Source organism: Drosophila miranda (assembly GCF_003369915.1).
Source record: "Drosophila miranda strain MSH22 chromosome Y unlocalized genomic scaffold, D.miranda_PacBio2.1 Contig_Y1_pilon, whole genome shotgun sequence".
In the NCBI taxonomy this organism is placed as follows: Eukaryota; Metazoa; Arthropoda; class Insecta; order Diptera; family Drosophilidae; genus Drosophila; species Drosophila miranda.
Window position 1 is genome coordinate 37,208,799 of NW_022881603.1, and position 139,176 is coordinate 37,347,974.

Sequence of the window (139,176 nt, forward strand, 5' to 3'; positions counted from 1 at the left end):
CGGTTAGACAGCTGCAGCAGCAGAAGGAACCGCAGCGGGAGGAGGTTCACCACGAGCAGGAGTATCGAGGAGCAATCCCGAAAAGGAAGCCGTCTAGCACGACTGATGCGCCGATTCCGCCACCAAAACCATTTTTGGATCGCTCGGGGCGAGGTGGTATTGGTCCGGAATCGTCTTCAGGAGTAGGACCGACCGCATCCAGTGAGCAGCATCAACGGGGTGGGCATCAAGCGCGAAATTGGCGAAACCCGATAGCACTCAGACACTCGGGTCAGGGTCGTGGCGAGGGTAGGAGAGCTGGTGGGATTCCTCGAGAAGATCCGCATCCAAATCCCCCGGGTTATAGACCTTGGCCACGGTGGGGCCGAGTCGAAAAATGGGACGTGACGTTCGACGGAGACAGCAACAAAATGACAGTCGAGGATTTTGTGTTCCGAATTGAATTCCTACAAGCCCAATGCCGTTGTCCGTGGGATGAAGTTGTAAAGGGATTTCATCACCTGGTTACAGGAAACGCGCGGGAATGGTACTGGCAGTACATCCGTGATCATGGCGGTGGTGTTTGGCAGGAACTAAGGGGCGACTTAATTGCTCGTTTCCGAGGCACGGCGTCCGAGTTCGACCGCATGAGAGAACTGCGAGAAAGAATGCCGCGGTCAAACGAGAGTGTGGAAGACTTTTTCCATGTCATGAGAAAGCTCGCGTCGAGGTTGGAGATGCCACCACCTGAAAAGGAGATGGTAAAAATCGTCAAAAAGGCACTCACAGATGAGATAGCGAGTTTCGTCTACGGCTTACGGGTTTATTCCTTAGACCAACTGCGGGATGAGTGCGTGGAAATAGAGGCACATCTGAAGAGGAAGGCTCGATCTTCGTGGCGAGGAGCACCCAAAGCCACAAACTATGGTCGCGGGCCGAATGCGAACGTCAGCGAGGTCGATTGGCGATGAAGAGGCAGAGGTCATTGAGGAAGCGCAAGTGACACAGCGTGTTCCACAGAAGTTGATTTGCTGGAACTGCGGGCAGACCGATCATGGCTTTAGGGACTGTATGGCATCGGAGAGGCGAATTTTCTGCTACCGGTGTGGAAAGCCCGATGCATATTGTCCAACCTGTCCGAATTGCGCGGGAAACGTGAAGAGGGGTGCGATCCAAGCAGGCGAATCACGCTCACAGAAGGGGCCTGCGCAGAGAAAGTAGAAGAAAATAAAAATGAATTAGATAGACGTAAATTGCATGCTAGGTTAAGGAACTTATCATATGAAGAGCGCTTAAGAAATTATTTAGAAACCAGAAATAGAATATTTTCTGAACTACGAGTGGATGGTATGCGAGCACTGTCGGTGCGGGTGAGAAAGGCGAGATCCCGTTTGAAGCAAAGGCGAGCTATGAGGAGGCAGGTGATTGCTTCAGTAAAGCGTTGGTGCAAGAAAGACCCGAGAGTTTTCGCAGAAATCTCTATAATGGGCGAGTCCGTGCGAGGCCTGTTGGATTCAGGCGCTACACACAGCATGCTAGGGTGTAATGGTCAGGAATTCCTGGAGAAGCTGGGCGTGGAAGCTCGTCGATATTCTTCTATAGTGAAGGTAGCGAATGGGGAAGATCGCGCAATCGTTGGCAGAGTAGAATTACCGGTGAAATACAAGGGAGAGGTAAAAAGATTAACGTTTTTCGTATGCCCTTTCTTGGAACAGGAAATTTACTTGGGGGTAGACTTTTGGCGGGTATTCTCATTGGCTCCTGAGGTGATGGGAGAAGGTCCAGTAGGGGCATCTCACAGATTAGTGGAAGAAGTGCTGGCTGATCAAGTCGCTCACTATGTGGAAGGCCCGGAGAAGGAGATAGTGCAGGAAGAATGGGAGTTGTCAGAAGAGCAAAGTGCAGCCTTGGATCAGGTGAAGGCAGAGTTTCTGACTTTCGAAGCCGTAGGCCTGGGGAGGACGTCGAGAGAGACTCACAAAATTCAGTTGGTGGAGAAGGCCGAGCCTGTGAAGGATCGACATTACCCACTGTCGCCAGCGATGCAGGAAGTGGTGTGTGGTGAGGTGGACAAAATGTTGGCTTTGGGAGTCATCGAGTACAGTGATAGTCCGTGGAGCAACCGTACCACCGTGGTGCGAAGGCCGGGCAAAAATCGTTTCTGCCTCGATGCCCGAAAGCTCAACAAAGTAACCATCAAGGACGCTTACCCACTTCCTAGCATCGAGGGGATCTTGTCGCGTCTCGATCAGACGATATATATCTCCAGCGTCGGGACGGCCTCTGTACCAGTTCCGTATGATGCCCTTTGGCCTCTGCAACGTCGCACAACGCCTATGTAGACTGGTCGATAAGGTGATTCCGGTTGAGATGCGTTCAAACGTCTATGCGTATCTCGACGACTTGCTGATTATAGCTGATATATTCTGCGACAGGTTGCCGAGCGTCTACGAGAAGCAAATTTAACGATAGGGCTGAGCAAATCTAATTTTTGCTATAAAAACATTAAATACCTGGGATTTATAGTGGGAGGAGGAGCGCTGAAGATGGATCCGGATCGTGTGTCGGCCATTTTGCGCATTCCCGAGCCGCGATCTGTTCGAGAATTGCGTAGTTTCGTGGGAACTGCGGGCTGGTACCGGCGCTTTATGAAAAACTATGCTGAGATGCCCGGTCCGCTCACAGACGCCCTGAAAAAGTCGGGAAATGGAAAGTTTAAATTGACGGAGGAGGCAAAACGAGCCATGGGGGAGCTAAAAGCTGCACTCACCTCGGCACCAGTCCTGGTACATACATACAGTGCGACGCCTCACATTATGGAGTAGGAGCCGTACTCTTCCAAAGGGATGACGAGCAGAACGAGAGGCCCATAGCGTTTTTCTCTGCCAAACTGAATTGCCACCAAAAAAACTACTCGGTGACAGAGAAGGAGTGTCTGGCAGCCCTCATGGCGATCCTTAAGTTCCGTCCGTACGTAGAGCTTATGCCGTTTACAGTCATAACTGACCACGCCAGTCTCAAATGGCTCATGACCATGAAGAACCTGGATGGTCGCTTAGCTCGTTGGTCCCTTCAACTGCAGGCCTTCGATTTCGGCATAGAACACCGGAAAGGAGCGGACAATGTAGTGGCAGATACATTGTCACGCAGTATTGAAGAGCTGGAAGTGGATCCGAGTAGTATCCTGGGTTTTGAAACGGTTTGAATCTGGAGAATATCAGGAGTTAAGGAAGGAAATAACAGAGAACCAAGACCGCTTACCTGATCTCCAGATTGTTGACGGCATGATATTCAAGCGCATGCGCTTTGAACGATTGGATGATCAACTGGAGGGCGCCGTCTGGAAATTGTGGGTTCCGAGTTCGCTGACGGCCGCGTTGATAGACAAAGCACATTCGGAAGAGAAGACAGCGCACGGAGGAATCGCGAAAACCTTGCACTTATTGCGTAGGCAGTTTTACTGGCCGAACATGGCGATAGAGGTGCGGGATTATATCCGACGGTGCACCGTGTGCAAGGAGTCGAAAGCGCCGAATTATCGGATGCAGGTCGGGATGGGGCAAGAAGTGGTCACTGAGCGCCCGTTCCAAAAACTTTATATTGATTTTTTGGGCAAATATCCGCGGTCAAAGAACGGTCAGGCGTGGATATTTATTGTAGTTGACCAGTTCTCTAAGTTCACATTCCTAAAGACCATGACCAAGGCCACAGCAAAGGAAGTTGTAAGATTCCTCGTTCACGAGGTGTTTTACAAGTTTGGAGTGCCGGAGATGATTCACTCGGACAATGGGGCTCAGTTCGTCTCGAAAACTTTTAAGGAGATGACCGATGCATTCGGAGTCACTCATATGAGGACGCCAGTGTATTCTCCGCAGAGTAACGCAGCCGAACGCGTGAATCGCACAGTACTCAGCGCGATTCGGGCGTATCTGGAAGACGATCACCGGGACTGGGATGTGCATCTGCCGGAGATAGAACTGGCTATTAGGAACTCGGTTCACGAGGCAACAGGCGTAACACCATTCTTTGCAGTCTTCGGGCAGCAAATGTATTTGCATGGGTCATGCTACAAGCTGGCAAAGCGACAGCGGTCAATCGGCGAGCATGACATATCGCTGCTGGAGGGTCAGGACAAGCGACAACTCATCCAAGAGAGGATTCGCGCTAGTTTACATCAGGCATACGAGCGTAGTAGGGTAAGATACAACCAGCGAGCTCGGGTGTTTTACGCGAGGCCGGGACAAGAGGTATTCCGCCGAAATTTTGTCCTTAGTGACTTCGGAAAAGGCTTTAATGCCAAGTTCGCGCGCAAATTCATCCGATGCCGGGTAGTGAAGCCAGTAGGAGAGAACGCGTATGCTCTGGAGGACCTTAACGGCCGTCCCATAGGAGTGTACCACGCCAAAGACCTGAGAATGTAGTGAGTTGTGGGTGTGGCCTACGTTGGGCGCGGCAGAAGAATGCAGGGCACGCCGGCGTGTGCTCAATAGTGTTCCGGAATCCGGTGGGCATGCCCACGCGTATGTTGTCCCTCCTGGGACTGACGACATACTCGTGGTGGTGTTCCAGTCCCACCTGAACGATAGGGGGCCAGGGCTGAGGGCGACGCGCCATCCAGCGGAAGTCCAGGGAGGCTCGATGGTGTATGGGGACATCGGGGGGAGCTGGAGCCGTCACTGGGGATATAAGGAAGAGAATAGGATTAGTTATATGTATTAGTAAGGGAAAAAGGGATAAATAGGAGTGAAAATATTAGAAAACGTGGATTGGATTATAGAAATCGTGGAGCGTGGACGGAGTAACGTCGAAATTGGAAATTTTGTGCTTAAAACAGAAAGTTTGAAGTGAGTACAGAAAAGGCGGGCGATAAAATAGGTTGTAATGCAGAAAATTTTACTAACAGCCGGCAAGGAATATAGCCACCAGATCCGGGCCAGAAGGTTTCCTGGAGAGGGACCCTGGAGTTCGAGAAAGTCGACTGCAGAGAAGAAGAGTGCCCAACGGAACCTGAGTGAGTTCGTTCCAGTTGCGCGTGTGTGAGCCAAGTAGCGTGGGACGTGTGAAGGGGAGGGTGAAAGAGGACGATTTAGCTGCCAGGGCGATTCTGGCCACACCTCACGATCGTTGCATCGCCTTCCAGTGCGTGCCACGCGTTTGGCCTCATGCACCAAGTAACAACCCCGAAACCCTATTCACACACACACACACGCGCACACGTATACACGGACCTATATAAATTTAGGGCTGACCGGCCACGGCCAGCGATCGCCCACGTCGTTTGAACTTAAAGAAAAAAAACATAATCCGCACTCCAACTCGGTTCCACATTAAATGTTATTTTGTTCCGTGTGTTGTCCTTTATTTAGTAATTAGTATTAGCTTAAACCGTTTAACAAAAAATCTTGGCCATTGAAAAAAAAATATGTAAAAACACCAACACCTTTCACGAACCTAAATCTGCGATCAGCTGTTCAGTGCCAGAAGATTAACCCTTAGTGGGTGACGCGGGGGTCCCATCAGTCCACCGTATTTGGTCGAGCGATTTGTGGAAAAATATTGTTTATTGTTTATGTCCCGGGGACCCTTAACAAGAGCTCTTGGTAGGTTAAGTCTCCGTAGGGGCCCGAGTTAAATTAACTCCCGTAAAACTGGATCCACTCATCTACACATATTCCATTACGTATGGGTGAGGGTATCCCTGTTGGTTGAACGAAATTTCAGCAGTTATTTCCTTGTTTGCCTTTGTGTCGAACGTTTTGGTGTTTCTTAGTGGTTAGTGATAATTTTGAGTATAGCTATTTATTAATGAGAAAGATGAAATTGTCAATTTACGATTATTAAAGCTTGGATATATATTGAAGCATGATGCATTAAATTTAAAATAGAGGGAGGACGCGTGGCGTAAGCCATGGGTTAGGCCAGCCGTTACCGTTCCAGCAGAGGGTGGCCAAAATGAACGTTGTGTTTGGTCACAGGTAGGGCGGGCGCGCGAAGTGATAACACCCAAGCTTCACCCACTTGATAGCCGTCTGTTTATGATTTTCTTTGTTGTTGTTAGGTTGTTGTTAGTTTTGATGTCCCGAGAACTAGTATGTCTCCTTTTTTGTCTACATTTGGCGGACAAGGGGAACTACCCAGCCCTGGGGTCGACAGCTAGCCGGCATTGCCCTCTGGGAAACAAGCCAAGTGTAACAAATGGCGCCCAACTTATTTTCGAATTCGCATGCATCTGGACTGACGCAGGTTCGGGTGGTATTACAAGAAATGTCACTCGGGCTGGTAAAGGCAGATGAGGGGAATGAAAAAAAATAATAAATTTAGTGGAGAAGACGACAGCTCGCGAAGTGCAGTTTAGCGGTCCCGGCAGAAGTCGCTGCTGCAGGCTTAAGGTGAGCGTAAAGCTGGTCCTTAATGGCGCGGGGTGATTGATGCTAGGGATGGATAGACGGAGGCAGTTAACGGATATATAAAATATGTGATAGGGACTTACGAATTACAGTTGAACATTTTGTCGCTATTCGATGTCGCAAGTGAACGTAAGTCACTGCCGTTCAACAAAAAAATGGACAGGGAGTTTGCGACGGACACATTGCCTGGTGGACTGTGATATCGAATAAATCTGTGATGGAATGTGATATTGGAATAAGTTAGAGTAAGTCATGTAGGTAAATGTTCATTGTAGTTTCGCACCTGTTTGTTTAAAACAAATCCGCTTTCGTGTTTTTGAACCTGTTGTCTGTCTGCCGAGAGGTGGTGAGGAGTAGGTGGCCCGGGAGTCGTAAAGACAACCCGCGATGCATCTGTTGTCATGGCAGATCGGTATGATGGATGACAGGAACAAATCACAAGCAAAGTGAGCTCATGCACCGTGAGGCTTCTCGTTTATCGGCCATCGCTTAGAGCGATGACTAGAGTAGATGACAGGCCACACAAAGGTGGTGTTCGTAATTGTAGGATATCCGTAGGGCGACTGTCAAGTGGAGCGCAGAAACTGGAGCGGTTGCTGGTCCCGGCTAGTCACGTGTCCCCCTCTTAATGAATCTTGTAAGAAGAAGAAGAACTGTTAGGAATTTTTGTTGTTAGGTTTTGTGTTGTGTTGAATGTGTTTGAAGTTTGAGTGTCTTAGGTGTCGATCGAATATACATGTATGTTATTATTTATTTATTCAAATATTTAATTGCATATATCTCGTTAACGGCGCTAGTTGGGGCAATATTTATATCGGTATTTATTTATTTATTTATCGGAGTATTTATTGGTCCGAAGCGTGGTGTTATTTATTCTTACTAGTTATTTCTTTGGGTATTTATTTCTTTATTTATATATATTATCTTAGTTTAGGAGTTTCCCTTTTTTTTTGTAATATTGGTGTTGCTCGGTGCAGATGCCACAAGAAGGGGGTAGTCGACAGCATCATACGCGATCACGCGTAAACAAAACAGTGGACCAGATAGGAGAAGTGTCAGGAGCGATGTTTGGTCTAGATCGGGAGGAACTTGGAGCTGTGGGTGGGTTGCCAAGAACACCGGTACAGGCCAGGTCAGAAGAATGGCCAATGTCCGATCCTACACCCACGCTTGCTTACGAACTGGCATCAGCAGTCAACGTATCGTTGGCTCAGGCTCATGCGACACACAGGGCAGCGAACACTGACTCGATTAGTCGGGTGTTGCAGGAGGAGTTGCGTAAGGGGTTTATCGAGATGATGCACCAACTCAACGAGGTACTCCAGCCGGTTAGACAGCTGCAGCAGCAGAAGGAACCGCAGCGGGAGGAGGTTCACCACGAGCAGGAGTATCGAGGAGCAATCCCGAAAAGGAAGCCGTCTAGCACGACTGATGCGCCGAGTCCGCCACCAAAACCATTTTTGGATCGCTCGGGGCGAGGTGGCATTGGTCCGGAATCGTCTTCAGGAGTAGGACCGACCGCATCCAGTGAGCAGCATCAACGGGGTGGGCATCAAGCGCGAAATTGGCGAAACCCGATAGCACTCAGACACTCGGGTCAGGGTCGTGGCGAGGGTAGGAGAGCTGGTGGGATTCCTCGAGAAGATCCGCATCCAAATCCCCCGGGTTATAGACCTTGGCCACGGTGGGGCCGAGTCGAAAAATGGGACGTGACGTTCGACGGAGACAGCAACAAAATGACAGTCGAGGATTTTGTGTTCCGAATTGAATTCCTACAAGCCCAATGCCGCTGTCCGTGGGATGAAGTTGTAAAGGGATTTCATCACCTGGTTACAGGAAACGCGCGGGAATGGTACTGGCAGTACATCCGTGATCATGGCGGTGGTGTTTGGCAGGAACTAAGGGGCGACTTAATTGCTCGTTTCCGAGGCACGGCGTCCGAGTTCGACCGCATGAGAGAACTGCGAGAAAGAATGCAGCGGTCAAACGAGAGTGTGGAAGACTTTTTCCATGTCATGAGAAAGCTCGCGTCGAGGTTGGAGATGCCACCACCTGAAAAGGAGATGGTAAAAATCGTCAAAAAGGCACTCACAGATGAGATAGCGAGTTTCGTCTACGGCTTACGGGTTTATTCCTTAGACCAACTGCGGGATGTGTGCGTGGAAATAGAGGCACATCTGAAGAGGAAGGCTCGATCTTCGTGGCGAGGAGCACCCAAAGCCACAAACTATGGTCGCGGGCCGAATGCGAACGTCAGCGAGGTCGATTGGCGATGAAGAGGCAGAGGTCATTGAGGAAGCGCAAGTGACACAGCGTGTTCCACAGAAGTTGATTTGCTGGAACTGCGGGCAGACCGATCATGGCTTTAGGGACTGTATGGCATCGGAGAGGCGAATTTTCTGCTACCGGTGTGGAAAGCCCGATGCATATTGTCCAACCTGTCCGAATTGCGCGGGAAACGTGAAGAGGGGTGCGATCCAAGCAGGCGAATCACGCTCACAGAAGGGGCCTGCGCAGAGAAAGTAGAAGAAAATAAAAATGAATTAGATAGACGTAAATTGCATGCTAGGTTAAGGAACTTATCATATGAAGAGCGCTTAAGAAATTATTTAGAAACCAGAAATAGAATATTTTCTGAACTACGAGTGGATGGTATGCGAGCACTGTCGGTGCGGGTGAGAAAGGCGAGATCCCGTTTGAAGCAAAGGCGAGCTATGAGGAGGCAGGTGATTGCTTCAGTAAAGCGTTGGTGCAAGAAAGACCCGAGAGTTTTCGCAGAAATCTCTATATTGGGCGAGTCCGTGCGAGGCCTGTTGGATTCAGGCGCTACACACAGCATGCTAGGGTGTAATGGTCAGGAATTCCTGGAGAAGCTGGGCGTGGAGGCTCGTCGATATTCTTCTATAGTGAAGGTAGCGAATGGGGAAGATCGCGCAATCGTTGGCCGAGTAGAATTACCGGTGAAATACAAGGGAGAGGTAAAAAGATTAACGTTTTTCGTATGCCCTTTCTTGGAACAGGAAATTTACTTGGGGGTAGACTTTTGGCGGGTATTCTCATTGGCTCCTGAGGTGATGGGAGAAGGTCCAGTAGGGGCATCTCACAGATTAGTGGAAGAAGTGCTGGCTGATCAAGTCGCTCACTATGTGGAAGGCCCGGAGAAGGAGATAGTGCAGGAAGAATGGGAGTTGTCAGAAGAGCAAAGTGCAGCCTTGGATCAGGTGAAGGCAGAGTTTCTGACTTTCGAAGCCGTAGGCCTGGGGAGGACGTCGAGAGAGACTCACAAAATTCAGTTGGTGGAGAAGGCCGAGCCTGTGAAGGATCGACATTACCCACTGTCGCCAGCGATGCAGGAAGTGGTGTGTGGTGAGGTGGACAAAATGTTGGCTTTGGGAGTCATCGAGTACAGTGATAGTCCGTGGAGCAACCGTACCACCGTGGTGCGAAGGCCGGGCAAAAATCGTTTCTGCCTCGATGCCCGAAAGCTCAACAAAGTAACCATCAAGGACAATTTCATCTTTCTCATTAATAAATAGCTATACTCAAAATTATCACTAACCACTAAGAAACACCAAAACGTTCGACACAAAGGCAAACAAGGAAATAACTGCTGAAATTTCGTTCAACCAACAGGGATACCCTCACCCATACGTAATGGAATATGTGTAGATGAGTGGATCCAGTTTTACGGGAGTTAATTTAACTCGGGCCCCTACGGAGACTTAACCTACCAAGAGCTCTTGTTAAGGGTCCCCGGGACATAAACAATAAACAATATTTTTCCACAAATCGCTCGACCAAATACGGTGGACTGATGGGACCCCCGCGTCACCCACTAAGGGTTAATCTTCTGGCGCTGAACAGCTGATCGCAGATTTAGGTTCGTGAAAGGTGTTGGTGTTTTTACATATTTTTTTTCAATGGCCAAGATTTTACGGTAAACGGTTTAAGCTAATACTAATTACTAAATAAAGGACAACACACGGAACAAAATAACATTTAATGTAGAACGGTGTTTGGAGTCCGGATTATGTTTTTTTCTTTAAGTTCAAACGACGCGGGGATCGCTGGCCGTGGCCGGTCAGCCCTAAATTTATATAGGTCCGTTTATACGTGTGCGCGTGTGTGTGTGTGTGAATAGGGTTTCGGGGTTTTTACTTGGTGAATGAGACCAAACGTGTGGCACGCACTGGAAGGCGATGCAACGATCGTGCGGTGTGGCTAGAATCGCCCTGGCAGCTAAATCGTCCTCTTTCACCCTCCCCCTTCACACGTCCCGCGCTACTTGGCTCACACACGCGCAACTGGAACGAACTCACTCAGGTTCCGTTGGGCAGTCTTCTGCTCTGCAGTCGACTTTCTCGAACTCCAGTGTCCCTCTCCAGGAAACCCTTAGGCCCGGTTCTGGTGGCTATATTCCTTGCCGGCTGTTAGTAAAATTTTCTGCATTACAACCTATTTTATCGCCCGCCTTTTCTGTACTCACTTCAAACTTTCTGTTTTAAGCACAAAATTTCAAATTTCGACGTTACTCCGTCCACGCTCCACGATTTCTATAATCCAATCCACGTTTTCTAATATATTCACTCCTATTTATCCCTTTTTCCCTTACTAATACATATAACTAATCCTATTCTCTTCCTTATATCCCCAGTGACGGCTCCAGCCCCCCCCGATGTCCCCATACACCATCGAGCCTCCCTGGACTTCCGCTGGATGGCGCGTCGCCCTCAGCCCTGGCCACCTATCGTTCAGGTGGGACTGGAACACCACCACGAGTATGTCGTCAGTCCCAGGAGGGACAACATACGCGTGGGCATGCCCACCGGATTCCGGAACACTATTGAGCACACGCCGGCGTGCCCTGCATTCTTCTGCCGCGCCCAACGTAGGCCACACCCACAACTCACTACATTCTCAGGTCTTTGGCGTGGTACACTCCTATGGGACGGCCGTTAAGGTCCTCCAGAGCATACGCGTTCTCTCCTACTGGCTTCACTACCCGGCATCGGATGAATTTGCGCGCGAACTTGGCATTAAAGCCTTTTCCGAAGTCACTAAGGACAAAATTTCGGCGGAATACCTCTTGTCCCGGCCTCGCGTAAAACACCCGAGCTCGCTGGTTGTATCTTACCCTACTACGCTCGTATGCCTGATGTAAACTAGCGCGAATCCTCTCTTGGATGAGTTGTCGCTTGTCCTGACCCTCCAGCAGCGATATGTCATGCTCGCCGATTGACCGCTGTCGCTTTGCCAGCTTGTAGCATGACCCATGCAAATACATTTGCTGCCCGAAGACTGCAAAGAATGGTGTTACGCCTGTTGCCTCGTGAACCGAGTTCCTAATAGCCAGTTCTATCTCCGGCAGATGCACATCCCAGTCCCGGTGATCGTCTTCCAGATACGCCCGAATCGCGCTGAGTACTGTGCGATTCACGCGTTCGGCTGCGTTACTCTGCGGAGAATACACTGGCGTCCTCATATGAGTGACTCCGAATGCATCGGTCATCTCCTTAAAAGTTTTCGAGACGAACTGAGCCCCATTGTCCGAGTGAATCATCTCCGGCACTCCAAACTTGTAAAACACCTCGTGAACGAGGAATCTTACAACTTCCTTTGCTGTGGCCTTGGTCATGGTCTTTAGGAATGTGAACTTAGAGAACTGGTCAACTACAATAAATATCCACGCCTGACCGTTCTTTGACCGCGGATATTTGCCCAAAAAATCAATATAAAGTTTTTGGAACGGGCGCTCAGTGACCACTTCTTGCCCCATCCCGACCTGCATCCGATAATTCGGCGCTTTCGACTCCTTGCACACGGTGCACCGTCGGATATAATCCCGCACCTCTATCGCCATGTTCGGCCAGTAAAACTGCCTACGCAATAAGTGCAAGGTTTTCGCGATTCCTCCGTGCGCTGTCTTCTCTTCCGAATGTGCTTTGTCTATCAACGCGGCCGTCAGCGAACTCGGAACCCACAATTTCCAGACGGCGCCCTCCAGTTGATCATCCAATCGTTCAAAGCGCATGCGCTTGAATATCATGCCGTCAACAATCTGGAGATCAGGTAAGCGGTCTTGGTTCTCTGTTATTTCCTTCCTTAACTCCTGATATTCTCCAGATTCAAACCGTTTCAAAACCCAGGATACTACTCGGATCCACTTCCAGCTCTTCAATACTGCGTGACAATGTATCTGCCACTACATTGTCCGCTCCTTTCCGGTGTTCTATGCCGAAATCGAAGGCCTGCAGTTGAAGGGACCAACGAGCTAAGCGACCATCCAGGTTCTTCATGGTCATGAGCCATTTGAGACTGGCGTGGTCAGTTATGACTGTAAACGGCATAAGCTCTACGTACGGACGGAACTTAAGGATCGCCATGAGGGCTGCCAGACACTCCTTCTCTGTCACCGAGTAGTTTTTTTGGTGGCAATTCAGTTTGGCAGAGAAAAACGCTATGGGCCTCTCGTTCTGCTCGTCATCCCTTTGGAAGAGTACGGCTCCTACTCCATAATGTGAGGCGTCGCACTGTATGTAGAAGTGCCGCTTGAAATCCGCGTGTACCAGGACTGGTGCCGAGGTGAGTGCAGCTTTTAGCTCCCCCATGGCTCGTTTTGCCTCCTCCGTCAATTTAAACTTTCCATTTCCCGTTTTTTCCCCATTTTTCAGGGCGTCTGTGAGCGGACCGGCCATCTCAGCATAGTTTTTCATAAAGCGCCGGTACCAGCCCGCAGTTCCCAGGAAACTACGCAATTCTCGAACAGATCGCGGCTCGGGAATGCGCAAAATGGCCGACACACGATCCGGATCCATCTTCAGCGCTCCTCCTCCCACTATAAATCCCAGGTATTTAATGTTTTTATAGCAAAAATTAGATTTGCTCAGCCCTATCGTTAAATTTGCTTCTCGTAGACGCTCGGCAACCTGTCGCAGAATCTTCACGTGCGTTTGGAAGTCCTCAGCTATAATCAGCAAGTCGTCGAGATACGCATAGACGTTTGAACGCATCTCAACCGGAATCACCTTATCGACCAGTCTACATAGGCGTTGTGCGACGTTGCAGAGGCCAAAGGGCATCATACGGAACTGGTACAGAGGCCGTCCCGACGCTGGAGATATATATCGTCTGATCGAGACGCGACAAGATCCCCTCGATGCTAGGAAGTGGGTAAGCGTCCTTGATGGTTACTTTGTTGAGCTTTCGGGCATCGAGGCAGAAACGATTTTTGCCCGGCCTTCGCACCACGGTGGTACGGTTGCTCCACGGACTATCACTGTACTCGATGACTCCCAAAGCCAACATTTTGTCCACCTCACCACACACCACTTCCTGCATCGCTGGCGACAGTGGGTAATGTCGATCCTTCACAGGCTCGGCCTTCTCCACCAACTGAATTTTGTGAGGCTCTCTCGACGTCCTCCCCAGGCCTACGGCTTCGAAAGTCAGAAACTCTGCCTTCACCTGATCCAAGGCTGCACTTTGCTCTTCTGACAACTCCCATTCTTCCTGCACTATCTCCTTCTCCGGGCCTTCCACATAGTGAGCGACTTGATCAGCCAGCACTTCTTCCACTAATCTGTGAGATGCCCCTACTGGACCTTCTCCCATCACCTCAGGAGCCAATGAGAATACCCGCCAAAAGTCTACCCCCAAGTAAATTTCCTGTTCCAAGAAAGGGCATACGAAAAACGTTAATCTTTTTACCTCTCCCTTGTATTTCACCGGTAATTCTACTCGGCCAACGATTGCGCGATCTTCCCCATTCGCTACCTTCACTATAGAAGAATATCGACGAGCCTCCACGCCCAGCTTCTCCAGGAATTCCTGACCATTACACCCTAGCATGCTGTGTGTAGCGCCTGAATCCAACAGGCCTCGCACGGACTCGCCCATTATAGAGATTTCTGCGAAAACTCTCGGGTCTTTCTTGCACCAACGCTTTACTGAAGCAATCACCTGCCTCCTCATAGCTCGCCTTTGCTTCAAACGGGATCTCGCCTTTCTCACCCGCACCGACAGTGCTCGCATACCATCCACTCGTAGTTCAGAAAATATTATATTTCTGGTTTCTAAATAATTTCTTAAGCGCTCTTCATATGATCAGTTCCTTAACCTAGCATGCAATTTACGTCTATCTAATTCATTTTTATTTTCTTCTACTTTCTCTGCGCAGGCCCCTTCTGTGAGCGTGATTCGCCTGCTTGGATCGCACCCCTCTTCACGTTTCCCGCGCAATTCGGACAGGTTGCACAATATGCATCGGGCTTTCCACACCGGTAGCAGAAAATTCGCCTCTCCGATGCCATACAGTCCCTAAAGCCATGATCGGTCTGCCCGCAGTTCCAGCAAATCAACTTCTGTGGAACACGCTGTGTCACTTGCGCTTCCTCAATGACCTCTGCCTCTTCATCGCCAATCGACCTCGCTGACGTTCGCATTCGGCCCGCGACCATAGTTTGTGGCTTTGGGTGCTCCTCGCCACGAAGATCGAGCCTTCCTCTTCAGATGTGCCTCTATTTCCACGCACTCATCCCGCAGTTGGTCTAAGGAATAAACCCGTAAGCCGTAGACGAAACTCGCTATCTCATCTGTGAGTGCCTTTTTGACGATTTTTACCATCTCCTTTTCAGGTGGTGGCATCTCCAACCTCGACGCGAGCTTTCTCATGACATGGAAAAAGTCTTCCACACTCTCGTTTGACCGCTGCATTCTTTCTCGCAGTTCTCTCATGCGGTCGAACTCGGACGCCGTGCCTCGGAAACGAGCAATTAAGTCGCCCCTTAGTTCCTGCCAAACACCACCGCCATGATCACGGATGTACTGCCAGTACCATTCCCGCGCGTTTCCTGTAACCAGGTGATGAAATCCCTTTACAACTTCATCCCACGGACAGCGGCATTGGGCTTGTAGGAATTCAATTCGGAACACAAAATCCTCGACTGTCATTTTGTTGCTGTCTCCGTCGAACGTCACGTCCCATTTTTCGACTCGGCCCCACCGTGGCCAAGGTCTATAACCCGGGGGATTTGGATGCGGATCTTCTCGAGGAATCCCACCAGCTCTCCTACCCTCGCCACGACCCTGACCCGAGTGTCTGAGTGCTATCGGGTTTCGCCAATTTCGCGCTTGATGCTGCTCACTGGATGCGGTCGGTCCTACTCCTGAAGACGATTCCGGACCAATACCACCTCGCCCCGAGCGATCCAAAAATGGTTTTGGTGGCGGAATCGGCGCATCAGTCGTGCTAGACGGCTTCCTTTTCGGGATTGCTCCTCGATACTCCTGCTCGTGGTGAACCTCCTCCCGCTGCGGTTCCTTCTGCTGCTGCAGCTGTCTAACCGGCTGGAGTACCTCGTTGAGTTGGTGCATCATCTCGATAAACCCCTTACGCAACTCCTCCTGCAACACCCGACTAATCGAGTCAGTGTTCGCTGCCCTGTGTGTCGCATGAGCCTGAGCCAACGATACGTTGACTGCTGATGCCAGTTCGGAAGCAAGCGTGGGTGTAGGATCGGACATTGGCCATTCTTCTGACCTGGCCTGTACCGGTGTTCTTGGCAACCCACCCACAGCTCCAAGTTCCTCCCGATCTAGACCAAACATCGCTCCTGACACTTCTCCTATCTGGTCCACTGTTTTGTTTACGCGTGATCGCGTATGATGCTGTCGACTACCCCCTTCTTGTGGCATCTGCACCGAGCAACACCAATATTACAAAAAAAAAAAGGGAAACTCCTAAACTAAGATAATATATATAAATAAAGAAATAAATACCCAAAGAAATAACTAGTAAGAATAAATAACACCACGCTTCGGACCAATAAATACTCCGATAAATAAATAAATAAATACCGATATAAATATTGCCCCAACTAGCGCCGTTAACGAGATATATGCAATTAAATATTTGAATAAATAAATAATAACATACATGTATATTCGATCGACACCTAAGACACTCAAACTTCAAACACATTCAACACAACACAAAACCTAACAACAAAAATTCCTAACAGTTCTTCTTCTTCTTACAAGATTCATTAAGAGGGGGACACGTGACTAGCCGGGACCAGCAACCGCTCCAGTTTCTGCGCTCCACTTGACAGTCGCCCTACGGATATCCTACAATTACGAACACCACCTTTGTGTGGCCTGTCATCTACTCTAGTCATCGCTCTAAGCGATGGCCGATAAACGAGAAGCCTCACGGTGCATGAGCTCACTTTGCTTGTGATTTGTTCCTGTCATCCATCATACCGATCTGCCATGACAACAGATGCATCGCGAGTTGTCTTTACGACTCCCGGGCCACCTACTCCTCACCACCTCTCTGCAGACAGACAACAGGTTCAAAAACACGAAAGCGGATTTGTTTTAAACAAACAGGTGCGAAACTACAATGAACATTTACCTACATGACTTACTCTAACTTATTCCAATATCACATTCCATCACAGATTTATTCGATATCACAGTCCACCAGGCAATGTGTCCGTCGCAAACTCCCTGTCCATTTTTTTGTTGAACGGCAGTGACTTACGTTCACTTGCGACATCGAATAGCGACAAAATGTTCAACTGTAATTCGTAAGTCCCTATCACATATTTTATATATCCGTTAACTGCCTCCGTCTATCCATCCCTAGCATCAATCACCCCGCGCCATTAAGGACCAGCTTTACGCTCACCTTAAGCCTGCAGCAGCGACTTCTGCCGGGACCGCTAAACTGCACTTCGCGAGCTGTCGTCTTCTCCACTAAATTTATTATTTTTTTTCATTCCCCTCATCTGCCTTTACCAGCCCGAGTGACATTTCTTGTAATACCACCCGAACCTGCGTCAGTCCAGATGCATGCGAATTCGAAAATAAGTTGGGCGCCATTTGTTACACTTGGCTTGTTTCCCAGAGGGCAATGCCGGCTAGCTGTCGACCCCAGGGCTGGGTAGTTCCCCTTGCCCGCCAAATGTAGACAAAAAAGGAGACATACTACTTCCCTGCACATCAAAACTAACAACAACCTAACAACAACAAAGAAAATCATAAACAGACGGCTATCAAGTGGGTGAAGCTTGGGTGTTATCACTTCGCGCGCCCGCCCTACCTGTGACCAAACACAACGTTCATTTTGGCCACCCTCTGCTGGAACGGTAACGGCTGGCCTAATCCATGGCTACGCCACGCGTCCTCCCTCTATTTTAAATTTAATGCATCATGCTTCAATATATATCCAAGCTTTAATAATCGTAAATTGACAATTTCATCTTTCTCATTAATAAATAGCTATACTCAAAATTATCACTAACCACTAAGAAACACCAAAACGTTCGACACAAAGGCAAACAAGGAAATAACTGCTGAAATTTCGTTCAACCAACAGGGATACCCTCACCCATACGTAATGGAATATGTGTAGATGAGTGGATCCAGTTTTACGGGAGTTAATTTAACTCGGGCCCCTACGGAGACTTAACCTACCAAGAGCTCTTGTTAAGGGTCCCCGGGACATAAACAATAAACAATATTTTTCCACAAATCACTCGACCAAATACGGTGGACTGATGGGACCCCCGCGTCACCCACTAAGGGTTAATCTTCTGGCACTGAACAGCTGATCGCAGATTTAGGTTCGTGAAAGGTGTTGGTGTTTTTACATATTTTTTTTCAATGGCCAAGATTTTACGTTAAACGGTTTAAGCTAATACTAATTACTAAATAAAGGACAACACACGGAACAAAATAACATTTAATGTGGAACGGTGTTTGGAGTGCGGATTATGTTTTTTTCTTTAAGTTCAAACGACGCGGGCGATCGCTGGCCGTGGCCGGTCAGCCCTAAATTTATATAGGTCCGTTTATACGTGTGCGCGTGTGTGTGTGTGTGAATAGGGTTTCGGGGTTTTTACTTGGTGAATGAGACCAAACGTGTGGCACGCACTGGAAGGCGATGCAACGATCGTGCGGTGTGGTTAGAATCGCCCTGGCAGCTAAATCGTCCTCTTTCACCCTCCCCCTTCACACGTCCCGCGCTACTTGGCTCACACACGCGCAACTGGAACGAACTCACTCAGGTTCCGTTGGGCAGTCTTCTGCTCTGCAGTCGACTTTCTCGAACTCCAGTGTCCCTCTCCAGGAAACCTTCTGGCCCGGTTCTGGTGGCTATATTCCTTGCCGGCTGTTAGTAAAATTTTCTGCATTACAACCTATTTTATCGCCCGCCTTTTCTGTACTCACTTCAAACTTTCTGTTTTAAGCACAAAATTTCAAATTTCGACGTTACTCCGTCCACGCTCTACGATTTCCATAATCCAATCCACGTTTTCTAATATTTTCACTCCTATTTATCCCTTTTTCCCTTACTAATACATATAACTAATCCTATTCTCTTCCTTATATCACCAGTAACGGCTCCAGCTCCCCCCGATGACCACGTACACCATCGAGCCTCCCTGGACTTCCGCTAGATGGTGCGTCGCCCTCAGCCCTGGCCACCTATCGTTCAGGTGGGATTGGAACATTAATACATATGTTAGGCTCTGTCGCAGCTGTCTAAAGACGTATTCTCTTTCTCGACACTTGACACACACTTGATATAGTTGAATGCTTATTTTTGCTTACTTTTATTATTCACTTTTATTTTCATACGTGCAATGGTAAACAGACACTCAGAAATATACCGAAACTACGTCACAAATTTCAAAATATGCCGAAAATATACTGACGTATTATTTGTATTCAAGCTGAATCAAATTGCTTTCGGTTAAATACTAGCTAGCAACGACTATCAGCACTGAACACATATTTTTAACCGATAATCTAATCAATTTTATATAAAAGTGGCTAATTTTAAGTACCATCTTTATTGGCATTGTATATAAAATAAGGTTTCAATAAAATATGTCAACAATTTCAACTAAGTTTATTTCTTTACATGGTAACTACCCATTTGCTACATATTAAAATCATTTTTATAAAGGGGAATATGTGTACTTTTCAAAATTGTTGGACCGTTCTTTTCCATATAAGCCCCATGGAAGCGCCAGTGTGAAAAACCCCCGTTATGCATATTTTTACATTCCTTTTTTTTATATTTTTGAAAACATTGAGATTTTGATAGCAAGTGATCAAGATTTCGATGATTTCCCGCATTAATAATCGATGTGGCTCTAAATTGCATTTTTACACGACTTCTACATTGGGGCATTGGCCAAGAGGGTGAGTGCATAACCTTAATATACTGGAAAATACTATGGAAAGTATTTTTATATTTTGCAAGGTGTGTGAGCCAGACATTGTGGCAAGAAAATTAGTGTACTAAGTGACTTGGCGATAAAATATACGGTCTGAAATATGCCACATATACCCACTTAAGACCCCTCTATTTAAACAGTCATTGTAGATACCTCCTATCCCTTCTTTTACTCACAAAAAAAAACCCACTATATCCACGATTTTCACTATTTTCGGTGCAATATTAAAATACCCCTTTGGCATACAATGGGCTAATCGTTCTGTGATTTGATATTATTAGCTTGCTAGGACTTTATAGCTGAACATGAAGTTTATCCGATTGATAGATTATTTTTCTAAAATAGTAGCCAACTTTTGCTAGTCATTCTTATTGGATTTGTTTAGAATTTTCACGAGTTTTCAAAGTGAAAATTTTGAAAAATATACCGCTAAAAATTATTGTGTAAAAAAAGCACTACCTTTAAAAAAAAAACTGCATACAAAATACCAGATTAAATTGTTAAACAAATTCCAAGTCCCCAATCTATCAAAAAAAGTTTCCTTGCCAGGTAAAAAAGAGGTAAATATTATTATTATTAGTATTATTTTCCGCGGTCTAACTCGAGTTGTTATCCAGTTTAAAAAAAGGGGCTTAAGTGGGCTAAGTTCGTTTTTTCATCGGTATGGCACGCTGAAAAGGCGCCATTCTTAAGAAGCGTCCCTCCATTTTTTTTAAACTCCTAAATAATTACTGCTCGACGTCATAATGCAGCGCCACAGGGAATTATATAAACAGCAATCACTTGCTTTCAGCCCACGCAATTTCGATGAGCAGAAGCGGGAACTCCAGAATGCGGCGCGTGCAAAACAGCGCAAGGATCGTTTTCAAAGCAACCGCATTATTAGTGTTAGTCCAGCGTCAAGCGTGCGGCACCTATACCGCCCTCAGAGGAGGCGCAGCCACGCCTTACCTATGTCGCTCCTCCTAAGGAGAATCGAAAAACAGAGCTGCCTCAGCAGCAGAGGAACCCCACCCGGGACCTTTACATAAAGCGCTTCGTGGATTGGAAGGCTGCCAGGAAGGAACAAACAAAGAACGAGCAAATTGCTCGTCGTGGTCAAAAGATGTATAAAACCGAAACACTTACACCTGCGACAAACCCCCAGAAAGAGCAGGAGAACGCTCCGGCATTTGTGCCGCCAAAAAGGCACTCCTTATATGTTTTGGCAAAAAAAACTCAGTGTACGCAGACGGCAGCGGAGAGGAAACAGCCTTTGGCAACCCAATTGCGTACCCAGGGTCATCCATCCAGATTGCGCGCTCAGCCTGCGGCAACCATGGCAAATCTGCAACATGCAACGTCGCGTCCTCAACCGGTCACTGTGAAGACCCAAACATCAAACATGAAACATCAAACATCAGCAAGGAATGCCCAGCCAGCCACAGTGAAGCCTGCACCTTCACGTGCATTGCCCTTGAAGCCTACAGCAGGCCCAAAGCCCAAGGCAGCGGATTTGGTCGTTGGACCTTCTGCAAATGGGGTTGTTCATTTGCCAAATGTGAGGACGCAACCATTCGAAAAGCCGGCCGTGAGTAAGCCCACCTTAAAAATACCAGCAGTGAAACCAAAGCCCATTCAAGGAGGTGGAGGAGGGGGAGCTGCGGGAAAATTTAAGTCGACCGCAGTAGCAAAAGGGCCGGCAATAAAAAACAAGCTTGCCAGCCAATTGTCGACCAGAATGAAGGCCAAGAGCAACGTCAGCAAGTACGTAGGTCTTCAAAAGAATGTTTGAAATCGGCCGGAGCTGATGAGAGAGTTGGTTGAGGCTGGGACCACTGAACTCCCACTGCCTCCCAATACGCCGCTGGAAGAGAAGATAAGTTTCCCTGCTCTGGCCACATTCACGCAGTGCAATACGAACAATTGCAGTCAAGAAATGATAGAAGCCTTGGGTGAGATTTCAAATCTGAGTCCAGTGAGTCCAATGAGCAGCCACCGAGATTCGAAAGCGAAGCGGAAATTTGACTTTTCTAGGTACTCTTTGATAAAAACGGCAGCTGAAGAGAGTTTGATCTTGGATCCATATCTGGCTAAGGGTAAGTACAACAGGAATAAAATGGAGTAAAATGTAATATTATTGGTTTCCAGATCCAGATGATAAAGAACAAGAAAATTCTACTCTGAAGGCAGCTGCGGAGCAAACCCCTCGCAGGATTTCCGATGAGAAGCCCAACTACTTAAGTCCATATGTGAGCGTCTCGCGCGGTAAAGTCAACTCTCGCTGTGAGCGTGAGAAGCGAAACAGCATGTATTTGCCCGGTGAGGAGTATCCTGTTGCCAATCGGCGGGCCCTCGAGTCGGTGCTCTACTTTCGCATACAGCTGGAGAATGAGATTCGACGACTGCGAGATATCTGCAGCGAGTGGGAAGCCTATAGCAAGGAGAATGAGGCGCATCTGGTTGAGACGGGCGGCATAGATATGATCAATGTGGCCATTGGACAGACAAATTTGCTCTCTACCAAGAAATTGATGCAGTTCAGCGGTCTGATTGACCGTTGCGGGGCGTGAGCTACGGGCAAGAACCATCGACCCTACGATGGCAGCGAGGAGACGAAACCCGTCCAGGCAGAGGATCTGGAAGGGTGGTGGGACATGCTGCGACTCCAGAGTGAGAATGTTGACAAGCGCTTTGATAACTTGAAGCGATGGAAAAAGAACAATTGGCAGGACCCCGATGCAGTTGAGGAATCGAAAATACCAGCCAAGCCTGTGGCCAAACCAAAGTCTAAGCTGGGCAACAATTTAAACGCTAAGCCCAAGGTCAAGGCCAGCAGTAACTTGATGCAATTACTCCGCAAGGCCCATGCTGAAATGAAAAAGGCTAAGGCGGATGTGGTATCAGCGGACGATGCCCCGCAAACTCCATCTCGCAGCAGCACTCAGCGTGTGATCGTAGTACGCGACCGTCGGTCCTTCTCTCCTGCTCGCACCGTCCTGCGCATGTCTGTAGGCGAGAGCCGTTCTTCCAATGGTGGCAACACTCTGCTCAAGTCTGCTATATTGGCCGCAGCCGAACAAAACGCTCTTAATCATACCCCCCCTCCCAATAAGGGACGCCAGTCGATTCTGAAAAAACCAGGGACCAGCAAGCGTGAAAGTCGTGGAGTTAGATCTCTGTTAGATCTCACTATAAAACGTATATCTCAGAATTTCGCCCCACACCCTTCCGCCCCCACAAAGGACGAAAATCTGTTGCATCCACAATATTGCACATTCGAGAAAACTAAAAACGCAGAATCATAGATAATGACCATATCTATCAAATTGCTGAATCAAGATCAGATTGGATCATTTTTGTAGCCAAAAGCAAGAAATCAATTTGCAGTGGCTAGGCAGCGCCCGACGTCACGCTCAGACTGATTTTCTGTCTCTCTATTAGCGGCGTCTGCCGGAGGAGAGCCATATTGACTTAGTATCGGGTATAACTGTAGAGTTGCGGTGTCCGCAGCAACTCACAACGTTCCCCCTCGTTTTTGTGTTGTTTTATCAGCCTTGAATGCACCACACTCACACACGCGCACAGCATACATACATATGTATGAGGGTTTCTATCGTATTTTCCAGCTCTGTTGAGATTAAAATAGTGCTCTTATTACTTTGATTTCCATTTTATTATACAGTCAAGGAAAAAAGTCAACATACAGCACCGATTTTTCAATATTTCGGGTTTTCGCAATGAAAATTAAAAAAGTTGGTATGCCATTATTTAGGACACTTAAAGTTATTATTATTTCAGAAAAAAAAACTTAAACAAAAATTATGTATACTTAAGTTACAACGAAAAAACATAAAATGTTCACGGAAAAAAGTGTACATACAGCCTCTATGCTTTTGTATTATAGTCTCAAAGTAATCTTAATATTAATACTTTTTATACTTTTAATATTTGGTTGGTCCACCATTGGCATCTATTACAGCCTGTAGTCGTCGGGGCATCGATGCCACCAAATTTTCGGTTGTTGTGGGCGGAACTTCGGCCCAAGCTCGAATGAGGGCGGTTTTGAGGCTTTCCCGACTGCTGATGAACCTTGGCGTTTCAAACCGATTGAATGTACATATGTGGTTTTAACAGGAATTTAATTTTACAAAGTAGGGCGTGTGTTCTTGCTGCTGGCAATGCTCTTGCCGTGACGTTTTTTTTTTAGTTTTTTTAACCCCAATAAACACACGCACACACTTGTATTTATTCGGCGAATTTCGTGGGGTGTCTACTGCATTTATTAATACATATTCCAGGCTCTGTCGCAGCTGTCTAAAGACGTATTTTCTCGACACTTGACACACACTTGATATAGTTGAATGCTTGTTTTTGCTTACTTTTATTATTCACTTTTATTTTCATACGTGCAATGGTAAACAGACACTCAGAAATATACCGAAACTACGTCACAAATTTCAAAATATGCCGAAAATATACTGACGTATTATTTGTATTCAAGCTGAATCAAATTGCTTTCGGTTGAATACTAGCTAGCAACGACTATCAGCACTGGACACATATTTTTAACCGATAATCTAATCAATTTTATATAAAAGTGGCTAATTTTAAGTACCATCTTTATTGGCATTGTTTATAAAATAAGGTTTCAATAAAAAATGTCAACAATTTCCACTAAGTTTATTTCTTTACATGGTAACTACCCATTTGCTACATATTAAAATCATTTTTATAAAGGGGAATATGTGTACTTTTCAAAATTGTTGGCCCGTTCTTTTCCATATAAGCCCCATGGAAGCGCCAGTGTGAAAAACCCCCGTTATGCATATTTTTACATTCCTTTTTTTTATATTTTTGAAAACATTGAGATTTTGATAGCAGGTGATCAAGATTTCGATGATTTCCCGCATTAATAATCGATGTGGCTCTAAATTGCATTTTTACACGACTTCTACATTGGGGCATTGGCCAAGAGGGTGAGTGCATAACCTTAATATACTGGAAAATACTATGGAAAGTATTTTTATATTTTGCAAGGTGTGTGAGCCAGACATTGTGGCAAGAAAATTAGTGTACTAAGTGACTTGGCGATAAAATATACGGTCTGAAATATGCCACATATACCCACTTAAGACCCCTCTATTTAAACAGTCATTGTAGATACCTCCTATCCCTTCTTTTACTCACAAAAAAAAACCCACTATATCCACGATTTTCACTAAGTTCGGTGCAATATTAAAATACCCCTTTGGCATACAATGGGCTAATCGTTCTGTGATTTGATATTATTAGCTTGCTAGGACTTTATAGCTGAACATGAAGTTTATCCGATTGATAGATTATTTTTCTAAAATAGTAGCCAACTTTTGCTAGTCATTCTTATTGGATTTGTTTAGAATTTTCACGAGTTTTCAAAGTGAAAATTTTGAAAAATATACCGCTAAAAATTATTGTGTAAAAAAAGCACTACCTTTAAAAAAACTGCATACAAAATACCAGATTAAATTGTTAAACAAATTCCAAGTCCCCAATCTATCAAAAAAAGTTTCCTTGCCAGGTAAAAAAGAGGTAAATATTATTATTAGTATTATTTTCCGCGGTCTAACTCGAGCTGTTATCCAGTTTAAATAAAGGGGCTTAAGTGGGCTAAGTTCGTTTTTTCATCGGTATGGCACGCTGAAAAGGCGCCATTCTTAAGAAGCGTCCCTCCATTTTTTTTAAACTCCTAAATAATTACAGCTCGACGTCATAATGCAGCGCCACAGGGAATTATATAAACAGCAATCACTTGCTTTCAGCCCACGCAATTTCAATGAGCAGAACCGGGAACTCCAGAATGCGGCGCGTGCAAAACAGCGCGAGGATCGTTTTTAAAGCAACCGCATTATTAGTGTTAGTCCAACTCCCGTCAAGCGTGCGGCACCTATACCGCCCTCAGAGGAGGCGCAGCCACGCCTTACCTATGTCGCTCCTCCTAAGGAGAATCGAAAACCAGAGCTGCCTCAGCAGCAGAGGAACCCCACCCGGGACCTTTACATAAAGCGCTTCGTGGATTGGAAGGCTGCCAGGAAGGAACAAACAAAGAACGAGCAAATTGCTCGTCGTGGTCAAAAGATGTGCACATATAAAACCGAAACACTTACACCTGCGACAAACCCCCAGAAAGAGCAGGAGAACGCTCCGGCATTTGTGCCGCCAAAAAGGCACTCCTTATATGTTTTGTCAAAAAAAACTCAGTGTACGCAGACGGCAGCGGAGAGGAAACAGCCTTTGGCAACCCAATTGCGTACCCAGGGTCATCCATCCAGATTGCGCGCTCAGCCTGCGGCAACCATGGCAAAGCTGCAACATGCAACGTCGCGTCCTCAACCGGTCACTGTGAAGACCCAAACATCAAACATGAAACATCAAACATCAGCAAGGAATGTCCAGCCAGCCACAGTGAAGCCTGCACCTTCACGTGCATTGCCCTTGAAGCCTACTGTTCGGAGCAGAACCCAGCCGATTAGCTGCTTGCCAAATAGCACCTAATTCTTGGCCCTCAGCCGCTTATTTTGTTTGTTACTTATGTCTATGTCACTCATTTGTTTGTTAAAGCTCTGCGCTTGCTTGCCCTGCTAAACGCTCTCTGCCAGCTCGCTCTTCGCTATCTCCGCTTTGCGTCTGCCTACCGACGTCGGCCGAGCGAAGCTGCGCTTAGCGATCGGAGCGGCAATGTAAAGGGCAGGCAAGCCACACTTGCAATTTGGATGTCACGCATTAAAGAACATATCGTAATTTTATTTCTGCGCCGAGTTTTATTTAATTCGAAATAATTAGTCGGCCGATTGGGGATAAAAAACATTATCTCCACATAAAGTTTGGTGACCCCGACGTGATCTCTGAGTTGCAGTGTCAATTAATAATCATTCGCGATCGACATTCGTTAGCCCTAGCAAATTTTCGGCGGTTAAGCACAATTCGGTGCTAAAACCCACTTACATACACCTACATACACGCATTGCTGGCTATTAATTTCTCTGTCGCGACAATTCGGTCAGTGCAGTGCGGTAGGCAGTGCAGCGAACTCACTAATACACACAAGCGGAGTACAAAGCGGAATCGGACAGCTCGCACAGCCGCACAGCTAAAGGCATTAGCTGTAATCCCTTTGCTTTCGGTTCCCACGTTTATACGTATACAGGGTGTCTTTTTCGGTCGTGCTGAGTGACTCTTTTAAAACCTCAACATGGCAGCACCTGAGCCTACCAATGTCGCGAACGCAGCAATGCCGAGTGATGTAGATTTCTACAAGCACAAGGCCGAGTCCATCGCGCGCCAACTAAAGGCCATGGATCGCTTTCTCACCAAGGAAGAGCTTGCCGAGTTAGATGAGGCAGAACTTCAAGCTCGCTTAGAGCAAATCGAGCGAATGAATGCGGATTTCGATGCCGCTCAAACGAGCCTTGAAAGGCTGGATTTCCTGCAGTTAGCCCATGATGCCCGGCTGGACTTTTCGAATGTTTATGTCAAGGTTAGGTCCAGGCTGTCGCGGGAGTTGATGGCTGCTCGCACGGTAAATGTTGCCAATTCAACGGCTCGGCATACTCTCGAGGGGAATTCGTCGTTGTTCGCCTATAATAGTATAGGCCGTTCTCGAATGCCCGAGTTGCAGCTTCCGCGATTCGGGGGGAACTACATGGATTGGCCAGAATTCCACTCGATGTTCTCGACAATGGTGCACAAAGACCATCGTATACCAATCATCGAAAAATTCCAATATCTTCGTGGATGTCTAGATGGTGCTGCGCTGGATACGATTCATTCCTTGGAACTTTCTGAGGAGAATTACGACAAGGCGTTGACTTTGCTAATGTTGCGATTCGATAATAAACTGTTACATTTTCAGGCACACGTCAAGGCTATTTTCGGGCTGCAAGGGGTGGAGAAGGGCTCAGCTATCGGATTGCGCGCGCTCGGCGACAAAATCAATTCGCACTTGCGTGCACTTCAGACCTTGGCGACCCCGCAGGAGATTTCGGATGGGTTGCTGATCTTCATCATAGGCACGAAATTGGACCACAAGACCAAGGAGAAATGGGAAGAGAACTTGCCGACGTCAGGATTGCCTCGGTGGTCAAGCATGGCCTCATTCTTGGAAGCAAGATGTCGGATGCTGGAAAATTTGGGATCGGCTATGGTAACAATTCCTAGCCAGCAGGTGGGAGAAAGTAAACCTAGCACCCTAATCACCTCCATTAACGATCATAATAGCTCAACATGCAAGTATTGCAAATCCTCCGATCACTACATATCCCGATGCCAGGCATTTATAGATCTCCCTGTTTTTTCTCGATACAAGGAGGTGAAGAAGCGCCATTTATGTCTAAACTGCCTCAACAAAGGCCATTCATTGCAACGCTGCAAGTCAGGGGCATGTAGAAATTGCCAAGCCAAGCATCACACACTGCTCCACATGCAGTCGGGCTCTGACGCTGAGTTGCCGTCGCCGAGCACGGAATCGACCCAGCATGATCCTGCAAGTGCCCTAGTAGCAAGCAAATATATTAGCCCTCCCCCCTCGAGTCAAAAATCTCTGCCTAGCCAAAACGTGCTGCTAGCTACTGCAATCGTATATGTCAGGGGCCGTTTTGGATCGCTTATTCCATGTCGTGCCATTTTAGATTCCGCTTCTCAGGTTAACTTTATAACATCGAGACTCGCCAATCAGCTGCAGTTAGATCCTCACCCGTCTCACGTTAAAATCGCCGGTATTGGAGAGTCAATTCTACCATCCAGCAAGGCTGTGGACATCGTCCTGCAATCTCAAGACGAAAGCTATCGCGGTTTCCTCTCTGCAATTATCACTGCCTCAATCACAGGAATGCAGCCTAACTTCGGCCTAGACGCAAAGGATTGGCCAATGCCAAATAACCTAAAACTAGCTGATCCTAATTTCGCCAAGCCCCAGCGTGTCGATCTGTTGATAGGTGCTGGTTTGTTTTTCGAATTAATGTGCGTTGGACAGATTCGACTGTCAGACCAATTGCCAACATTGCAGAAGACGAAACTTGGCTGGATAGTGTCAGGAAGTATTAAAAACTCTGAGAAAGCCCGTGCGGCGCTAGCAGCCGTTGAAGATCCCCCTGTCATCTCCGCTTGCGAGACTAATTTGTGCGATATTGTAAGGCGGTTTTGGGAAGTCGATGGAGATTATTCGCCCTCATCAATTTCGGAGGAAGATGTTCATTGCGAACAGCATTTCGTCACAAACTGCATTCGCCTAGAGTCCGGAGCTTACTCCGTGCGTTTGCCAACCAAATTCAGTCTAGAGGAATTAGGAGAATCGTATCAGCAGGCGCTACGTAGATTTCTCAATTTGGAGAGGAAGCTAGCAAAAAATGCACAGCTTAAGGCAAAATATATGGAGTTTCTTCAGGAGTATCGTGATTTAGGACACATGTCGCCAGCTTCGCGGCAGTCAGACCTCCCGCAGTACTTCTTGCCTCACCATTGCGTCCACAAGCAGGATAGTACAACCACCAAATTACGCGTAGTGTTCGATGGATCTGCCAAAACAGCGTCTGGAGTATCACTGAATGATGCGCTTATGGCTGGACCCACCATCCAACCTAAAATTCTGATAACTCTGCTTCGTTTCCGCTTTTTTAAAGTCGCCTTGTGTGGCGATATCTGCAAAATGTACCGCTGTGTACGCGTTTCCCATCCCGATACGCACGTGCAGTGCATCCTATGGCGCAATGACCCGAAGGAGGAGATTCAGGTGTTCAAGTTGGAGACTGTTACTTACGGAACCAAACCTGCCGCTTTCTTAGCCATTCGTGCTATGCATCAATTGGCAAATGATGAAGAGTTGCGTTTTCCGCTTGGCGCTGATGTTGTTCGAAGAGATTTCTATGTCGATGATCTCATATCTGGAGGGGACAGCATTGATTCTGTCATCAAAATTCGTCAGCAGGTAAAGGAGCTACTTTCGAAAGGATGTTTTCCCATACGTAAATGGTGTTCCAATGAACCCGCTGCTTTGGAAGGCGTATCGGAAGCGGATCGCGAAAAGTTCCTTACCTTTCATGACGGGACTGAAGTAACCAAGGCGCTTGGTCTAGTTTGGGATCCCACCACGGACAATCTTCTGTTTAGCTTCGCTCACGTCGGAACCGCTGCAGGCCCAATATCGAAGCGTTCGGTCCTGTCTACACTAGCTAGGTTCTACGATCCTCTAGGGCTCATCTCTCCCATCATCACAAAAGCTAAAATATTTATGCAGTCGCTATGGAACGAAAGCCTAAAATTGAATTGGGACGAAAGCCTGCCCCAGGATCTACATACGACTTGGATTGAGCTGACTTCGCAGTTGTCGATGGTTAAAAACTTTAAGTTTCCACGTTACGTGCTTCGGCAGCAAGCCAGATTAGAAATGCACGCGTTTTGTGATGCGAGCCAAGCAGCATATGGCGCCTGTGTATACATGCGTTCGGAAGCTCTTGGCATTGTGCAAAGTCATCTCTTATGCTCTAAATCCAGAGTCGCGCCCTTGAAAAGTATGACTATCCCCAAGCTTGAGCTGTCCGCTGCCCTCGTATTAGCCGAACTAGTGTCCACCATAGTTAAGGGATTATCAGCTCCATGCCAAATACATTGCTGGTCGGATTCGTCCATAGCCCTTGCCTGGATTCGAGAATCACCATTGAATTTTAATATATTTGTTTCTAATCGAGTTCAGCGGATTCAGGAGCTCACCGCTGGAATGACTTGGCATCACGTGCCCACAAAGTTGAATCCTGCCGACATCATATCACGTGGAGCCACGCCCGCTGAACTAATGGATAGCAGCCTTTGGATCTCTGGACCACCATTCTTGCGTCTTGAGAGCTCAGAGTGGCCTGCAGGCTTGCAATTGCCGACCGATGTACCAGAACGTCGTCATGCAGCATTGGTTGTTTCAAACGAAAGGGATGTATCGTACGATTGCAAATTTCAAAACTCATTCGGATCCATGCAGCGCGTCTTTGCTTACATATATCGATTCTACATTCTCAAGGACAAAGGCATAGCGCGGTCGAAGGGTCAACTTACCGTAATCGACATCAAAAATGGTACGCATTTGCTCATAAGGGCAATACAGCAGCAACAATTTTCGGAAGAGATAAGGGCCCTCGCCAGCAAACAGGCCCTACCCCCAAAAAGCACGATGGCCTCACTGAATCCATTTCTGGATAGCTTTGGATTGCTGCGTGTTGGAGGCCGCCTCCAAAATGCCGAATTGGACTACGACGCGAAGCACCCGATCCTGCTTCCTAAGGGACATCCTGTCACTGTCTCTATTATTATCTTCTTTCACGAAAGGTTTCTCCACGCAGGAGCTCAAGGATTGCTCGGACTGCTTCGGCAAAAATTCTGGCCTATTGGCGGACGCAAATATGTTGCGGGAATCATTCGCAAATGTGTTAGATGCTTTCGTTTGAAGCCAGTGCTGAGGGAACATATCATGGGAAACTTGCCTGCGGATCGCGTAAGGACTAATCCAGCATTCCACACAACGGGCGTTGATTTTTGCGGACCCTTTTATCACAAGTCGGAAGTCAGAAGCAGGCCTCCTATCAAATGTTACATCGCTGTCTTCGTATGCTTTAGCACCAAAGCAACTCATTTGGAAGTCGTTCGGGATCTATCTACAGAATCCTTTCTGGCAGCTTTAAGGCGTTTTATAAGTCTACGTCCCAAACCTCGAATCATCTGGTCAGACAACGCTACAAATTTTGTAGGAGCAAAAAATGAGCTTTTGGAGCTTCGGCAAATGTTCCTCAGCGATCCTCATACGTCGGCTGTGTCACATCTCTGCGTTTCTAGTGGAATCGACTGGAAATTCATCCCCCCTCGCTCACCTCATTTTGGGGGTTTGTGGGAGGCGGCTGTTAAAGCAGCTAAATATCATTTTCATCGCATCGTCGGGACCTACATTTTTACTCTTGATGAAATTCAGACCTTGGCTTGTGAAATCTCTGCTTTGTTAAATTCCCGTCCGCTTTATGCAATTACAGAAAGTCCCGATGATCTAGATGTGCTCACGCCAAACCACTTTCTCAATGGAGCCCCGAAAGCTGCATTCGACGAGCCAGATGTGGCGCATCTCCGGGTCAACCTACTTAGTCGATGGCAGCGGCTGTGTCAAATGAAGCAGGCGTTTTGGAGAAAATGGAGCACGGCGTATCTTTCGATTCTTCAGGAGCGGAGCAAGTGGCGGTCATCGTCTCCAAACATCAAGCTAGGAGCGCTCGTCATGATCAAGGAGGAAACGCTGCCACCATTAAGGTGGCCGCTTGGCCGCATTGAGAGCGTCATCCCAGGAAAAGATGGAACCATCAGAGTAGCCGTCATCCGCACTCAAAAAGGCCTTTTCAAGAGGGCCGTTGGAAAAATAGCGGTTCTGCCCCTTCAGGATGGATCTGTTGAAAGCCTTTGCCTTCCAACGGGGGTGAATGTTCGGAGCAGAACCCAGCCGATTAGCTGCTTGCCAAATAGCACCTAATTCTTGGCCCTCAGCCGCTTATTTTGTTTGTTACTTATGTCTATGTCACTCATTTGTTTGTTAAAGCTCTGCGCTTGCTTGCCCTGCTAAACGCTCTCTGCCAGCTCGCTCTTCGCTATCTCCGCTTTGCGTCTGCCTACCGACGTCGGCCGAGCGAAGCTGCGCTTAGCGATCGGAGCGGCAATGTAAAGGGCAGGCAAGCCACACTTGCAATTTGGATGTCACGCATTAAAGAACATATCGTAATTTTATTTCTGCGCCGAGTTTTATTTAATTCGAAATAATTAGTCGGCCGATTGGGGATAAAAAACATTATCTCCACATAAAGTTCACGTCGGGGTCACCAAACTTTATGTGGAGATAATGTTTTTTATCCCCAATCGGCCGACTAATTATTTCGAATTAAATAAAACTCGGCGCAGAAATAAAATTACGATATGTTCTTTAATGCGTGACATCCAAATTGCAAGTGTGGCTTGCCTGCCCTTTACATTGCCGCTCCGATCGCTAAGCGCAGCTTCGCTCGGCCGACGTCGGTAGGCAGACGCAAAGCGGAGATAGCGAAGAGCGAGCTGGCAGAGAGCGTTTAGCAGGGCAAGCAAGCGCAGAGCTTTAACAAACAAATGAGTGACATAGACATAAGTAACAAACAAAATAAGCGGCTGAGGGCCAAGAATTAGGTGCTATTTGGCAAGCAGCTAATCGGCTGGGTTCTGCTCCGAACACCTACAGCAGGCCCAAAGCCCAAGGCAGCGGATTTGGTCGTTGGACCTTCTGCAAATGGGGTTGTTCATTTGCCAAATGTGAGGACGCAACCATTCTAAAAGCCGGCCGTGAGTAAGCCCACCTTAAAAATACCAGCAGTGAAACCAAAGCCCATTCAAGAAGGCGGCGGAGGGGGAGCTGCGGGAAAATTTAAGTCGACCGCAGTAGCAAAAGGGCCGGCAATAAAAAACAAGCTTGCCAGCCAATTGTCGACCAGAATGAAGGCCAAGAGCAAAGTCAGCGCTGGAAGAGAAGATAAGTTTCCCTGCTCTGGCCACATTCACGCAGTGCAAGACGAACAATTGCAGTCAAGAAATGATAGAAGCCTTGGGTGAGATTTCAAATCTGAGTCCAGTGGGTCCAATGAGCAGCCACCGAGATTCGAAAGCGAAGCGGAAATTTGACTTTTCTAGGTACTCTTTGATAAAACCGGCAGCTGAAGAGAGTTTGATCTTGGATCCATATCTGGCTAAGGGTAAGTACAACAGGAATAAAATGGAGTAAAATGTAATATTATTGGTTTCCAGATCCAGATGATAAAGAACAAGAAAATTCTACTCTGAAGGCAGCTGCGGAGCAAACCCCTCCTCGCAGGATTTCCGATGAGAAGCCCAACTACTTAAGTCCATATGTGAGCGTCTCGCGCGGTAAAGTCAACTCTCGCTGTGATCGTGAGAAGCGAAACAGCATGTATTTGCCCGGTGAGGAGTATCCTGTTGCCAATCGGCGGGCCCTCGAGTCGGTGCTCTACTTTCGCATACAGCTGGAGAATGAGATTCGACGACTGCGAGATATCTGCAGCGAGTGGGAAGCCTATAGCAGGGAGAATGAGGCGCATCTGGTTGAGACGGGCGGCATAGATATGATCAATGTGGCCATTGGACAGACAAATTTGCTCTCTACCAAGAAATTGATGCAGTTCAGCGGTCTGATTGACCGTTGCGGGGCGTGAGCTACGGGCAAGAACCATCGACCCTACGATGGCAGCGAGGAGACGAAACCCGTCCAGGCAGAGGATCTGGAAGGGTGGTGGGACATGCTGCGACTCCAGAGTGAGAATGTTGACAAGCGCTTTGATAACTTGAAGCGATGGAAAAAGAACAATTGGCAGGACCCCGATGCAGTTGAGGAATCGAAAATACCAGCCAAGCCTGTGGCCAAACCAAAGTCTAAGCTGGGCAACAATTTAAACGCTAAGCCCAAGGTCAAGGCCAGCAGTAACTTGATGCAATTACTCCGCAAGGCCCATGCTGAAATGAAAAAGGCTAAGGCGGATGTGGTATCAGCGGACGATGCCTCGCAAACTCCATCTCGCAGCAGCACTCAGCGTGTGATCGTAGTACGCGACCGTCGGTCCTTCTCTCCTGCTCGCACCGTCCTGCGCATGTCTGTAGGCGAGAGCCGTTCTTCCAATGGTGGCAACCCTCTGCTCAAGTCTGCTATATTGGCCGCAGCCGAACAAAACGCTCTTAATCATACCCCCCCTCCCAATAAGGGACGCCAGTCGATTCTGAAAAAACCAGGGACCAGCAAGCGTGAAAGTCGTGGAGTTAGATCTCTGTTAGATCTCACTATAAAACGTATATCTCAGAATTTCGCCCCACACCCTTCCGCCCCCACAAAGGACGAAAATCTGTTGCATCCACAATATTGCACATTCGAGAAAACTAAAAACGCAGAATCATAGATAATGACCATATCTATCAAATTGCTGAATCAAGATCAGATTGGATCATTTTTGTAGCCAAAAGCAAGAAATCAATTTGCAGTGGCTACGCAGCGCCCGACGTCACGCTCAGACTGATTTTCTGTCATTCTATTAGCGGCGTCTGCCGGAGGAGAGCCATATTGACTTAGTATCGGGTATAAATGTAGAGTTGCGGTGTCCGCAGCAACTCACAACGTTCCCCCTCGTTTTTGTGTTGTTTTATCAGCCTTGAATGCACCACACTCACACACGCGCACAGCATACATACATATGTATGAGGGTTTCTATCGTATTTTCCAGCTCTGTTGAGATTAAAATAGTGCTCTTATTACTTTGATTTCCATTTTATTATACAGTCAAGGAAAAAAGTCAACATACAGCACCGATTTTTCAATATTTCGGGTTTTCGCAATGAAAATTAAAAAAGTTGGTATGCCATTATTTAGGACACTTAAAGTTATTATTATTTCAGAAAAAAAAACTTAAACAAAAATTATGTATACTTAAGTTACAACGAAAAAACATAAAATGTTCACGGAAAAAAGTGTACATACAGCCTCTATGCTTTTGTATTATAGTCTCAAAGTAATCTTAATATTAATACTTTTTATACTTTTAATATTTGGTTGGTCCACCATTGGCATCTATTACAGCCTGTAGTCGTCGGGGCATCGATGCCACCAAATTTTCGGTTGTTGTGGGCGGAACTTCGGCCCAAGCTCGAATGAGGGCGGTTTTGAGGCTTTCCCGACTGCTGATGAACCTTGGCGTTTCAAACCGATTGAATGTACATATGTGGTTTTAACAGGAATTTAATTTTACAAAGTAGGGCGTGTGTTCTTGCTGCTGGCAATGCTCTTGCCGTGACGTTTTTTTTTTAGTTTTTTTAACCCCAATAAACACACGCACACACTTGTATTTATTCGGCGAATTTCGTGGGGTGTCTACTGCATTTATTAATACATATTCCAGGCTCTGTCGCAGCTGTCTAAAGACGTATTTTCTCGACACTTGACACACACTTGATATAGTTGAATGCTTGTTTTTGCTTACTTTTATTATTCACTTTTATTTTCATACGTGCAATGGTAAACAGACACTCAGAAATATACCGAAACTACGTCACAAATTTCAAAATATGCCGAAAATATACTGACGTATTATTTGTATTCAAGCTGAATCAAATTGCTTTCGGTTGAATACTAGCTAGCAACGACTATCAGCACTGGACACATATTTTTAACCGATAATCTAATCAATTTTATATAAAAGTGGCTAATTTTAAGTACCATCTTTATTGGCATTGTTTATAAAATAAGGTTTCAATAAAAAATGTCAACAATTTCCACTAAGTTTATTTCTTTACATGGTAACTACCCATTTGCTACATATTAAAATCATTTTTATAAAGGGGAATATGTGTACTTTTCAAAATTGTTGGCCCGTTCTTTTCCATATAAGCCCCATGGAAGCGCCAGTGTGAAAAACCCCCGTTATGCATATTTTTACATTCCTTTTTTTTATATTTTTGAAAACATTGAGATTTTGATAGCAGGTGATCAAGATTTCGATGATTTCCCGCATTAATAATCGATGTGGCTCTAAATTGCATTTTTACACGACTTCTACATTGGGGCATTGGCCAAGAGGGTGAGTGCATAACCTTAATATACTGGAAAATACTATGGAAAGTATTTTTATATTTTGCAAGGTGTGTGAGCCAGACATTGTGGCAAGAAAATTAGTGTACTAAGTGACTTGGCGATAAAATATACGGTCTGAAATATGCCACATATACCCACTTAAGACCCCTCTATTTAAACAGTCATTGTAGATATCTCCTATCCCTTCTTTTACTCACAAAAAAAAAAACCCACTATATCCACGATTTTCACTAAGTTCGGTGCAATATTAAAATACCCCTTTGGCATACAATGGGCTAATCGTTCTGTGATTTGATATTATTAGCTTGCTAGGACTTTATAGCTGAACATGAAGTTTATCCGATTGATAGATTATTTTTCTAAAATAGTAGCCAACTTTTGCTAGTCATTCTTATTGGATTTGCTTAGAATTTTCACGAGTTTTCAAAGTGAAAATTTTGAAAAATATACCGCTAAAAATTATTGTGTAAAAAAAGCACTACCTTTAAAAAAACTGCATACAAAATACCAGATTAAATTGTTAAACAAATTCCAAGTCCCCAATCTATCAAAAAAAGTTTCCTTGCCAGGTAAAAAAGAGGTGAATATTATTATTATTAGTATTATTTTCCGCGGTCTAACTCGAGTTGTTATCCAGTTTAAATAAAGGGGCTTAAGTGGGCTAAGTTCGTTTTTTCATCGGTATGGCACGCTGAAAAGGCGCCATTCTTAAGAAGCGTCCCTCCATTTTTTTTAAACTCCTAAATAATTACAGCTCGACGTCATAATGCAGCGCCACAGGGAATTATATAAACAGCAATCACTTGCTTTCAGCCCACGCAATTTCAATGAGCAGAACCGGGAACTCCAGAATGCGGCGCGTGCAAAACAGCGCGAGAATCGTTTTTAAAGCAACCGCATTATTAGTGTTAGTCCAACTCCCATCAAGCGTGCGGCACCTATACCGCCCTCAGAGGAGGCGCAGCCACGCCTTACCTATGTCGCTCCTCCTAAGGAGAATCGAAAACCAGAGCTGCCTCAGCAGCAGAGGAACCCCACCCGGGACCTTTACATAAAGCGCTTCGTGGATTGGAAGGCTGCCAGGAAGGAACAAACAAAGAACGAGCAAATTGCTCGTCGTGGTCAAAAGATGTGCACATATAAAACCGAAACACTTACACCTGCGACAAACCCCCAGAAAGAGCAGGAGAACGCTCCGGCATTTGTGCCGCCAAAAAGGCACTCCTTATATGTTTTGTCAAAAAAAACTCAGTGTACGCAGACGGCAGCGGAGAGGAAACAGCCTTTGGCAACCCAATTGCGTACCCAGGGTCATCCATCCAGATTGCGCGCTCAGCCTGCGGCAACCATGGCAAAGCTGCAACATGCAACGTCGCGTCCTCAACCGGTCACTGTGAAGACCCAAACATCAAACATGAAACATCAAACATCAGCAAGGAATGTCCAGCCAGCCACAGTGAAGCCTGCACCTTCACGTGCATTGCCCTTGAAGCCTACAGCAGGCCCAAAGCCCAAGGCAGCGGATTTGGTCGTTGGACCTTCTGCAAATGGGGTTGTTCATTTGCCAAATGTGAGGACGCAACCATTCGAAAAGCCGGCCGTGAGTAAGCCCACCTTAAAAATACCAGCAGTGAAACCAAAGCCCATTCAAGGAGGTGGCGGAGGGGGAGCTGCGGGAAAATTTAAGTCGACCGCAGTAGCAAAAGGGCCGGCAATAAAAAACAAGCTTGCCAGCCAATTGTCGACCAGAATGAAGGCCAAGAGCAACGTCAGCGCTGGAAGAGAAGATAAGTTTCCCTGCTCTGGCCACATTCACGCAGTGCAAGACGAACAATTGCAGTCAAGAAATGATAGAAGCCTTGGGTGAGATTTCAAATCTGAGTCCAGTGGGTCCAATGAGCAGCCACCGAGATTCGAAAGCGAAGCGGAAATTTGACTTTTCTAGGTACTCTTTGATAAAAACGGCAGCTGAAGAGAGTTTGATCTTGGATCCATATCTGGCTAAGGGTAAGTACAACAGGAATAAAATGGAGTAAAATGTAATATTATTGGTTTCCAGATCCAGATGATAAAGAACAAGAAAATTCTACTCTGAAGGCAGCTGCGGAGCAAACCCGTCCTCGCAGGATTTCCGATGAGTAGCCCAACTACTTAAGTCCATATGTGAGCGTCTCGCGCGGTAAAGTCAACTCTCGCTGTGATCGTGAGAAGCGAAACAGCATGTATTTGCCCGGTGAGGAGTATCCTGTTGCCAATCGGCGGGCCCTCGAGTTGGTGCTCTACTTTCGCATACAGCTGGAGAATGAGATTCGACGACTGCGAGATATCTGCAGCGAGTGGGAAGCCTATAGCAGGGAGAATGAGGCGCATCTGGTTGAGACGGGCGGCATAGATATGATCAATGTGGCCATTGGACAGACAAATTTGCTCTCTACCAAGAAATTGATGCAGTTCAGCGGTCTGATTGACCGTTGCGGGGCGTGAGCTACGGGCAAGAACCATCGACCCTACGATGGCAGCGAGGAGACGAAACCCGTCCAGGCAGAGGATCTGGAACATGCTGCGACTCCAGAGTGAGAATGTTGACAAGCGCTTTGATAACTTGAAGCGATGGAAAAAGAACAATTGGCAGGACCCCGATGCAGTTGAGGAATCGAAAATACCAGCCAAGCCTGTGGCCAAACCAAAGTCTAAGCTGGGCAACAATTTAAACGCTAAGCCCAAGGTCAAGGCCAGCAGTAACTTGATGCAATTACTCCGCAAGGCCCATGCTGAAATGAAAAAGGCTAAGGCGGATGTGGTATCAGCGGACGATGCCCCGCAAACTCCATCTCGCAGCAGCACTCAGCGTGTGATCGTAGTACGCGACCGTCGGTCCTTCTCTCCTGCTCGCACCGTCCTGCGTATGTCTGTAGGCGAGAGCCGTTCTTCCAATGGTGGCAACACTCTGCTCAAGTCTGCTATATTGGCCGCAGCCGAACAAAACGCTCTTAATCATACCCCCCTCCCAATAAGGGACGCCAGTCGATTCTGAAAAAACCAGGGACCAGCAAGCGTGAAAGTCGTGGAGTTAGATCTCTGTTAGATCTCACTATAAAACGTATATCTCAGAATTTCGCCCCACACCCTTCCGCCCCCACAAAGGACGAAAATCTGTTGCATCCACAATATTGCACATTCGAGAAAACTAAAAACGCAGAATCATAGATAATGACCATATCTATCAAATTGCTGAATCAAGATCAGATTGGATCATTTTTGTAGCCAAAAGCAAGAAATCAATTTGCAGTGGCTACGCAGCGCCCGACGTCACGCTCAGACTGATTTTCTGTCTCTCTATTAGCGGCGTCTGCCGGAGGAGAGCCATATTGACTTAGTATCGGGTATAACTGTAGAGTTGCGGTGTCCGCAGCCACTCACAACGTTCCCCCTCGTTTTTTGGTTGTTTTATCAGCCTTGAATGCACCACACTCACACACGCGCACAGCATACATACATATGTATGAGGGTTTCTATCGTATTTTCCAGCTCTGTTGATTAAAATAGTGCTCTTATTACTTTGATTTCCATTTTATTATACAGTCAAGGAAAAAAGTCAACATACAGCACCGATTTTTCAATATTTCGGGTTTTCGCAATGAAAATTAAAAAAGTTGGTATGCCATTATTTAGGACACTTAAAGTTATTATTTCAGAAAAAAAAACTTAAACAAAAATTATGTATACTTAAGTTACAACGAAAAAACATAAAATGTTCACGGAAAAAAGTGTACATACAGCCTCTATGCTTTTGTATTATAGTCTCAAAGTAATCTTAATATTAATACTTTTTATACTTTTAATATTTGGTTGGTCCACCATTGGCATCTATTACAGCCTGTAGTCGTCGGGGCATCGATGCCACCAAATTTTCGGTTGTTGTGGGCGGAACTTCGGCCCAAGCTCGAATGAGGGCGGTTTTGAGGCTTTCCCGACTGCTGATGAACCTTGGCGTTTCAAACCGATTGAATGTACATATGTTACGAACCTTTGTTTTTCTTTGGGGCAAGGCCGGCTAGCCAGTCATCCCAGGGCTGGATACTTCCCAAGCCCTCAGGTCGCACAACAACCAACTGATTGGACATCTCGAACAAAATGAAACAACAAAAATAACCGACAAAAAAAAAACTGAAAAAAACGGACTCTACTCGACAAACAACATTACAGTCTTCCCTAAACACAGACTTGGGCCAGGTCGAGGTGTCGATGTTTTACCCCCGACGCACCCACCCTACCTGAGATCTGAATCACACGTTCCGGATCTCCCTGCCATTGGCAAAAGCCTTACCCTCTCGTTGCTGTGGCTCCTCTTCCCCCCATACGAAACGCTTAACAATTCATTTCTTCGTTATAATCTTCACTTCATTTCCTATTTTCACACGATATCATTTCTAAACTAGGCCTGCCTATTCATCCCCCCCTCATCTTAGTACTACTGGCGGTTAATAAATAATTAGATTAATAGGAATAAATAATATAATAAATATAAATAAATAGGTTACATATATATAATAAATATGGACGGACTTAAATTACATATACTTATAACTAGAGACGTCTAACAAAAATAATTAATGGGAGTAAATAAGTTGATGTTCTTTTTTTTCTTCTCCCTAAGTGCGCGAGGGTCCCGCACTACGTGGCCAGGTCTGATCCTTCGAGACCAGCAGGAACAACAGGCCAGGGTGGCGGAGCTGTGACCTATTCCCTACGGCCAACAAAAAAATAAATTTGGGGTTTCTTTACTCCCCCTTTGGAGCGGACTCACTCTTATGCTTCCTGGTCCTGGTTCCTGGTCTTTCCCTGATCTGGATCCCCTGGAATCACATTTATTTATCTTTTATTCATTTTTTTGCAGGGTGATGGCCACTACTCCATCCTCATCCCACTCACTTTTTCTTTCAGAACAAAAAAAATCGCTAAGTCACTAGGTCCGGCGCGCATGCTCCTCCGTTGCGGGAACTTCTTTTTCTGAACCACCTCTTGGCTGTTCTGTTTAATGCTCCCGGCTGCCGATCCCCATCGCTCTCTGTTCTATCGCCCTTGAACTAGGTTCAAGGGCATGGCCTGATTCGGGCTGCTGTCGGCTCTCTTTTCTTTTGGGTGTGGGTGAGTTGGCTTCGGGACTCCGTTATGGGATGAGATCGGAAATCCTCTCACAACGGCTCCGGAGAGCGCGCGGAACTCTAACTCTCCAGGACCAGGTGGCCACTCTTCGCTAACCTTTCCCCTTAAATTTTGGCCCTGCCACCCTGTTCAAAAAAAATACCTTCCTCTCAGCGCTTCTAGGGTCTCGCCTATCGATATCTTCGCATGCAACACCTAGCGAAAATTCGAGCGACCATGGCCGCGGAGAATTATTCGCAAACATCGAAGAGCTTCACCAAAAATGCTGGCATTCTCGGACATCACAGTGCCTAGGAGGATCTTGCAGCGCCCAACGTAGGCTTACACCCACGTATCTGATAATCCTTAAGTGAGTGTTTTTAACTCTGAAGTCCCCAGTCTGCAATTTTCGCTACAATTTTAGGTCTTTGGCGTGAAAAATCCCCACCGGTCTCCCCGACAGATCCTCCAGCTCGTAGGCGTTATTCCCTACTGGACGTACGACTCTGCATTTTAGAAATTTCCGGGCGAACTTGGCGTTGTAGCTTTTGCCAAAGTCGCTGAGGGTGAAGTTGCGCCTGTAGACTTCTTGGCCAGGTCTGGCGAAAAAGACTCGGGCCCGTTTGTTATAACGCTGGCTGCTCCGCTCATACGCTTGGTGTAGGCTGCGTTTAATTTGCTCGCGAATGAGGTGTCGCTTATCCGCGGGATCTAATGCGTGCACTTCGTGTTCCGTCAAAGACTGCAGCTTCCTCGCCAGCTTATAGCAGTTCCCATTCAGGAACATCTGCTGTCCAAATACAGCGAAGAACGGCGTGACGCCTGTGGCTTCGTGCACGGAGTCACGGATTGACACTTCGATCTCCGGTAGGTAGATGTCCCAGTCCCTGTGATCCTTCTCCAGATACGTCCTTATTGCAGCGAGTATCGTCCGATTTACTCTCTCGGCTGCATTGCTTTGCGGCGAGTACACTGCTGTGCGCATGTGTCGGATCCCGAAGCCGCTGCCCAGGTCCATGAAAGTCTTCGACAGGAACTGCTTTCCGTTGTCGGAGTGGATCACCTCTGGCACCCCGAATTTGTAAAAGACCTCTTGCACCAGGAAATGAATGACGTTCGCCGCGGTCGCCTCTCTCATCGCCTTCAAGAAGGTGAATTTCGAAAAGTGGTCTACGACGACGAAAATCCAAGCCTGTCCCCTTTTCGACCTGGGATACTTTCCAAGGAAGTCTATGTAGAGCTTTTGGAATGGCCTCTCCGTGGTTACTTCCTGACCGATCCCGACTTGGCTCCGGTAATTGGGTGCTTTGGATTCCTTGCATTCGGTGCAGCTTCGGACGTATTCCCGCACTTGTGCCGTCATCGCCGGCCAGTAGTAGTGCCTTTTTAATCTATGCAAGGTCTTCTTCATTCCACCGTGTCCAGCTGTGTGGTCTTCGTGGGCCTTTGCGATGAGGGTTTTCGTCAATGCCGCGGGAATCCATAATTTCCACATGGAACCTTCCACTTGGTCGTCGATTTGCGCGAAGGCCATTCGCTTGAATACTAGGTCCCCGTCTATTCGCAGGTCAGGCAATACTTCTTTGTTCCTGCAGATTTCTTCTTTCAGCTCCTGGTATTCCGTTGACTTGAATTCCGTCGTCTGGAATCCGAGGATTTCCGTTGGGTCTAGAACCACCTCCTCGATGCAGCGTGATAGTGTATCCGCCACTATATTTTCGACTCCCTTGCGGTGTTCGATCTCAAAGTCGAACCTCTGCAGCCGCAATGACCATCTCGCTAGACGCCCATTCAGGTCCTTGAGTGACATTAGCCACTTGAGGCTGGCGTGATCAGTAATTACCGTGAACGGCATCAATTCCACATATGGCCTGAATCTCTCTATCGCCAATACCGCAGCTAAACATTCTTTCTCCGTTACAGAATAATTTATTTGGTGTTTGTTCAGCTTGGAAGAAAAGAATGCCACTGGACGCTCTGCTTTGTCGTCATCCAGCTGGAAAAGCACTGCTCCCACTCCAAAATTTGAGGCGTCGCACTGGATGTAAAAATGGCGTTTGAAGTCGGCATGGACTAATACAGGAGCCGTGGTGAGGGCCTTTTTCAGGGATTCTATGGCCGCCCTCGCTTCCGTTGGCAAGGAAAACTTCCCGCGCGCATGCTTCTTCAGAGCATCTGTTAACGGTACAGCGACGGTTGCGAAGTCCTTGATGAAGCGCCTATACCATCCTGCGGTTCCTATGAAGCTCCGTAGCTCCTTCACTGAACTTGGGTTCGGGATCTTTTGTATAGCCACAACCCTATCGGGATCCATTTGCAGCGTGCCACCTCCGATGATAAACCCTAGGTATTTTAGCGACTTAAAGCAGAATTTGGATTTTTTTAAGCCTATCGTCAAATTCGCTCTTTTCAGGCACTGGGCCACCAATCGCAGATACCGCAGATGCGTCTGGAAGTCCGGGGCTATCACCAAAAGATCGTCCAAATAAACGAAAACGTTTGATCGGAGCTGAGTTGGAATTACCTTATCCATCACTCTGCATAACCTCTGGGCAGCGTTACACAGACCGAAGGGCATCATCACGAATTGATACAGCGGACGGCCTGCGACGGTAAATGCGGTGCACTTCCGGCTTTCTGGGTCCAGTTTAATCTGCCAGAATGCGAATTTGAGGTCGACGCTAGAAATGTAGTATGTCTGGTCAATCCTGGATAGTATACCCTCGATACTAGGAAGAGGGTAAGCATCTTTTACGGTGAGTTGGTTCAGTTTCCGCGCGTCCAAACAGAATCTATTTTTGTTTGGCTTTCGCACCACCGTCGTCCGATTGCTCCATGGACTATCGCTAACTTCGATCACTCCTAGCTCCAGCATTTTATCCACCTCGGTCCAGATCACCTCCTGCATCGCTGGGGATTGAGGGTAATGCCGATCTTTAAATGGTTCTGCGCCCTCGATCAACTGGATCCGATGCTGCTCTACCGTCGTTGTTCCCAATCCGGCATCCTCATAGGTCAGAAACTCCTTCTTTACCTTCTCCAGCTCTTCGGTTTCCGTGTCTTCCAGGGCCCAAGCTTCCACTTCCACGTCCTCCGGGCGATGTTCGGCGTACTGGCTGATTTGTGACATTTGGATCTCGCCTACTTGGACCTCGCTGGATCTACTGGACTCTTCTCCGAGGACTGTGGGAGCCAGCGCGAAGGATCTCCAGAAATCTATGCCCAAGTACATGGCTTGCTCTAGGTACGGGCATACGTAAAACAAGATCTCTTTGTTCATTCCGTTATATCTTACGCAGAGTTTGGTTTTGCCGATTATGGACCTGTCTTCTCCAGAGGCTGTCTTGATGATCGAGACATAATTGTCCATTTCCACCTCAAGGTCGGCAAGGAGTTCACGGCTGCCCTTTCCTAAGACACTAACGGATGCCCCAGTATCTAGGAGTCCAGCAATCCGATGTCCTCTTATCTGCACTTCGGCAAACACTCTGGGATCGCGTCCTGCTCCTCGTCTGACTGCCTCGGCCACCTCTTTGCGAGTCTGTCGCCTTTCCTTAAATCTGGAACGGGCCTTTTGGAGTCTACGACTGACACCGCGCATCCCCTCCAGCTGCCTGTCATCAAAGATTTGGTTTCGAATTTGTATGTATCTCCTCATCCTTTCTTCGGCCGGTACAAACTTCAAACTATTTTTATTTAATTTATTCGGGCTATTATTCTTAAATTCTATATTCATTAGTGGACCATCGTTCATTTCTTCGCGGGCTTCTGTCCCGAGCGCTGATCTCCCGCTTTCATCATGCCCGCTCGTGCGTTTCCCGAGCAATTGGGACACGTTGGAGTAAACATTTCTGGTTTCCCGCAGCGGTAACAGAATATTTTGCGTTCCTTCGCCACGCAGTCTCGGAATCCGTGGTCGAACTGGCCGCAATTCCAGCAACACAGCCTGGGTTTGTTCGCCAGGTGAGTTTCTTCCACCATCCTTGCTTCGTCTTCATCCAGAAACTCCGTTTCCGGCTCTAGCTCCTCCACTCGCTTCCCGGCTGATTGGAATTTCGGCACAGGACGGAACGTCGACTTCTGCTCGCGTCCGCGAAAGTGGTACTCCACTTCCAGGCACTCTTCCCTCAGCTGCTCCACGTTCCGGACTCGGATCGCGTAAACGTAGCGGGCGATCTCATCATCGAGCCCCTTCTTCAAGACTCGCACCATTTCGGACTCAACCAAAGGTGTGGTGAGTCTAGCCGCCAGTCTGCGCATCGCTCTAAAATATTCTTCCACAGATTCGCCAGATTGTTGCCTTCGCTCATGCAAGGTGCGTAGCCGCTCGAACTCGCCACCCACTGCTCGGAACCGGGACACCAACTCGTCCTTCAAATCCTCCCATCCTTCCGGAGGCCGTTCTCGGACAAATTGCCAATACCCCTCCGCCGCTTGTCCTTTGACGAGATGGTGAAAGTTGTCAAGGACCTCGTCCCACGACCGTCGGTTCTGCCTACGGAGGAACTCGACCCTGAACACGAAGTCCTGCACCGTCATCTTATTTGGATCTCCATCTCCGTCGAAGTGGATTTCCCATTTGTCGACGCGCCCCCATCTCGCTCCTCTCCAATCATCTCTCCTTTCATATGGTGGCAGATCTGTTGGACCTCCGCCGTCTCCTGATGTCTCCCGTCTCTGCCTTCCAGCACCTGGATCCAGGTCCGCATCGGCTATTCCTCGGCGCCAGTTCTGGCTCAACCTCGCCGGCTTCCTTGGAGGCGACTGTGAATTCCATGCGTCATCGTCCTTGGGTCTTTTGGGCATGGTCCCTGTGTTCGGCTTCTGCCTGAGGTGAGCTAGAGGCTGCTGATCGCCATTATTATTATCGTTGTTTTCACCCTGGTCTCTTTCCAATCTCAGATCTTGGATCAATTCCACGTTCTGGCGAAGAGGCGCCATCACCTCTGTTATGGCCCCCATCAGCTCCATAAAGCCGCGACGGATCTCCTCCTGCAACGTCCTACTCAGAGTATCTGCCATGCTGCCTCTCCACGTCTCCTGTGCTTGCGCTATGGCGACATTTACTCCTGAGAGAATCTCGGAGGGCAGTGCGTTCGATTGGCCTGGCAAATTCCAGCTGTCGTCTTCACGCCCCTCAGCGCCCTGTGTGTCCCCGCCTTGCATCTGTCCTTGGAGGTTACCTGGTGGAGGAGTCCTGCGAGTCATTTTCTGCTTAGACCGCAAGTTGTACGCGCTCATCAACCTAGCCCTGTATTTCCCTACCTCGAACTATCCTACTTATCTTTTTATTCAATACAATTAATTATCTACTCTTCTTTCAGAACAATCGCATAAACACTACCTATAACGCCAACTCACTGATCTTCAGCACAAAAACGTTTAATACGGCAAAAACACTAATAAGGGGGAAAGGAACCACAACTACTACTAGGGCCAACTCTGCACATGGTGTTCTACGTCTTTTCCTGTCCAACGTCTAACGACGAGCGCTGTTGACTGATCTTATCTTCCTTGAAAGATTAAGAGTCAAGGGCGCTCACTTCCCTACAGTCGCTGTTTCCGCCTACTTCCCTACTGAATGTTCGTTGCGGGATGTTGTAGCTGCTCCGAGTGCAACGCGTGGCCGACATCTGTCCCCACGGGCCACTCAGAACAAAAAATCTCCTTGAGAATCTACTCTCCCGACTCCATCCAGCGGTAAGCAGGGGAAGCGAAAAACAGAAATATTTCTGACCATTCCTAACTTCGGGTATTTCTTTTTCTTCAGGTTCTCCTTTTGCACACCAGGCACCGGGCCGGTTGCTAACTGGCTTTTGGATTCTCCTCTGCCAGTGCCAAACCAAATCCCCTCTTGAGATTGCCTGCTTCCCGTTGTCAGATAAGTGCCGAAACATCAAACATAAAAAAAAACTATTTACTTTGTGGATTTTTTTCTTGCATCCTCAGGTCCCTCCGCGCCGTGCTTCTGTGAGCCAACTCGTCGAGTCCCTCACAGGCCACCAGAACACCGATGGACCCCAGATTGCAGAATACCACTCGAGATCTATCTTCTCTGCTGGATATTTATAATTTCTTCGACGTCCGTATGATTCGCATCCGTACTCTCCCTCTTTGATGGTCGAGCCAGGACTGCGAGTCCACTTCCCTGTCTCAGATTGGGCGCCATTATTGTTACGAACCTTTGTTTTTCTTTGGGGCAAGGCCGGCTAGCCAGTCATCCCAGGGCTGGATACTTCCCAAGCCCTCAGGTCGCACAACAACCAACTGATTGGACATCTCGAACAAAATGAAACAACAAAAATAACCGACAAAAAAAAAACTGAAAAAAACGGACTCTACTCGACAAACAACATTACAGTCTTCCCTCAACACAGACTTGGACCAGGTCGAGGTGTCGATGTTTTACCCCCGACGCACCCACCCTACCTGAGATCTGAATCACACGTTCCGGATCTCCCTGCCATTGGCAAAAGCCTTACCCTCTCGTTGCTGTGGCTCCTCTTCCCCCCATACGAAACGCTTAACAATTCATTTCTTCGTTATAATCTTCACTTCATTTCCTATTTTCACACGATATCATTTCTAAACTAGGCCTGCCTATTCATCCCCCCCTCATCTTAGTACTACTGGCGGTTAATAAATAATTAGATTAATAGGAATAAATAATATAATAAATATAAATAAATAGGTTACATATATATAATAAATATGGACGGACTTAAATTACATATACTTATAACTAGAGACGTCTAACAAAAATAATTAATGGGAGTAAATAAGTTGATGTGCTTTTTTTTCTTCTCCCTAAGTGGGCGAGGGTCCCGCACTACGTGGCCAGGTCTGATCCTTCGAGACCAGCAGGAACAACAGGCCAGGGTGGCGGAGCTGTGACCTATTCCCTACGGCCAACAAAAAAATAAATTTGGGGTTTCTTTACTCCCCCTTTGGAGCGGACTCACTCTTATGCTTCCTGGTCCTGGTTCCTGGTCTTTCCCTGATCTGGATCCCCTGGAATCACATTTATTTATCTTTTATTCATTTTTTTGCAGGGTGATGGCCACTACTCCATCCTCATCCCACTCACTTTTTCTTTCAGAACAAAAAAAATCGCTAAGTCACTAGGTCCGGCGCGCATGCTCCTCCGTTGCGGGAACTTCTTTTTCTGAACCCCCTCTTGGCTGTTCTGTTTAATGCTCCCGGCTGCCGATCCCCATCGCTCTCTGTTCTATCGCCCTTGAACTAGGTTCAAGGGCATGGCCTGATTCGGGCTGCTGTCGGCTCTCTTTTCTTTTGGGTGTGGGTGAGTTGGCTTCGGGACTCCGTTATGGGATGAGATCGGAAATCCTCTCACAACGGCTCCGGAGAGCGCGCGGAACTCTAACTCTCCAGGACCAGGTGGCCACTCTTCGCTAACCTTTCCCCTTAAATTTTGGCCCTGCCACCCTGTTCAAAAAAAATACCTTCCTCTCAGCGCTTCTAGGGTCTCGCCTATCGATATCTTCGCATGCAACACATATGTGGTTTTAACAGGAATTTAATTTTACAAAGTAGGGCGTGTGTTCTTGCTGCTGGCAATGCTCTTGCCGTGACGTTTTTTTTTTTAGTTTTTTTAACCCCAATAAACACACGCACACACTTGTATTTATTCGGCGAATTTCGTGGGGTGTCTACTGCATTTATTAATACATATTCCAGGCTCTGTCGCAGCTGTCTAAAGACGTATTTTCTCGACACTTGACACACACTTGATATAGTTGAATGCTTATTTTTGCTTACTTTTATTATTCACTTTTATTTTCATACGTGCAATGGTAAACAGACACTCAGAAATATACCGAAACTACGTCACAAATTTCAAAATATGCCGAAAATATACTGACGTATTATTTGTATTCAAGCTGAATCAAATTGCTTTCGGTTGAATACTAGCTAGCAACGACTATCAGCACTGGACACATATTTTTAACCGATAATCTAATCAATTTTATATAAAAGTGGCTAATTTTAAGTACCATCTTTATTGGCATTGTTTATAAAATAAGGTTTCAATAAAAAATGTCAACAATTTCCACTAAGTTTATTTCTTTACATGGTAACTACCCATTTGCTACATATTAAAATCATTTTTATAAAGGGGAATATGTGTACTTTTCAAAATTGTTGGCCCGTTCTTTTCCATATAAGCTCCATGGAAGCGCCAGTGTGAAAAACCCCCGTTATGCATATTTTTACATTCCTTTTTTTTATATTTTTGAAAACATTGAGATTTTGATAGCAGGTGATCAAGATTTCGATGATTTCCCGCATTAATAATCGATGTGGCTCTAAATTGCATTTTTACACGACTTCTACATTGGGGCATTGGCCAAGAGGGTGAGTGCATAACCTTAATATACTGGAAAATACTATGGAAAGTATTTTTATATTTTGCAAGGTGTGTGAGCCAGACATTGTGGCAAGAAAATTAGTGTACTAAGTGACTTGGCGATAAAATATACGGTCTGAAATATGCCACATATACCCACTTAAGACCCCTCTATTTAAACAGTCATTGTAGATATCTCCTATCCCTTCTTTTACTCACAAAAAAAAAACCCACTATATCCACGATTTTCACTAAGTTCGGTGCAATATTAAAATACCCCTTTGGCATACAATGGGCTAATCGTTCTGTGATTTGATATTATTAGCTTGCTAGGACTTTATAGCTGAACATGAAGTTTATCCGATTGATAGATTATTTTTCTAAAATAGTAGCCAACTTTTGCTAGTCATTCTTATTGGATTTGCTTAGAATTTTCACGAGTTTTCAAAGTGAAAATTTTGAAAAATATACCGCTAAAAATTATTGTGTAAAAAAAGCACTACCTTTAAAAAAACTGCATACAAAATACCAGATTAAATTGTTAAACAAATTCCAAGTCCCCAATCTATCAAAAAAAGTTTCCTTGCCAGGTAAAAAAGAGGTGAATATTATTATTATTAGTACTATTTTCCGCGGTCTAACTCGAGTTGTTATCCAGTTTAAATAAAGGGGCTTAAGTGGGCTAAGTTCGTTTTTTCATCGGTATGGCACGCTGAAAAGGCGCCATTCTTAAGAAGCGTCCCTCCATTTTTTTTAAACTCCTAAATAATTACAGCTCGACGTCATAATGCAGCGCCACAGGGAATTATATAAACAGCAATCACTTGCTTTCAGCCCACGCAATTTCAATGAGCAGAACCGGGAACTCCAGAATGCGGCGCGTGCAAAACAGCGCGAGAATCGTTTTTAAAGCAACCGCATTATTAGTGTTAGTCCAACTCCCATCAAGCGTGCGGCACCTATACCGCCCTCAGAGGAGGCGCAGCCACGCCTTACCTATGTCGCTCCTCCTAAGGAGAATCGAAAACCAGAGCTGCCTCAGCAGCAGAGGAAACCCACCCGGGACCTTTACATAAAGCGCTTCGTGGATTGGAAGGCTGCCAGGAAGGAACAAACAAAGAACGAGCAAATTGCTCGTCGTGGTCAAAAGATGTGCACATATAAAACCGAAACACTTACACCTGCGACAAACCCCCAGAAAGAGCAGGAGAACGCTCCGGCATTTGTGCCGCCAAAAAGGCACTCCTTATATGTTTTGTCAAAAAAAACTCAGTGTACGCAGACGGCAGCGGAGAGGAAACAGCCTTTGGCAACCCAATTGCGTACCCAGGGTCATCCATCCAGATTGCGCGCTCAGCCTGCGGCAACCATGGCAAAGCTGCAACATGCAACGTCGCGTCCTCAACCGGTCACTGTGAAGACCCAAACATCAAACATGAAACATCAAACATCAGCAAGGAATGTCCAGCCAGCCACAGTGAAGCCTGCACCTTCACGTGCATTGCCCTTGAAGCCTACAGCAGGCCCAAAGCCCAAGGCAGCGGATTTGGTCGTTGGACCTTCTGCAAATGGGGTTGTTCATTTGCCAAATGTGAGGACGCAACCATTCGAAAAGCCGGCCGTGAGTAAGCCCACCTTAAAAATACCAGCAGTGAAACCAAAGCCCATTCAAGGAGGTGGCGGAGGGGGAGCTGCGGGAAAATTTAAGTCGACCGCAGTAGCAAAAGGGCCGGCAATAAAAAACAAGCTTGCCAGCCAATTGTCGACCAGAATGAAGGCCAAGAGCAACGTCAGCGCTGGAAGAGAAGATAAGTTTCCCTGCTCTGGCCACATTCACGCAGTGCAAGACGAACAATTGCAGTCAAGAAATGATAGAAGCCTTGGGTGAGATTTCAAATCTGAGTCCAGTGGGTCCAATGAGCAGCCACCGAGATTCGAAAGCGAAGCGGAAATTTGACTTTTCTAGGTACTCTTTGATAAAAACGGCAGCTGAAGAGAGTTTGATCTTGGATCCATATCTGGCTAAGGGTAAGTACAACAGGAATAAAATGGAGTAAAATGTAATATTATTGGTTTCCAGATCCAGATGATAAAGAACAAGAAAATTCTACTCTGAAGGCAGCTGCGGAGCAAACCCCTCCTCGCAGGATTTCCGATGAGTAGCCCAACTACTTAAGTCCATATGTGAGCGTCTCGCGCGGTAAAGTCAACTCTCGCTGTGATCGTGAGAAGCGAAACAGCATGTATTTGCCCGGTGAGGAGTATCCTGTTGCCAATCGGCGGGCCCTCGAGTTGGTGCTCTACTTTCGCATACAGCTGGAGAATGAGATTCGACGACTGCGAGATATCTGCAGCGAGTGGGAAGCCTATAGCAGGGAGAATGAGGCGCATCTGGTTGAGACGGGCGGCATAGATATGATCAATGTGGCCATTGGACAGACAAATTTGCTCTCTACCAAGAAATTGATGCAGTTCAGCGGTCTGATTGACCGTTGCGGGGCGTGAGCTACGGGCAAGAACCATCGACCCTACGATGGCAGCGAGGAGACGAAACCCGTCCAGGCAGAGGATCTGGAACATGCTGCGACTCCAGAGTGAGAATGTTGACAAGCGCTTTGATAACTTGAAGCGATGGAAAAAGAACAATTGGCAGGACCCCGATGCAGTTGAGGAATCGAAAATACCAGCCAAGCCTGTGGCCAAACCAAAGTCTAAGCTGGGCAACAATTTAAACGCTAAGCCCAAGGTCAAGGCCAGCAGTAACTTGATGCAATTACTCCGCAAGGCCCATGCTGAAATGAAAAAGGCTAAGGCGGATGTGGTATCAGCGGACGATGCCCCGCAAACTCCATCTCGCAGCAGCACTCAGCGTGTGATCGTAGTACGCGACCGTCGGTCCTTCTCTCCTGCTCGCACCGTCCTGCGCATGTCTGTAGGCGAGAGCCGTTCTTCCAATGGTGGCAACACTCTGCTCAAGTCTGCTATATTGGCCGCAGCCGAACAAAACGCTCTTAATCATATCCCCCCTCCCAATAAGGGACGCCAGTCGATTCTGAAAAAACCAGGGACCAGCAAGCGTGAAAGTCGTGGAGTTAGATCTCTGTTAGATCTCACTATAAAACGTATATCTCAGAATTTCGCCCCACACCCTTCCGCCCCCACAAAGGACGAAAATCTGTTGCATCCACAATATTGCACATTCGAGAAAACTAAAAACGCAGAATCATAGATAATGACCATATCTATCAAATTGCTGAATCAAGATCAGATTGGATCATTTTTGTAGCCAAAAGCAAGAAATCAATTTGCAGTGGCTACGCAGCGCCCGACGTCACGCTCAGACTGATTTTCTGTCTCTCTATTAGCGGCGTCTGCCGGAGGAGAGCCATATTGACTTAGTATCGGGTATAACTGTAGAGTTGCGGTGTCCGCAGCAACTCACAACGTTCCCCCTCGTTTTTGTGTTGTTTTATCAGCCTTGAATGCACCACACTCACACACGCGCACAGCATACATACATATGTATGAGGGTTTCTATCGTATTTTCCAGCTCTGTTGAGATTAAAATAGTGCTCTTATTACTTTGATTTCCATTTTATTATACAGTCAAGGAAAAAAGTCAACATACAGCACCGATTTTTCAATATTTCGGGTTTTCGCAATGAAAATTAAAAAAGTTGGTATGCCATTATTTAGGACACTTAAAGTTATTATTTCAGAAAAAAAAACTTAAACAAAAATTATGTATACTTAAGTTACAACGAAAAAACATAAAATGTTCACGGAAAAAAGTGTACATACAGCCTCTATGCTTTTGTATTATAGTCTCAAAGTAATCTTAATATTAATACTTTTTATACTTTTAATATTTGGTTGGTCCACCATTGGCATCTATTACAGCCTGTAGTCGTCGGGGCATCGATGCCACCAAATTTTCGGTTGTTGTGGGCGGAACTTCGGCCCAAGCTCGAATGAGGGCGGTTTTGAGGCTTTCCCGACTGCTGATGAACCTTGGCGTTTCAAACCGATTGAATGTACATATGTGGTTTTAACAGGAATTTAATTTTACAAAGTAGGGCGTGTGTTCTTGCTGCTGGCAATGCTCTTGCCGTGACGTTTTTTTTTTAGTTTTTTTAACCCCAATAAACACACGCACACACTTGTATTTATTCGGCGAATTTCGTGGGGTGTCTACTGCATTTATTAATACATATTCCAGGCTCTGTCGCAGCTGTCTAAAGACGTATTTTCTCGACACTTGACACACACTTGATATAGTTGAATGCTTATTTTTGCTTACTTTTATTATTCACTTTTATTTTCATACGTGCAATGGTAAACAGACACTCAGAAATATACCGAAACTACGTCACAAATTTCAAAATATGCCGAAAATATACTGACGTATTATTTGTATTCAAGCTGAATCAAATTGCTTTCGGTTGAATACTAGCTAGCAACGACTATCAGCACTGGACACATATTTTTAACCGATAATCTAATCAATTTTATATAAAAGTGGCTAATTTTAAGTACCATCTTTATTGGCATTGTTTATAAAATAAGGTTTCAATAAAAAATGTCAACAATTTCCACTAAGTTTATTTCTTTACATGGTAACTACCCATTTGCTACATATTAAAATCATTTTTATAAAGGGGAATATGTGTACTTTTCAAAATTGTTGGCCCGTTCTTTTCCATATAAGCCCCATGGAAGCGCCAGTGTGAAAAACCCCCGTTATGCATATTTTTACATTCCTTTTTTTTATATTTTTGAAAACATTGAGATTTTGATAGCAGGTGATCAAGATTTCGATGATTTCCCGCATTAATAATCGATGTGGCTCTAAATTGCATTTTTACACGACTTCTACATTGGGGCATTGGCCAAGAGGGTGAGTGCATAACCTTAATATACTGGAAAATACTATGGAAAGTATTTTTATATTTTGCAAGGTGTGTGAGCCAGACATTGTGGCAAGAAAATTAGTGTACTAAGTGACTTGGCGATAAAATATACGGTCTGAAATATGCCACATATACCCACTTAAGACCCCTCTATTTAAACAGTCATTGTAGATACCTCCTATCCCTTCTTTTACTCACAAAAAAAAAACCCACTATATCCACGATTTTCACTAAGTTCGGTGCAATATTAAAATACCCCTTTGGCATACAATGGGCTAATCGTTCTGTGATTTGATATTATTAGCTTGCTAGGACTTTATAGCTGAACATGAAGTTTATCCGATTGATAGATTATTTTTCTAAAATAGTAGCCAACTTTTGCTAGTCATTCTTATTGGATTTGCTTAGAATTTTCACGAGTTTTCAAAGTGAAAATTTTGAAAAATATACCGCTAAAAATTATTGTGTAAAAAAAGCACTACCTTTAAAAAAAACTGCATACAAAATACCAGATTAAATTGTTAAACAAATTCCAAGTCCCCAATCTATCAAAAAAAGTTTCCTTGCCAGGTAAAAAAGAGGTGAATATTATTATTATTAGTATTATTTTCCGCGGTCTAACTCGAGTTGTTATCCAGTTTAAATAAAGGGGCTTAAGTGGGCTAAGTTCGTTTTTTCATCGGTATGGCACGCTGAAAAGGCGCCATTCTTAAGAAGCGTCCCTCCATTTTTTTTAAACTCCTAAATAATTACAGCTCGACGTCATAATGCAGCGCCACAGGGAATTATATAAACAGCAATCACTTGCTTTCAGCCCACGCAATTTCAATGAGCAGAACCGGGAACTCCAGAATGCGGCGCGTGCAAAACAGCGCGAGGATCGTTTTTAAAGCAACCGCATTATTAGTGTTAGTCCAACTCCCGTCAAGCGTGCGGCACCTATACCGCCCTCAGAGGAGGCGCAGCCACGCCTTACCTATGTCGCTCCTCCTAAGGAGAATCGAAAACCAGAGCTGCCTCAGCAGCAGAGGAACCCCACCCGGGACCTTTACATAAAGCGCTTCGTGGATTGGAAGGCTGCCAGGAAGGAACAAACAAAGAACGAGCAAATTGCTCGTCGTGGTCAAAAGATGTGCACATATAAAACCGAAACACTTACACCTGCGACAAACCCCAGAAAGAGCAGGAGAACGCTCCGGCATTTGTGCCGCCAAAAAGGCACTCCTTATATGTTTTGTCAAAAAAAACTCAGTGTACGCAGACGGCAGCGGAGAGGAAACAGCCTTTGGCAACCCAATTGCGTACCCAGGGTCATCCATCCAGATTGCGCGCTCAGCCTGCGGCAACCATGGCAAAGCTGCAACATGCAACGTCGCGTCCTCAACCGGTCACTGTGAAGACCCAAACATCAAACATGAAACATCAAACATCAGCAAGGAATGTCCAGCCAGCCACAGTGAAGCCTGCACCTTCACGTGCATTGCCCTTGAAGCCTACAGCAGGCCCAAAGCCCAAGGCAGCAGATTTGGTCGTTGGACCTTCTGCAAATGGGGTTGTTCATTTGCCAAATGTGAGGACGCAACCATTCTAAAAGCCGGCCGTGAGTAAGCCCACCTTAAAAATACCAGCAGTGAAACCAAAGCCCATTCAAGAAGGCGGCGGAGGGGGAGCTGCGGGAAAATTTAAGCCGACCGCAGTAGCAAAAGGGCCGGCAATAAAAAACAAGCTTGCCAGCCAATTGTCGACCAGAATGAAGGCCAAGAGCAACGTCAGCAAGTACGTAGGTCTTCAAAAGAATGTTTGAAATCGGCCGGAGCTGATGAGAGAGTTGGTTGAGGCTGGGACCACTGAACTCCCACTGCCTCCCAATACGCCGCTGGAAGAGAAGATAAGTTTCCCTGCTCTGGCCACATTCACGCAGTGCAATACGAACAATTGCAGTCAAGAAATGATAGAAGCCTTGGGTGAGATTTCAAATCTGAGTCCAGTGGGTCCAATGAGCAGCCACCGAGATTCGAAAGCGAAGCGGAAATTTGACTTTTCTAGGTACTCTTTGATAAAAACGGCAGCTGAAGAGAGTTTGATCTTGGATCCATATCTGGCTAAGGGTAAGTACAACAGGAATAAAATGGAGTAAAATGTAATATTATTGGTTTCCAGATCCAGATGATAAAGAACAAGAAAATTCTACTCTGAAGGCAGCTGCGGAGCAAACCCCTCGCAGGATTTCCGATGAGAAGCCCAACTACTTAAGTCCATATGTGAGCGTCTCGCGCGGTAAAGTCAACTCTCGCTGTGAGCGTGAGAAGCGAAACAGCATGTATTTGCCCGGTGAGGAGTATCCTGTTGCCAATCGGCGGGCCCTCGAGTCGGTGCTCTACTTTCGCATACAGCTGGAGAATGAGATTCGACGACTGCGAGATATCTGCAGCGAGTGGGAAGCCTATAGCAAGGAGAATGAGGCGCATCTGGTTGAGACGGGCGGCATAGATATGATCAATGTGGCCATTGGACAGACAAATTTGCTCTCTACCAAGAAATTGATGCAGTTCAGCGGTCTGATTGACCGTTGCGGGGCGTGAGCTACGGGCAAGAACCATCGACCCTACGATGGCAGCGAGGAGACGAAACCCGTCCAGGCAGAGGATCTGGAAGGGGGGTGGGACATGCTGCGACTCCAGAGTGAGAATGTTGACAAGCGCTTTGATAACTTGAAGCGATGGAAAAAGAACAATTGGCAGGACCCCGATGCAGTTGAGGAATCGAAAATACCAGCCAAGCCTGTGGCCAAACCAAAGTCTAAGCTGGGCAACAATTTAAACGCTAAGCCCAAGGTCAAGGCCAGCAGTAACTTGATGCAATTACTCCGCAAGGCCCATGCTGAAATGAAAAAGGCTAAGGCGGTTGTGGTATCAGCGGACGATGCCCCGCAAACTCCATCTCGCAGCAGCACTCAGCGTGTGATCGTAGAACGCGACCGTCGGTCCTTCTCTCCTGCTCGCACCGTCCTTCCAATGGTGGCAACACTCTGCTCAAGTCTGCAATATTGGCCGCAGCCGAACAAAACGCTCTTAATCATACCCCCCTCCCAATAAGGGACGCCAGTCGATTCTGAAAAAACCAGGGACCAGCAAGCGTGAAAGTCGGGGGAGTTATTTTCAGTACAAAGAAAAATGTACGGCACTTCAAATTCACCTACGAAGAAGGCACTATTAGCGATGACCAGGGCCCAGCAGAAAATGAGCCGCAATCCGCGTCTTAGGCCATCCACCGAGTTTATGTAGTTTATCTATCATTTATTATTTAAAGTTACGTTTTTGTTTATATGTATAGTATTATTTAATTCTGAAAATTATGTTTCAATTTCAAAGCCTTGTTTTATATATTTTTTTTAAATTAAGTACATCAATCAATCAAATAAAGGAAAAAAACGAGGGGGAACGTTGTGAGTTGCTGCGGACACCGCAACTCTACAGTTATACCCGATACTAAGTCAGTATGGCTCTCCACCGGCAGACGCCGCTAATTTCAAACGACACGACAAAGAGTGCGTGCGAGAGAGACAGAAAATCAGTCTGAGCGTGACGTCGGGCGCTGCGTAGCCACTGCAAATTGATTTGTTCCTATTGGCTATAAAAATGATCTGATCTGATCCAGATTCAGCAATCTGATAGATATGGTCATTATCTATGATTCTGCGTTTTTAGTTTTCTCGAATGTGCAATATTGTGGATGCAACAGATTTTCGTCCTTTGTGGGGGCGGAAGGGGGTGGGGTGAAATTTTGAGATACACGTTTTATAGTAAGATCTAACAGGAGTGCGGATACCAAATTTGGTTACTCTAGCCTTAATAGTCTCTGAGATTTTTGAATATCTCCAGATTTTGGTCCTTTGCGGGGGCGGAAGGGGGTGTGGCGAAATTTTGAAACAAACTCGTCTCGGTCCGATATATTAGGAGTGTGGATACCAAATTTGGTTGCTCTAGCTTTTGTAGTCTCTGAGATCTAGGCGCTAATGTTTTACTCTAAGCAAAGCCGCCTATGCTACGTGTGTGTTAGAGAGAGACAGGGCGGGAAAAAAATGAAATTGTTTTCTTGATGCTGGCTATAATAATAATACGATCCAATTCAGATTCCGCAGTCTTAAAGATATGGTCATTCTCTACAATTCTACGTTTTTGGTTTTCTCATATCTTTAAAATTGTGGATGCCACAGATTTTCGTGCTTTGTGGGGGCGGAAGTGGGCGGGGCGAAGTTTTGAAATATTTTTGTAGCAGTGACATATCACAGAAGTCTGGGTCCAAAACATCGTTGATCTAGCTCTTATAGTCTTTGAGCACTAGGCGCTGAAGGGGACGGACAGACGGACGGACGGACGGACGGACAGACGGACAGACAGACAGACAGACAGACAGGGCCCAATCGACTCGGCTATTGATGCTGATCAAGAATATATATACTTTATGGGGTCGGAAACGATTCCTTCTGGACGTTACACACATCCACTTTTACCACAAATCTAATATACCCCAATACTCATTTTGAGTATCGGGTATTGTTGTTGCTCCGTGCGTAATGAATAGCGCGTAGTTTTGTGTTTGTCGCCTTTTAGTTAGTCACTTGCTCTGTTTTTATACCCGATACTCAAAATGAGTATTGGGGTATATTAGATTTGTGGTAAAAGTGGTCGGAATCGTTTCCGACCCCATAAAGTATATATATTCTTGATCAGCATCAATAGCCGAGTCGATTGGGCCCTGTCTGTCTGTCTGTCTGTCCGTCTGTCCGTCTGTCCGTCTGTCCGTCCGTCCGTCTGTCCGTCCCCTTCAGCGCCTAGTGCTCAAAGACTATAAGAGCTAGAGCAACGATGTTTTGGATCCAGACTTCTGTGATATGTAACTGCTACAAAAATATTTCAAAACTTCGCCCCGCCCTCTTCCGCCCCACAAAGGACGAAAATCTGTGGCATCCACAATTTTAAAGATATGAGAAAACCAAAAACGTAGAATTGTAGAGAATGACCATATCTTTAAGACTGCGGAATCTGAATTGGATCGTATTATTATTATAGCCAGCATCAAGAAAACAATTTCATTTTTTCTCGCCCTGTCTCTCTCTAACACACACGTAGCATAGGCGGCTTTGCTTAGAGTAAAACATTAGCGCCTAGATCTCAGAGACTATAAAAGCTAGAGCAACCAAATTTGGTATCCACACTCCTAATATATCGGACCGAGACGAGTTTGTTTCAAAATTTCGCCACACCCCCTTCCGCCCCCGCAAAGGACGAAAATCTGGGGCATCTACAAATCTCAGAGACTATTAAGGCTAGAGTAACCAAATTTGGTATCCGCACTCCTGTTAGATCTTACTATAAAACGTGTATCTCAAAATTTCGCCCCACCCCCTTCCGCCCACACAAAGGACGAAAATCTGTTGCATCCACAATATTGCACATTCGAGAAAACTAAAAACGCAGAATCATAGATAATGACCATATCTATCAGATTGCTGAATCTGGATCAGATCAGATCATTTTTATAGCCAATAGGAACAAATCAATTTGCCTTGGCTACGCAGCGCCCGACGTCACGCTCAGACTGATTTTCTGTCTCTCTCTCACGCACTCTTTGTCGTGTCGTTTAATATTAGCGGCGTCTGCCGGAGGAGAGCCATACTGACTTAGTATCGGGTATAACCGTAGAGTTGCGGCGTCCGCAGCAACTCACAACGTTCCCCCTCGTTTTGTGTTGTTTTATCAGCCTTGAATGCACCACACTCACACACGCGCACAGCATACATACATATGTATGAGGGTTTCTTTCGTATTTTCCAGCTCTGTTGAGATTAAAATAGTGCTCTTATTACTTTGATTTCCATTTTATTATACAGTCAAGGAAAAAAGTCAACATACAGCACCGATTTTTCAATATTTCGGGTTTTCGCAATGAAAATTAAAAAAGTTGGTATGCCATTATTTAGGACACTTAAAGTTATTATTATTTCAGAAAAAAAACTTAAACAAAAATGATGTATACTAAAGTTACAACGAAAAAACATAAAATGTTCACGGAAAAAAGTGTACATACAGCCTCTATGCTTTTGTATTATAGTCTCAAAGTCATCTTAGGTTAGGTTAGGTTAAGGCGGTAGCCGGGAGGGGGGGGATAAGAGCCTCCCGCCCCCAAGCTCACTTGGACCTATAAAAGGTCCGTTGTGTTGCCGCATGGGCATGTGCCCCTTCGCGTTGCCCGAACCGTGAGAGCATACTACTGCAGGTTAAGGGCAGTCCCATCCGGTGGCTTGGATGTATTTGGACAAGGTCCCTGGTTTGATTCAAAGTCATCTTAATATTAATACTTTTTATACTTTTAATATTTGGTTGGTCCACCATTGGCATCTATTACAGCCTGTAGTCGTCGGGGCATCGATGCCCCCAAATTTTCGGTTGTTGTGGGCGGAACTTCGGCCCAAGCTCGAATGAGGGCGGTTTTGAGGCTTTCCCGACTGCTGATGTTATACTTCCGTACCAATCTTTCTAAAATGTCCCAAAGATGTTCGATTGGGTTAAGGTCTGGAGATTGGGGTGGTGAACGAAGCTGTCTTGGGGCATAATACAGCAACCAATCACGCACAACATGTGCGGTGTGCTTTGGATCGTTGTCCTGTTGGAAGATCCAACTGCTTCCCAGGCTCAATGTATCCACCGATGTGCTCCAAAATTGGCGGAACACATCGAAAAGTGTTCAGGAGTCATTGTGTACCCAAAAACAATTGCCAATTTTTTGCACAGGATGGTTTCAAGAGCCGAGTTCCACGAAAGAAACCATTGATTTCAGAAAAGAATCGGATTTTGCGCCTGGAATTCGCCAAAGCGCACTTAAATAAGGATCCAAACTTTTGGAAAAGCGTTTTATTTACAGATGAAAGTAAATACAACATTTTCGGAAGTGATGGCCGTTCCAGAGTTTGGAGAAAGGCAAACACCGCTCTTGACCCTATAAACATAATACCCACCGTCAAACATGGAGGTGGTAGTGTGTTGGTTTGGGGCGCTATGGCGTCGCCTGGAGTAGGTAATTTGGTGTTTGTGGAAGGGAATATGGATCGCTTCCAGTATAAGAAGATATTGGAAGAAAATTTGGAAACATCGGTGGATACATTGAGCCTGGGAAGCAGTTGGATCTTCCAACAGGACAACGATCCAAAGCACACCGCACATGTTGTGCGTGATTGGTTGCTGTATTATGCCCCAAGACAGCTTCGTTCACCACCCCAATCTCCAGACCTTAACCCAATCGAACATCTTTGGGACATTTTAGAAAGATTGGTACGGAAGTATAACATCAGCAGTCGGGAAAGCCTCAAAACCGCCCTCATTCGAGCTTGGGCCGAAGTTCCGCCCACAACAACCGAAAATTTGGTGGCACCGATGCCCCGACGACTACAGGCTGTAATAGACGCCAATGGTGGACCAACCAAATATTAAAAGTATAAAAAGTATTAATATTAAGATGACTTTGAGACTATAATACAAAAGCATAGAGGCTGTATGTACACTTTTTTCCGTGAACATTTTATGTTTTTTCGTTGTAACTTTAGTATACATCATTTATGTTTAAGTTTTTTTTCTGAAATAATAATAACTTTAAGTGTCCTAAATAATGGCATACCAACTTTTTTAATTTTCATTGCGAAAACCCGAAATATTGAAAAATCGGTGCTGTATGTTGACTTTTTTCCTTGACTGTATAAACAATAACTCATATATTTGATTTCGCGTTGTGTGTAGTTCTCCTCTCCTCTCCTTTCTTTAATATTCTTGGGCGAGAAAAGCGATTAAAAATACACCGACAACCGACAAGGCAGGCAGAGCGAGAACTGACAGGCGGCGGCGGCAGCGGCGAACCGACACCGACAGAGAGGGGAGTGTGTGCGTGCGTGAGCGAGCAAGCGCAGCGTTGCCAGCAGCATTTATTTAGCTAACTTAACCGATGACATCGTAAATTCACGGAAAAGCAGGTAGGAAAAAAGCAATTAAGCATTGGCTTTCCATGGGGCAGAATCGGGGTAAACCTTGGCGTTTCAAACCGATTGAATGTATGTGGTTTTAACAGGAATTTAATTTTACAAAGTAGGGCGTGTGTTCTTGCTGCTGGCAATGCTCTTGCCGTGACGTTGTTTGTTTTAGTTTTTTTAACCCCAATAAACACACGCACACACTTGTATTTATTCGGCGAATTTCGTGGGGTGTCTACTGCATTTATTAATGTTACACTTGGCTTGTTTCCCAGAGGGCAATGACGGCTAGCTGTCGACCCCAGGGCTGGGTAGTTCCCCTTGCCCACCAAATGTAGACAAAAAAGGAGACATACTACTTCTCGGGACATCAAAACTAACAACAACCTAACAACAACAAAGAAAATCATAAACAGACGGCTATCAAGTGGGTGAAGCTTGGGTGTTATCACTTCGCGCGCCCGCCCTACCTGTGACCAAACACACCGTTCATTTTGGCCACCCTCTGCTGGAACGGTAACGGCTGGCCTAATGCATGGCTACGCCACGCGTCCTCCCTCTATTTTAAATTTAATGCATCATGCTTCAATATATATCCAAGCTTTAATAATCGTAAATTGACAATTTCATCTTTCTCATTAATAAATAGCTATACTCAAAATTATCACTAACCACTAAGAAACACCAAAACGTTCGACACAAAGGCAAACAAGGAAATAACTGCTGAAATTTCGTTCAACCAACAGGGATACCCTCACCCTCAAATAACATTTAATGTGGAACGGTGTTTGGAGTCCGGATTATGTTTTTTTCTTTAAGTTCAAACGACGCGGGCGATCGCTGGCCGTGGCCGGTCAGCCCTAAATTTATATAGGTCCGTTTATACGTGTGCGCGTGTGTGTGTGAATAGGGTTTCGGGGTTTTTACTTGGTGAATGAGACCAAACGTGTGGCCCGCACTGGAAGGCGATGCAACGATCGTGCGGTGTGGCTAGAATCGCCCTGGCAGCTAAATCGTCCTCTTTCACCCTCCCCCTTCACACGTCCCGCGCTACTTGGCTCACACACGCGCAACTGGAACGAACTCACTCAGGTTCCGTTGGGCAGTCTTCTGCTCTGCAGTCGACTTTCTCGAACTCCAGTGTCCCTCTCCAGGAAACCTTCAGGCCCGGTTCTGGTGGCTATATTCCTTGCCGGCTGTTAGTAAAATTTTCTGCATTACAACCTATTTTATCGCCCGCCTTTTCTGTACTCACTTCAAACTTTCTGTTTTAAGCACAAAATTTCAAATTTCGACGTTACTCCGTCCACGTTCCACGATTTCTATAATCCAATCCACGTTTTCTAATATTTTCACTCCTATTTATCCCTTTTTCCCTTACTAATACATATAACTAATCCTATTCTCTTCCTTATATCCCCAGTGACGGCTCCAGCTCCCCCCGATGTCCCCATACACCATCGAGCCTCCCTGGACTTCCGCTGGATGGCGCGTCGCCCTCAGCCCTGGCCACCTATCGTTCAGGTGGGACTGGAACACCACCACGAGTATGTCGTCAGTCCCAGGAGGGACAACATACGCGTGGGCATGCCCACCGGATTCCGGAACACTATTGAGCACACGCCGGCGTGCCCTGCATTCTTCTGCCGCGCCCAACGTAGGCCACACCCACAACTCACTACATTCTCAGGTCTTTGGCGTGGTACACTCCTATGGGACGGCCGTTAAGGTCCTCCAGAGCATACGCGTTCTCTCCTACTGGCTTCACTACCCGGCATCGGATGAATTTGCGCGCGAACTTGGCATTAAAGCCTTTTCCGAAGTCACTAAGGACAAAATTTCGGCGGAATACCTCTTGTCCCGGCCTCGCGTAAAACACCCGAGCTCGCTGGTTGTATCTTACCCTACTACGCTCGTATGCCTGATGTAAACTAGCGCGAATCCTCTCTTGGATGAGTTGTCGCTTGTCCTGACCCTCCAGCAGCGATATGTCATGCTCGCCGATTGACCGCTGTCGCTTTGCCAGCTTGTAGCATGACCCATGCAAATACATTTGCTGCCCGAAGACTGCAAAGAATGGTGTTACGCCTGTTGCCTCGTGAACCGAGTTCCTAATAGCCAGTTCTATCTCCGGCAGATGCACATCCCAGTCCCGGTGATCGTCTTCCAGATACGCCCGAATCGCGCTGAGTACTGTGCGATTCACGCGTTCGGCTGCGTTACTCTGCGGAGAATACACTGGCGTCCTCATATGAGTGACTCCGAATGCATCGGTCATCTCCTTAAAAGTTTTCGAGACGAACTGAGCCCCATTGTCCGAGTGAATCATCTCCGGCACTCCAAACTTGTAAAACACCTCGTGAACGAGGAATCTTACAACTTCCTTTGCTGTGGCCTTGGTCATGGTCTTTAGGAATGTGAACTTAGAGAACTGGTCAACTACAATAAATATCCTCGCCTGACCGTTCTTTGACCGCGGATATTTGCCCAAAAAATCAATATAAAGTTTTTGGAACGGGCGCTCAGTGAACACTTCTTGCCCCATCCCGACCTGCATCCGATAATTCGGCGCTTTCGACTTCTTGCACACGGTGCACCGTCGGATATAATCCCGCACCTCTATCGCCATGTTCGGCCAGTAAAACTGCCTACGCAATAAGTGCAAGGTTTTCGCGATTCCTCCGTGCGCTGTCTTCTCTTCCGAATGTGCTTTGTCTATCAACGCGGCCGTCAGCGAACTCGGAACCCACAATTTCCAGACGGCGCCCTCCAGTTGATCATCCAATCGTTCAAAGCGCATGCGATTGAATATCATGCCGTCAACAATCTGGAGATCAGGTAAGCGGTCTTGGTTCTCTGTTATTTCCTTCCTTAACTCCTGATATTCTCCAGACTCAAACCGTTTCAAAACCCAGGATACTACTCGGATCCACTTCCAGCTCTTCAATACTGCGTGACAATGTATCTGCCACTACATTGTCCGCTCCTTTCCGGTGTTCTATGCCGAAATCGAAGGCCTGCAGTTGAAGGGACCAACGAGCTAAGCGACCATCCAGGTTCTTCATGGTCATGAGCCATTTGAGACTGGCGTGGTCAGCTATGACTGTAAACGGCATAAGCTCTACGTACGGACGGAACTTAAGGATCGCCATGAGGGCTGCCAGACACTCCTTCTCTGTCACCGAGTAGTTTTTTTGGTGGCAATTCAGTTTGGCAGAGAAAAACGCTATGGGCCTCTCGTTCTGCTCGTCATCCCTTTGGAAGAGTACGGCTCCTACTCCATAATGTGAGGCGTCGCACTGTATGTAGAAGTGCCGCTTGAAATCCGCGTGTACCAGGACTGGTGCCGAGGTGAGTGCAGCTTTTAGCTCCCCCATGGCTCGTTTTGCCTCCTCCGTCAATTTAAACTTTCCATTTCCCGACTTTTTCAGGGCGTCTGTGAGCGGACCGGCCATCTCAGCATAGTTTTTCATAAAGCACCGGTACCAGCCCGCAGTTCCCAGGAAACTACGCAATTCTCGAACAGATCGCGGCTCGGGAATGCGCAAAATGGCCGACACACGATCCGGATCCATCTTTAGCGCTCCTCCTCCCACTATAAATCCCAGGTATTTAATGTTTTTATAGCAAAAATTAGATTTGCTCAGCCCTATCGTTAAATTTGCTTCTCGTAGACGCTCGGCAACCTGTCGCAGAATCTTCACGTGCGTTTGGAAGTCCTCAGCTATAATCAGCAAGTCGTCGAGATACGCAAAGACGTTTGAACGCATCTCAACCGGAATCACCTTATCGACCAGTCTACATAGGCGTTGTGCGGCGTTGCAGAGGCCAAAGGCATCATACGGAACTGGTACAGAGGCCGTCCCGGCACCAAAGCCAGCATTTTGTCCACCTCACCACACACCACTTCCTGCATCGCTGGCGACAGCGGGTAATGTCGATACTTCACAGGCTCGGCCTTCTCCACCAACTGAATTTTGTGAGTCTCTCTCGACGTCCTCCCCAGGCCTACGGCTTCGAAAGTCAGAAACTCTGCCTTCACCTGATCCAAGGCTGCACTTTGCTCTTCTGACAACTCCCATTCTTCCTGCACTATCTCCTTCTCCGGGACTTCCACATAGTGAGCGACTTGATCACCCAGCACTTCTTCCACTAATCTGTGAGATGCCCCTACTGGACCTTCTCCCATCACCTCAGGAGCCAATGAGAATACCCGCCAAAAGTCTACCCCCAAGTAAATTTCCTGTTCCAAGAAAGGGCATACGAAAAACGTTAATCTTTTTACCTCTCCCTTGTATTTCACCGGTAATTCTACTCGGCCAACGATTGCGCGATCTTCCCCATTCGCTACCTTCACTATAGAAGAATATCGACGAGCCTCCACGCCCAGCTTCTCCAGGAATTCCTGACCATTACACCCTAGCATGCTGTGTGTAGCGCCTGAATCCAACAGGCCTCGCACGGACTCGCCCATTATAGAGATTTCTGCGAAAACTCTCGGGTCTTTCTTGCACCAACGCTTTACTGAAGCAATCACCTGCCTCCTCATAGCTCGCCTTTGCTTCAAACGGGATCTCGCCTTTCTCACCCGCACCGACAGTGCTCGTATACCATCCACTCGTAGTTCAGAAAATATTCTATTTCTGGTTTCTAAATGATTTCTTAAGCGCTCTTCATATGATAAGTTCCTTAACCTAGCATGCAATTTACGTCTATCTAATTCATTTTTATTATACCCGATACTCAAAATGAGTATTGGGGTATATTAGATTTGTGGTAAAAGTGGATGTGTGTAACGTCCAGAAGGAATCGTTTCCGATCACATAAAGTATATATATTCTTGATCAGCATCAATAGCCGAGTCGATTGAGCCCTGTCTGTCTGTCCGTCTGTCCGTCCGTCCGTCCGTCCGTCCGTCCGTCCGTCCGTCCGTCCGTCTGTCCGTCCCCTTCAGCGCCTAGTGCTCAAAGACTATAAGAGCTAGAGCAACGATGTTTTGGATCCAGACTTCTGTGATATGTCACTGCTATAAAAATATTTCAAAACTTCGCCCCGCCCACTTCCGCCCCCACAAAGGACGAAAATCTGTGGCATCCACATTTTTAAAGATACGATAAAACCAAAAACGCAGAATCGGTGAGGATGACCATATCTTCTACAGTGCAAAATCTGAACTAGATCGTATAATGATTATAGCCAGAATCAAGAAAACAATTTCGTTCTTTCTCGCTCTGTCTCTCTCTAACACACAGGTTTCATGGTCGGTTTTGTCAATTGCAAAATATGAGTTCAAGGATCTCAGAACCTATAAGAGCCAGAGCAACCAAATTTGGTATCCACACTCCTGTGATATCGATAGTTGACCGTTTCGTGTCCAAATTTCGCCACACCCCCTTCCGCCCCCGCAAAGGACGAAAATCTGGGGCATCCACAAATCTCAGAGACTATTAAGGCTAGAGTAACCAAATTTGGTATCCGCACTTCTGTTAGATCTCACTATAAAACGTATATCTCAGAGTTTCGCCCCACCCCCTTCCGCCCCCACAAAAGACGAAAATCTGTTGCATCCACAATATTGCACATTCGAGAAAACTAAAAACGCAGAATCATAGATAATGACCATATCTATCAGATTGCTGAATCTGGATCAGATCGGATCATTTTTGTAGCCAAAAGCAAGAAATCAATTTTCAGTGGCTACGCAGCGCCCGACGTCACGCTCAGACTGATTTTCTGTCTCTCTCGCACGCACTCTTTGTCGTGTCGTTTAATATTAGCGGCGTCTGCCGGAGGAGAGTTATACTGACTTAGTATCGGGTATAACCGTAGAGTTGCGGTGTCCGCAGCAACTCACAACGTTCCCCCTCGTTTTCTTCTACTTTCTCTGCGCAGGACCTTCTGTGAGCGTGAACCCCTCTTCACGTTTCCCGCGCAATTCGGACAGGTTGGACAATATGCATCGGGCTTTCCACACCGGTAGCAGAAAATTCGCCTCTCCGATGCCATACAGTCCCTAAAGCCATGATCGGTCTGCCCGCAGTTCCAGCAAATCAACTTCTGTGGAACACGCTGTGTCACTTGCGCTTCCTCAATGACCTCTGCCTCTTCATCGCTAATCGACCGATCCTGCGCGACCTCGCTGACGTTCGCATTCGGCCCGCGACCATAGTTTGTGGCTTTGGGTGCTCCTCGCCACGAAGATCGAGCCTTCCTCTTCAGATGTGCCTCTATTTCCACGCACTCATCCCGCAGTTGGTCTAAGGAATAAACCCGTAAGCCGTAGACGAAACTCGCTATCTCATCTGTGAGTGCCTTTTTGACGATTTTTACCATCTCCTTTTCAGGTGGTGGCATCTCCAACCTCGACGCGAGCTTTCTCATGACATGGAAAAAGTCTTCCACACTCTCGTTTGACCGCTGCATTCTTTCTCGCAGTTCTCTCATGCGGTCGAACTCGGACGCCGTGCCTCGGAAACGAGCAATTAAATCGCCCCTTAGTTCCTGCCAAACACCACCGCCATGATCACGGATGTACTGCCAGTACCATTCCCGCGCGTTTCCTGTAACCAGGTGATGAAATCCCTTTACAACTTCATCCCACGGACAGCGGCATTGGGCTTGTAGGAATTCAATTCGGAACACAAAATCCTCGACTGTCATTTTGTTGCTGTCTCCGTCGAACGTCACGTCCCATTTTTCGACTCGGCCCCACCGTGGCCAAGGTCTATAACCCGGGGGATTTGGATGCGGATCTTCTCGAGGAATCCCACCAGCTCTCCTACCCTCGCCACGACCCTGACCCGAGTGTCTGAGTGCTATCGGGTTTCGCCAATTTCGCGCTTGATGCCCACCCCGTTGATGCTGCTCACTGGATGCGGTCGGTCCTACTCCTGAAGACGGTTCCGGACCAATACCACCTCGCCCCGAGCGAGCCAAAAATGGTTTTGGTGGCGGAATCGGCGCATCAGTCGTGCTAGACGGCTTCCTTTTCGGGATTGCTCCTCGATACTCCTGCTCGTGGTGCACCTCCTCCCGCTGCGGTTCCTTCTGCTGCTGCAGCTGTCTAACCGGCTGGAGTACCTCGTTGAGTTGGTGCATCATCTCGATAAACCCCTTACGCAACTCCTCCTGCAACACCCGACTAATCGAGTCAGTGTTCGCTGCCCTGTGTGTCGCATGAGCCTGAGCGAACGATACGTTGACTGCTGATGCCAGTTCGGAAGCAAGCGTGGGTGTAGGATCGGACATTAGCCATTCTTCTGACCTGGCCTGGACCGGTGTTCTTGGCAACCCACCCACAGCTCCAAGTTCCTCCCGATCTTGATCAAACATCGCCCCTGACACTTCTCCTATCTGGTCCACTGTTTTGTTTACGCGTGATCGCGTATGATATTGTCGACTACCCCCTTCTTGTGGCATCTGCACCGAGCAACACCAATATTACAAAAAAAAAAGGGAAACTCCTAAACTAAGATAATATATATAAATAAAGAAATAAATACCCAAAGAAATACTTAGTTAGAATAAATAACACCACGCTTCGGACCAATAAATACTCCGATAAATAAATAAATAAATACCGATATAAATATTGCGCCAAACTAGCGCCGTTAACGAGATATATGCAATTAAATATTTGAATAAATAAATAATAACATACATGTATATTCGATCGACACCTAAGACACTCAAACTTCAAACACATTCAACACAACACAAAAACTAACAACAAAAATTCCTAACAGTTCTTCTTCTTCTTACAAGATTCATTAAGAGGGGGACACGTGACTAGCCGGGACCAGTAACCACTCCAGTTTCTGCGCTCCACTTGACAGTCGCCCTACGGATATCCTACAATTACGAACACCACCTTTGTGTGGCCTGTCATCTACTCTAGTCATCGCTCTAAGCGATGGCCGATAAACGAGAAGCCTCACGGCGCATGAGCTCACTTTGCTTGTGATTTGTTCCTGTCATCCATCATACCGATCTGCCATGACAACAGATGCATCGCGGGTTGTCTTTACGACTCCCGGGCCACCTACTCTTCACCACCTCTCGGCAGACAGACAACAGGTTCAAAAACACGAAAGCGGATTTGTTTTAAACAAACAGGTGCGAAACTACAATGAACATTTACCTACATGACTTACTCTAACTTATTCCAATATCACATTCCATCACAGATTTATTCGCTATCACAGTCCACCAGGCAATGTGTCCGTCGCAAACTCCCTGTCCATTTTTTTGTTGAACGGCAGTGACTTACGTTCACTTGCGACATCGAATAGCGACAAAATGTTCAACTGTAATTCGTAAGTCCCTATCACATATTTTATATATCCGTTAACTGCCTCCGTCTATCCATCCCTAGCATCAATCACCCCGCGCCATTAAGGACCAGCTTTACGCTCAACTTAAGCCTGCAGCAGCGACTTCTGCCGGGACAGCTAAACTGCACTTCGCGAGCTGTCGTCTTCTCCACAACATTTTTTTTTTTTTTTTCATTCCCCGCATCTGCCTTTACCAGCCCGAGTGACATTTGTTGTAATACCACCCGAACCTGCGTCAGTCCAGATGCATGCGAACTCGAAAATAATTTGGGCGCCATTTGTTACACTTGGCTTGTTTCCCAGAGGGCAATGCCGGCTAGCTGTCGACCCCAGGGCTGGGTAGTTCCCCTTGCCCGCCAAATGTAGACAAAAAAGGAGACATACTACTTCTCGGGACATCAAAACTAACAAAAACCTAACAACAACAAAGAAAATCATAAACAGACGGCTATCAAGTGGGTGAAGCTTGGGTGTTATCACTTCGCGCGCCCGCCCTACCTGTGACCAAACACACCGTTCATTTTGGCCACCCTCTGCTGGAACGGTAACGGCTGGCCTAATCCATGGCTACGCCACGCGTCCTCCCTCTATTTTAAATTTAATGCATCATGCTTCAATATATATCCAAGCTTTAATAATCGTAAATTGACAATTTTATCTTTCTCATTAATAAATAGCTACACTCAAAATTATCACTAACCACTAAGAAACACCAAAACGTTCGACACAAAGGCAAACAAGGAAATAACTGCTGAAATTTCGTTCAACCAACAGGGATACCCTCACCCATACGTAATGGAATATGTGTAGATGAGTGGATCCAGTTTTACGGGAGTTAATTTAACTCGGGCCCCTACGGAGACTTAACCTACCAAGAGCTCTTGTTAAGGGTCCCCGGGACATAAACAATAAACAATATTTTTCCACAAATCACTCGACCAAATACGGTGGACTGATGGGACCCCCACGTCACCCACTAAGGGTTAATCTTCTGGCACTGAACAGCTGATCGCAGATTTAGGTTCGTGAAAGGTGTTGGTGTTTTTACATATTTTTTTTCAATGGCCAAGATTTTACGTTAAACGGTTTAAGCTAATACTAATTACTAAATAAAGGACAACACACGGAACAAAATAACATTTAATGTGGAACGGTGTTTGGAGTCCGGATTATGTTTTTTTCTTTAAGTTCAAACGACGCGGGCGATCGCTGGCCGTGGCCGGTCAGCCCTAAATTTATATAGGTCCGTTTATACGTGTGCGCGTGTGTGTGTGTGTGAATAGGGTTTCGGGGTTTTTACTTGGTGAATGAGACCAAACGTGTGGCACGCACTGGAAGGCGATGCAACGATCGTGCGGTGTGGCTAGAATCGCCCTGGCAGCTAAATCGTCCTCTTTCACCCTCCCCCTTCACACGTCCCGCGCTACTTGGCTCACACACGCGCAACTGGAACGAACTCACTCAGGTTAAGTTGGGCAGTCTTCTGCTCTGCAGTCGACTTTCTCGAACTCCAGTGTCCCTCTCCAGGAAACCTTCTGGCCCGGTTCTGGTGGCTATATTCCTTGCCGGCTGTTAGTAAAATATTCTGCATTACAACCTATTTTATCGCCCGCCTTTTCTGTACTCACTTCAAACTTTCTGTTTTAAGCACAAAATTTCAAATTTCGACGTTACTCCGTCCACGCTCTACGATTTCCATAATCCAATCCACGTTTTCTAATATTTTCACTCCTATTTATCCCTTTTTCCCTTACTAATACATATAACTAATCCTATTCTCTTCCTTATATCCCCAGTAACGGCTCCAGCTCCCCCGATGACCACGTACACCATCGAGCCTCCCTGGACTTCCGCTAGATGGCGCGTCGCCCTCAGCCCTGGCCACCTATCGTTCAGGTGGGATTGGAACATTAATACATATTCCAGGCTCTGTCGCAGCTGTCTAAAGACGTATTCTCTTTCTCGACACTTGACACACACTTGATATAGTTGAATGCTTATATTTGCTTACTTTTATTATTCACTTTTATTTTCATACGTGCAATGGTAAACAGACACTCAGAAATATACCGAAACTACGTCACAAATTTCAAAATATGCCGAAAATATACTGACGTATTATTTGTATTCAAGCTGAATAAAATTGCTTTCGGTTGAATACTAGCTAGCAACGACTATCAGCACTGAACACATATTTTTAACCGATAATCTAATCAATTTTATATAAAAGTGGCTAATTTTAAGTACCATCTTTATTGGCATTGTATATAAAATAAGGTTTCAATAAAAAATGTCAACAATTTCCACTAAGTTTATTTCTTTACATGGTAACTACCCATTTGCTACATATTAAAATCATTTTTATAAAGGGGAATATGTGTACTTTTCAAAATTGTTGGACCGTTCTTTTCCATATAAGCCCCATGGAAGCGCCAGTGTGAAAAACCCCCGTTATGCATATTTTTACATTCCTTTTTTTTATATTTTTGAAAACATTGAGATTTTGATAGCAAGTGATCAAGATTTCGATGATTTCCCGCATTAATAATCGATGTGGCTCTAAATTGCATTTTTACACGACTTCTACATTGGGGCATTGGCCAAGAGGGTGAGTGCATAACCTTAATATACTGGAAAATACTATGGAAAGTATTTTTATATTTTGCAAGGTGTGTGAGCCAGACATTGTGGCAAGAAAATTAGTGTACTAGGTGACTTGGCGATAAAATATACGGTCTGAAATATGCCACATATACCCAATTAAGACCCCTCTATTTAAACAGTCATTGTAGATACCTCCTATCCCTTCTTTTACTCACAAAAAAAAAAACCCACTATATCCACGATTTTCACTATTTTCGGTGCAATATTAAAATACCCCTTTGGCATACAATGGGCTAATCGTTCTGTGATTTGATATCATTCTTATTGGATTTGTTTAGAATTTTCACGAGTTTTCAAAGTGAAAATTTTGAAAAATATACCGCTAAAAATTATTGTGTAAAAAAAGCACTACCTTTAAAAAACTGCATACAAAATACCAGATTAAATTGTTAAACAAATTCCAAGTCCCCAATCTATCAAAAAAAGTTTCCTTGCCAGGTAAAAAAGAGGTAAATATTATTATTATTAGTATTACTTTCCGCTGTCTAACTCGAATTGTTATCCAGTTTAAATAAAGGGGCTTAAGTGGGCTAAGTTCGTTTTTTCATCGGTATGGCACGCTGAAAAGGCGCCATTCTTAAGAAGCGTCCCTCCATTTTTTTTAAACTCCTAAATAATTACTGCTCGACGTCATATTGCAGCGCCACAGGGAATTATATAAACAGCAATCACTTGCTTTCAGCCCACGCAATTTCGATGAGCAGAACCGGGAACTCCAGAATGCGGCGCGTGCAAAACAGCGCGAGGATCGTTTTCAAAGCAACCGCATTATTAGTGTTAGTCCAACTCCCGTCAAGCGTGCGGCACCTATACCGCCCTCAGAGGAGGCGCAGCCACGCCTTACCTATGTCGCTCCTCCTAAGGAGAATCGAAAACCAGAGCTGCCTCAGCAGCAGAGGAACCCCACCCGGGACCTTTACATAAAGCGCTTCGTGGATTGGAAGGCTGCCAGGAAGGAACAAACAAAGAACGAGCAAATTGCTCGTCGTGGTCAAAAGATGTGCACATATAAAACCGAAACACTTACACCTGCGACAAACCCCCAGAAAGAGCAGGAGAACGCTCCGGCATTTGTGCCGCCAAAAAGGCACTCCTTATATGTTTTGTCAAAAAAAACTCAGTGTACGCAGACGGCAGCGGAGAGGAAACAGCCTTTGGCAACCCAATTGCGTACCCAGGGTCATCCATCCAGATTGCGCGCTCAGCCTGCGGCAACCATGGCAAAGCTGCAACATGCAACGTCGCGTCTTCAACCGGTCACTGTGAAGACCCAAACATCAAACATGAAACATCAAACATCAGCAAGGAATGTCCAGCCAGCCACAGTGAAGCCTGCACCTTCACGTGCATTGCCCTTGAAGCCTACAGCAGGCCCAAAGCCCAAGGCAGCAGATTTGGTCGTTGGACCTTCTGCAAATGGGGTTGTTCATTTGCCAAATGTGAGGACGCAACCATTCGAAAAGCCGGCCGTGAGTAAGCCCACCTTAAAAATACCAGCAGTGAAACCAAAGCCCATTCAAGGAGGCGGCGGAGGGGGAGCTGCGGGAAAATTTAAGTCGACCGCAGTAGCAAAAGGGCCGGCAATAAAAAACAAGCTTGCCAGCCAATTGTCGACCAGAATGAAGGCCAAGAGCAACGTCAGCAAGTACGTAGGTCTTCAAAAGAATGTTTGAAATCGGCCGGAGCTGATGAGAGAGTTGGTTGGGGCTGGGACCACTGAACTCCCACTGCCTCCCAATACGCCGCTGGAAGAGAAGAGAAGATAAGTTTCCCTGCTCTGGCCACATTCACCCAGTGCAAGACGAACAATTGCAGTCAAGAAATGATAGAAGCCTTGGGTGAGATTTCAAATCTGAGTCCAGTGGGTCCAATGAGCAGCCACCGAGATTCGAAAGCGAAGCGGAAATTTGACTTTTCTAGGTACTCTTTGATAAAAACGGCAGCTGAAGAGAGTTTGATCTTGGATCCATATCTGGCTAAGGGTAAGTACAACAGGAATAAAATGGAGTAAAATGTAATATTATTGGTTTCCAGATCCAGATGATAAAGAACAACGCGGTAAAGCCTCAAAACCGCCCTCATTCGAGCTTGGGCCGAAGTTCCGCCCACAACAACCGAAAATTTGGTGGCATCGATGCCCCGACGACTACAGGCTGTAATAGATGCCAATGGTGGACCAACCAAATATTAAAAGTATAAAAAGTATTAATATTAAGATGACTTTGAGACTATAATACAAAAGCATAGAGGCTGTATGTACACTTTTTTCCGTGAACATTTTATGTTTTTTCGTTGTAACTTTAGTATACATCATTTATGTTTAAGTTTTTTTTCTGAAATAATAATAACTTTAAGTGTCCTAAATAATGGCATACCAACTTTTTTAATTTTCATTGCGAAAACCCGAAATATTGAAAAATCGGTGCTGTATGTTGACTTTTTTCCTTGACTGTATAAACAATAACTCATATATTTGATTTCGCGTTGTGTGTAGTTCTCCTCTCCTCTCCTTTCTTTAATATTCTTGGGCGAGAAAAGCGATTAAAAATACACCGACAACCGACAAGGCAGGCAGAGCGAGAACTGACAGGCGGCGGCGGCAGCGGCGAACCGACACCGACAGAGAGGGGAGTGTGTGCGTGCGTGAGCGAGCAAGCGCAGCGTTGCCAGCAGCATTTATTTAGCTTACTTAACCGATGACATCGTAAATTCACGGAAAAGCAGGTAGGAAAAAAGCAATTAAGCATTGGCTTTCCATGGGGCAGAATCGGGGTAAACCTTGGCGTTTCAAACCGATTGAATGTATGTGGTTTTAACAGGAATTTAATTTTACAAAGTAGGGCGTGTGTTCTTGCTGCTGGCAATGCTCTTGCCGTGACGTTGTTTGTTTTTTTTTTTTTTTTTTTTAACCCCAATAAACACACGCACACACTTGTATTTATTCGGCGAATTTCGTGGGGTGTCTACTGCATTTATTAATGTTACACTTGGCTTGTTTCCCAGAGGGCAATGCCGGCTAGCTGTCGACCCCAGGGCTGGGTAGTTCCCCTTGCCCGCCAAATGTAGACAAAAAAGGAGACATACTACTTCTCGGGACATCAAAACTAACAACAACCTAACAACAACAAAGAAAATCATAAACAGACGGCTATCAAGTGGGTGAAGCTTGGGTGTTATCACTTCGCGCGCCCGCCCTACCGGTGACCAAACACACCGTTCATTTTGGCCACCCTCTGCTGGAACGGTAACGGCTGGCCTAATCCATGGCTACGCCACGCGTCCTCCCTCTATTTTAAATTTAATGCATCATGCTTCAATATATATCCAAGCTTTAATAATCGTAAATTGACAATTTCATCTTTCTCATTAATAAATAGCTATACTCAAAATTATCACTAACCACTAAGAAACACCAAAACGTTCGACACAAAGGCAAACAAGGAAATAACTGCTGAAATTTCGTTCAACCAACAGGGATACCCTCACCCATACGTAATGGAATATGTGTAGATGAGTGGATCCAGTTTTACGGGAGTTAATTTAACTCGGGCCCCTACGGAGACTTAACCTACCAAGAGCTCTTGTTAAGGGTCCCCGGGACATAAACAATAAACAATATTTTTCCACAAATCACTCGACCAAATACGGTGGACTGATGGGACCCCCGCGTCACCCACTAAGGGTTAATCTCCTGGCACTGAACAGCTGATCGCAGATTTAGGTTCGTGAAAGGTTTTGGTGTTTTTACATATTTTTTTTCAATGGCCAAGATTTTACGGTAAACGGTTTAAGCTAATACTAATTACTAAATAAAGGACAACACACGGAACAAAATAACATTTAATGTGGAACGGTGTTTGGAGTCCGGATTATGTTTTTTTCTTTAAGTTCAAACGACGCGGGGATCGCTGGCCGTGGCCGGTCAGCCCTAAATTTATATAGGTCCGTTTATACGTGTGCGCGTGTGTGTGTGTGTGAATAGGGTTTCGGGGTTTTTACTTGGTGAATGAGACCAAACGTGTGGCACGCACTGGAAGGCGATGCAACGATCGTGCGGTGTGGCTAGAATCGCCCTGGCAGCTAAATCGTCCTCTTTCACCCTCCCCTTCACACGTCCCGCGCTACTTGGCTCACACACGCGCAACTGGAACGAACTCACTCAGGTTCCGTTGGGCAGTCTTCTGCTCTGCAGTCGACTTTCTCGAACTCCAGTGTCCCTCTCCAGGAAACCTTCAGGCCCGGTTCTGGTGGCTATATTCCTTGCCGGCTGTTAGTAAAATTTTCTGCATTACAACCTATTTTATCGCCCGCCTTTTCTGTACTCACTTCAAACTTTCTGTTTTAAGCACAAAATTTCAAATTTCGACGTTACTCCGTCCACGCTCCACGATTTCTATAATCCAATCCACGTTTTCTAATATTTTCACTCCTATTTATCCCTTTTTCCCTTACTAATACATATAACTAATCCTATTCTCTTCCTTATATCCCCAGTGACGGCTCCAGCTCCCCCCGATGTCCCCATACACCATCGAGCCTCCCTGGACTTCCGCTGGATGGCGCGTCGCCCTCAGCCCTGGCCACCTATCGTTCAGGTGGGACTGGAACACCACCACGAGTATGTCGTCAGTCCCAGGAGGGACAACATACGCGTGGGCATGCCCACCGGATTCCGGAACACTATTGAGCACACGCCGGCGTGCCCTGCATTCTTCTGCCGCGCCCAACGTAGGCCACACCCACAACTCACTACATTCTCAGGTCTTTGGCGTGGTACACTCCTATGGGACGGCCGTTAAGGTCCTCCAGAGCATACGCGTTCTCTCCTACTGGCTTCACTACCCGGCATCGGATGAATTTGCGCGCGAACTTGGCATTAAAGCCTTTTCCGAAGTCACTAAGGACAAAATTTCGGCGGAATACCTCTTGTCCCGGCCTCGCGTAAAACACCCGAGCTCGCTGGTTGTATCTTACCCTACTACGCTCGTATGCCTGATGTAAACTAGCGCGAATCCTCTCTTGGATGAGTTGTCGCTTGTCCTGACCCTCCAGCAGCGATATGTCATGCTCGCCGATTGACCGCTGTCGCTTTGCCAGCTTGTAGCATGACCCATGCAAATACATTTGCTGCCCGAAGACTGCAAAGAATGGTGTTACGCCTGTTGCCTCGTGAACCGAGTTCCTAATAGCCAGTTCTATCTCCGGCAGATGCACATCCCAGTCCCGGTGATCGTCTTCCAGATACGCCCGAATCGCGCTGAGTACTGTGCGATTCACGCGTTCGGCTGCGTTACTCTGCGGAGAATACACTGGCGTCCTCATATGAGTGACTCCGAATGCATCGGTCATCTCCTTAAAAGTTTTCGAGACGAACTGAGCCCCATTGTCCGAGTGAATCATCTCCGGCACTCCAAACTTGTAAAACACCTCGTGAACGAGGAATCTTACAACTTCCTTTGCTGTGGCCTTGGTCATGGTCTTTAGGAATGTGAACTTAGAGAACTGGTCAACTACAATAAATATCCTCGCCTGACCGTTCTTTGACCGCGGATATTTGCCCAAAAAATCAATATAAAGTTTTTGGAACGGGCGCTCAGTGACCACTTCTTGCCCCATCCCGACCTGCATCCGATAATTCGGCGCTTTCGACTCCTTGCACACGGTGCACCGTCGGATATAATCCCGCACCTCTATCGCCATGTTCGGCCAGTAAAACTGCCTACGCAATAAGTGCAAGGTTTTCGCGATTCCTCCGTGCGCTGTCTTCTCTTCCGAATGTGCTTTGTCTATCAACGCGGCCGTCAGCGAACTCGGAACCCACAATTTCCAGACGGCGCCCTCCAGTTGATCATCCAATCGTTCAAAGCGCATGCGCTTGAATATCATGCCGTCAACAATCTGGAGATCAGGTAAGCGGTCTTGGTTCTCTGTTATTTCCTTCCTTAACTCCTGATATTCTCCAGATTCAAACTCCACCGTTTCAAAACCCAGGATACTACTCGGATCCACTTCCAGCTCTTCAATACTGCGTGACAATGTATCTGCCACTACATTGTCCGCTCCTTTCCGGTGTTCTATGCCGAAATCGAAGGCCTGCAGTTGAAGGGACCAACGAGCTAAGCGACCATCCAGGTTCTTCATGGTCATGAGCCATTTGAGACTGGCGTGGTCAGTTATGACTGTAAACGGCATAAGCTCTACGTACGGACGGAACTTAAAGATCGCCATGAGGGCTGCCAGACACTCCTTCTCTGTCACCGAGTAGTTTTTTTGGTGGCAATTCAGTTTGGCAGAGAAAAACGCTATGGGCCTCTCGTTCTGCTCGTCATCCCTTTGGAAGAGTACGGCTCCTACTCCATAATGTGAGGCGTCGCACTGTATGTAGAAGTGCCGCTTGAAATCCGCGTGTACCAGGACTGGTGCCGAGGTGAGTGCAGCTTTTAGCTCCCCCATGGCTCGTTTTGCCTCCTCCGTCAATTTAAACTTTCCATTTCCCGACTTTTTCAGGGCGTCTGTGAGCGGACCGGCCATCTCAGCATAGGTTTTCATAAAGCGCCGGTACCAGCCCGCAGTTCCCAGGAAACTACGCAATTCTCGAACAGATCGCGGCTCGGGAATGCGCAAAATGGCCGACACACGATCCGGATCCATCTTCAGCGCTCCTCCTCCCACTATAAATCCCAGGTATTTAATGTTTTTATAGCAAAAATTAGATTTGCTCAGCCCTATCGTTAAATTTGCTTCTCGTAGACGCTCGGCAACCTGTCGCAGAATCTTCACGTGCGTTTGGAAGTCCTCAGCTATAATCAGCAAGTCGTCGAGATACGCATAGACGTTTGAACGCGTCTCAACCGGAATTACCTTATCGACCAGTCTACATAGGCGTTGTGCGGCGTTGCAGAGGCCAAAGGGCATCATACGGAACTGGTACTGAGGCTGTCCCGGCACCAAAGCCAGCATTTTGTCCACCTCACCACACACCACTTCCTGCATCGCTGGCGACAGCGGGTAATGTCGATCCTTCACAGGCTCGGCCTTCTCCACCAACTGAATTTTGTGAGTCTCTCTCGACGTCCTCCCCAGGCCTACGGCTTCGAAAGTCAGAAACTCTGCCTTCACCTGATCCAAGGCTGCCCTTTGCTCTTCTGACAACTCCCATTCTTCCTGCACTATCTCCTTCTCCGGGCCTTCCACATAGTGAGCGACTTGATCAGCCAGCACTTCTTCCACTAATCTGTGAGATGCCCCTACTGGACCTTCTCCCATCACCTCAGGAGCCAATGAGAATACCCGCCAAAAGTCTACCCCCAAGTAAATTTCCTGTTCCAAGAAAGGGCATACGAAAAACGTTAATCTTTTTACCTCTCCCTTGTATTTCACCGGTAATTCTACTCGGCCAACGATTGCGCGATCTTCCCCATTCGCTACCTTCACTATAGAAGAATCTCGACGAGCCTCCGCGCCCAGCTTCTCCAGGAATTCCTGACCATTACACCCTAGCATGCTGTGTGTAGCGCCTGAATCCAACAGGCCTCGCACGGACTCGCCCATTATAGAGATTTCTGCGAAATCTCTCGGGTCTTTCTTGCACCAACGCTTTACTGAAGCAATCACCTGCCTCCTCATAGCTCGCCTTTGCTTCAAACGGGATCTCGCCTTTCTCACCCGCACCGACAGTGCTCGCATACCATCCACTCGTAGTTCAGAAAATATTATATTTCTGGTTTCTAAATAATTTCTTAAGCGCTCTTCATATGATAAGTTCCTTAACCTAGCATGCAATTTACGTCTATCTAATTCATTTTTATTTTCTTCTACTTTCTCTGCGCAGGACCTTCTGTGAGCGTGAACCCCTCTTCACGTTTCCCGCGCAATTCGGACAGGTTGGACAATATGCATCGGGCTTTCCACACCGGTAGCAGAAAATTCGCCTCTCCGATGCCATACAGTCCCTAAAGCCATGATCGGTCTGCCCGCAGTTCCAGCAAATCAACTTCTGTGGAACACGCTGTGTCACTTGCGCTTCCTCAATGACCTCTGCCTCTTCATCGCTAATCGACCGATCCTGCGCGACCTCGCTGACGTTCGCATTCGGCCCGCGACCATAGTTTGTGGCTTTGGGTGCTCCTCGCCACGAAGATCGAGCCTTCCTCTTCAGATGTGCCTCTATTTCCACGCACTCATCCCGCAGTTGGTCTAAGGAATAAACCCGTAAGCCGTAGACGAAACTCGCTATCTCATCTGTGAGTGCCTTTTTGACGATTTTTACCATCTCCTTTTCAGGTGGTGGCATCTCCAACCTCGACGCGAGCTTTCTCATGACATGGAAAAAGTCTTCCACACTCTCGTTTGACCGCTGCATTCTTTCTCGCAGTTCTCTCATGCGGTCGAACTCGGACGCCGTGCCTCGGAAACGAGCAATTAAATCGCCCCTTAGTTCCTGCCAAACACCACCGCCATGATCACGGATGTACTGCCAGTACCATTCGCGCGCGTTTCCTGTAACCAGGTGATGAAATCCCTTTAGAACTTCATCCCACGGACAGCGGCATTGGGCTTGTAAGAATTCAATTCGGAACACAAAACCCTCGACTGTCATTTTGTTGCTGTCTCCGTCGAACGTCACGTCCCATTTTTCGACTCGGCCCCACCGTGGCCAAGGTGTATAACCCGGGGGATTTGGATGCGGATCTTCTCGAGGAATCCCACCAGCTCTCGTACCCTCGCCACGACCCTGACCCGAGTGTCTGAGTGCTATCGGGTTTCGCCAATTTCGCGCTTGATGCCCACCCCGTTGATGCTGCTCACTGGATGCGGTCGGTCCTACTCCTGAAGACGGTTCCGGACCAATACCACCTCGCCCGAGCGAGCCAAAAATGGTTTTGGTGGCGGAATCGGCGCATCAGTCGTGCTAGACGGCTTCCTTTTCGGGATTGCTCCTCGATACTCCTGCTCGTGGTGAACCTCCTCCCGCTGCGGTTCCTTCTGCTGCTGCAGCTGTCTAACCGGCTGGAGTACCTCGTTGAGTTGGTGCATCATCTCGATAAACCCCTTACGCAACTCCTCCTGCAACACCCGACTAATCGAGTCAGTGTTCGCTGCCCTGTGTGTCGCATGAGCCTGCGCCAACGATACGTTGACTGCTGATGCCAGTTCGGAAGCAAGCGGGGGTGTAGGATCGGACATTGGCCATTCTTCTGACCTGGCCTGGACCGGTCTTGATCAAACATCGCCCCTGACACTTCTCCTATCTGGTCCACTGTTTTGTTTACGCGTGATCGCGTATGATACTGTCGACTACCCCCTTCTTGTGGCATCTGCACCGAGCAACACCAATATTAAAAAAAAAGGGAAACTCCTAAACTAAGATAATATATATAAATAAAGAAATAAATACCCAAAGAAATACTTAGTTAGAATAAATAGCACCACGCTTCGGACCAATAAATACTCCGATAAATAAATAAATAAATACCGATATAAATATTGCGCCAAACTAGCGCCGTTAACGAGATATATGCAATTAAATATTTGAATAAATAAATAATAACATACATGTATATTCGATCGACACCTAAGACACTCAAACTTCAAACACATTCAACACAACACAAAACCTAACAACAAAAATTCCTAACAGTTCTTCTTCTTCTTACAAGATTCATTAAGAGGGGGACACGTGACTAGCCGGGACCAGTAACCACTCCAGTTACTGCGCTCCACTTGACAGTCGCCCTACGGATATCCTACAATTACGAACACCACCTTTGTGTGGCCTGTCATCTACTCTAGTCATCGCTCTAAGCGATGGCCGATAAACGAGAAGCCTCACGGTGCATGAGCTCACTTTGCTTGTGATTTGTTCCTGTCATCCATCATACCGATCTGCCATGACAATAGATGCATCGCGGGTTGTCTTTACGACTCCCGGGCCACCTACTCCTCACCACCTCTCGGCAGACAGACAACAGGTTCAAAAGCACGAAAGCGGCTTTGTTTTAAACAAACAGGTGCGAAACTACAATGAACATTTACCTACATGACTTACTCTAACTTATTCCAATATCACATTCCATCACAGATTTATTCGATATCACAGTCCACCAGGCAATGTGTCCGTCGCAAACTCCCTGTCCATTTTTTTGTTGAACGGCAGTGACTTACGTTCACTTGCGACATCGAATAGCGACAAAATGTTCAACTGTAATTCGTAAGTCCCTATCACATATTTTATATATCCGTTAACTGCCTCCGTCTATCCATTCCTAGCATCAATCACCTCGCGCCATTAAGGACCAGCTTTACGCTCACCTTAAGCCTGCAGCAGCGACTTCTGCCGGGACAGCTAAACTGCACTTCGCGAGCTGTCGTCTTCTCCACAACATTTTTTTTTTTTTTTCATTCCCCGCATCTGCCTTTACCAGCCCGAGTGACATTTGTTGTAATACCACCCGAACCTGCGTCAGTCCAGATGCATGCGAATTCGAAAATAATTTGGGCGCCATTTGTTACACTTGGCTTGTTTCCCAGAGGGCAATGCCGGCTAGCTGTCGACCCCAGGGCTGGGTAGTTCCCCTTGCCCGCCAAATGTAGACAAAAAAGGAGACATACTACTTCTCGGGACATCAAAACTAACAACAACCTAACAACAACAAAGAAAATCATAAACAGACGGCTATCAAGTGGGTGAAGCTTGGGTGTTATCACTTCGCGCGCCCGCCCTACCTGTGACCAAACACACCGTTCATTTTGGCCACCCTCTGCTGGAACGGTAACGGCTGGCCTAATCCATGGCTACGCCACGCGTCCTCCCTCTATTTTAAATTTAATGCATCATGCTTCAATATATATCCAAGCTTTAATAATCGTAAATTGACAATTTCATCTTTCTCATTAATAAATAGCTATACTCAAAATTATCACTAACCACTAAGAAACACCAAAACGTTCGACACAAAGGCAAACAAGGAAATAACTGCTGAAATTTCGTTCAACCAACAGGGATACCCTCACCCATACGTAATGGAATATGTGTAGATGAGTGGATCCAGTTTTACGGGAGTTAATTTAACTCGGGCCCCTACGGAGACTTAACCTACCAAGAGCTCTTGTTAAGGGTCCCCGGGACATAAACAATAAACAATATTTTTCCACAAATCACTCGACCAAATACGGTGGACTGATGGGACCCCCGCGTCACCCACTAAGGGCTAATCTCCTGGCACTGAACAGCTGATCGCAGATTTAGGTTCGTGAAAGGTTTTGGTGTTTTTACATATTTTTTTTCAATGGCCAAGATTTTACGTTAAACGGTTTAAGCTAATACTAATTACTAAATAAAGGACAACACACGGAACAAAATAACATTTAATGTGGAACGGTGTTTGGAGTGCGGATTATGTTTTTTTCTTTAAGTTCAAACGACGCGGGCGATCGCTGGCCGTGGCCGGTCAGCCCTAAGTTTATATAGGTCCGTTTATACGTGTGCGCGTGTGTGTGTGTGTGAATAGGGTTTCGGGGTTTTTACTTGGTGAATGAGACCAAACGTGTGGCACGCACTGGAAGGCGATGCAACGATCGTGCGGTGTGGCTAGAATCGCCCTGGCAGCTAAATCGTCCTCTTTCACCCTCCCCCTTCACACGTCCCGCGCTACTTGGCTCACACACGCGCAACTGGAACGAACTCACTCAGGTTCCGTTGGGCAGTCTTCTGCTCTGCAGTCGACTTTCTCGAACTCCAGTGTCCCTCTCCAGGAAACCTTCAGGCCCGGTTCTGGTGGCTATATTCCTTGCCGGCTGTTAGTAAAATTTTCTGCATTACAACCTATTTTATCGCCCGCCTTTTCTGTACTCACTTCAAACTTTCTGTTTTAAGCACAAAATTTCAAATTTCGACGTTACTCCGTCCACGCTCTACGATTTCCATAATCCAATCCACGTTTTCTAATATTTTCACTCCTATTTATCCCTTTTTCCCTTACTAATACATATAACTAATCCTATTCTCTTCCTTATATCCCCAGTAACGGCTCCAGCTCCCCCCAATGACCACGTACACCATCGAGCCTCCCTGGACTTCCGCTAGATGGCGCGTCGCCCTCAGCCCTGGCCACCTATCGTTCAGGTGGGATTGGAACATTAATACATATGTTAGGCTCTGTCGCAGCTGTCTAAAGACGTATTCTCTTTCTCGACACTTGACACACACTTGATATAGTTGAATGCTTATTTTTGCTTACTTTTATTATTCACTTTTATTTTCATACGTGCAATGGTAAACAGACACTCAGAAATATACCGAAACTACGTCACAAATTTCAAAATATGCCGAAAATATACTGACGTATTATTTGTATTCAAGCTGAATAAAATTGCTTTCGGTTGAATACTAGCTAGCAACGACTATCAGCACTGAACACATATTTTTAACCGATAATCTAATCAATTTTATATAAAAGTGGCTAATTTTAAGTACCATCTTTATTGGCATTGTATATAAAATAAGGTTTCAATAAAAAATGTCAACAATTTCCACTAAGTTTATTTCTTTACATGGTAACTACCCATTTGCTACATATTAAAATCATTTTTATAAAGGGGAATATGTGTACTTTTCAAAATTGTTGGACCGTTCTTTTCCATATAAGCCCCATGGAAGCGCCAGTGTGAAAAACCCCCGTTATGCATATTTTTACATTCCTTTTTTTTATATTTTTGAAAACATTGGGATTTTGATAGCAAGTGATCAAGATTTCGATGATTTCCCGCATTAATAATCGATGTGGCTCTAAATTGTATTTTTACACGACTTCTACATTGGGGCATTGGCCAAGAGGGTGAGTGCATAACCTTAATATACTGGAAAATACTATGGAAAGTATTTTTATATTTTGCAAGGTGTGTGAGCCAGACATTGTGGCAAGAAAATTAGTGTACTAAGTGACTTGGCGATAAAATATACGGTCTGAAATATGCCACATATACCCACTTAAGACCCCTCTATTTAAACAGTCATTGTAGATACCTCCTATCCCTTCTTTTACTCACAAAAAAAAACCCACTATATCCACGATTTTCACTATTTTCGGTGCAATATTAAAATACCCCTTTGGCATACAATGGGCTAATCGTTCTGTGATTTGATATTATTAGCTTGCTAGGACTTTATAGCTGAACATGAAGTTTATCCGATTGATGGATTATTTTTCTAAAATAGTTTCCAACTTTTGCTAGTCATTCTTATTGGATTTGTTTAGAATTTTCACGAGTTTTCAAAGTGAAAATTTTGAAAAATATACCGCTAAAAATTATTGTGTAAAAAAAGCACTACCTTTAAAAAAACTGCATACAAAATACCAGATTAAATTGTTAAACAAATTCCAAGTCCCCAATCTATCAAAAAAAGTTTCCTTGCCAGGTAAAAAAGAGGTAAATATTATTATTATTAGTATTATTTTCCGCGGTCTAACTCGAGTTGTTATCCAGTTTAAAAAAAGGGGCTTAAGTGGGCTAAGTTCGTTTTTTCATCGGTATGGCACGCTGAAAAGGCGCCATTCTTAAGAAGCGTCCCTCCATTTTTTTTAAACTCCTAAATAATTACTGCTCGACGTCATAATGCAGCGCCACAGGGAATTATATAAACAGCAATCACTTGCTTTCAGCCCACGCAATTTCGATGAGCAGAAACGGGAACTCCAGAATGCGGCGCGTGCAAAACAGCGCGAGGATCGTTTTCAAAGCAACCGCATTATTAGTGTTAGTCCAACTCCCGTCAAGCGTGCGGCACCTATACCGCCCTCAGAGGAGGCGCAGCCACGCCTTACCTATGTCGCACCTCCTAAGGAGAATCGAAAACCAGAGCTGCCTCAGCAGCAGAGGAACTCCACCCGGGACCTTTACATAAAGCGCTTCGTGGATTGGAAGGCTGCCAGGAAGGAACAAACAAAGAACGAGCAAATTGCTCGTCGTGGTCAAAAGATGTGCACATATAAAACCGAAACACTTACACCTGCGACAAACCCCCAGAAAGAGCAGGAGAACGCTCCGGCATTTGTGCCGCCAAAAAGGCACTCCTTATATGTTTTGTCAAAAAAAACTCAGTGTACGCAGACGGCAGCGGAGAGGAAACAGCCTTTGGCAACCCAATTGCGTACCCAGGGTCATCCATCCAGATTGCGCGCTCAGCCTGCGGCAACCATGGCAAAGCTGCAACATGCAACGTCGCGTCCTCAACCGGTCACTGTGAAGACCCAAACATCAAACATGAAACATCAAACATCAGCAAGGAATGTCCAGCCAGCCACAGTGAAGCCTGCACCTTCACGTGCATTGCCCTTGAAGCCTACAGCAGGCCCAAAGCCCAAGGCAGCGGATTTGGTCGTTGGACCTTCTGCAAATGGGGTTGTTCATTTGCCAAATGTGAGGACGCAACCATTCGAAAAGCCGGCCGTGAGTAAGCCCACCTTAAAAATACCAGCAGTGAAACCAAAGCCCATTCAAGGAGGCGGCGGAGGGGGAGCTGCGGGAAAATTTAAGTCGACCGCAGTAGCAAAAGGGCCGGCAATAAAAAACAAGCTTGCCAGCCAATTGTCGACCAGAATGAAGGCCAAGAGCAACGTCAGCAAGTACGTAGGTCTTCAAAAGAATGTTCGAAATCGGCCGGAGCTGATGAGAGAGTTGGTTGAGGCTGGGACCACTGAACTCCCACTGCCTCCCAATACGCCGCTGGAAGAGAAGATAAGTTTCCCTGCTCTGGCCACATTCACGCAGTGCAAGACGAACAATTGCAGTCAAGAAATGATAGAAGCCTTGGGTGAGATTTCAAATCTGAGTCCAGTGGGTCCAATGAGCAGCCACCGAGATTCGAAAGCGAAGCGGAAATTTGACTTTTCTAGGTACTCTTTGATAAAAACGGCAGCTGAAGAGAGTTTGATCTTGGATCCATATCTGGCTAAGGGTAAGTACAACAGGAATAAAATGGAGTAAAATGTAATATTATTGGTTTCCAGATCCAGATGATAAAGAACAAGAAAATTCTACTCTGAAGGCAGCTGCGGAGCAAACCCCTCCTCGCAGGATTTCCGATGAGAAGCCCAACTACTTAAGTCCATATGTGAGCGTCTCGCGCGGTAAAGTCAACTCTCGCTGTGATCGTGAGAAGCGAAACAGCATGTATTTGCCCGGTGAGGAGTATCCTGTTGCCAATCGGCGGGCCCTCGAGTCGGTGCTCTACTTTCGCATACAGCTGGAGAATGAGATTCGACGACTGCGAGATATGTGCAGCGAGTGGGAAGCCTATAGCAGGGAGAATGAGGCGCATCTGGTTGAGACGGGCGGCATAGATATGATCAATGTGGCCATTGGACAGACAAATTTGCTCTCTACCAAGAAATTGATGCAGTTCAGCGGTCTGATTGACCGTTGCGAGGCGTGAGCTACGGGCAAGAACCATCGACCCTACGATGGCAGCGAGGAGACGAAACTCGAAGCGCTTTGATAACTTGAAGCGATGGAAAAAGAACAATTGGCAGGACCCCGATGCAGTTGAGGAATCGAAAATACCAGCCAAGCCTGTGGCCAAACCAAAGTCTAAGCTGGGCAACAATTTAAACGCTAAGCCCAAGGTCAAGGCCAGCAGTAACTTGATGCAATTACTCCGCAAGGCCCATGCTGAAATGAAAAAGGCTAAGGCGGTGGCCATATCAGCGGACGATGCCTCGCAAACTCCATCTCGCAGCAGCACTCAGCGTGTGATCGTAGTACGCGACCGTCGGTCCTTCTCTCCTGCTCGCACCGTCCTGCGCATGTCTGTAGGCGAGAGCCGTCCTTCCAATGGTGGCAACGCTCTGCTCAAGTCTGCTATATTGGCCGCAGCCGAACAAAACGCTCTTAATCATACCCCCCCCCTCCCAATAAGGGACGCCAGTCGATTCTGAAAAAACCAGGGACCAGCAAGCGTGAAAGTCGTGGAGTTATTTTCAGTACAAAGAAAAATGTACGGCACTTCAAATTCACCTACGAAGAAGGCACTATTAGCGATGATGAGCCCTTTGGCGGCGATAAGCTAGAGGATTGCGAGGAGGACATGTCGATCGAAGCTTCAGGGGAAACACGTTCCGTAGACCAGGGCCCAGCAGAAAATGAGCCGCAATCCGCGTCTTAGGCCATCCACCGAGCTTATGTAGTTTATCTATCATTTATTATTTAAAGTTACGTTTTTATTTATATGTATAGTATTATTTAATTCTGAAAACTATGTTTCAATTTCAAAGCCTTGTTTTATATTTTTTTTTTAATTAAGTACATCAATCAATCAAATAAAGGAAAAAAACGAGGGGGAACGTTGTGAGTTGCTGCGGACACCGCAACTCTACAGTTATACCCGATACTAAGTCAGTATGGCTCTCCTCCGGCAGACGCCGCTAATATTAAACGACACGACAAAGAGTGCGTGCGAGAGAGACAAAATCAGTCTGAGCGTGACGTCGGGCGCTGCGTAGCCACCGCAAATTGATTTTTTCCTATTGGCTATAAAAATGATCTGATCTGATCCAGATTCAGCAATCTGATAGATATGGTCATTATCTATGATTCTGCGTTTTTAGTTTTCTCGAATGTTCAATATTGTGGATGCAACAGATTTTCGTCCTTTGTGGGGGCGGAAGGGGGTGGGGTGAAATTTTGAGATACACGTTTTATAGTAAGATCTAACAGGAGTGCGGATACCAAATTTGGTTACTCTAGCCTTAATAGTCTCAGATTTTTGAATATCTCCAGATTTTCGTCCTTTGCGGGGGCGGAAGGGGGTGTGGCGAAATTTTGAAACAAACTCGTCTCGGTCCGATATATTAGGAGTGTGGATACCAAATTTGGTTGCTCTAGCTTTTGTAGTCTCTGAGATCTAGGCGCTAATGTTTTACTCTAAGCAAAGCCGCCTATGCTACGTGTGTGTTAGAGAGAGACAGGGCGAGAAAAAATGAAATTTTCTTGATGCTGGCTATAATAATAATACGATCCAATTCAGATTCCGCAGTCTTAAGGATATGGTCATTCTCTACAATTCTACGTTCTTGGTTTTCTCATATCTTTAAAATTGTGGATGCCACAGATTTTCGTCCTTTGTGGGGTATTGTTGTTGCTCCGTGCGTAATGAATAGCGCGTAGTTTTGTGTTTGTCGCCTTTTATTTAGTCACTTGCTCTGTTTATACCTGATACTCAAAATGAGTATTGGGGTATATTAGATTTGTGGTAAAAGTGGATGTGTGTAACGTCCAGAAGGAATCGTTTCCGACCCCATAAAGTATATATATTCTTGATCAGCATCAATAGCCGAGTCGATTGAGCCATGTCTGTCTGTCCGTCCGTCCGTCTGTCCGTATGTCCGTCTGTCCGTCCGTCCGTCTGTCCGTCCCCTTCAGCGCATAGTGCTCAAAGACTATAAGAGCTAGAGCAACGATGTTTTGGATCCAGACTTCTGTGATATGTCACTGCTACAAAAATATTTCAAATCTTCGCCCCGCCCACTTCCGCCCCCACAAAAGACGAAAATCTGTGGCATCCACATTTTTAAAGATACGATAAAACCAAAAACGCAGAATCGTAGAGGATGACTATATGTTATAGAGTGTAAAATCTCAACCAAATCGTATAATTATTATAGCCAGAATCAAGAAAACAATTTCATTCTTTCTCGCTCTGTCTCTCTCTAACACACAGGTTTCATGGTCGGTTTTGCCAATTGCAAAATATGAGTTCAAGGATCTCAGAACCTATAAGAGCCAGAGCAACCAAATTTGGTATCCACACTCCTGTGATATCGGACCTTGACCGTTTCGTGTCCAAATTTCGCCACACCCCCTTCCGCCCCCGCAAAGGACGAAAATCTGGGGCATCCACAAATCTCAGAGACTATTATGGCTAGAGTAACCAAATTTTGTATCCACACTTCTGTTAGATCTCACTATAAAACGTATATCTCAGAATTTCGCCCCACACCCTTCCGCCCCCACAAAGGACGAAAATCTGTTGCATCCACAATATTGCACATTCGAGAAAACTAAAAACGCAGAATCATAGATAATGACCATATCTATCAAATTGCTGAATCAAGATCAGATTGGATCATTTTTGTAGCCAAAAGCAAGAAATCAATTTTCAGTGGCTACGCAGCGCCCGACGTCACGCTCAGACTGATTTTCTGTCTCTCTCGCACGCACTCTTTGTCGTGTCGTTTAATATTAGCGGCGTCTGCCGGAGGAGAGTTATACTGACTTAGTATCGGGTATAACCGTAGAGTTGCGGTGTCCGCAGCAACTCACAACGTTCCCCCTCGTTTTCTTCTACTTTCTCTGCGCAGGACCTTCTGTGAGCGTGAACCCCTCTTCACGTTTCCCGCGCAATTCGGACAGGTTGGACAATATGCATCGGGCTTTCCACACCGGTAGCAGAAAATTCGCCTCTCCGATGCCATACAGTCCCTAAAGCCATGATCGGTCTGCCCGCAGTTCCAGCAAATCAACTTCTGTGGAACACGCTGTGTCACTTGCGCTTCCTCAATGACCTCTGCCTCTTCATCGCTAATCGACCGATCCTGCGCGACCTCGCTGACGTTCGCATTCGGCCCGCGACCATAGTTTGTGGCTTTGGGTGCTCCTCGCCACGAAGATCGAGCCTTCCTCTTCAGATGTGCCTCTATTTCCACGCACTCATCCCGCAGTTGGTCTAAGGAATAAACCCGTAAGCCGTAGACGAAACTCGCTATCTCATCTGTGAGTGCCTTTTTGACGATTTTTACCATCTCCTTTTCAGGTGGTGGCATCTCCAACCTCGACGCGAGCTTTCTCATGACATGGAAAAAGTCTTCCACACTCTCGTTTGACCGCTGCATTCTTTCTCGCAGTTCTCTCATGCGGTCGAACTCGGACGCCGTGCCTCGGAAACGAGCAATTAAATCGCCCCTTAGTTCCTGCCAAACACCACCGCCATGATCACGGATGTACTGCCAGTACCATTCGCGCGCGTTTCCTGTAACCAGGTGATGAAATCCCTTTAGAACTTCATCCCACGGACAGCGGCATTGGGCTTGTAAGAATTCAATTCGGAACACAAAACCCTCGACTGTCATTTTGTTGCTGTCTCCGTCGAACGTCACGTCCCATTTTTCGACTCGGCCCCACCGTGGCCAAGGTGTATAACCCGGGGGATTTGGATGCGGATCTTCTCGAGGAATCCCACCAGCTCTCGTACCCTCGCCACGACCCTGACCCGAGTGTCTGAGTGCTATCGGGTTTCGCCAATTTCGCGCTTGATGCCCACCCCGTTGATGCTGCTCACTGGATGCGGTCGGTCCTACTCCTGAAGACGGTTCCGGACCAATACCACCTCGCCCCGAGCGAGCCAAAAATGGTTTTGGTGGCGGAATCGGCGCATCAGTCGTGCTAGACGGCTTCCTTTTCGGGATTGCTCCTCGATACTCCTGCTCGTGGTGAACCTCCTCCCGCTGCGGTTCCTTCTGCTGCTGCAGCTGTCTAACCGGCTGGAGTACCTCGTTGAGTTGGTGCATCATCTCGATAAACCCCTTACGCAACTCCTCCTGCAACACCCGACTAATCGAGTCAGTGTTCGCTGCCCTGTGTGTCGCATGAGCCTGCGCCAACGATACGTTGACTGCTGATGCCAGTTCGGAAGCAAGCGTGGGTGTAGGATCGGACATTGGCCATTCTTCTGACCTGGCCTGGACCGGTCTTGATCAAACATCGCCCCTGACACTTCTCCTATCTGGTCCACTGTTTTGTTTACGCGTGATCGCGTATGATACTGTCGACTACCCCCTTCTTGTGGCATCTGCACCGAGCAACACCAATATTAAAAAAAAAGGGAAACTCCTAAACTAAGATAATATATATAAATAAAGAAATAAATACCCAAAGAAATACTTAGTTAGAATAAATAGCACCACGCTTCGGACCAATAAATACTCCGATAAATAAATAAATAAATACCGATGTAAATATTGCGCCAAACTAGCGCCGTTAACGAGATATATGCAATTAAATATTTGAATAAATAAATAATAACATACATGTATATTCGATCGACACCTAAGACACTCAAACTTCAAACACATTCAACACAACACAAAACCTAACAACAAAAATTCCTAACAGTTCTTCTTCTTCTTACAAGATTCATTAAGAGGGGGACACGTGACTAGCCGGGACCAGTAACCACTCCAGTTACTGCGCTCCACTTGACAGTCGCCCTACGGATATCCTACAATTACGAACACCACCTTTGTGTGGCCTGTCATCTACTCTAGTCATCGCTCTAAGCGATGGCCGATAAACGAGAAGCCTCACGGTGCATGAGATCACTTTGCTTGTGATTTGTTCCTGTCATCCATCATACCGATCTGCCATGACAATAGATGCATCGCGGGTTGTCTTTACGACTCCCGGGCCACCTACTCCTCACCACCTCTCGGCAGACAGACAACAGGTTCAAAAGCACGAAAGCGGCTTTGTTTTAAACAAACAGGTGCGAAACTACAATGAACATTTACCTACATGACTTACTCTAACTTATTCCAATATCACATTCCATCACAGATTTATTCGATATCACAGTCCACCAGGCAATGTGTCCGTCGCAAACTCCCTGTCTATTTTTTTGTTGAACGGCAGTGACTTACGTTCACTTGCGACATCGAATAGCGACAAAATGTTCAACTGTAATTCGTAAGTCCCTATCACATATTTTATATATCCGTTAACTGCCTCCGTCTATCCATTCCTAGCATCAATCACCTCGCGCCATTAAGGACCAGCTTTACGCTCACCTTAAGCCTGCAGCAGCGACTTCTGCCGGGACAGCTAAACTGCACTTCGCGAGCTGTCGTCTTCTCCACAACATTTTTTTTTTTTTTCATTCCCCGCATCTGCCTTTACCAGCCCGAGTGACATTTGTTGTAATACCACCCGAACCTGCGTCAGTCCAGATGCATGCGAATTCGAAAATAATTTGGGCGCCATTTGTTACACTTGGCTTGTTTCCCAGAGGGCAATGCCGGCTAGCTGTCGACCCCAGGGCTGGGTAGTTCCCCTTGCCCGCCAAATGTAGACAAAAAAGGAGACATACTACTTCTCGGGACATCAAAACTAACAACAACCTAACAACAACAAAGAAAATCATAAACAGACGGCTATCAAGTGGGTGAAGCTTGGGTGTTATCACTTCGCGCGCCCGCCCTACCTGTGACCAAACACACCGTTCATTTTGGCCACCCTCTGCTGGAACGGTAACGGCTGGCCTAATCCATGGCTACGGCACGCGTCCTCCCTCTATTTTAAATTTAATGCATCATGCTTCAATATATATCCAAGCTTTAATAATCGTAAATTGACAATTTCATCTTTCTCATTAATAAATAGCTATACTCAAAATTATCACTAACCACTAAGAAACACCAAAACGTTCGACACAAAGGCAAACAAGGAAATAACTGCTGAAATTTCGTTCAACCAACAGGGATACCCTCACCCATACGTAATGGAATATGTGTAGATGAGTGGATCCAGTTTTACGGGAGTTAATTTAACTCGGGCCCCTACGGAGACTTAACCTACCAAGAGCTCTTGTTAAGGGTCCCCGGGACATAAACAATAAACAATATTTTTCCACAAATCACTCGACCAAATACGGTGGACTGATGGGACCCCCGCGTCACCCACTAAGGGCTAATCTCCTGGCACTGAACAGCTGATCGCAGATTTAGGTTCGTGAAAGGTTTTGGTGTTTTTACATATTTTTTTTCAATGGCCAAGATTTTACGTTAAACGGTTTAAGCTAATACTAATTACTAAATAAAGGACAACACACGGAACAAAATAACATTTAATGTGGAACGGTGTTTGGAGTGCGGATTATGTTTTTTTCTTTAAGTTCAAACGACGCGGGCGATCGCTGGCCGTGGCCGGTCAGCCCTAAGTTTATATAGGTCCGTTTATACGTGTGCGCGTGTGTGTGTGTGTGAATAGGGTTTCGGGGTTTTTACTTGGTGAATGAGACCAAACGTGTGGCACGCACTGGAAGGCGATGCAACGATCGTGCGGTGTGGCTAGAATCGCCCTGGCAGCTAAATCGTCCTCTTTCACCCTCCCCCTTCACACGTCCCGCGCTACTTGGCTCACACACGCGCAACTGGAACGAACTCACTCAGGTTCCGTTGGGCAGTCTTCTGCTCTGCAGTCGACTTTCTCGAACTCCAGTGTCCCTCTCCAGGAAACCTTCAGGCCCGGTTCTGGTGGCTATATTCCTTGCCGGCTGTTAGTAAAATTTTCTGCATTACAACCTATTTTATCGCCCGCCTTTTCTGTACTCACTTCAAACTTTCTGTTTTAAGCACAAAATTTCAAATTTCGACGTTACTCCGTCCACGCTCTACGATTTCCATAATCCAATCCACGTTTTCTAATATTTTCACTCCTATTTATCCCTTTTTCCCTTACTAATACATATAACTAATCCTATTCTCTTCCTTATATCCCCAGTAACGGCTCCAGCTCCCCCAATGACCACGTACACCATCGAGCCTCCCTGGACTTCCGCTAGATGGCGCGTCGCCCTCAGCCCTGGCCACCTATCGTTCAGGTGGGATTGGAACATTAATACATATGTTAGGCTCTGTCGCAGCTGTCTAAAGACGTATTCTCTTTCTCGACACTTGACACACACTTGATATAGTTGAATGCTTATTTTTGCTTACTTTTATTATTCACTTTTATTTTCATACGTGCAATGGTAAACAGACACTCAGAAATATACCGAAACTACGTCACAAATTTCAAAATATGCCGAAAATATACTGACGTATTATTTGTATTCAAGCTGAATAAAATTGCTTTCGGTTGAATACTAGCTAGCAACGACTATCAGCACTGAACACATATTTTTAACCGATAATCTAATCAATTTTATATAAAAGTGGCTAATTTTAAGTACCATCTTTATTGGCATTGTATATAAAATAAGGTTTCAATAAAAAATGTCAACAATTTCCACTAAGTTTATTTCTTTACATGGTAACTACCCATTTGCTACATATTAAAATCATTTTTATAAAGGGGAATATGTGTACTTTTCAAAATTGTTGGACCGTTCTTTTCCATATAAGCCCCATGGAAGCGCCAGTGTGAAAAACCCCCGTTATGCATATTTTTACATTCCTTTTTTTTATATTTTTGAAAACATTGGGATTTTGATAGCAAGTGATCAAGATTTCGATGATTTCCCGCATTAATAATCGATGTGGCTCTAAATTGTATTTTTACACGACTTCTACATTGGGGCATTGGCCAAGAGGGTGAGTGCATAACCTTAATATACTGGAAAATACTATGGAAAGTATTTTTATATTTTGCAAGGTGTGTGAGCCAGACATTGTGGCAAGAAAATTAGTGTACTAAGTGACTTGGCGATAAAATATACGGTCTGAAATATGCCACATATACCCACTTAAGACCCCTCTATTTAAACAGTCATTGTAGATACCTCCTATCCCTTCTTTTACTCACAAAAAAAAACCCACTATATCCACGATTTTCACTATTTTCGGTGCAATATTAAAATACCCCTTTGGCATACAATGGGCTAATCGTTCTGTGATTTGATATTATTAGCTTGCTAGGACTTTATAGCTGAACATGAATTTTATCCGATTGATAGATTATTTTTCTAAAATAGTAGCCAACTTTTGCTAGTCATTCTTATTGGATTTGTTTAGAATTTTCACGAGTTTTCAAAGTGAAAATTTTGAAAAATATACCGCTAAAAATTATTGTGTAAAAAAAGCACTACCTTTAAAAAAACTGCATACAAAATACCAGATTAAATTGTTAAACAAATTCCAAGTCCCCAATCTATCAAAAAAAGTTTCCTTGCCAGGTAAAAAAGAGGTAAATATTATTATTATTAGTATTATTTTCCGCGGTCTAACTCGAGTTGTTATCCAGTTTAAAAAAAGGGGCTTAAGTGGGCTAAGTTCGTTTTTTCATCGGTATGGCACGCTGAAAAGGCGCCATTCTTAAGAAGCGTCCCTCCATTTTTTTTAAACTCCTAAATAATTACTGCTCGACGTCATAATGCAGCGCAACAGGGTATTATATAAACAGCAATCACTTGCTTTCAGCCCACGCAATTTCGATGAGCAGAAACGGGAACTCCAGAATGCGGCGCGTGCAAAACAGCGCGAGGATCGTTTTCAAAGCAACCGCATTATTAGTGTTAGTCCAACTCCCGTCAAGCGTGCGGCACCTATACCGCCCTCAGAGGAGGCGCAGCCACGCCTTACCTATGTCGCACCTCCTAAGGAGAATCGAAAACCAGAGCTGCCTCAGCAGCAGAGGAACTCCACCCGGGACCTTTACATAAAGCGCTTCGTGGATTGGAAGGCTGCCAGGAAGGAACAAACAAAGAACGAGCAAATTGCTCGTCGTGGTCAAAAGATGTGCACATATAAAACCGAAACACTTACACCTGCGACAAACCCCCAGAAAGAGCAGGAGAACGCTCCGGCATTTGTGCCGCCAAAAAGGCACTCCTTATATGTTTTGTCAAAAAAAACTCAGTGTACGCAGACGGCAGCGGAGAGGAAACAGCCTTTGGCAACCCAATTGCGTACCCAGGGTCATCCATCCAGATTGCGCGCTCAGCCTGCGGCAACCATGGCAAAGCTGCAACATGCAACGTCGCGTCCTCAACCGGTCACTGTGAAGACCCAAACATCAAACATGAAACATCAAACATCAGCAAGGAATGTCCAGCCAGCCACAGTGAAGCCTGCACCTTCACGTGCATTGCCCTTGAAGCCTACAGCAGGCACAAAGCCCAAGGCAGCGGATTTGGTCGTTGGACCTTCTGCAAATGGGGTTGTTCATTTGCCAAATGTGAGGACGCAACCATTCGAAAAGCCGGCCGTGAGTAAGCCCACCTTAAAAATACCAGCAGTGAAACCAAAGCCCATTCAAGGAGGCGGCGGAGGGGGAGCTGCGGGAAAATTTAAGTCGACCGCAGTAGCAAAAGGGCTGGCAATAAAAAACAAGCTTGCCAGCCAATTGTCGACCAGAATGAAGGCCAAGAGCAACGTCAGCAAGTACGTAGGTCTTCAAAAGAATGTTCGAAATCGGCCGGAGCTGATGAGAGAGTTGGTTGAGGCTGGGACCACTGAACTCCCACTGCCTCCCAATACGCCGCTGGAAGAGAAGATAAGTTTCCCTGCTCTGGCCACATTCACGCAGTGCAAGACGAACAATTGCAGTCAAGAAATGATAGAAGCCTTGGGTGAGATTTCAAATCTGAGTCCAGTGGGTCCAATGAGCAGCCACCGAGATTCGAAAGCGAAGCGGAAATTTGACTTTTCTAGGTACTCTTTGATAAAAACGGCAGCTGAAGAGAGTTTGATCTTGGATCCATATCTGGCTAAGGGTAAGTACAACAGGAATAAAATGGAGTAAAATGTAATATTATTGGTTTCCAGATCCAGATGATAAAGAACAAGAAAATTCTACTCTGAAGGCAGCTGCGGAAGGTGCCCCTCCTCGCAGGATTTCCGATGAGAAGCCCAACTACTTAAGTCCATATGTGAGCGTCTCGCGCGGTAAAGTCAACTCTCGCTGTGATCGTGAGAAGCGAAACAGCATGTATTTGCCCGGTGAGGAGTATCCTGTTGCCAATCGGCGGGCCCTCGAGTCGGTGCTCTACTTTCGCATACAGCTGGAGAATGAGATTCGACGACTGCGAGATATGTGCAGCGAGTGGGAAGCCTATAGCAGGGAGAATGAGGCGCATCTGGTTGAGACGGGCGGCATAGATATGATCAATGTGGCCATTGGACAGACAAATTTGCTCTCTACCAAGAAATTGATGCAGTTCAGCGGTCTGATTGACCGTTGCGAGGCGTGAGCTACGGGCAAGAACCATCGACCCTACGATGGCAGCGAGGAGACGAAACTCGAAGCGCTTTGATAACTTGAAGCGATGGAAAAAGAACAATTGGCAGGACCCCGATGCAGTTGAGGAATCGAAAATACCAGCCAAGCCTGTGGCCAAACCAAAGTCTAAGCTGGGCAACAATTTAAACGCTAAGCCCAAGGTCAAGGCCAGCAGTAACTTGATGCAATTACTCCGCAAGGCCCATGCTGAAATGAAAAAGGCTAAGGCGGATGTGGTATCAGCGGACGATGCCTCGCAAACTCCATCTCGCAGCAGCACTCAGCGTGTGATCGTAGTACGCGACCGTCGGTCCTTCTCTCCTGCTCGCACCGTCCTGCGCATGTCTGTAGGCGAGAGCCGTCCTTCCAATGGTGGCAACGCTCTGCTCAAGTCTGCTATATTGGCCGCAGCCGAACAAAACGCTCTTAATCATACCCCCCCCCTCCCAATAAGGGACGCCAGTCGATTCTGAAAAAACCAGGGACCAGCAAGCGTGAAAGTCGTGGAGTTATTTTCAGTACAAAGAAAAATGTACGGCACTTCAAATTCACCTACGAAGAAGGCACTATTAGCGATGATGAGCCCTTTGGCGGCGATAAGCTAGAGGATTGCGAGGAGGACATGTCGATCGAAGCTTCAGGGGAAACACGTTCCGTAGACCAGGGCCCAGCAGAAAATGAGCCGCAATCCGCGTCTTAGGCCATCCACCGAGCTTATGTAGTTTATCTATCATTTATTATTTAAAGTTACGTTTTTATTTATATGTATAGTATTATTTAATTCTGAAAACTATGTTTCAATTTCAAAGCCTTGTTTTATATTTTTTTTTTAATTAAGTACATCAATCAATCAAATAAAGGAAAAAAACGAGGGGGAACGTTGTGAGTTGCTGCGGACACCGCAACTCTACAGTTATACCCGATACTAAGTCAGTATGGCTCTCCTCCGGCAGACGCCGCTAATATTAAACGACACGACAAAGAGTGCGTGCGAGAGAGACAAAATCAGTCTGAGCGTGACGTCGGGCGCTGCGTAGCCACCGCAAATTGATTTTTTCCTATTGGCTATAAAAATGATCTGATCTGATCCAGATTCAGCAATCTGATAGATATGGTCATTATCTATGATTCTGCGTTTTTAGTTTTCTCGAATGTTCAATATTGTGGATGCAACAGATTTTCGTCCTTTGTGGGGGCGGAAGGGGGTGGGGTGAAATTTTGAGATACACGTTTTATAGTAAGATCTAACAGGAGTGCGGATACCAAATTTGGTTACTCTAGCCTTAATAGTCTCAGATTTTTGAATATCTCCAGATTTTCGTCCTTTGCGGGGGCGGAAGGGGGTGTGGCGAAATTTTGAAACAAACTCGTCTCGGTCCGATATATTAGGAGTGTGGATACCAAATTTGGTTGCTCTAGCTTTTGTAGTCTCTGAGATCTAGGCGCTAATGTTTTACTCTAAGCAAAGCCGCCTATGCTACGTGTGTGTTAGAGAGAGACAGGGCGAGAAAAAATGAAATTTTCTTGATGCTGGCTATAATAATAATACGATCCAATTCAGATTCCGCAGTCTTAAGGATATGGTCATTCTCTACAATTCTACGTTCTTGGTTTTCTCATATCTTTAAAATTGTGGATGCCACAGATTTTCGTCCTTTGTGGGGTATTGTTGTTGCTCCGTGCGTAATGAATAGCGCGTAGTTTTGTGTTTGTCGCCTTTTATTTAGTCACTTGCTCTGTTTATACCTGATACTCAAAATGAGTATTGGGGTATATTAGATTTGTGGTAAAAGTGGATGTGTGTAACGTCCAGAAGGAATCGTTTCCGACCCCATAAAGTATATATATTCTTGATCAGCATCAATAGCCGAGTCGATTGAGCCATGTCTGTCTGTCCGTCCGTCCGTCTGTCCGTATGTCCGTATGTCCGTCCGTCCGTCTGTCCGTCCCCTTCAGCGCATAGTGCTCAAAGACGATAAGAGCTAGAGCAACGATGTTTTGGATCCAGACTTCTGTGATATGTCACTGCTACAAAAATATTTCAAATCTTCGCCCCGCCCACTTCCGCCCCCACAAAAGACGAAAATCTGTGGCATCCACATTTTTAAAGATACGATAAAACCAAAAACGCAGAATCGTAGAGGATGACTATATGTTATAGAGTGTAAAATCTCAACCAAATCGTATAATTATTATAGCCAGAATCAAGAAAACAATTTCATTCTTTCTCGCTCTGTCTCTCTCTAACACACAGGTTTCATGGTCGGTTTTGCCAATTGCAAAATATGAGTTCAAGGATCTCAGAACCTATAAGAGCCAGAGCAACCAAATTTGGTATCCACACTCCTGTGATATCGGACCTTGACCGTTTCGTGTCCAAATTTCGCCACACCCCCTTCCGCCCCCGCAAAGGACGAAAATCTGGGGCATCCACAAATCTCAGAGACTATTATGGCTAGAGTAACCAAATTTTGTATCCACACTTCTGTTAGATCTCACTATAAAACGTATATCTCAGAATTTCGCCCCACACCCTTCCGCCCCACAAAGGACGAAAATCTGTTGCATCCACAATATTGCACATTCGAGAAAACTAAAAACGCAGAATCATAGATAATGACCATATCAATCAAATTGTTGAATTAAGATCAGATTGGATCATTTTTGTAGCCAAAAGCAAGAAATCAATTTTCAGTGGCTACGCAGCGCCCGACGTCACGCTCAGACTGATTTTCTGTCTCTCTCGCACGCACTCTTTGTCGTGTCGTTTAATATTAGCGGCGTCTGCCGGAGGAGAGTTATACTGACTTAGTATCGGGTATAACCGTAGAGTTGCGGTGTCCGCAGCAACTCACAACGTTCCCCCTCGTTTTCTTCTACTTTCTCTGCGCAGGACCTTCTGTGAGCGTGAACCCCTCTTCACGTTTCCCGCGCAATTCGGACAGGTTGGACAATATGCATCGGGCTTTCCACACCGGTAGCAGAAAATTCGCCTCTCCGATGCCATACAGTCCCTAAAGCCATGATCGGTCTGCCCGCAGTTCCAGCAAATCAACTTCTGTGGAACACGCTGTGTCACTTGCGCTTCCTCAATGACCTCTGCCTCTTCATCGCTAATCGACCGATCCTGCGCGACCTCGCTGACGTTCGCATTCGGCCCGCGACCATAGTTTGTGGCTTTGGGTGCTCCTCGCCACGAAGATCGAGCCTTCCTCTTCAGATGTGCCTCTATTTCCACGCACTCATCCCGCAGTTGGTCTAAGGAATAAACCCGTAAGCCGTAGACGAAACTCGCTATCTCATCTGTGAGTGCCTTTTTGACGATTTTTACCATCTCCTTTTCAGGTGGTGGCATCTCCAACCTCGACGCGAGCTTTCTCATGACATGGAAAAAGTCTTCCACACTCTCGTTTGACCGCTGCATTCTTTCTCGCAGTTCTCTCATGCGGTCGAACTCGGACGCCGTGCCTCGGAAACGAGCAATTAAATCGCCCCTTAGTTCCTGCCAAACACCACCGCCATGATCACGGATGTACTGCCAGTACCATTCGCGCGCGTTTCCTGTAACCAGGTGATGAAATCCCTTTAGAACTTCATCCCACGGACAGCGGCATTGGGCTTGTAAGAATTCAATTCGGAACACAAAACCCTCGACTGTCATTTTGTTGCTGTCTCCGTCGAACGTCACGTCCCATTTTTCGACTCGGCCCCACCGTGGCCAAGGTGTATAACCCGGGGGATTTGGATGCGGATCTTCTCGAGGAATCCCACCAGCTCTCGTACCCTCGCCACGACCCTGACCCGAGTGTCTGAGTGCTATCGGGTTTCGCCAATTTCGCGCTTGATGCCCACCCCGTTGATGCTGCTCACTGGATGCGGTCGGTCCTACTCCTGAAGACGGTTCCGGACCAATACCACCTCGCCCCGAGCGAGCCAAAAATGGTTTTGGTGGCGGAATCGGCGCATCAGTCGTGCTAGACGGCTTCCTTTTCGGGATTGCTCCTCGATACTCCTGCTCGTGGTGAACCTCCTCCCGCTGCGGTTCCTTCTGCTGCTGCAGCTGTCTAACCGGCTGGAGTACCTCGTTGAGTTGGTGCATCATCTCGATAAACCCCTTACGCAACTCCTCCTGCAACACCCGACTAATCGAGTCAGTGTTCGCTGCCCTGTGTGTCGCATGAGCCTGCGCCAACGATACGTTGACTGCTGATGCCAGTTCGGAAGCAAGCGTGGGTGTAGGATCGGACATTGGCCATTCTTCTGACCTGGCCTGGACCGGTCTTGATCAAACATCGCCCCTGACACTTCTCCTATCTGGTCCACTGTTTTGTTTACGCGTGATCGCGTATGATACTGTCGACTACCCCCTTCTTGTGGCATCTGCACCGAGCAACACCAATATTAAAAAAAAAGGGAAACTCCTAAACTAAGATAATATATATAAATAAAGAAATAAATACCAAAGAAATACTTAGTTAGAATAAATAGCACCACGCTTCGGACCAATAAATACTCCGATAAATAAATAAATAAATACCGATATAAATATTGCGCCAAACTAGCGCCGTTAACGAGATATATGCAATTAAATATTTGAATAAATAAATAATAACATACATGTATATTCGATCGACACCTAAGACACTCAAACTTCAAACACATTCAACACAACACAAAACCTAACAACAAAAATTCCTAACAGTTCTTCTTCTTCTTACAAGATTCATTAAGAGGGGGACACGTGACTAGCCGGGACCAGTAACCACTCCAGTTACTGCGCTCCACTTGACAGTCGCCCTACGGATATCCTACAATTACGAACACCACCTTTGTGTGGCCTGTCATCTACTCTAGTCATCGCTCTAAGCGATGGCCGATAAACGAGAAGCCTCACGGTGCATGAGATCACTTTGCTTGTGATTTGTTCCTGTCATCCATCATACCGATCTGCCATGACAATAGATGCATCGCGGGTTGTCTTTACGACTCCCGGGCCACCTACTCCTCACCACCTCTCGGCAGACAGACAACAGGTTCAAAAGCACGAAAGCGGCTTTGTTTTAAACAAACAGGTGCGAAACTACAATGAACATTTACCTACATGACTTACTCTAACTTATTCCAATATCACATTCCATCACAGATTTATTCGATATCACAGTCCACCAGGCAATGTGTCCGTCGCAAACTCCCTGTCCATTTTTTTGTTGAACGGCAGTGACTTACGTTCACTTGCGACATCGAATAGCGACAAAATGTTCAACTGTAATTCGTAAGTCCCTATCACATATTTTATATATCCGTTAACTGCCTCCGTCTATCCATTCCTAGCATCAATCACCTCGCGCCATTAAGGACCAGCTTTACGCTCACCTTAAGCCTGCAGCAGCGACTTCTGCCGGGACAGCTAAACTGCACTTCGCGAGCTGTCGTCTTCTCCACAACATTTTTTTTTTTTTTCATTCCCCGCATCTGCCTTTACCAGCCCGAGTGACATTTGTTGTAATACCACCCGAACCTGCGTCAGTCCAGATGCATGCGAATTCGAAAATAATTTGGGCGCCATTTGTTACACTTGGCTTGTTTCCCAGAGGGCAATGCCGGCTAGCTGTCGACCCCAGGGCTGGGTAGTTCCCCTTGCCCGCCAAATGTAGACAAAAAAGGAGACATACTACTTCTCGGGACATCAAAACTAACAACAACCTAACAACAACAAAGAAAATCATAAACAGACGGCTATCAAGTGGGTGAAGCTTGGGTGTTATCACTTCGCGCGCCCGCCCTACCTGTGACCAAACACACCGTTCATTTTGGCCACCCTCTGCTGGAACGGTAACGGCTGGCCTAATCCATGGCTACGCCACGCGTCCTCCCTCTATTTTAAATTTAATGCATCATGCTTCAATATATATCCAAGCTTTAATAATCGTAAATTGACAATTTCATCTTTCTCATTAATAAATAGCTATACTCAAAATTATCACTAACCACTAAGAAACACCAAAACGTTCGACACAAAGGCAAACAAGGAAATAACTGCTGAAATTTCGTTCAACCAACAGGGATACCCTCACCCATACGTAATGGAATATGTGTAGATGAGTGGATCCAGTTTTACGGGAGTTAATTTAACTCGGGCCCCTACGGAGACTTAACCTACCAAGAGCTCTTGTTAAGGGTCCCCGGGACATAAACAATAAACAATATTTTTCCACAAATCACTCGACCAAATACGGTGGACTGATGGGACCCCCGCGTCACCCACTAAGGGCTAATCTCCTGGCACTGAACAGCTGATCGCAGATTTAGGTTCGTGAAAGGTTTTGGTGTTTTTACATATTTTTTTTCAATGGCCAAGATTTTACGTTAAACGGTTTAAGCTAATACTAATTACTAAATAAAGGACAACACACGGAACAAAATAACATTTAATGTGGAACGGAGTTTGGAGTGCGGATTATGTTTTTTTCTTTAAGTTCAAACGACGCGGGCGATCGCTGGCCGTGGCCGGTCAGCCCTAAGTTTATATAGGTCCGTTTATACGTGTGCGCGTGTGTGTGTGTGTGAATAGGGTTTCGGGGTTTTTACTTGGTGAATGAGACCAAACGTGTGGCACGCACTGGAAGGCGATGCAACGATCGTGCGGTGTGGCTAGAATCGCCCTGGCAGCTAAATCGTCCTCTTTCACCCTCCCCCTTCACACGTCCCGCGCTACTTGGCTCACACACGCGCAACTGGAACGAACTCACTCAGGTTCCGTTGGGCAGTCTTCTGCTCTGCAGTCGACTTTCTCGAACTCCAGTGTCCCTCTCCAGGAAACCTTCAGGCCCGGTTCTGGTGGCTATATTCCTTGCCGGCTGTTAGTAAAATTTTCTGCATTACAACCTATTTTATCGCCCGCCTTTTCTGTACTCACTTCAAACTTTCTGTTTTAAGCACAAAATTTCAAATTTCGACGTTACTCCGTCCACGCTCTACGATTTCCATAATCCAATCCACGTTTTCTAATATTTTCACTCCTATTTATCCCTTTTTCCCTTACTAATACATATAACTAATCCTATTCTCTTCCTTATATCCCCAGTGACGGCTCCAGCTCCCCCCGATGTCCCCATACACCATCGAGCCTCCCTGGACTTCCGCTGGATGGCGCGTCGCCCTCAGCCCTGGCCACCTATCGTTCAGGTGGGACTGGAACACCACCACGAGTATGTCGTCAGTCCCAGGAGGGACAACATACGCGTGGGCATGCCCACCGGATTCCGGAACACTATTGAGCACACGCCGGCGTGCCCTGCATTCTTCTGCCGCGCCCAACGTAGGCCACACCCACAACTCACTACATTCTCAGGTCTTTGGCGTGGTACACTCCTATGGGACGGCCGTTAAGGTCCTCCAGAGCATACGCGTTCTCTCCTACTGGCTTCACTACCCGGCATCGGATGAATTTGCGCGCGAACTTGGCATTAAAGCCTTTTCCGAAGTCACTAAGGACAAAATTTCGGCGGAATACCTCTTGTCCCGGCCTCGCGTAAAACACCCGAGCTCGCTGGTTGTATCTTACCCTACTACGCTCGTATGCCTGATGTAAACTAGCGCGAATCCTCTCTTGGATGAGTTGTCGCTTGTCCTGACCCTCCAGCAGCGATATGTCATGCTCGCCGATTGACCGCTGTCGCTTTGCCAGCTTGTAGCATGACCCATGCAAATACATTTGCTGCCCGAAGACTGCAAAGAATGGTGTTACGCCTGTTGCCTCGTGAACCGAGTTCCTAATAGCCAGTTCTATCTCCGGCAGATGCACATCCCAGTCCCGGTGATCGTCTTCCAGATACGCCCGAATCGCGCTGAGTACTGTGCGATTCACGCGTTCGGCTGCGTTACTCTGCGGAGAATACACTGGCGTCCTCATATGAGTGACTCCGAATGCATCGGTCATCTCCTTAAAAGTTTTCGAGACGAACTGAGCCCCATTGTCCGAGTGAATCATCTCCGGCACTCCAAACTTGTAAAACACCTCGTGAACGAGAAATCTTACAACTTCCTTTGCTGTGGCCTTGGTCATGGTCTTTAGGAATGTGAACTTAGAGAACTGGTCAACTACAATAAATATCCACGCCTGAACGTTCTTTGACCGCGGATATTTGCCCAAAAAATCAATATAAAGTTTTTGGAACGGGCGCTCAGTGAACACTTCTTGCCCCATCCCGACCTGCATCCGATAATTCGGCGCTTTCGACTTCTTGCACACGGTGCACCGTCGGATATAATCCCGCACCTCTATCGCCATGTTCGGCCAGTAAAACTGCCTACGCAATAAGTGCAAGGTTTTCGCGATTCCTCCGTGCGCTGTCTTCTCTTCCGAATGTGCTTTGTCTATCAACGCGGCCGTCAGCGAACTCGGAACCCACAATTTCCAGACGGCGCCCTCCAGTTGATCATCCAATCGTTCAAAGCGCATGCGCTTGAATATCATGCCGTCAACAATCTGGAGATCAGGTAAGCGATCACAAAAGACGAAAATCTGTGGCATCCACATTTTTAAAGATACGATAAAACCAAAAACGCAGAATCGTAGAGGATGACTATATGTTATAGAGTGTAAAATCTCAACCAAATCGTATAATTATTATAGCCAGAATCAAGAAAACAATTTCATTCTTTCTCGCTCTGTCTCTCTCTAACACACAGGTTTCATGGTCGGTTTTGCCAATTGCAAAATATGAGTTCAAGGATCTCAGAACCTATAAGAGCCAGAGCAACCAAATTTGGTATCCACACTCCTGTGATATCGGACCTTGACCGTTTCGTGTCCAAATTTCGCCACACCCCCTTCCGCCCCCGCAAAGGACGAAAATCTGGGGCATCCACAAATCTCAGAGACTATTATGGCTAGAGTAACCAAATTTTGTATCCACACTTCTGTTAGATCTCACTATAAAACGTATATCTCAGAATTTCGCCCCACACCCTTCCGCCCCCACAAAGGACGAAAATCTGTTGCATCCACAATATTGCACATTCGAGAAAACTAAAAACGCAGAATCATAGATAATGACCATATCTATCAAATTGCTGAATCAAGATCAGATTGGATCATTTTTGTAGCCAAAAGCAAGAAATCAAATTGCAATGGCTACGCAGCGCCCGACGTCACGCTCAGACTGATTTTCTGTCTCTCTCGCACGCATTCTTTGTCGTTTCGTTTAATATTAGCGGCGTCTGCCGGAGGAGAGCCATATTGACTTAGTATCGGGTATAACTGTAGAGTTGCGGTGTCCGCAGCAACTCACAACGTTCCCCCTCGTTTTTTGTGTTGTTTTATCAGCCTTGAATGCACCACACTCACACACGCGCACAGCATACATACATATGTATGAGGGTTTCTATCGTATTTTCCAGCTCTGTTGAGATTAAAATAGTGCTCTTATTACTTTGATTTCCATTTTATTATACAGTCAAGGAAAAAAGTCAACATACAGCACCGATTTTTCAATATTTCGGGTTTTCGCAATGAAAATTAAAAAAGTTGGTATGCCATTATTTAGGACACTTAAAGTTATTATTATTTCAGAAAAAAAAACTTAAACAAAAATTATGTATACTTAAGTTACAAAGAAAAAACATAAAATGTTCACGGAAAAAAGTGTACATACAGCCTCTATGCTTTTGTATTATAGTCTCAAAGTAATCTTAATATTAATACTTTTTATACTTTTAATATTTGGTTGGTCCACCATTGGCATCTATTACAGCCTGTAGTCGTCGGGGCATCGATGCCACCAAATTTTCGGTTGTTGTGGGCGGAACTTCGGCCCAAGCTCGAATGAGGGCGGTTTTGAGGCTTTCCCGACTGCTGATGAACCTTGGCGTTTCAAACCGATTGAATGTATGTGGTTTTAACAGGAATTTAATTTTACAAAGTAGGGCGTGTGTTCTTGCTGCTGGCAATGCTCTTGCCGTGACGTTGTTTGTTTTAGTTTTTTTAACCCCAATAAACACACGCACACACTTGTATTTATTCGGCGAATTTCGTGTGGTGTCTACTGCATTTATTAATACATATTCCAGGCTCTGTCGCAGCTGTCTAAAGACGTATTTTCTCGACACTTGACACACACTTGATATAGTTGAATGCTTATTTTTGCTTACTTTTATTATTCACTTTTATTTTCATACGTGCAATGGTAAACAGACACTCAGAAATATATCGAAAATACGTCACAAATTTCAAAATATGCCGAAAATATACTGACGTATTATTTGTATTCAAGCTGAATCAAATTGCTTTCGGTTGAATACTAGCTAGCAACGACTATCAGCACTGGACACATATTTTTAACCGATAATCTAATCAATTTTATATAAAAGTGGCTAATTTTAAGTACCATCTTTATTGGCATTGTTTATAAAATAAGGTTTCAATAAAAAATGTCAACAATTTCCACTAAGTTTATTTCTTTACATGGTAACTACCCATTTGCTACATATTAAAATGATTTTTATAAAGGGGAATATGTGTACTTTTCAAAATTGTTGGCCCGTTCTTTTCCATATAAGCCCCATGGAAGCGCCAGTGTGAAAAACCCCCGTTATGCATATTTTTACATTCCTTTTTTTTATATTTTTGAAAACATTGAGATTTTGATAGCAAGTGATCAAGATTTCGATGATTTCCCGCATTAATAATCGATGTGGCTCTAAATTGCATTTTTACACGACTTCTACATTGGGGCATTGGCCAAGAGGGTGAGTGCATAACCTTAATATACTGGAAAATACTATGGAAAGTATTTTTATATTTTGCAAGGTGTGTGAGCCAGACATTGTGGCAAGAAAATTAGTGTACTAAGTGACTTGGCGATAAAATATACGGTCTGAAATATGCCACATATACCCACTTAAGACCCCTCTATTTAAACAGTCATTGTAGATACCTCCTATCCCTTCTTTTACTCACAAAAAAAAACCCACTATATCCACGATTTTCACTATTTTCGGTGCAATATTAAAATACCCCTTTGGCATACAATGGGCTAATCGTTCTGTGATTTGATATTATTAGCTTGCTAGGACTTTATAGCTGAACATGAAGTTTATCCGATTGATAGATTATTTTTCTAAAATAGTAGCCAACTTTTGCTAGTCATTCTTATTGGATTTGTTTAGAATTTTCACGAGTTTTCAAAGTGAAAATTTTGAAAAATATACCGCTAAAAATTATTGTGTAAAAAAAGCACTACCTTTAAAAAAAACTGCATACAAAATACCAGATTAAATTGTTAAACAAATTCCAAGTCCCCAATCTATCAAAAAAAGTTTCCTTGCCAGGTAAAAAAGAGGTAAATATTATTATTATTAGTATTATTTTCCGCGGTCTAACTCGAGTTGTTATCCAGTTTAAAAAAAGGGGCTTAAGTGGGCTAAGTTCGTTTTTTCATCGGTATGGCACGCTGAAAAGGCGCCATTCTTAAGAAGCGTCCCTCCATTTTTTTTAAACTCCTAAATAATTACTGCTCGACGTCATAATGCAGCGCCACAGGGAATTATATAAACAGCAATCACTTGCTTTCAGCCCACGCAATTTCGATGAGCAGAAACGGGAACTCCAGAATGCGGCGCGTGCAAAACAGCGCGAGGATCGTTTTCAAAGCAACCGCATTATTAGTGTTAGTCCAACTCCCGTCAAGCGTGCGGCACCTATACCGCCCTCAGAGGAGGCGCAGCCACGCCTTACCTATGTCGCACCTCCTAAGGAGAATCGAAAACCAGAGCTGCCTCAGCAGCAGAGGAACTCCACCCGGGACCTTTACATAAAGCGCTTCGTGGATTGGAAGGCTGCCAGGAAGGAACAAACAAAGAACGAGCAAATTGCTCGTCGTGGTCAAAAGATGTGCACATATAAAACCGAAACACTTACACCTGCGACAAACCCCCAGAAAGAGCAGGAGAACGCTCCGGCATTTGTGCCGCCAAAAAGGCACTCCTTATATGTTTTGTCAAAAAAAACTCAGTGTACGCAGACGGCAGCGGAGAGGAAACAGCCTTTGGCAACCCAATTGCGTACCCAGGGTCATCCATCCAGATTGCGCGCTCAGCCTGCGGCAACCATGGCAAAGCTGCAACATGCAACGTCGCGTCCTCAACCGGTCACTGTGAAGACCCAAACATCAAACATGAAACATCAAACATCAGCAAGGAATGTCCAGCCAGCCACAGTGAAGCCTGCACCTTCACGTGCATTGCCCTTGAAGCCTACAGCAGGCCCAAAGCCCAAGGCAGCGGATTTGGTCGTTGGACCTTCTGCAAATGGGGTTGTTCATTTGCCAAATGTGAGGACGCAACCATTCGAAAAGCCGGCCGTGAGTAAGCCCACCTTAAAAATACCAGCAGTGAAACCAAAGCCCATTCAAGGAGGCGGCGGAGGGGGAGCTGCGGGAAAATTTAAGTCGACCGCAGTAGCAAAAGGGCTGGCAATAAAAAACAAGCTTGCCAGCCAATTGTCGACCAGAATGAAGGCCAAGAGCAACGTCAGCAAGTACGTAGGTCTTCAAAAGAATGTTCGAAATCGGCCGGAGCTGATGAGAGAGTTGGTTGAGGCTGGGACCACTGAACTCCCACTGCCTCCCAATACGCCGCTGGAAGAGAAGATAAGTTTCCCTGCTCTGGCCACATTCACGCAGTGCAAGACGAACAATTGCAGTCAAGAAATGATAGAAGCCTTGGGTGAGATTTCAAATCTGAGTCCAGGGGGTCCAATGAGCAGCCACCGAGATTCGAAAGCGAAGCGGAAATTTGACTTTTCTAGGTACTCTTTGATAAAAACGGCAGCTGAAGAGAGTTTGATCTTGGATCCATATCTGGCTAAGGGTAAGTACAACAGGAATAAAATGGAGTAAAATGTAATATTATTGGTTTCCAGATCCAGATGATAAAGAACAAGAAAATTCTACTCTGAAGGCAGCTGCGGAGCAAACCCCTCCTCGCAGGATTTCCGATGAGAAGCCCAACTACTTAAGTCCATATGTGAGCGTCTCGCGCGGTAAAGTCAACTCTCGCTGTGATCGTGAGAAGCGAAACAGCATGTATTTGCCCGGTGAGGAGTATCCTGTTGCCAATCGGCGGGCCCTCGAGTCGGTGCTCTACTTTCGCATACAGCTGGAGAAAAAGATTCGACGACTGCGAGATATCTGCAGCGAGTGGGAAGCCTATAGCAGGGAGAATGAGGCGCATCTGGTTGAGACGGGCGGCATAGATATGATCAATGTGGCCATTGGACAGACAAATTTGCTCTCTACCAAGAAATTGATGCAGTTCAGCGGTCTGATTGACCGTTGCGAGGCGTGAGCTACGGGCAAGAACCATCGACCCTACGATGGCAGCGAGGAGACGAAACTCGTCCAGGCAGAGGATCTGGAAGGGTGGTGGGACATGCTGCGACTCCAGAGTGAGAATGTTGACAAGCGCTTTGATAACTTGAAGCGATGGAAAAAGAACAATTGGCAGGACCCCGATGCAGTTGAGGAATCGAAAATACCAGCCAAGCCTGTGGCCAAACCAAAGTCTAAGCTGGGCAACAATTTAAACGCTAAGCCCAAGGTCAAGGCCAGCAGTAACTTGATGCAATTACTCCGCAAGGCCCATGCTGAAATGAAAAAGGCTAAGGCGGATGTGGTATCAGCGGACGATGCCTCGCAAACTCCATCTCGCAGCAGCACTCAGCGTGTGATCGTAGTACGCGACCGTCGGTCCTTCTCTCCTGCTCGCACCGTCCTGCGCATGTCTGTAGGCGAGAGCCGTCCTTCCAATGGTGGCAACGCTCTGCTCAAGTCTGCTATATTGGCCGCAGCCGAACAAAACGCTCTTAATCATACCCCCCCCCCCTCCCAATAAGGGACGCCAGTCGATTCTGAAAAAACCAGGGACCAGCAAGCGTGAAAGTCGTGGAGTTATTTTCAGTACAAAGAAAAATGTACGGCACTTCAAATTCACCTACGAAGAAGGCACTATTAGCGATGATGAGCCCTTTGGCGGCGATAAGCTAGAGGATTGCGAGGAGGACATGTCGATCGAAGCTTCAGGGGAAACACGTTCCGTAGACCAGGGCCCAGCAGAAAATGAGCCGCAATCCGCGTCTTAGGCCATCCACCGAGCTTATGTAGTTTATCTATCATTTATTATTTAAAGTTACGTTTTTATTTATATGTATAGTATTATTTAATTCTGAAAACTATGTTTCAATTTCAAAGCCTTGTTTTATATTTTTTTTTTAATTAAGTACATCAATCAATCAAATAAAGGAAAAAAACGAGGGGGAACGTTGTGAGTTGCTGCGGACACCGCAACTCTACAGTTATACCCGATACTAAGTCAGTATGGCTCTCCTCCGGCAGACGCCGCTAATATTAAACGACACGACAAAGAGTGCGTGCGAGAGAGACAAAATCAGTCTGAGCGTGACGTCGGGCGCTGCGTAGCCACCGCAAATTGATTTTTTCCTATTGGCTATAAAAATGATCTGATCTGATCCAGATTCAGCAATCTGATAGATATGGTCATTATCTATGATTCTGCGTTTTTAGTTTTCTCGAATGTTCAATATTGTGGATGCAACAGATTTTCGTCCTTTGTGTGGGCGGAAGGGGGTGGGGTGAAATTTTGAGATACACGTTTTATAGTAAGATCTAACAGGAGTGCGGATACCAAATTTGGTTACTCTAGCCTTAATAGTCTCAGATTTTTGAATATCTCCAGATTTTCGTCCTTTGCGGGGGCGGAAGGGGGTGTGGCGAAATTTTGAAACAAACTCGTCTCGGTCCGATATATTAGGAGTGTGGATACCAAATTTGGTTGCTCTAGCTTTTGTAGTCTCTGAGATCTAGGCGCTAATGTTTTACTCTAAGCAAAGCCGCCTATGCTACGGGTGTGTTAGAGAGAGACAGGGCGAGAAAAAATGAAATTTTCTTGATGCTGGCTATAATAATAATACGATCCAATTCAGATTCCGCAGTCTTAAGGATATGGTCATTCTCTACAATTCTACGTTCTTGGTTTTCTCATATCTTTAAAATTGTGGATGCCACAGATTTTCGTCCTTTGTGGGGTATTGTTGTTGCTCCGTGCGTAATGAATAGCGCGTAGTTTTGTGTTTGTCGCCTTTTATTTAGTCACTTGCTCTGTTTATACCTGATACTCAAAATGAGTATTGGGGTATATTAGATTTGTGGTAAAAGTGGATGTGTGTAACGTCCAGAAGGAATCGTTTCCGACCCCATAAAGTATATATATTCTTGATCAGCATCAATAGCCGAGTCGATTGAGCCATGTCTGTCTGTCCGTCCGTCCGTCTGTCCGTATGTCCGTCTGTCCGTCCGTCCGTCTGTCCGTCCCCTTCAGCGCATAGTGCTCAAAGACTATAAGAGCTAGAGCAACAATGTTTTGGATCCAGACTTCTGTGATATGTCACTGCTACAAAAATATTTCAAATCTTCGCCCCGCCCACTTCCGCCCCCACAAAAGACGAAAATCTGTGGCATCCACATTTTTAAAGATACGATAAAACCAAAAACGCAGAATCGTAGAGGATGACTATATGTTATAGAGTGTAAAATCTCAACCAATTCGTATAATTATTATAGCCAGAATCAAGAAAACAATTTCATTCTTTCTCGCTCTGTCTCTCTCTAACACACAGGTTTCATGGTCGGTTTTGCCAATTGCAAAATATGAGTTCAAGGATCTCAGAACCTATAAGAGCCAGAGCAACCAAATTTGGTATCCACACTCCTGTGATATCGGACCTTGACCGTTTCGTGTCCAAATTTCGCCACACCCCCTTCCGCCCCCGCAAAGGACGAAAATCTGGGGCATCCACAAATCTCAGAGACTATTATGGCTAGAGTAACCAAATTTTGTATCCACACTTCTGTTAGATCTCACTATAAAACGTATATCTCAGAATTTCGCCCCACACCCTTCCGCCCCCACAAAGGACGAAAATCTGTTGCATCCACAATATTGCACATTCGAGAAAACTAAAAACGCAGAATCATAGATAATGACCATATCTATCAAATTGCTGAATCAAGATCAGATTGGATCATTTTTGTAGCCAAAAGCAAGAAATCAAATTGCAATGGCTACGCAGCGCCCGACGTCACGCTCAGACTGATTTTCTGTCTCTCTCGCACGCATTCTTTGTCGTTTCGTTTAATATTAGCGGCGTCTGCCGGAGGAGAGCCATATTGACTTAGTATCGGGTATAACTGTAGAGTTGCGGTGTCCGCAGCAACTCACAACGTTCCCCCTCGTTTTTTGTGTTGTTTTATCAGCCTTGAATGCACCACACTCACACACGCGCACAGCATACATACATATGTATGAGGGTTTCTATCGTATTTTCCAGCTCTGTTGAGATTAAAATAGTGCTCTTATTACTTTGATTTCCATTTTATTATACAGTCAAGGAAAAAAGTCAACATACAGCACCGATTTTTCAATATTTCGGGTTTTCGCAATGAAAATTAAAAAAGTTGGTATGCCATTATTTAGGACACTTAAAGTTATTATTATTTCAGAAAAAAAAACTTAAACAAAAATTATGTATACTTAAGTTACAAAGAAAAAACATAAAATGTTCACGGAAAAAAGTGTACATACAGCCTCTATGCTTTTGTATTATAGTCTCAAAGTAATCTTAATATTAATACTTTTTATACTTTTAATATTTGGTTGGTCCACCATTGGCATCTATTACAGCCTGTAGTCGTCGGGGCATCGATGCCACCAAATTTTCGGTTGTTGTGGGCGGAACTTCGGCCCAAGCTCGAATGAGGGCGGTTTTGAGGCTTTCCCGACTGCTGATGAACCTTGGCGTTTCAAACCGATTGAATGTATGTGGTTTTAACAGGAATTTAATTTTACAAAGTAGGGCGTGTGTTCTTGCTGCTGGCAATGCTCTTGCCGTGACGTTGTTTGTTTTAGTTTTTTTAACCCCAATAAACACACGCACACACTTGTATTTATTCGGCGAATTTCGTGTGGTGTCTACTGCATTTATTAATACATATTCCAGGCTCTGTCGCAGCTGTCTAAAGACGTATTTTCTCGACACTTGACACACACTTGATATAGTTGAATGCTTATTTTTGCTTACTTTTATTATTCACTTTTATTTTCATACGTGCAATGGTAAACAGACACTCAGAAATATATCGAAAATACGTCACAAATTTCAAAATATGCCGAAAATATACTGACGTATTATTTGTATTCAAGCTGAATCAAATTGCTTTCGGTTGAATACTAGCTAGCAACGACTATCAGCACTGGACACATATTTTTAACCGATAATCTAATCAATTTTATATAAAAGTGGCTAATTTTAAGTACCATCTTTATTGGCATTGTTTATAAAATAAGGTTTCAATAAAAAATGTCAACAATTTCCACTAAGTTTATTTCTTTACATGGTAACTACCCATTTGCTACATATTAAAATGATTTTTATAAAGGGGAATATGTGTACTTTTCAAAATTGTTGGCCCGTTCTTTTCCATATAAGCCCCATGGAAGCGCCAGTGTGAAAAACCCCCGTTATGCATATTTTTACATTCCTTTTTTTTATATTTTTGAAAACATTGAGATTTTGATAGCAAGTGATCAAGATTTCGATGATTTCCCGCATTAATAATCGATGTGGCTCTAAATTGCATTTTTACACGACTTCTACATTGGGGCATTGGCCAAGAGGGTGAGTGCATAACCTTAATATACTGGAAAATACTATGGAAAGTATTTTTATATTTTGCAAGGTGTGTGAGCCAGACATTGTGGCAAGAAAATTAGTGTACTAAGTGACTTGGCGATAAAATATACGGTCTGAAATATGCCACATATACCCACTTAAGACCCCTCTATTTAAACAGTCATTGTAGATACCTCCTATCCCTTCTTTTACTCACAAAAAAAAACCCACTATATCCACGATTTTCACTATTTTCGGTGCAATATTAAAATACCCCTTTGGCATACAATGGGCTAATCGTTCTGTGATTTGATATTATTAGCTTGCTAGGACTTTATAGCTGAACATGAAGTTTATCCGATTGATAGATTATTTTTCTAAAATAGTAGCCAACTTTTGCTAGTCATTCTTATTGGATTTGTTTAGAATTTTCACGAGTTTTCAAAGTGAAAATTTTGAAAAATATACCGCTAAAAATTATTGTGTAAAAAAAGCACTACCTTTAAAAAAAACTGCATACAAAATACCAGATTAAATTGTTAAACAAATTCCAAGTCCCCAATCTATCAAAAAAAGTTTCCTTGCCAGGTAAAAAAGAGGTAAATATTATTATTATTAGTATTATTTTCCGCGGTCTAACTCGAGTTGTTATCCAGTTTAAAAAAAGGGGCTTAAGTGGGCTAAGTTCGTTTTTTCATCGGTATGGCACGCTGAAAAGGCGCCATTCTTAAGAAGCGTCCCTCCATTTTTTTTAAACTCCTAAATAATTACTGCTCGACGTCATAATGCAGCGCCACAGGGAATTATATAAACAGCAATCACTTGCTTTCAGCCCACGCAATTTCGATGAGCAGAACCGGGAACTCCAGAATGCGGCGCGTGGAAAACAGCGCGAGGATCGTTTTCAAAGCAACCGCATTATTAGTGTTAGTCCAACTCCCGTCAAGCGTGCGGCACCTATACCGCCCTCAGAGGAGGCGCAGCCACGCCTTACCTATGTCGCTCCTCCTAAGGAGAATCGAAAACCAGAGCTGCCTCAGCAGCAGAGGAACCCCACCCGGGACCTTTACATAAAGCGCTTCGTGGATTGGAAGGCTGCCAGGAAGGAACAAACAAAGAACGAGCAAATTGCTCGTCGTGGTCAAAAGATGTGCACATATAAAACCGAAACACTTACACCTGCGACAAACCCCCAGAAAGAGCAGGAGAACGCTCCGGCATTTGTGCCGCCAAAAAGGCACTCCTTATATGTTTTGTCAAAAAAAACTCAGTGTACGCAGACGGCAGCGGAGAGGAAACAGCCTTTGGCAACCCAATTGCGTACCCAGGGTCATCCATCCAGATTGCGCGCTCAGCCTGCGGCAACCATGGCAAAGCTGCAACATGCAACGTCGCGTCCTCAACCGGTCACTGTGAAGACCCAAACATCAAACATGAAACATCAAACATCAGCAAGGAATGTCCAGCCAGCCACAGTGAAGCCTGCACCTTCACGTGCATTGCCCTTGAAGCCTACAGCAGGCCCAAAGCCCAAGGCAGCGGATTTGGTCGTTGGACCTTCTGCAAATGGGGTTGTTCATTTGCCAAATGTGAGGACGCAACCATTCGAAAAGCCGGCCGTGAGTAAGCCCACCTTAAAAATACCAGCAGTGAAACCAAAGCCCATTCAAGGAGGCGGCGGAGGGGGAGCTGCGGGAAAATTTAAGTCGACCGCAGTAGCAAAAGGGCCGGCAATAAAAAACAAGCTTGCCAGCCAATTGTCGACCAGAATGAAGGCCAAGAGCAACGTCAGCAAGTACGTAGGTCTTCAAAAGAATGTTCGAAATCGGCCGGAGCTGATGAGAGAGTTGGTTGGGGCTGGGACCACTGAACTCCCACTGCCTCCCAATACGCCGCTGGAAGAGAAGAGAAGATAAGTTTCCCTGCTCTGGCCACATTCACCCAGTGCAAGACGAACAATTGCAGTCAAGAAATGATAGAAGCCTTGGGTGAGATTTCAAATCTGAGTCCAGTGGGTCCAATGAGCAGCCACCGAGATTCGAAAGCGAAGCGGAAATTTGACTTTTCTAGGTACTCTGTGATAAAAACGGCAGCTGAAGAGAGTTTGATCTTGGATCCATATCTGGCTAAGGGTAAGTACAACAGGAATAAAATGGAGTAAAATGTAATATTATTGGTTTCCAGATCCAGATGATAAAGAACAAGAAAATTCTACTCTGAAGGCAGCTGCGGAGCAAACCCCTCCTCGCAGGATTTCCGATGAGAAGCCCAACTACTTAAGTCCATATGTGAGCGTCTCGCGCGGTAAAGTCAACTCTCGCTGTGATCGTGAGAAGCGAAACAGCATGTATTTGCCCGGTGAGGAGTATCCTGTTGCCAATCGGCGGGCCCTCGAGTCGGTGCTCTACTTTCGCATACAGCTGGAGAATGAGATTCGACGACTGCGAGATATCTGCAGCGAGTGGGAAGCCTATAGCAGGGAGAATGAGGCGCATCTGGTTGAGACGGGCGGCATAGATATGATCAGTGTGGCCATTGGACAGACAAATTTGCTCTCTACCAAGAAATTGATGCAGTTCAGCGGTCTGATTGACCGTTGCGGGGCGTGAGCTACGGGCAAGAACCATCGACCCTACGATGGCAGCGAGGAGACGAAACTCGTCCAGGCAGAGGATCTGGAAAGGTGGTGGGACATGCTGCGACTCCAGAGTGAGAATGTTGACAAGCGCTTTGATAACTTGAAGCGATGGAAAAAGAACAATTGGCAGGACCCCGATGCAATTGAGGAATCGAAAATACCAGCCAAGCCTGTGGCCAAACCAAAGTCTAAGCTGGGCAACAATTTAAACGCTAAGCCCAAGGTCAAGGCCAGCAGTAACTTGATGCAATTACTCCGCAAGGCCCATGCTGAAATGAAAAAGGCTAAGGCGGATGTGGTATCAGCGGACGATGCCCCGCAAACTCCATCTCGCAGCAGCACTCAGCGTGTGATCGTAGTACGCGACCGTCGGTCCTTCTCTCCTGCTCGCACCGTCCTGCGCATGTCTGTAGGCGAGAGCCGTTCTTCCAATGGTGGCAACACTCTGCTCAACTCTGCTATATTGGCCGCAGCCGAACAAAACGCTCTTAATCATCCCCCCCCTCCCAATAAGGGACGCCAGTCGATTCTGAAAAAACCAGGGACCAGCAAGCGTGAAAGTCGTGGAGTTATTTTCAGTACAAAGAAAAATGTACGGCACTTCAAATTCACCTACGAAGAAGGCACTATTAGCGATGATGAGCCCTTTGGCGGGGATAAGCTAGAGGATTGCGAGGAGCACATGTCGATCGAAGCTTCAGGGGAAACACGTTCCGTAGACCAGGGCCCAGCAGAAAATGAGCCGCAATCCGCGTCTTAGGCCATCCACCGAGTTTATGTAGTTTATCTATCATTTATTATTTAAAGTTACGTTTTTGTTTATATGTATAGTATTATTTAATTCTGAAAATTATGTTTCAATTTCAAAGCCTTGTTTTATATTTTTTTTTAAATTAAGTACATCAATCAATCAAATAAAGGAAAAAAACGAGGGGGAACGTTGTGAGTTGCTGCGGACACCGCAACTCTACAGTTATACCCGATACTAAGTCAGTATGGCTCTCCTCCGGCAGACGCCGCTAATATTAAACGACACGACAAAGAGTGCGTGCGAGAGAGACAGAAAATCAGTCTGAGCGTGACGTCGGGCGCTGCGTAGACACTGCAAATTGATTTGTTCCTTTTGGCTATAAAAATTATCTGATCTGGTCCAGATTCAGCAATCTGATAGATATGGTCATTATCTATAATTGTGCGTTTTTAGTTTTCTCGAATGTGCAATATTGTGGATGCAACAGATTTTCGTCCTTTGTGTGGGCGGAAGGGGGTGGGGTGAAATTTTGAGATACACGTTTTATAGTAAGATCTAACAGGAGTGCGGATACCAAATTTGGTTACTCTAGCCTTAATAGTCTCAGATTTTTGAATATCCCCAGATTTTCGTCCTTTGCGGGGGCGGAAGGGGGTGTGGCGAAATTTTGAAACAAACTCGTCTCGGTCCGATATATTAGGAGTGTGGATACCAAATTTGGTTGCTCTAGCTTTTGTAGTCTCAGATCTAGGCGCTAATGTTTTACTCTAAGCAAAGCCGCCTATGCACGTGTGTGTTAGAGAGAGACAGGGCGAGAAAGAATGAAATTGTTTTTTTGATGGTGGCTATAATAATAATACGATCCAATTCATATTCCGCAGTCTTAAAGATATGGTCATTCTCTACAATTCTACGTTTTTGGTTTTCTCATATCTTTAAAATTGTGGATGCCACAGATTTTCGTCCTTTGTAGGGGCGGAAGTGGGCGGGGCGAAGTTTTGAAATATTTTTGTAGCAGTGACATATCACAGAAGTCTGGGTCCAAAACATCGTTGCTCTAGCTCTTATAGTCTTTGAGCACTAGGCGCTGAAGGGGACGGACAGACAGACATGGCTCAATCGACTCGGCTATTGATGCTGATCAAGAGTATATACATATACTTTATGGGGTCGGAAACGATTCCTTCTGGAGATTGGGGTGGTGAACGAAGCTGTCTTGGGGCATAATACAGCAACCAATCACGCACAACATGTGCGGTGTGCTTTGGATCGTTGTCCTGTTGGAAGATCCAACTGCTTCCCAGGCTCAATGTATCCACCGATGTGCTCCAAAATTGGCGGAACACATCGAAAAGTGTTCAGGAGTCATTGTGCACCCAAAAACAATTTCCAATTTTTTGCACAGGATGGTTTCAAGAGCCGAGTTCCACGAAAGAAACCATTGATTTCAGAAAAGAATCGGATTTTGCGCCTGGAATTCGCCAAAGCGCACTTAAATAAGGATCCAAACTTTTGGAAAAGCGTTTTATTTACAGATGAAAGTAAATACAACATTTTAGGAAGTGATGGCCGTTCCAGAGTTTGGAGAAAGGCAAACACCGCTCTTGACCCTATAAAAATAATACCCACCGTCAAGCATGGAGGTGGTAGTGTAATGGTTTGGGGCGCTATGGCGTCGCCTGGAGTAGGTAATTTGGTGTCTGTGGAAAGGAATATGGATCTCTTCCAGTATAAGAAGATATTGGAAGAAAATTTGGAAACATCGGTGGATACATTGAGCTTCGTTCACCACCCCAATCTCCAGACCTTAACCCAATCGAACATCTTTGGGACATTTTAGAAAGATTGGTACGGAAGTATAACATCAGCAGTCGGGAAAGCCTCAATCCACAAATCTCAGAGACTATTATGGCTAGAGTAACCAAATTTTGTATCCACACTTCTGTTAGATCTCACTATAAAACGTATATCTCAGAATTTCGCCCCACACCCTTCCGCCCCCACAAAGGACGAAAATCTGTTGCATCCACAATATTGCACATTCGAGAAAACTAAAAACGCAGAATCATAGATAATGACCATATCTATCAAATTGCTGAATCAAGATCAGATTGGATCATTTTTGTAGCCAAAAGCAAGAAATCAATTTGCAGTGGCTACGCAGCGCCCGACGTCACGCTCAGACTGATTTTCTGTCTCTCTCGCACGCATTCTTTGTCGTGTCGTTTAATATTAGCGGCGTCTGCCGGAGGAGAGCCATATTGACTTAGTATCGGGTATAACTGTAGAGTTGCGGTCTCCGCAGCAACTCACAACGTTCCCCCTCGTTTTTTGTGTTGTTTTATCAGCCTTGAATGCACCACACTCACACACGCGCACAGCATACATACATATGTATGAGGGTTTCTATCGTATTTTCCAGCTCTGTTGAGATTAAAATAGTGCTCTTATTACTTTGATTTCCATTTTATTATACAGTCAAGGAAAAAAGTCAACATACAGCACCGATTTTTCAATATTTCGGGTTTTCGCAATGAAAATTAAAAAAGTTGGTATGCCATTATTTAGGACACTTAAAGTTATTATTATTTCAGAAAAAAAAACTTAAACAAAAATTATGTATACTTAAGTTACAACGAAAAAACATAAAATGTTCACGGAAAAAAGTGTACATACAGCCTCTATGCTTTTGTATTATAGTCTCAAAGTAATCTTAATATTAATAATTTTTATACTTTTAATATTTGGTTGGTCCACCATTGGCATCTATTACAGCCTGTAGTCGTCGGGGCATCGATGCCACCAAATTTTCGGTTGTTGTGGGCGGAACTTCGGCCCAAGCTCGAATGAGGGCGGTTTTGAGGCTTTACCGACTGCTGATGTTATACTTCCGTACCAATCTTTCTAAAATGTCCCAAAGATGTTCGATTGGGTTAAGGTCTGGAGATTGGGGTGGTGAACGAAGCTGTCTTGGGGCATAATACAGCAACCAATCACGCACAACATGTGCGGTGTGCTTTGGATCGTTGTCCTGTTGGAAGAGCCAACTGCTTCCCAGGCTCAATGTATCCACCGATGTGCTCCAAAATTGGCGGAACACATCGAAAAGTGTTCAGGAGTCATTGTGCACCCAAAAACAATTGCCAATTTTTTGCACAGGATGGTTTCAAGAGCCGAGTTCCACGAAAGAAACCATTGATTTCAGAAAAGAATCGGATTTTGCGCCTGGAATTCGCCAAAGCGCACTTAAATAAGGATCCAAACTTTTGGAAAAGCGTTTTATTTACAGATGAAAGTAAATACAACATTTTCGGAAGTGATGGCCGTTCCAGAGTTTGGAGAAAGGCAAACACCGCTCTTGACCCTATAAACATAATACCCACCGTCAAGCATGGAGGTGGTACTGTAATGGTTTGGGGCGCTATGGCGTCGCCTGGAGTAGGTAATTTGGTGTTTGTGGAAGGGAATATGGATCGGTTCAAGTATAAGAAGATATTGGAAGAAAATTTGGAAACATCGGTGGATACATTGAGCCTGGGAAGCAGTTGGATCTTCCAACAGGACAACGATCCAAAGCACACCGCACATGTTGTGCGTGATTGGTTGCTGTATTATGCCCCAAGACAGCTTCGTTCACCACCCCAATCTCCAGACCTTAACCCAATCGAACATCTTTGGGACATTTTAGAAAGATTGGTACGGAAGTATAACATCAGCAGTCGGGAAAGCCTCAAAACCGCCCTCATTCGAGCTTGGGCCGAAGTTCCGATCACAACAACCGAAAATTTGGTGGCATCGATGCCCCGACGACTACAGGCTGTAATAGATGCAAATGGTGGACCAACCAAATATTAAAAGTATAAAAAGTATTAATATTAAGATGACTTTGAGACTATAATACAAAAGCATAGAGGCTGTATGTACACTTTTTTCCGTGAACATTTTATGTTTTTATACCCGATACTCAAAATTAGTATTGGGGTATATTAGATTTGTGGTTAAAGTGGATGTGTGTAGCGTGCAGAAGGAATCGTTTCCGACCCCATAAAGTATATATATTCTTGATTAGCATCAATAGCCGAGTCGATTGAGCCATGTCTGTCTGTCCGTCCGTCCGTCTGTCCGTCTGTCCGTCTGTCCGTCCGTCCGTCTGTCCGTCCCCTTCAGCGCATAGTGCTCAAAGACTATAAGAACTAGAGCAACGATGTTTTGGATCCAGACTTCTGTGATATGTCACTGCTACAAAAATATTTCAAATCTTCGCCCCGCCCACTTCCGCCCCCACAAAAGACGAAAATCTGTGGCATCCACATTTTTAAAGATACGATAAAACCAAAAACGCAGAATCGTAGAGGATGACTATATGTTATAGAGTGTAAAATCTCAACCAGATCGTATAATTATTATAGCCAGAATCAAGAAAACAATTTCATTCTTTCTCGCTCTGTCTCTCTCTAACACACAGGTTTCATGGTCGGTTTTGCCAATTGCAAAATATGAGTTCAAGGATCTCAGAACCTATAAGAGCCAGAGCAACCAAATTTGGTATCCACACTCCCGTGATATCGGACCTTGACCGTTTCGTGTCCAAATTTCGCCACACCCCCTTCCGCCCCCGCAAAGGACGAAAATCTGGGGCATCCACAAATCTCAGAGACTATTATGGCTAGAGTAACCAAATTTTGTATCCACACTTCTGTTAGATCTCACTATAAAACGTATATCTCAGAATTTCGCCCCACACCCTTCCGCCCCCACAAAGGACGAAAATCTGTTGCATCCACAATATTGCACATTCGAGAAAACTAAAAACGCAGAATCATAGATAATGACCATATCTATCAAATTGCTGAATCAAGATCAGATTGGATCATTTTTGTAGCCAAAAGCAAGAAATCAAATTGCAATGGCTACGCAGCGCCCGACGTCACGCTCAGACTGATTTTCTGTCTCTCTCGCACGCATTCTTTGTCGTTTCGCTTAATATTAGCGGCGTCTGCCGGAGGAGAGCCATATTTACTTAGTATCGGGTATAACTGTAGAGTTGCGGTGTCCGCAGCAACTCACAACGTTCCCCCTCGTTTTTTGTGTTGTTTTATCAGCCTTGAATGCACCACACTCACACACGCGCACAGCATACATACATATGTATGAGGGTTTCTATCGTATTTTCCAGCTCTGTTGAGATTAAAATAGTGCTCTTATTACTTTGATTTCCATTTTATTATACAGTCAAGGAAAAAAGTCAACATACAGCACCGATTTTTCAATATTTCGGGTTTTCGCAATGAAAATTAAAAAAGTTGGTATGCCATTATTTAGGACACTTAAAGTTATTATTATTTCAGAAAAAAAAAACTTAAACAAAAATTATGTATACGAAAAAACATAAAATGTTCACGGAAAAAAGTGTACATACAGCCTCTATGCTTTTGTATTATAGTCTCAAAGTAATCTTAATATTAATACTTTTTATACTTTTAATATTTGGTTGGTCCACCATTGGCATCTATTACAGCCTGTAGTCGTCGGGGCATCGATGCCACCAAATTTTCGGTTGTTGTGGGCGGAACTTCGGCCCAAGCTCGAATGAGGGCGGTTTTGAGGCTTTCCCGACTGCTGATGAACCTTAGCGTTTCAAACCGATTGAATGTATGTGGTTTTAACAGGAATTTAATTTTACAAAGTAGGGCGTGTGTTCTTGCTGCTGGCAATGCTCTTGCCGTGACGTTGTTTGTTTTAGTTTTTTTAACCCCAATAAACACACGCACACACTTGTATTTATTCGGCGAATTTCGTGTGGTGTCTACTGCATTTATTAATACATATTCCAGGCTCTGTCGCAGCTGTCTAAAGACGTATTTTCTCGACACTTGACACACACTTGATATAGTTGAATGCTTATTTTTGCTTACTTTTATTATTCACTTTTATTTTCATACGTGCAATGGTAAACAGACACTCAGAAATATACCGAAAATACGTCACAAATTTCAAAATATGCCGAAAATATACTGACGTATTATTTGTATTCAAGCTGAATCAAATTGCTTTCGGTTGAATACTAGCTAGCAACGACTATCAGCACTGGACACATATTTTTAACCGATAATCTAATCAATTTTATATAAAAGTGGCTAATTTTAAGTACCATCTTTATTGGCATTGTTTATAAAATAAGGTTTCAATAAAAAATGTCAACAATTTCCACTAAGTTTATTTCTTTACATGGTAACTACCCATTTGCTACATATTAAAATGATTTTTATAAAGGGGAATATGTGTACTTTTCAAAATTGTTGGCCCGTTCTTTTCCATATAAGCCCCATGGAAGCGCCAGTGTGAAAAACCCCCGTTATGCATATTTTTACATTCCTTTTTTTTATATTTTTGAAAACATTGAGATTTTGATAGCAAGTGATCAAGATTTCGATGATTTCCCGCATTAATAATCGATGTGGCTCTAAATTGCATTTTTACACGACTTCTACATTGGGGCATTGGCCAAGAGGGTGAGTGCATAACCTTAATATACTGGAAAATACTATGGAAAGTATTTTTATATTTTGCAAGGTGTGTGAGCCAGACATTGTGGCAAGAAAATTAGTGTACTAAGTGACTTGGCGATAAAATATACGGTCTGAAATATGCCACATATACCCACTTAAGACCCCTCTATTTAAACAGTCATTGTAGATACCTCCTATCCCTTCTTTTACTCACAAAAAAAAACCCACTATATCCACGATTTTCACTATTTTCGGTGCAATATTAAAATACCCCTTTGGCATACAATGGGCTAATCGTTCTGTGATTTGATATTATTAGCTTGCTAGGACTTTATAGCTGAACATGAAGTTTATCCGATTGATAGATTATTTTTCTAAAATAGTAGCCAACTTTTGCTAGTCATTCTTATTGGATTTGTTTAGAATTTTCACGAGTTTTCAAAGTGAAAATTTTGAAAAATATACCGCTAAAAATTATTGTGTAAAAAAAGCACTACCTTTAAAAAAACTGCATACAAAATACCAGATTAAATTGTTAAACAAATTCCAAGTCCCCAATCTATCAAAAAAAGTTTCCTTGCCAGGTAAAAAAGAGGTAAATATTATTATTATTAGTATTATTTTCCGCGGTCTAACTCGAGTTGTTATCCAGTTTAAAAAAAGGGGCTTAAGTGGGCTAAGTTCGTTTTTTCATCGGTATGGCACGCTGAAAAGGCGCCATTCTTAAGAAGCGTCCCTCCATTTTTTTTAAACTCCTAAATAATTACTGCTCGACGTCATAATGCAGCGCCACAGGGAATTATATAAACAGCAATCACTTGCTTTCAGCCCACGCAATTTCGATGAGCAGAACCGGGAACTCCAGAATGCGGCGCGTGCAAAACAGCGCGAGGATCGTTTTCAAAGCAACCGCATTATTAGTGTTAGTCCAACTCCCGTCAAGCGTGCGGCACCTATACCGCCCTCAGAGGAGGCGCAGCCACGCCTTACCTATGTCGCTCCTCCTAAGGAGAATCGAAAACCAGAGCTGCCTCAGCAGCAGAGGAACCCCACCCGGGACCTTTACATAAAGCGCTTCGTGGATTGGAAGGCTGCCAGGAAGGAACAAACAAAGAACGAGCAAATTGCTCGTCGTGGTCAAAAGATGTGCACATATAAAACCGAAACACTTACACCTGCGACAAACCCCAGAAAGAGCAGGAGAACGCTCCGGCATTTGTGCCGCCAAAAAGGCACTCCTTATATGTTTTGTCAAAAAAAACTCAGTGTACGCAGACGGCAGCGGAGAGGAAACAGCCTTTGGCAACCCAATTGCGTACCCAGGGTCATCCATCCAGATTGCGCGCTCAGCCTGCGGCAACCATGGCAAAGCTGCAACATGCAACGTCGCGTCCTCAACCGGTCACTGTGAAGACCCAAACATCAAACATGAAACATCAAACATCAGCAAGGAATGTCCAGCCAGCCACAGTGAAGCCTGCACCTTCACGTGCATTGCCCTTGAAGCCTACAGCAGGCCCAAAGCCCAAGGCAGCGGATTTGGTCGTTGGACCTTCTGCAAATGGGGTTGTTCATTTGCCAAATGTGAGGACGCAACCATTCGAAAAGCCGGCCGTGAGTAAGCCCACCTTAAAAATACCAGCAGTGAAACCAAAGCCCATTCAAGGAGGCGGCGGAGGGGGAGCTGCGGGAAAATTTAAGTCGACCGCAGTAGCAAAAGGGCCGGCAATAAAAAACAAGCTTGCCAGCCAATTGTCGACCAGAATGAAGGCCAAGAGCAACGTCAGCAAGTACGTAGGTCTTCAAAAGAATGTTCGAAATCGGCCGGAGCTGATGAGAGAGTTGGTTGGGGCTGGGACCACTGAACTCCCACTGCCTCCCAATACGCCGCTGGAAGAGAAGAGAAGATAAGTTTCCCTGCTCTGGCCACATTCACCCAGTGCAAGACGAACAATTGCAGTCAAGAAATGATAGAAGCCTTGGGTGAGATTTCAAATCTGAGTCCAGTGGGTCCAATGAGCAGCCACCGAGATTCGAAAGCGAAGCGGAAATTTGACTTTTCTAGGTACTCTGTGATAAAAACGGCAGCTGAAGAGAGTTTGATCTTGGATCCATATCTGGCTAAGGGAAAGTACAACAGGAATAAAATGGAGTAAAATGTAATATTATTGGTTTCCAGATCCAGATGATAAAGAACAAGAAAATTCTACTCTGAAGGCAGCTGCGGAGCAAACCCCTCCTCGCAGGATTTCCGATGAGAAGCCCAACTACTTAAGTCCATATGTGAGCGTCTCGCGCGGTAAAGTCAACTCTCGCTGTGATCGTGAGAAGCGAAACAGCATGTATTTGCCCGGTGAGGAGTATCCTGTTGCCAATCGGCGGGCCTCGAGTCGGTGCTCTACTTTCGCATACAGCTGGAGAATGAGATTCGACGACTGCGAGATATCTGCAGCGAGTGGGAAGCCTATAGCAAGGAGAATGAGGCGCATCTGGTTGAGACGGGCGGCATAGATATGATCAATGTGGCCATTGGACAGACAAATTTGCTCTCTACCAAGAAATTGATGCAGTTTAGCGGTCTGATTGACCGTTGCGAGGCGGGAGCTACGGGCAAGAACCATCGACCCTACGATGGCAGCGAGGAGACGAAACCCGTCCAGGCAGAGGATCTGGAAGGGTGGTGGGACATGCTGCGACTCCAGAGTGAGAATGTTGACAAGCGCTTTGATAACATGAAGCGATGGAAACAGAACAATTGGCAGGACCCCGATGCAGTTGAGGAATCGAAAATACCAGCCAAGCCTGTGGCCAACCCAAAGTCTAAGCTGGGCAACAATTTAAACGCTAAGCCCAAGGTCAAGGCCAGCAGTAACTTGATGCAATTACTCCGCAAGGCCCATGCTGAAATGAAAAAGGATAAGGCGGATGTGGTATCAGCGGACGATGCCCCGCAAACTCCATCTCGCAGCAGCACTCAGCGTGTGATCGTAGTACGCGACCGTCGGTCCTTCTCTCCTGCTCGCACCGTCCTGCGCATGTCTGTAGGCGAGAGCCGTTCTTCCAATGGTGGCAACACTCTGCTCAAGTCTGCTATATTGGCCGCAGCCGAACAAAACGCTCTTAATCATACCCCCCTCCCAATAAGGGACGCCAGTCGATTCTGAAAAAACCAGGGACCAGCAAGCGTGAAAGTCGTGGAGTTATTTTCAGTACAAAGAAAAAAGTACGGCACTTCAAATTCACCTACGAAGAAGGCACTATTAGCGATGACCAGGGCCCAGCAGAAAATGAGCCGCAATCCGCGTCTTAGGCCATCCACCGAGTTTATGTAGTTTATCTATCATTTATTATTTAAAGTTACGTTTTTGTTTATATGTATAGTATTATTTAATTCTGAAAATCAATTTCAAAGCCTTTTTATATATTTTTTTTAAATTAAGTACATCAATCAATCAAATAAAGGAAAAAAACGAGGGGGAACGTTGTGAGTTGCTGCGGACACCGCAACTCTACAGTTATACCCGATACTAAGTCAGTATGGCTCTCCTCCGGCAGACGCCGCTAATATTAAACGACTACGACAAAGAGTGCGTGCGAGAGAGACAGAAAATCAGTCTGAGCGTGACGTCGGGCGCTGCGTAGCCACTGCAAATTGATTTGTTCCTATTGGCTATAAAAATGATCTGATCTGATCCAGATTCAGCAATCTGATAGATATGGTCATTATCTATAATTGTGCGTTTTTAGTTTTCTCGAATGTGCAATATTGTGGATGCAACAGATTTTCGTCCTTTGTGTGGGCGGAAGGGGGTGGGGTGAAATTTTGAGATACACGTTTTATAGTAAGATCTAACAGGAGTGCGGATACCAAATTTGGTTACTCTAGCCTTAATAGTCTCAGATTTTTGAATATCCCCAGATTTTCGTCCTTTGCGGGGGCGGAAGGGGGTGTGGCGAAATTTTGAAACAAACTCGTCTCGGTCCGATATATTAGGAGTGTGGATACCAAATTTGGTTGCTCTAGCTTTTGTAGTCTCTGAGATCTAGGCGCTAATGTTTTACTCTAAGCAAAGCCGCCTATGCACGTGTGTGTTAGAGAGAGACAGGGCGAGAAAAAATGAAATTGTTTTTTTGATGGTGGCTATAATAATAATACGATCCAATTCATATTCCGCAGTCTTAAAGATATGGTCATTCTCTACAATTCTACGTTTTTGGTTTTCTCATATCTTTAAAATTGTGGATGCCACAGATTTTCGTCCTTTGTAGGGGCGGAAGTGGGCGGGGCGAAGTTTTGAAATATTTTTGTAGCAGTGACATATCACAGAAGTCTGGGTCCAAAACATCGTTGCTCTAGCTCTTATAGTCTTTGAGCACTAGGCGCTGAAGGGGACGGACAGACGGACGGACGGACAGACGGACAGACAGACATGGCTCAATCGACTCGGCTATTGATGCTGATCAAGAGTATATACATATACTTTATGGGGTCGGAAACGATTCCTTCTGGAGATTGGGGTGGTGAACGAAGCTGTCTTGGGGCATAATACAGCAACCAATCACGCACAACATGTGCGGTGTGCTTTGGATCGTTGTCCTGTTGGAAGATCCAACTGCTTCCCAGGCTCAATGTATCCACCGATGTGCTCCAAAATTGGCGGAACACATCGAAAAGTGTTCAGGAGTCATTGTGCACCCAAAAACAATTGCCAATTTTTTGCACAGGATGGTTTCAAGAGCCGAGTTCCACGAAAGAAACCATTGATTTCAGAAAAGAATCGGATTTTGCGCCTGGAATTCGCCAAAGCGCACTTAAATAAGGATCCAAACTTTTGGAAAAGCGTTTTATTTACAGATGAAAGTAAATACAACATTTTCGGAAGTGATGGCCGTTCCAGAGTTTGGAGAAAGGCAAACACCGCTCTTGACCCTATAAAAATAATACCCACCGTCAAGCATGGAGGTGGTAGTGTAATGGTTTGGGGCGCTATGGCGTCGCCTGGAGTAGGTAATTTGGTGTTTGTGGAAAGGAATATGGATCGCTTCCAGTATAAGAAGATATTGGAAGAAAATTTGGAAACATCGGTGGATACATTGAGCTTCGTTCACCACCCCAATCTCCAGACCTTAACCCAATCGAACATCTTTGGGACATTTTAGAAAGATTGGTACGGAAGTATAACATCAGCAGTCGGGAAAGCCTCAATCCACAAATCTCAGAGACTATTATGGCTAGAGTAACCAAATTTTGTATCCACACTTCTGTTAGATCTCACTATAAAACGTATATCTCAGAATTTCGCCCCACACCCTTCCGCCCCCACAAAGGACGAAAATCTGTTGCATCCACAATATTGCACATTCGAGAAAACTAAAAACGCAGAATCATAGATAATGACCATATCTATCAAATTGCTGAATCAAGATCAGATTGGATCATTTTTGTAGCCAAAAGCAAGAAATCAATTTGCAGTGGCTACGCAGCGCCCGACGTCACGCTCAGACTGATTTTCTGTCATTCTATTAGCGGCGTCTGCCGGAGGAGAGCCATATTGACTTAGTATCGGGTATAACTGTAGAGTTGCGGTGTCCGCAGCAACTCACAACGTTCCCCCTCGTTTTTTGTGTTGTTTTATCAGCCTTGAATGCACCACACTCACACACGCGCACAGCATACATACATATGTATGAGGGTTTCTATCGTATTTTCCAGCTCTGTTGAGATTAAAATAGTGCTCTTATTACTTTGATTTCCATTTTATTATACAGTCAAGGAAAAAAGTCAACATACAGCACCGATTTTTCAATATTTCGGGTTTTCGCAATGAATATTAAAAAAGTTGGTATGCCATTATTTAGGACACTTAAAGTTATTATTATTTCAGAAAAAAAAACTTAAACAAAAATTATGTATACTTAAGTTACAACGAAAAAACATAAAATGTTCACGGAAAAAAGTGTACATACAGCCTCTATGCTTTTGTATTATAGTCTCAAAGTAATCTTAATATTAATACTTTTTATACTTTTAATATTTGGTTGGTCCACCATTGGCATCTATTACAGCCTGTAGTCGTCGGGGCATCGATGCCACCAAATTTTCGGTTGTTGTGGGCGGAACTTCGGCCCAAGCTCGAATGAGGGCGGTTTTGAGGCTTTCCCGACTGCTGATGAACCTTGGCGTTTCAAACCGATTGAATGTATGTGGTTTTAACAGGAATTTAATTTTACAAAGTAGGGCGTGTGTTCTTGCTGCTGGCAATGATCTTGCCGTGACGTTGTTTGTTTTAGTTTTTTTAACCCCAATAAACACACGCACACACTTGTATTTATTCGGCGAATTTCGTGGGGTGTCTACTGCATTTATTAATACATATTCCAGGCTCTGTCGCAGCTGTCTAAAGACGTATTTTCTCGACACTTGACACACACTTGATATAGTTGAATGCTTATTTTTGCTTACTTTTATTATTCACTTTTATTTTCATACGTGCAATGGTAAACAGACACTCAGAAATATACCGAAACTACGTCACAAATTTCAAAATATTCCGAAAATATACTGACGTATTATTTGTATTCAAGCTGAATCAAATTGCTTTCGGTTGAATACTAGCTAGCAACGACTATCAGCACTGAACACATATTTTTAACCGATAATCTAATCAATTTTATATAAAAGTGGCTAATTTTAAGTACCATCTTTATTGGCATTGTTTATAAAATAAGGTTTCAATAAAAAATGTCAACAATTTCTACTAAGTTTATTTCTTTACATGGTAACTACCCATTTGCTACATATTAAAATCATTTTTATAAAGGGGAATATGTGTACTTTTCAAAATTGTTGGCCCGTTCTTTTCCATATAAGCCCCATGGAAGCGCCAGTGTGAAAAACCCCCGTTATGCATATTTTTACATTCCTTTTTTTTATATTTTTGAAAACATTGAGATTTTGATAGCAAGTGATCAAGATTTCGATGATTTCCCGCATTAATAATCGATGTGGCTCTAAATTGCATTTTTACACGACTTCTACATTGGGGCATTGGCCAAGAGGGTGAGTGCATAACCTTAATATACTGGAAAATACTATGGAAAGTATTTTTATATTTTGCAAGGTGTGTGAGCCAGACATTGTGGCAAGAAAATTAGTGTACTAAGTGACTTGGCGATAAAATATACGGTCTGAAATATGCCACATATACCCACTTAAGACCCCTCTATTTAAACAGTCATTGTAGCTACCTCCTATCCCTTCTTTTACTCACAAAAAAAAACCCACTATATCCACGATTTTCACTATTTTCGGTGCAATATCAAAATACCCCTTTGGCATACAATGGGCTAATCGTTCTGTGATTTGATATTATTAGCTTGCTAGGACTTTATAGCTGAACATGAAGTTTATCCGATTGATAGATTATTTTTCTAAAATAGTAGCCAACTTTTGCTAGTCATTCTTATTGGATTTGTTTAGAATTTTCACGAGTTTTCAAAGCGAAAATTTTGAAAAATATACCGCTAAAAATTATTGTGTAAAAAAAGCACTACCTCTAAAAAAAACTGCATACAAAATACCAGATTAAATTGTTAAACAAATTCCAAGTCCCCAATCTATCAAAAAAGTTTCCTTGCCAGGTAAAAAAGAGGTAAATATTATTATTATTAGTATTATTTTCCGCGGTCTAACTCGAGTTGTTATCCAGTTTAAAAAAAGGGGCTTAAGTGGGCTAAGTTCGTTTTTTCATCGGTATGGCACGCTGAAAAGGCGCCATTCTTAAGAAGCGTCCCTCCATTTTTTTTAAACTCCTAAATAATTACTGCTCGACGTCATAATGCAGCGCCACAGGGAATTATATAAACAGCAATCACTTGCTTTCAGCCCACGCAATTTCGATGAGCAGAACCGGGAACTCCAGAATGCGGCGCGTGCAAAACAGCGCGAGGATCGTTTTCAAAGCAACCGCATTATTAGTGTTAGTCCAACTCCCGTCAAGCGTGCGGCACCTATACCGCCCTCAGAGGAGGCGCAGCCACGCCTTACCTATGTCGCTCCTCCTAAGGAGAATCGAAAACCAGAGCTGCCTCAGCAGCAGAGGAACCCCACCCGGGACCTTTACATAAAGCGCTTCGTGGATTGGAAGGCTGCCAGGAAGGAACAAACAAAGAACGAGCAAATTGCTCGTCGTGGTCAAAAGATGTTCACATATAAAACCGAAACACTTAAACCTGCGACAAACCCCCAGAAAGAGCAGGAGGGTCATCCATCCAGATTGCGCGCTCAGCCTGCGGCAACCATGGCAAAGCTGCAACATGCAACGTCGCGTCTTCAACCGGTCACTGTGAAGACCCAAACATCAAACATGAAACATCAAACATCAGCAAGGAATGTCCAGCCAGCCACAGTGAAGCCTGCACCTTCACGTGCATTGCCCTTGAAGCCTACAGCAGGCCCAAAGCCCAAGGCAGCAGATTTGGTCGTTGGACCTTCTGCAAATGGGGTTGTTCATTTGCCAAATGTGAGGACGCAACCATTCGAAAAGCCGGCCGTGAGTAAGCCCACCTTAAAAATACCAGCAGTGAAACCAAAGCCCATTCAAGGAGGTGGCGGAGGGGGAGCTGCGGGAAAATTTAAGTCGACCGCAGTAGCAAAAGGGCCGGCAATAAAAAACAAGCTTGCCAGCCAATTGTCGACCAGAATGAAGGCCAAGAGCAACGTCAAGTACGTAGGTCTTCAAAAGAATGTTCGAAATCGGCCGGAGCTGATGAGAGAGTTGGTTGAGGCTGGGACCACTGAACTCCCACTGCCTCCCAATACGCCGCTGGAAGAGAAGAGAAGATAAGTTTCCCTGCTCTGGCCACATTCACGCAGTGCAAGACGAACAATTGCAGTCAAGAAATGATAGAAGCCTTGGGTGAGATTTCAAATCTGAGTCCAGTGGGTCCAATGAGCAGCCACCGAGATTCGAAAGCGAAGCGGAAATTTGACTTTTCTAGGTACTCTTTGATAAAAACGGCAGCTGAAGAGAGTTTGATCTTGGATCCATATCTGGCTAAGGGTAAGTACAACAGGAATAAAATGGAGTAAAATGTAATATTATTGGTTTCCAGATCCAGATGATAAAGAACAAGAAAATTCTACTCTGAAGGCAGCTGCGGAGCAAACCACTCCTCGCAGGATTTCCGATGAGAAGCCAAACTACTTAAGTCCATATGTGAGCGTCTCGCGCGGTAAAGTCAACTCTCGCTGTGATCGTGAGAAGCGAAACAGCATGTATTTGCCCGGTGAGGAGTATCCTGTTGCCAATCGGCGGGCCCTCGAGTCGGTGCTCTACTTTCGCATACAGCTGGAGAATGAGATTCGACGACTGCGAGATATCTGCAGCGAGTGGGAAACCTATTGCAAGGAGAATGAGGCGCATCTGGTTGAGACGGGCGGCATAGATATGATCAATGTGGCCATTGGACAGACAAATTTGCTCTCTACCAAGAAATTGATGCAGTTCAGCGGTCTGATTGACCCTTGCGAGGCGGGAGCTACGGGCAAGAACCATCGACCCTACGATGGCAGCGCGGAGACGAAACCCGTCCAGGCAGAGGATCTGGAAGGGTGGTGGGACATGCTGCGACTCCAGAGTGAGAATGTTGACAAGCGCTTTGATAACTTGAAGCGATGGAAACAGAACAATTGGCAGGACCCCGATGCAGTTGAGGAATCGAAAATACCAGCCAAGCCTGTGGCCAAACCAAAGTCTAAGCTGGGCAACAATTTAAACGCTAAGCCCAAGGTCAAGGCCAGCAGTAACTTGATGCAATTACTCCGCAAGGCCCATGCTGAAATGAAAAAGGCTAAGGCGGATGTGGTATCAGAGGACGATGCCCCGCAAACTCCATCTCGCAGCAGCACTCAGCGTGTGATCGTAGTACGCGACCGTCGGTCCTTCTCTCCTGCTCGCACCGTCCTGCGCATGTCTGTAGGCGAGAGCCGTTCTTCCAATGGTGGCAACACTCTGCTCAAGTCTGCTATATTGGCCGCAGCCGAACAAAACGCTCTTAATCATACCCCCCCTCCCAATAAGGGACGCCAGTCGATTCTGAAAAACCCAGGGACCAGCAAGCGTGAAAGTCGTGGAGTTATTTTCAGTACAAAGAAAAATGTACGGCACTTCAAATTCACCTACGAAGAAGGCACTATTAGCGATGATGAGCCCTTTGGCGGCGATAAGCTAGAGGATTGCGAGGAGGACATGTCGATCGAAGCTTCAGGGGAAACACGTTCCGTAGACCAGGGCCCTGCAGAAAATGAGCCGCAATCCGCGTCTTAGGCCATCCACCGAGTTTATGTAGTTTATCTATCATTTATTATTTAAAGTTACGTTTTTGTTTATATGTATAGTATTATTTAATTCTGAAAATTATGTTTCAATTTCAAAGCCTTGTTTTATATTTTTTTTTTAATTAAGTACATCAATCAATCAAATAAAGGAAAAAAACGAGGGGGAACGTTGTGAGTTGCTGCGGACACCGCAACTCTACAGTTATACCCGATACTAAGTCACTATGGCTCTCCTCCGGCAGACGCCGTTAATATTAAACGACACGACAAAGATTGCGTGCGAGAGAGACAGAACATCAGTCTGAGCGTGACGTCGGGCGCTGCGTAGCCACTGCAAATTGATTTGTTCCTATTGGCTATAAAAATGATCTGATCTGATCCAGATTCAGCAATCTGATAGATATGGTCATTATCTATGATTCTGCGTTTTTAGTTTTCTCGAATGTGCAATATTGTGGATGCAACAGATTTTCGTCCTTTGTGTGGGCGGAAGGGGGTGGGGTGAAATTTTGAGATACACGTTTTATAGTAAGATCTAACAGGAGTGCGGATACCAAATTTGGTTACTCTAGCCTTAATAGTCTCTGAGATTTTTGAATATCCTCAGATTTTCGTCCTTTGTGGGGGCGGTCGTCTCGGTCCGATATATATTGCCTGGAGTAGGTAATTTGGTGTTTGTGGAAGGGAATATGGATCGCTTCCAGTATAAGAAGATATTGGAAGAAAATTTGGAAACATCGGTGGATACATTGAGCCTGTCCAACAGGACAACGATCCAAATCACACCGCACATGTTGTGCGTGATTGGTTGCTGTATTATGCCCCAAGACAGCTTCGTTCACCACCCCAATCTCCAGACCTTAACCCAATCGAACATCTTTGGGACATTTTAGAAAGATTGGTACGGAAGTATAACATCAGCAGTCGGGAAAGCCTCAAAACCGCCCTCATTCGAGCTTGGGCCGAAGTTCCGCCCACAACAACCGAAAATTTGGTGGCATCGATGCCTCGACGACTACAGGCTGTAATAGATGCCAATGGTGGGCCAACCAAATATTAAAAGTATAAAAAGTATTAATATTAAGATGACTTTGAGACTATAATACAAAAGCATAGAGGCTGTATGTACACTTTTTTCCGTGAACATTTTATGTTTTTTCGTTGTAACTTTAGTATACATAATTTTTGTTTAAGTTTTTTTCCTGAAATAATAATAACTTTAAGTGTCCTAAATAATGGCATACCAACTTTTTTAATTTTCATTGCGAAAACCCGAAATATTGAAAAATCGGTGCTGCATGTTGACTTTTTTCCTTGACTGTATAAACAATAACTCATATATTTGATTGCGCGTTGTATGTAGTTCTCCTCTCCTCTCCTTTCTTTAATATTCTTGGGCGAGAAAAGCGATTAAAAATACACCGACAACCGACAAGGCAGGCAGAGCGAGAATTGACAGGCGGCGGCGGCATCGGCGAACCGA

General features: G+C 45.4%; 15 protein-coding genes, 6 long non-coding RNA genes and 1 pseudogene across 27 annotated transcripts; 18 read left to right on the forward strand and 4 right to left on the reverse strand.

Annotated features, from left to right (window-relative positions):
• Window positions 1-9,220: 9,220 nt before the first annotated feature.
• On the reverse strand, window positions 9,221-9,447 carry LOC117191183. The gene is made up of 2 exons (XR_004473968.1): window positions 9,416-9,447; window positions 9,221-9,287 (listed from the first exon to the last, which is right to left on the reverse strand). It is a non-coding gene; the product is annotated as an uncharacterized LOC117191183 (long non-coding RNA).
• Window positions 9,448-14,007: 4,560 nt separating this feature from the next.
• Window positions 14,008-14,237, forward strand: LOC117191170. Its single transcript, XR_004473951.1, has 2 exons — window positions 14,008-14,042; window positions 14,171-14,237. It is a non-coding gene; the product is annotated as an uncharacterized LOC117191170 (long non-coding RNA).
• Window positions 14,238-20,739: 6,502 nt separating this feature from the next.
• Window positions 20,740-22,329, forward strand: LOC117191147 (guanylate kinase-associated protein mars-like). The gene is made up of 2 exons (XM_033396112.1): window positions 20,740-21,714; window positions 21,767-22,329. Exons 1-2 carry the CDS (start codon window positions 21,426-21,428, stop codon window positions 22,186-22,188), a joined length of 711 nt encoding a protein of 236 aa, XP_033252003.1. The 5' UTR covers window positions 20,740-21,425; the 3' UTR covers window positions 22,189-22,329.
• A 10,543-nt stretch (window positions 22,330-32,872) lies between these two features.
• On the forward strand, window positions 32,873-34,005 carry LOC117191153 (guanylate kinase-associated protein mars-like). Its single transcript, XM_033396120.1, has 2 exons — window positions 32,873-33,387; window positions 33,440-34,005. Exons 1-2 carry the CDS (start codon window positions 33,228-33,230, stop codon window positions 33,862-33,864), a joined length of 585 nt encoding a protein of 194 aa, XP_033252011.1. The 5' UTR covers window positions 32,873-33,227; the 3' UTR covers window positions 33,865-34,005.
• Window positions 33,912-39,413, forward strand: LOC117191157 (guanylate kinase-associated protein mars-like). Its single transcript, XM_033396124.1, has 2 exons — window positions 33,912-33,948; window positions 38,842-39,413. The coding sequence occupies exon 2, from the start codon at window positions 38,842-38,844 to the stop codon at window positions 39,316-39,318; it is 477 nt and encodes a 158-aa protein (XP_033252015.1). The 5' UTR covers window positions 33,912-33,948; the 3' UTR covers window positions 39,319-39,413.
• Window positions 39,414-45,170: 5,757 nt separating this feature from the next.
• On the reverse strand, window positions 45,171-48,943 carry LOC117191137. Of its 2 annotated transcripts, none has more exons than XM_033396098.1 (3): window positions 48,517-48,943; window positions 48,392-48,440; window positions 45,171-48,331 (listed from the first exon to the last, which is right to left on the reverse strand). In XM_033396098.1, exon 3 carries the CDS (start codon window positions 46,668-46,670, stop codon window positions 45,180-45,182), a length of 1,491 nt encoding a protein of 496 aa, XP_033251989.1. In that variant the 5' UTR covers window positions 46,671-48,331; window positions 48,392-48,440; window positions 48,517-48,943; the 3' UTR covers window positions 45,171-45,179. The 2 variants fall into 2 exon arrangements, with proteins under 2 accessions (XP_033251989.1, XP_033251991.1); XM_033396100.1 differs by having other exon boundaries at window positions 48,392-48,460.
• A 1,300-nt stretch (window positions 48,944-50,243) lies between these two features.
• Window positions 50,244-58,077, forward strand: LOC117191149 (guanylate kinase-associated protein mars-like). 5 transcript variants are annotated; one of them, XM_033396116.1, is made up of 4 exons: window positions 50,248-50,398; window positions 50,456-51,825; window positions 51,878-52,745; window positions 57,716-57,851. In XM_033396116.1, exons 3-4 carry the CDS (start codon window positions 52,331-52,333, stop codon window positions 57,820-57,822), a joined length of 522 nt encoding a protein of 173 aa, XP_033252007.1. In that variant the 5' UTR covers window positions 50,248-50,398; window positions 50,456-51,825; window positions 51,878-52,330; the 3' UTR covers window positions 57,823-57,851. The 5 variants fall into 5 exon arrangements, 3 of the variants coding, with proteins under 3 accessions (XP_033252007.1, XP_033252005.1, XP_033252006.1); XM_033396115.1 differs by lacking the exon at window positions 57,716-57,851 and adding an exon at window positions 57,860-58,077 and having other exon boundaries at window positions 50,252-50,398; window positions 51,878-52,889; XR_004473940.1 differs by lacking the exon at window positions 57,716-57,851 and having other exon boundaries at window positions 50,244-50,398; window positions 50,573-51,825; window positions 51,878-52,496.
• LOC117191166 lies at window positions 55,134-55,807 on the forward strand. The gene is made up of 2 exons (XR_004473947.1): window positions 55,134-55,288; window positions 55,346-55,807. It is a non-coding gene; the product is annotated as an uncharacterized LOC117191166 (long non-coding RNA).
• LOC117191148 (guanylate kinase-associated protein mars-like) lies at window positions 55,882-57,494 on the forward strand. Its single transcript, XM_033396113.1, has 2 exons — window positions 55,882-56,815; window positions 56,868-57,494. The coding sequence occupies exons 1-2, from the start codon at window positions 56,527-56,529 to the stop codon at window positions 57,287-57,289; spliced, it is 711 nt and encodes a 236-aa protein (XP_033252004.1). The 5' UTR covers window positions 55,882-56,526; the 3' UTR covers window positions 57,290-57,494.
• Window positions 58,078-60,451: 2,374 nt separating the features above from the next.
• LOC117191181 lies at window positions 60,452-62,974 on the reverse strand. Its single transcript, XR_004473966.1, has 2 exons — window positions 62,785-62,974; window positions 60,452-60,546 (listed from the first exon to the last, which is right to left on the reverse strand). It is a non-coding gene; the product is annotated as an uncharacterized LOC117191181 (long non-coding RNA).
• Window positions 62,975-66,926: 3,952 nt separating this feature from the next.
• LOC117191182 lies at window positions 66,927-67,156 on the forward strand. Its single transcript, XR_004473967.1, has 2 exons — window positions 66,927-66,961; window positions 67,090-67,156. It is a non-coding gene; the product is annotated as an uncharacterized LOC117191182 (long non-coding RNA).
• A 7,185-nt stretch (window positions 67,157-74,341) lies between these two features.
• Window positions 74,342-75,775, forward strand: LOC117191158 (guanylate kinase-associated protein mars-like). Its single transcript, XM_033396125.1, has 2 exons — window positions 74,342-75,706; window positions 75,759-75,775. The coding sequence occupies exon 1, from the start codon at window positions 74,723-74,725 to the stop codon at window positions 75,395-75,397; it is 675 nt and encodes a 224-aa protein (XP_033252016.1). The 5' UTR covers window positions 74,342-74,722; the 3' UTR covers window positions 75,398-75,706; window positions 75,759-75,775.
• Window positions 75,776-87,209: 11,434 nt separating this feature from the next.
• LOC117191132 (guanylate kinase-associated protein mars-like) lies at window positions 87,210-89,300 on the forward strand. Its single transcript, XM_033396093.1, has 2 exons — window positions 87,210-88,680; window positions 88,733-89,300. Exons 1-2 carry the CDS (start codon window positions 87,339-87,341, stop codon window positions 89,155-89,157), a joined length of 1,767 nt encoding a protein of 588 aa, XP_033251984.1. The 5' UTR covers window positions 87,210-87,338; the 3' UTR covers window positions 89,158-89,300.
• Window positions 89,301-97,733: 8,433 nt separating this feature from the next.
• On the forward strand, window positions 97,734-113,198 carry LOC117191651 (guanylate kinase-associated protein mars-like). The gene is made up of 3 exons (XM_033396458.1): window positions 97,734-99,204; window positions 99,257-99,720; window positions 113,097-113,198. The coding sequence occupies exons 1-2, from the start codon at window positions 97,863-97,865 to the stop codon at window positions 99,679-99,681; spliced, it is 1,767 nt and encodes a 588-aa protein (XP_033252349.1). The 5' UTR covers window positions 97,734-97,862; the 3' UTR covers window positions 99,682-99,720; window positions 113,097-113,198.
• LOC117191116 lies at window positions 111,117-113,958 on the forward strand (annotated as a pseudogene).
• Window positions 113,959-117,963: 4,005 nt separating this feature from the next.
• Window positions 117,964-120,206, forward strand: LOC117191142 (guanylate kinase-associated protein mars-like). Of its 2 annotated transcripts, XM_033396106.1 has the most exons (3): window positions 117,964-118,055; window positions 118,230-119,588; window positions 119,641-120,206. In XM_033396106.1, the coding sequence occupies exon 2, from the start codon at window positions 118,242-118,244 to the stop codon at window positions 119,370-119,372; it is 1,131 nt and encodes a 376-aa protein (XP_033251997.1). In that variant the 5' UTR covers window positions 117,964-118,055; window positions 118,230-118,241; the 3' UTR covers window positions 119,373-119,588; window positions 119,641-120,206. The 2 variants fall into 2 exon arrangements, with proteins under 2 accessions (XP_033251997.1, XP_033251996.1); XM_033396105.1 differs by lacking the exon at window positions 117,964-118,055 and having other exon boundaries at window positions 118,144-119,588.
• Window positions 119,429-120,854, forward strand: LOC117191652 (guanylate kinase-associated protein mars-like). Its single transcript, XM_033396459.1, has 3 exons — window positions 119,429-119,588; window positions 119,641-120,061; window positions 120,101-120,854. Exons 1-3 carry the CDS (start codon window positions 119,429-119,431, stop codon window positions 120,852-120,854), a joined length of 1,335 nt encoding a protein of 444 aa, XP_033252350.1.
• A 2,438-nt stretch (window positions 120,855-123,292) lies between these two features.
• LOC117191167 lies at window positions 123,293-127,541 on the reverse strand. The gene is made up of 2 exons (XR_004473948.1): window positions 126,761-127,541; window positions 123,293-123,749 (listed from the first exon to the last, which is right to left on the reverse strand). It is a non-coding gene; the product is annotated as an uncharacterized LOC117191167 (long non-coding RNA).
• A 329-nt stretch (window positions 127,542-127,870) lies between these two features.
• On the forward strand, window positions 127,871-129,019 carry LOC117191152 (guanylate kinase-associated protein mars-like). Its single transcript, XM_033396119.1, has 2 exons — window positions 127,871-127,949; window positions 128,124-129,019. Exon 2 carries the CDS (start codon window positions 128,136-128,138, stop codon window positions 128,763-128,765), a length of 630 nt encoding a protein of 209 aa, XP_033252010.1. The 5' UTR covers window positions 127,871-127,949; window positions 128,124-128,135; the 3' UTR covers window positions 128,766-129,019.
• A 281-nt stretch (window positions 129,020-129,300) lies between these two features.
• LOC117191653 (guanylate kinase-associated protein mars-like) lies at window positions 129,301-130,518 on the forward strand. Its single transcript, XM_033396460.1, has 3 exons — window positions 129,301-129,481; window positions 129,534-129,747; window positions 129,807-130,518. Exons 1-3 carry the CDS (start codon window positions 129,322-129,324, stop codon window positions 130,516-130,518), a joined length of 1,086 nt encoding a protein of 361 aa, XP_033252351.1. The 5' UTR covers window positions 129,301-129,321.
• A 4,555-nt stretch (window positions 130,519-135,073) lies between these two features.
• On the forward strand, window positions 135,074-136,200 carry LOC117191654 (guanylate kinase-associated protein mars-like). The gene has a single exon (XM_033396461.1). The coding sequence runs from the start codon at window positions 135,193-135,195 to the stop codon at window positions 136,198-136,200; it is 1,008 nt and encodes a 335-aa protein (XP_033252352.1). The 5' UTR covers window positions 135,074-135,192.
• On the forward strand, window positions 135,630-137,790 carry LOC117191139 (guanylate kinase-associated protein mars-like). The gene is made up of 2 exons (XM_033396102.1): window positions 135,630-136,416; window positions 136,469-137,790. The coding sequence occupies exons 1-2, from the start codon at window positions 136,257-136,259 to the stop codon at window positions 137,680-137,682; spliced, it is 1,374 nt and encodes a 457-aa protein (XP_033251993.1). The 5' UTR covers window positions 135,630-136,256; the 3' UTR covers window positions 137,683-137,790.
• Window positions 137,791-139,176: the final 1,386 nt, after the last annotated feature.

Coding starts and splice junctions, on each gene's coding strand:
- LOC117191147 (XM_033396112.1), top strand. CDS start 21,426: ATGAGAGAGTTGGTTGAGGCTGGGACCACTGAACTCCCACTGCCTCCC. Junction 21,715..21,766: donor GGATCCATATCTGGCTAAGG/GTAAGTACAACA, acceptor ATTGGTTTCCAG/ATCCAGATGATAAAGAACAA.
- LOC117191153 (XM_033396120.1), top strand. CDS start 33,228: ATGATAGAAGCCTTGGGTGAGATTTCAAATCTGAGTCCAGTGGGTCCA. Junction 33,388..33,439: donor GGATCCATATCTGGCTAAGG/GTAAGTACAACA, acceptor ATTGGTTTCCAG/ATCCAGATGATAAAGAACAA.
- LOC117191157 (XM_033396124.1), top strand. CDS start 38,842: ATGCTGCGACTCCAGAGTGAGAATGTTGACAAGCGCTTTGATAACTTG.
- LOC117191137 (XM_033396098.1), bottom strand. CDS start 46,670: ATGAGCGCGTACAACTTGCGGTCTAAGCAGAAAATGACTCGCAGGACT.
- LOC117191149 (XM_033396114.1), top strand. CDS start 52,331: ATGGCAGCGAGGAGACGAAACCCGTCCAGGCAGAGGATCTGGAACATG.
- LOC117191148 (XM_033396113.1), top strand. CDS start 56,527: ATGAGAGAGTTGGTTGAGGCTGGGACCACTGAACTCCCACTGCCTCCC. Junction 56,816..56,867: donor GGATCCATATCTGGCTAAGG/GTAAGTACAACA, acceptor ATTGGTTTCCAG/ATCCAGATGATAAAGAACAA.
- LOC117191158 (XM_033396125.1), top strand. CDS start 74,723: ATGTGCACATATAAAACCGAAACACTTACACCTGCGACAAACCCCCAG.
- LOC117191132 (XM_033396093.1), top strand. CDS start 87,339: ATGCAGCGCCACAGGGAATTATATAAACAGCAATCACTTGCTTTCAGC. Junction 88,681..88,732: donor GGATCCATATCTGGCTAAGG/GTAAGTACAACA, acceptor ATTGGTTTCCAG/ATCCAGATGATAAAGAACAA.
- LOC117191651 (XM_033396458.1), top strand. CDS start 97,863: ATGCAGCGCAACAGGGTATTATATAAACAGCAATCACTTGCTTTCAGC. Junction 99,205..99,256: donor GGATCCATATCTGGCTAAGG/GTAAGTACAACA, acceptor ATTGGTTTCCAG/ATCCAGATGATAAAGAACAA.
- LOC117191142 (XM_033396106.1), top strand. CDS start 118,242: ATGCAGCGCCACAGGGAATTATATAAACAGCAATCACTTGCTTTCAGC.
- LOC117191652 (XM_033396459.1), top strand. CDS start 119,429: ATGATAGAAGCCTTGGGTGAGATTTCAAATCTGAGTCCAGTGGGTCCA. Junction 119,589..119,640: donor GGATCCATATCTGGCTAAGG/GTAAGTACAACA, acceptor ATTGGTTTCCAG/ATCCAGATGATAAAGAACAA. Junction 120,062..120,100: donor CTGATTGACCGTTGCGGGGC/GTGAGCTACGGG, acceptor CTACGATGGCAG/CGAGGAGACGAAACTCGTCC.
- LOC117191152 (XM_033396119.1), top strand. CDS start 128,136: ATGCAGCGCCACAGGGAATTATATAAACAGCAATCACTTGCTTTCAGC.
- LOC117191653 (XM_033396460.1), top strand. CDS start 129,322: ATGATAGAAGCCTTGGGTGAGATTTCAAATCTGAGTCCAGTGGGTCCA. Junction 129,482..129,533: donor GGATCCATATCTGGCTAAGG/GAAAGTACAACA, acceptor ATTGGTTTCCAG/ATCCAGATGATAAAGAACAA. Junction 129,748..129,806: donor AATCGGCGGGCCTCGAGTCG/GTGCTCTACTTT, acceptor AGATATCTGCAG/CGAGTGGGAAGCCTATAGCA.
- LOC117191654 (XM_033396461.1), top strand. CDS start 135,193: ATGCAGCGCCACAGGGAATTATATAAACAGCAATCACTTGCTTTCAGC.
- LOC117191139 (XM_033396102.1), top strand. CDS start 136,257: ATGATAGAAGCCTTGGGTGAGATTTCAAATCTGAGTCCAGTGGGTCCA. Junction 136,417..136,468: donor GGATCCATATCTGGCTAAGG/GTAAGTACAACA, acceptor ATTGGTTTCCAG/ATCCAGATGATAAAGAACAA.